We start from the raw sequence: 138,590 nt of genomic DNA on the forward strand, positions 1-138,590 counted from the left end.
TGTGGTGTGCATAACAAAACAGAGTGCAAATCATTTTACTAACCTCAGTAGTTTAATCTGCTAGATCACGAATTCAGTGGGAATTTCTATTGCAGATGTCTCGAGGAACAGGGGCTAGGTCGGCGACATGCGAATAGGAGGCACGGAAGCATCTGACTTGCCCATCAGATGCCTTGCCGCGCCACCACCGGCTGATCACTCCCTTGTAGCTGATCCCCCTGCCCCGCTGTCGCTACCACCAAGCGCCGTCGCCGATGGCCGATCCCTCCCGTGTAGCACCCCTGCCCCGTCGCCACCTTCTAGATGCCCTATCGGCACCTACCAGCCACACGCCGTCCACGCAGCAGCCACTCACGGTTTTTGGTTCGGCTTTTTGTATGATAGCTACAGGTAGCTACTACTTCTAAATTAACAGCAATTCTAGAACACTAAATTCTAGAACACTAAATGCTCAGGCGCAGCGGTTCGATCCCCATCACCTCCCCAGTTTGTTCAAGTATTATTGGCTTCCTTAATGGGCTATGGCATCGACGGGCTTCCTAAATGGGCTATGGCATAGCAGGCCCAATAAATATAGATAGAAATATAAATTGCTTTCTGAAATGGGCCGGTCAATAAATTTGGGCTGCAAAACATCCAATAAACATACGTGGTCAACATAATGCATCTGTTGACCCAACAAAATCACCTAGGCCTAACAAATACAATGGCACACGTGTCTTACATGTGGGACCCATAAACAAATGTTTGGTTTGGACCGGATCCATGTCGGATTGCATTATATTGCAACATGGACACGTGTCTTAGCTGTGACAAAAACTTTTCTTGTTCTTTGACGAAATTTTAACTTTCGTCGTAGATGATGGCATCGAACCATCGTCACGTATGATCTATGATGAAACAGAAAATTTCGTCATACATGTTATTTATTCAATAACAAAAATTTACAACGTCATAAGGAAAACGTCATAGATGAACCATTTTCCACTAGTGGGATTGCCAAAATTTAGCTTGGAGAGCTTAATAGTCATGCAGCATCTCCAAGAGAATGGCTAAATTTTGACTCTCCAAATTAAAATTTAGTAATTCATTTTAGTTTTGGCAACTCGAATTCTAAGAGCACCTCTAACAGATGCTCCATCCCACTCTCCAAGCCAATTTTAGCTAGTCTAGCAAAAAAACGTGCTCTAACAGACTGGCTAAACGAGCTCCCATCCTGGCCAAATTTGGCCAGCGCCTTTGTCTAGCCAAAGGGGTGCCAAACAGTGGGCCCCAGATGCGGCTACTCAGCAAGCAAGACAAAGACGGTCGTCGTCGCCGGGGTCATCATCGAGGTTGTTGTCACGAGCTGCCGGCGCCGTCGCCCAAAGCCGTCAGCCGTTGCCCCCCGCCGTCTGCCGCTGAAGCCGAGCAGCCGCCGCCGCCAGATTCATGGCAACGCGGCCATAGCCATCGCCGCACACAGAGGACGCCGTCGCCGCCCCCTTCCGCGGCCGTAGCGGTCGCAGCCCGCGGAGGACGCGGTCACCGCCCCCTTCCGCGGCTCGTCCGCAGCCGTCTGCCGCCGGCGCCGTCGTCCGAAGCCGTCCGCCGAGGCACCGCCGAAGCAAGCAGCCGTTGCCGTCACAGCCCGCGAAGGCTGCCGTCACCGCCGCCGCCACCCTCTTCCGTAGCCGCCGCCCTCTTCCCCGCCTGGCCGCGCCGGCGCCCCGCCGCCTCCCCGCCGCCGCGCCGCCCCGCGCGCGGCCTCCCCTACGCCAGCGCCGCCCCGCGCGAGCCGCGCAGCCTCCCCGCCGCCGCACCGCCCGCGCACGGCCTGCCTCTGCCGCCGCCTGGGAAGGAAAGGAGAGAGAGAAAGATTGAAAAAAAAAAGGAGAGACGGAGAGAAAGAGACGAAGAGGGACAGAGAAAGACAGAAGACGATGATATGTGCGGCCCGGCTGTCATAGAGTTAAATAGAGAGGGTAAATGGAGAAATTGTTAAAATAAAAAATGAATTTGAATGGTCAAATAAAATAGTAAGTGGCCAAATTGGTATTTGGAAAGTCTAATTTGGGATGTCTGTTGGAGATGCTCTAAGAGCATATCTAAGAGACTATCCATCTCCACTCTTCAAATCCTGGCAAAGGGGAGGATGACAAGAGGGTCCCACCCACATAGAACCCACGGATAGCAATAGTGCTAGTGGGGCAATGAGTTGCTAGATCTCACCATTGAGGACTCAAGTTTAGCCATTGGCATGGCAAGTTAAATAACCACACTCTTGGAGGACGTTTTTTTGCAAAATTACTAAATTAAAGTATGGCAAGTGATATGGTTATTCTCTTGAAGATGCTCTAAAATAAGACAAACTTTAGGTTTACGTGTTCAGTGTTTGACTATCCCGTCTTATTTGAAAATTTTCTGAGAAATTTAAAAAAAATTAGTTACACGTAAAGTACTAATTACAATTTATCATCTAATAACAACAAAAATATTAATCGTAATTTTTTTAAATAAGATGAATAGTGAAACATTATAGGTAAAAACTGAAAGATTAGTTTATTTTAGGACGTGTTTGGATTTAGGGATTTTTTTAGTTTATTTTAGATGTTAATTAGAAGTATTAAATATAGATTGATAACATAACTAATTATATAAATAAAAACTATTTCATTAGACAAATATTTTAATCCTAATTAAGCTACGATTAGCAAATGTTTACTGTAGCATCACATTCGCTAATTATGGACTAATTAGGCTCAATAGATTCGTCTCACAAAATAGTCCAAAGCATGTGGCGAGTTTTATTAATAGTCTTCTAATTAGTATCCAAACATTCAATGTGACAGTGACTTAAAAAAAAAGTCCCGGAGGAAACAAACACCCCCTAAGTCCTATCTATGAGGTGTTCCCGTAGCCCCGCTGGGCTAATCTTTAGCTTTTTCGTGCGCACATTTCTCAGACCATTGAACAAAGTTGTTTAAAAATTAGATTAATATATTATTTTAAGTTTATAATAATTAATACTCAATTGATCATAGGTTAATGGCATATCTTAATTTGCGTGCGCTGTTTACTCATCCTTCAACGGCATGTTACGATCACGCCCTATAATATCAACTCTTTTGTGAATAAAGTGCAAATTGAATATCTATATTTTGACGTCAGTGAATGGATTTTGCTATTCTTCTTGGTGAACATATTGGATATGAGAAACAACATGCATTGCCAGTTACATAGAAAATATAAATTCCTAATGCACAATACACATAAGGCAGCTAAACACTTATAAAATAGGGTTAATTTGATCAATGTCATCAGAAATATTCTAATTTAGAAAATGTTGTTACTATTCCACATATCGGCTTGGTGCCATCCTAATTTCATTAAATTTAATTCATGCCATTATTTAACCATGTTGCCTCATTTTGGCCGTTTGCACCTGTTTGTACTTTCGTATGAACCTTAGGGGTTGTTTGGTTGCCCGCATCATTTCAGCCTGGTCCATCTCTCCCATCCATGATCAATTTGGCATGGTTATGGAGATACAAATGCAATTGTTTGGTTGTTTGTATCATGTTAGTCTGACTAGCACGAGAACGTGTTTGGTTGACTGTATAAAAAATACGGTTGAGTGAAATTTTGTTTGGGTGGTTGCATATATCAATTGTATGAGACATATATTTTTTATTGGTTGTGATGCCAAATTAAATTTTTCGCCCTAAATTTAGATGGCTCACTGTAGCGCCAATATATATATATATATATATATATATATATATATATATATATATATATATATATATATATATATATATAACCATAAAAAAAGGTTAAAAGAAAAAGAAAAAAAAAACAGCAGCGACAACGGATGTTGGCATCGGGCGCGGCCGTGGCAGCCACCGATAACTTCAGTGGCGAGTCTGGAGACAGTAGCGGTGGATCTGCAGGCTCAATGACGTTGAGAGCAGCGGCGACGGATCTAGAGGCTCCTTCGTCGTCGGGGGCAGCGCCGGCAGATCTAGAAGCTCCTTCGCCGTCGGGAGCAGCGCCGGCACGCTTCGGCAGCGGCGACGGATCTAGAGGCTCCTTCACTGTCGAGAGCAGTTCCAGCGTCGAGCGGCGACAGATCTGGACACTCCTGGGCCGTTGGGAGCAGTGGCGGTGCGCTTCGGTAGCCGTGGCATCGAGTGGATACGCGCTTTGGCAGTGGCGGCGGTCTCACCACGCTTCGAGCGGTGACGCTTGGGCTTGTATACGTGGGTGCAGCGTGTGCACACGCAGGTGCAGTGCTTTGTAGCTTTCTGGCCTGGCCGACCAGGGAAGCCTGAATCGAGCGTTTCCGCTCGGCCTGGCTAGGAGCTATTTTTTGCATACGTGGGGCTTAGCTGAGAAGGAGATGTAGGCAACCAAACAGTTACAACTTGCAACCGTGGATACGGGTCAGGTTTGGTGCATGCAATCAAACAACCTCTTAATGCCCTTGATCGGATGGAGCATATCTATCTCTGGGCGGCTTGGGAGAAAATTGCATATCTACCACTCCTAGCGAGAGGATTCGCTGAAATGTAATTAATGAAATGGGGCTTCATCCAAATACCATCTAAACGGTTGTACGATTTATTACTTTGCCATTTTTGTATTTAAGGTGACTGAAAAATTATTTTATCCTTTTGCAAGTTCCAAATATGCCCCTGGTTGTATCTCTCTCTTTGTATCGTCTCTTCCTCATTTCTTTCTTCATGTCGCACTTCCTTCTTTCTATTGTACAGGAGAAAGAGAGCTTCCCTGGCGAGGCGACGACGACACCCTCCCTCATCGACACGAAGGCCGCCGGCAGCGTCAAGCAGCCAGGAGGCTGACCGCCTACCTTCCTTCCCTCGCACAGCAGCCGGAGCCTTTGCTGTTCGTGGCGAGGCGACGGCGGCGCCCCTCCTCGTCGGCGTCGAGCCCGCCGACTGCAAGGCCACCAGTAGCGTCGAGCAGGCAAGAGGCCGCCTCCCTTCCCTCCCGCAGCTTTCGCCTCCCCGCCTTCCTTCCCTCCCGAAGCAGCCGGAGTCCCCCGCCATTGTCAGCTCCACCAACGTCGCCTCCTATCGTGGTGTCGACGTCAGCTCCATCGACCTCGGCCTCGCCTCGTGAGTCACCTCTCTCCCCCGCCGCCCCCTCCCTCAGCAACCATTGCCATGTCTGACCCAAACCCTAGAAATTTGTACAGTGATGTTTAAGTTTTTTTTTTATATATTTACTGATTTGGTTTGTTTGCAACCAGTATGTTTGTAGGTTGCTAGCAGCATTATGGATGACCCTAATTGGCTAGAAAATCTGAGAACGTATGGTCTCGAAATTTCTTTGTGTGTTTCATAAGTTTCCATTCTGTTGCATCTAGGCATTTGTTTATTTCTCTTGTAAGGACAAATTCATCTGTTATCCAATTTTGCAGACCCATGTATTGCTGAAATCTTTGTAATGGTAGGTGTCCTGACCATGTGCATTTATTTGTGTTATCATATCCAGGCTCGACGATGAGCCAGAGCGTAGTTTAGTCGTTGTACGGGTCGACGATGTTGCTGGGCCAGTGAACCGGCATCGACAACGCCACCTTCGGGTATTGATTGGGACAACCCGAATCTTTAGATGAGGAAGCAAGGGTGGAGATCGTCAATGACTACCAGCTGTACGAGCTGTTAGGGTTGAGGGCTGAGGACGAGTCCGTTGATTAGGCAAGGGAGGCTGCAGTCGGAGATGAGGGTAGAGGTGGCAATGGGGATGCGGCTGATGGAGAGGCTCTGGATAAAAATGATGCAGCCATTCCTGTTGATGATGATGTGGAAGGGGAAAAGATGGTGGTGCACGACTCCTCTTTATCCCAGCTCGAAGGTATTTAGGTTGGCACTTAGATAGTTTGCCATCAATGGGGAGTTTGAACTAGACCTAAAGGCGACTGATTGAGGTAGATATATAGGAGGATGAAAGGGGCAAAGGATTACCCTTGGCATGTTAATTAGGGATGAAAACGGCTCGAAAATGGACGGAAACCATCTCTATTGTTTCCGTTTCCATATTTTTTCAGAGCCTGAACTGAAATCAAAAACCCCGGATACGGTATTAGAATCGGACAATATCATAAACAAAAACAGAGCGGATATGAAACGGACCGAATATAGTATCAAAAATTTATCGAAATATAAAAATACCTCAAAATGAGTATGAAGGTGACCAACACAACACAAAAATAATATTAATTAGAGCAAAGTAGAAAACAAATACAAATGAAGTGGTATTGCTTACTGGGATGGAGTGACATTGCTTACTGTGATTAACAAATACAAAGATGAAGCATTGCTTATCGACATCGTGGGTACGTAGCAACTAGCAAGGCAGGGCCGGCCAGCGTCGCAGGCAAGGTAATGAGGTGGCGCCGCGGGCTAGCGGTGCGGGATTTGGTCCCCTAGTCAGTGATGGCGTCGGGGCCGGTCGCTGGCTGGTGGCAGCGTCAGGTGGCGCCGGGGACGGCGAGGCAGCGAGACCGTCGGCGTCACGAACCTGCGCCTAGGGGCGGCGCCGTATCTGGCCGCCGCTGGGGTTGGCAGGGGGCAGCTGGGACCCGGAGGGCGGTGGGGCTGGAAAGGGGCGTACGGACGACGGGATGGAAGCAAACGGCGACGCCGGCGGGTGGTCTAGACGGCGGCGACGCCGGCGGGTGGTCTAGACGGCGGCGACGGCCGGCGCTAGCCCCGCCTCCGCTGTGCACGCGCAGGCGTCGGACGGCAACTGCCTCCAGCTGGCCCGGTTTTGGCTTCTGGTACTTCGAGATTGCTAGGGTTAGCTGGAGCTTTAGTTTGGGCTAGTTGGGCCATTGGGCCAAATTCGTACTAGGCTGCTGTCTGGAATTCCAGAAAATTTTCCGAAAAGTTTCCGAACGATTCCGCATTCCGACGGATAATACCTTTACTGTATCTATTTCCGTTTATGAAAAAAAATTCCGATTCCGATACCGATTCCGAAAATTTCCGACCGACTGGTTTTGTTTCCAAAAACAAGTCCGGATTCTGGAAAAATTCCGAACCGTTTTCAACCCTAATGTTAATGGGTGGACGCAAGCTGACAGGGGGACAGTAATGGTACTATTTAGCTAATTGCATTTATGTTTACTCAATTCTTTTGCTTTGTGAAATGTTTTCATATATTGTTTGTACTTCAGTTAGAGCTACATTGCATCAAATTTTAGGAAGGATCTAAATATGCTATTTTGTCAACTATTATTCTTGCTTTGTGGAATTTTTCATATATTGTGCTATTGTTTATTTGTAGCTTATCGTGATCATTTTATTTCCTTATTGCCAAATATTATGTTTATTTATAGCTTTTTACTGCATTATGAAATATATTCATATATTGTATTGTATTGGTTACATAAAGTGTCACTACAACAAAAAACTTACATAATGGTATTTTTGTAGAGATAAATTGAAAAATACCTCTAAAATTAAGACTCCTAGAGCATAGAGACATTGTTTAGAGGTATTTTACAAATTGCCTATAATGTTTTTACTCTAGAGACACTTTAGAGGCAGTTTTCTAACCTAATTTTCTAAATTAAGCTTATAGAGACATCTTTGTGACACTTTATAATTTGCATCATATGTATCGACATTTTGTTGAGGCATTTTAACCTTCTTAAAGACACTTTATTGGAGGTTAATACATACTAAATAACTAAATATATTTAAGACATGATATTAATTAATAAGTAATCACTTGAGGTCAAGATGATTAGGTGAATGATATATAAATAACTCTATGTTAATAGATCCTGAGTTCAAAGATTGCTAGGTGCAAAAGGTATGTTTTTTCTATTTTTCTATTTTTCTACAATGGTTTGCTACGGTGGTCATATAATTTAACGTCTCTATAAAAATGCCACAAGGCATAGAGACACTTTATAAATTGTCTCTTTGTTTGTAAAGACAAATCACCACAAGGTACTTAGAAGACATTTTTGAAAGTGCCTCTATCTTGGTGTAAAGGCATTTGAAAAATGCCTCTACAGTATTTGGAAAGTGTCTCTACGGCTCATCTTTGTTGTAGTGTGTGTGATTACTGTCATTAATCGGCAACCATTAACAATTTTGTGTTAAATTGCAGGTAACTTCATTTACTAACAGTCACACTTGTACATCCGGTGGGAGAAGAAAAACTACCACACCAACAGGTGCTTAGGTGGCTTCTAAGGCTATCCATCCTCTTAGGAATGATCCAAATATCCTAAAGAATTGCAGAGCAAGTTGTAGGAGGATCAAAAATGCACAATTAAGTATGATACTATGGCAAGGGGGAGAAAATTGGCTATGAATGAACAGCATCGTAGATTGGAAGAGAGCTTCTAGCTGTTGAACCAGTGGAGGGCAGCTATAATGGAAACATATCCTGACAGTGTCATCGAGACTGACACTAAGGAGTTGATGGCAAGGTATATTTTCATCGATTTTTCTGTGCATTAAGTCCTTGCATTTCTGGGTTTATGACAGGATGTAGGAAATACCTTAGTATAGACTCAGCTGCACTTAGTGGTAGATGGAATGGGTATTTAGCATCTGCTACAACTATTGATGGTCACAACTGGATGTACGGGGCTTATCCGATCGACTAAGATTAATAAGTAACTTGGTGGATTACGTTGGTTTAATATATAATTCAAGTCCATTTCTATCGAGTTTCTAGCCGATCCAAGCTTTTTACAGCCGATCGTTCATCCTATCGGATAAGTGCTGCTACATCAACATTCGATCGGCTTGATTTTTTGTTACCTATCGGCTCGATAGCCGATCGGCTTGTTTTACTGTCTATCTTGTCAGTTACAGGATCAAACTGACTGGCAATGCCCGCGTACCTTCTAAGAAGGTTCTGCACTAGAGCTGTCTAAGATTGACTTCTAGATTTTCGTGTGTGACATGTCAACGTTCACATTTTGACGTCAACAGTGATGGATGAGGTTTTACTCTTGTTAAATATTTTGAATTCCGTAAGCAGATTGAAAGTAAAAATTAATATCATTTCATCACGTGACTTAATCTTGATAATAATGGGGGATAGATTGTCCGTTGGAATATTTGATCCATTAAACACCATTGACAATGATAAACCACTGCCATTGAATGGTTGTGAAGCCGCTTTTTTTGGTAGTGTTTTCATGTAACAAATCTATGTACTGTTTTCTTGTATCACCACTAAGCAACTTCTAATGTTTAGTTGCAGAAAATGCTAAAGGAAATCTATTTAACAGACATGAAAAACATATAACATCCTATCAATCTATTTAGATCTTATACTAGTTGGACATTTATTACAAGCTCATTAACGAGAAACAGAAAGACACGATCTTTTATTGGACGATTGTGTCATTTAATAAAATCCAATATACAACCTCACCAAGCAGTGGCGGAACCAGGATCGATTCAAGCCGAGGGCTCAAACTACAGCTTGAAACTATCCATGTCATGCCCACACACACCAAAATACTATACAATTATAGTGAAATCAATTTAAACTATCCATGGTACGGAAATTTTTTTAATTCTAACGTTAACAGTAAAGAAGGCTCAAATTGAATGCTAAAAGTATATGTTTGTGCATTTACTTATGTTGGATTGGACTCATTTGAGGATTATACTCGTTAGAAAGATTTAATGACTCAAACCAAGTTCTAACTAGTAATCAAATACTGACAAATGATATTGTGAGAAAGGAAATGAAAGAAAAAGACTAACCGGTTCTAATCAAATCACGAAAGGGGAAAAGGAAGCCCGACGGCCGGTGCCTCCATGGCTCCGCTCTGCGCATCAATCCCGCCGGCCGTCGGACCCCAGCCGCCTCTTACCGCCGTGCGTCCACAAGCCTCCCGCCAGCCGCTACCTGACGCCACGCGCCCGCCTGCCTGCCACCGCCCCAGGAGCCACGACCTCACGCTCGCCGGCGTCGCCTGCCACCGCCCTAGGACGTCGCGACCTCACGCGGTCACGCCCACTGGCCGCCACCTACTAGCCTCAGCCACCCGTTACCCCCTGCCCCCCGCGCCCGAGAGAGAGTTGCTGAGAGAGAGAGCACACCGGAGATCTAGGGTTTTGGTGGTATTTTGGGCTACTGATAGGCTATTGGGTTGAGGAGGCAGCCCAAATGAGTGGGGCTTGATAAATTTTTTGAGAAATGCATATATATACTCTTGTATTACTAGTTGGCCCACGAGTGGGGCTTGGGCCCTAACTACCCTAGGTCCAGTTCCGTCCCTGTCACCTAGGAATTAAATACGAGAATGACAATCTAAGATGACAAGAGAAGAAGATTCCGGGAGATCGATGATGAGGCGTGTTGGTGCGAGGAGCACGGACGTGGATGTGTCGTGCGGATTCTATGTCGCACGTGGCAACAAGCAGGAGAAGACGAAAACTAGAAATTAATGCGTACGCACGCATGCATGGACACAAGTCGATCGGTAGCGCCGTACGTGAACAAGTCTATACACGCACGCACGCGCCGTATGTTGTCAATCGACTGGGTAAACGAACGTTCGCTATGACTTTTGATGGATCTATGGCTTCCAGTCTGTCTCGGTGACTAAATTCTGCAAAATAATTTTTTAACTATAAGGCTGGATTGATTTACACGGCAGCTAGGATTAACCGGATAAACATACATCAAGACTGACCTAATGAATATAAGTTAGAATTAATTGATGTGTATATGATCGGTGTAAATGCAATAGTTTTTTTGTCAATGTTCTTTTTACGCACGCAAATCACAGACATACCATTATACACGCGCATGCTTACTTACCTTACTATCACAGAGACAGAGGCGGCTAGCGGTAGATTAATTAATCCCACTCACATGTACACGATGAATTCGTTGACATTATTTTTGCACACTTGTTAGTGGTGTCATACGGTAGTTGTTAAGTGGAGTCATACGGTAGACAACTCATGCTTTACGGTAATTTGTCAATAGTTGATTGAAGTACGTACGTAGCTACTATTAATTAATAGTTACTCTCTCTCCTATTTATATATACTCAGTTTTCAGAAACCCCACAAATATTCATCAGTACTCTGAAAGACGGAGAGGGATGCGGCGTTGCAGCAGTAGCAGCAGCAGGAGGCGTTTGGGCGGGCAGTTGCTGTGGCTGCTGCTCCTGTGCTCATCATGGCGGATGGCCGCTTCTCAGCCCCAGCCACCACCAACGACCGACCCAACCGAAGGTAAACCACACATAATTAATGCTATGACTGGAAGTGTGTGTCTATGTAAATTGAAATTTTTGCGTGCCACAAGATTTTGATATGAAGAATTTAGTGAGTCATAAAAATCAAAATTTAGAGATGATTTGATATGTTTTTTTGGACCCCGACTCACGGAGCCGCCCGCGAGTTGCAACTCACCGTAGCTAGACTATATATATATATAGACTAATACGCGCACCTCTCTTAGTATAAACTATTCTACACCCCTCACTTTCAAGGCCTCCCAAGGCCCATCCTACCTCTCACCCCTCTTTCCTAAGCCTAAAAATTATCCCCACCTCAATTAAAGACTGGTCAAAGAGTTTCCCACGTAGGTCAACCCCTTATGGGCTTCCCCTCTTGTTGTATATCTAGGCTCACTTCTCGTTTCCCAGGAATTCTGCAGTAACACGAAGTAAAAAAATACAGTAACACGGCACCTAATTCATAGTAACAACGTCGAAACATACCCATGTGGGATCTACTTTTTTAAAGCACTTTTTTCTAACAATTCGGTAGAAAAGTTTTTAAAAAATAATATATAAGGTGAGAGATAAAGTTATTTAAAGTTTGGAATCTTAAGAAATATCTATAGGATTTGTATTAGTATACAGTAATGTTATGGCAATAGCTACAGTAACGTTATACATTTTATGTAGCAATAACACCATGTTACTATAAAATATGTGTATTGTTACTGCACAATTACAGTAACATAGCGATATAAGTGCAGTAACATGTACGTTGTTACTCCATAATTACAGTAACATCGTGATATAAATACAATAACATTATGATCGAATGGCAGTAACACGAGGTAGGATTGTATACTATTGCTACGACACAATTAATACATATGAGATAGCTAAAAGGTTGTATTTCTAATCTTTAGAGAATAATATCTCATATGTCTTATATTATTTTTTTAAAACCGTTTTCACTACCGTAGTTAAAAAATATGATTTAAAAAACTAGATCTGTCATGATGTTGCTACTGTATTTTATAAGACATGTTACTGTATTTTTGTCTTCATGTTACTACACTTTTTAGACAGATGAGACTGGACAAATGTAAGGTGTGCAGGAAGGTTAAAGGACGGATTTGACCGACGTGGGAGAGGTTTGACTAGGCATGAGAGATGTTTTGGGTCCTTAGGAGATAGGAGCTGGATTTGGGCCTTATGAGAAGAGTGGGCATAGAATAGGCTATTCTATAGGGGTGCACATATATATATAGACACACACTGGAATGTCCTATAGAGACATGAAAATGTTAATTTCCAGTACTGTAGGTAGCTGTATCAGCCTTCACGTAATTAGTTGGGTTCAACATAACATGTACTCCATTATGTTAAATTAGTAAATAGTCAGTATAGTTAGATCTGCATGTGTGCACCACCGGGTATATGCACTCAACATGATGCGGAGCATATATATCATTGGAACTGCAATTTTTATAGTCGTAAATCTGGTGGCGGATGTTGACAAGTGAGACTGTGTTCGATCGTTTTATTGATGCGGAGATCTCGAGTTCAATCTACAGTGTGATTTTGGCCAGTTTACGATGAATGGCTAGTAAGACATGTTCAGTGGTATAGCCTATCATGTGCTGATCTATCTCAAGTCACGTCAGTAGAAAAAACTTCTTATATAAAGTATAAATACAACCTTTCAAGCTGACTCTTTATAATTACAGACTAATTAATTTTCTGTTCATATTTCATCTAATCAGCGTATCTGATTAGAATCAGCACATGTACAAAGCAGATCTTTTGGTTGCCTTCTCGTTTTATGCGCTAGGAGTTGATGTTTTACTGACTCCATGCAAATCAATAACTTTTCTCTCTCCTATCCTCTATCTTCTACGTCAACGAGCACGCAATGATAGAGACTACAATAAAAGTCCTTTATACATGCCCTAAACATGTGTCAAAGCAAAGTGATTACAGCTAGCTTGTATTTGCCGTGCTCCTGTACGATGCATGCATGGACGCTACCGGCGCCTGCTTCACTGGAGGCGCCTTGGGGCGGACCTCGGTGCCACGTTGGCAGGACCGCTGAGTCGTGCTGAGTAGCGTACTTGGCGTTCTTCCGTACTACCTCAGCATCAAATGGTTTGGTGCTGATCCAGCAACCTATTTTTTAAAAGTTTTTAACAGAAAAATAGTTTGAAAATAAGTTTTTCAAAAGGATCAATTTATAAAAAATAAATAATTCCGTGGTGGTACCAAAGAGGATTACCTAGGCCATGTCTGCACATCAAAACAGACCCTTGGAAGTAATTATTGTGGCATTGCCAGAGCTCCCTAGGATTGTTGCTTTTACTGCTGTATGATTAAGGCCATGCTTAGTTCCTAAAAATTTTCGCGTTCACACATCACGTCAAATCTTTGAAATTATATATAGAGCATTAAATATAGTTAAAAAACCAATTGTACAGTTTGGAAGAAATTTGCGAGATAAACATTTTGAGCATAATTAGTGCATGATTAGTTATAACTGCTATAGTAACTTACATGTAGTAATGACTGATTAATTAAACTTCAAATATTCGTTTTGTGGTTTTCTGATACCCGATGTAATCAGTTTTTTAATTGGTTGCTAAAATAGTCTTCCAACATCTGATCAGACATATAATATGAGACCTAACCCAAAAACTTTCACGAACAAAACAAACCCTAAATTAGGAAATATGTTTTGTGTTGTGAGCTATCTTACTTTTGAAACGGATGGTCAAAGTACTTTATGTCTCATCTTTTCATGCTGTATTGGGGAAGTCTCCCCAAAATGCTGCCTCATTAATTAATTCATTATGTTGCATATATATATATATATGTATATATTTCTGATTCCATATTATAAATACTAATGCTAATAACGTAACCGTCCAGCGGCAGCACTAAACAAGATGATGGCAAGATGGGGCATCAAGGCAACGCCAGAGTGGAACATTAGCGGCGAGCTGTGCAGCGGCGTAGCTACCGATGCATCCCCCAGCGAGGACTACCCAAAAGACCCTGCCATCAAATGTGACTGCTATTTCAACAAGAACACAATCTGCCATATTATCAAGCTGTAAGTACGCCTTCCTATCTTGCTTTGATAGATCAGCTAGCTGCACATGCACGGTTCTCTCGATTGTGTATTTATAATCTTTTTTATGAAAGTTGCAGTGACAAAGATAACTTATTTGTTTGCAAAAAATAACAGTATTAGACCATATGGTCCTCATGTCAATCCCATACAGGAACTCTATTTTTTGTTGGGAAGAAATGTGAGTAACAATAAATACAACAATTAAAAAAATATTTCCTCCGTTCAATATAAGAGTAAGTTCAATAGTATAGCTAACTATTAGTTCCAATTCATTTATAGTCAATTTAATAGTCAATTCATATAATAGCTAGCTACAAAACGTATACCACTATATCCCACATGTCATACACACATTGTGTCTTGAAGTTCGTGTTGCAGCTGACTATAAATTTATAGCTCACTTCTCTTCTCTCTTGTCTCTTACCTCTTTAAAATATATTTATAGCCAACTTATAGCCTGCTATTGTACTTGCTCTAAGGCACGACCAACACTAACTCAAAATCAAGAAAGAGTTATAACTACCTTCTCATTTGGATTACCTAGGTGCATGCATGCATGCATATAACGTGATTGGATGTTTTGATAATGAAAAAATGTACTAGTTAATGCATACTTACATGCATGCCTTATGTTATAGGAAAAAAACGTGGATATGTATTATATTATGGAAAGGAGGGACTATATATAGAAAATTTTTGTAATAATAAGTTAATAATTATTATATTAAATTGCAATGCACGAACAGTGTGAAAAATAGATCATGTCATAATGAAACTTCAACATCTAGGTGTCACCAAGTTTGATAAAGGTGCATGCTTGCGCTTTGCACCTAAATAGATAGGGGCTTTTGCAAATTTACCACTGGTTTTTTTCAAAATTGCAAGGATGCCACAGTTATTTTTGCAATTTTGTAGTGGCATTTTTGCAATAACATTTTAAACTAGTGGTAAATTTGCAATTGTCAAGATATTATGATAGGGTAAAGAATTCGACCCGGCGAGCCGGGTAACAAGGAAAAACGGGAATAGACACACTGGGTCCCCGTTTGTTCCCCCTCTTGCTAACCCAGATTCTCTCGTGTTCGCGGGAAGGTTTCCTGAATTGCTAACCGGTGTGTTTTTTTTGCTAAAATTTTCTATAGGAATGTTGCTTAAAAAAATCATATTAGTCTATTGTTATGCTTTTTTACACCGGATAACTAACACTCAGCCAAACGGGGCTAGGTTACTAGGAAAAGGAGAACGTTAGAGCATTTTCAATGGCTCATCCAAATTTCATCATCGATATTGCTATCTGGATGATCATCCAAAATAGATTTTCTATTTATATTAGTTACCACTCCAACAGAATATCCATATTACACCATCCATATATAATTTATTAATATTCTACAACCACCTCCTCTCATGTTCATGTTGTTATTGCTCTCTCCTCTTATAATTGTACGTTACGTTGAGATATTAGGTAGGAGAGAGAACATTCATATGTAGAGTTTCTCTTTTCAATATAGATGATGCTATATTTTTGGATAATATGACAGAGTATCTGCTGGAGCAATATTTTCCCCACATCCTTTATTGTCAAGATGGATATGTGAAATAGTATCTACTGAGAATGCTCTTAGCAATGTAGTCATGTTGCAAGCTCACTGCTGATTTGGACAACGTCGGTCTTGCAAATCTATCTTTAACTATAATTTTATATTAAAATATATAAAAAATAAATAATTATTTATTTTTATTAAAAATACTATTTATAGCTCATTATAAATACGACCTAAGAAGGCAAGGAAGGGTCAGAACTCTTTAGTGTTTTTACAAAAGGCTAAAAGCCCAACTTTTTATAAAACAAAAGGAACCAAGGTTTTAGAGGGTAGTTACCAGGAATTCCGGTTTACAATCCAAGACTAGCCAACAAACTGAAATGCACCACACTGGACTGAAACAAACCTGAATAAATAACTGCCAACTCACTACCAAACACAATTAAACAAAAGCAACTAGGATCCCACATTGCCAAACCAAAGCGAGCACCATACAATTAGCCTATTCCTATCTTGAAAACTTGAAGACTTCTAGTAACTTGTTGGCTAGCCGAAATCCATTCTTCCATTGTTCTCCTGTCATCCTCTTTTAGCAACACTTTCTACTGTAACAAATAACAAACAATCCGAAAATAAATGTGTAAATGTGATTGTAATGATGAATCTCTAAAACTTATATCATTTCTCATTGTTCATAATTGCCAACAACAAGCTGCTACAATACAAAAACCAACTCTGGCAACTTTGGATCTAACATTCCAAAAAGCACAAGCAGTAAAATCTTCAAAAGAAATCGGAATTTCGTTCCAACTCAGAGCATCTCTACACAAACACCACACAAAAATCGTCATTGGACACACGAAAAAATGAGTTTAGAGTCCTCATAGTTATTACAAAGTTTATAGATATCATCACCTCCCCAACCCATCTTTTTAAGTTGGCCTGCCGATTGAATTCTATTTCTCCAAGCCAGCCACAAGAAATGTTTCATTTTTAGTGGCATAGGAGCCTGCCAGGCCATCTGAATCTCTAAATCCTCAACCCCTCTAAAAGTAAGAAATTTATATGTAGACTTAGAAGTATACACCCCTTTCCTATCCGATGCCCAACTAAGTTCATCAATTTTTGAATCATATCTCTCACCTTGTATATGGTTAATTATTTCTCCCAACTCTGCCCAACAAATAAAGTCATTATGATTAAAAACTCTTCTAAAAGTTAAGCAACCGATTCCCTTCTCTCTAACTGAGTGAACAAATATGTCTTCTTGATTGCAAATCTCAAAAAGATATGGAAAAGTATTTTTCAAAGGCACCTCTCCTCTCCAAGTATCCTTCTAGAAGAAAATATGTTTGCCACACCCAATCTTCCACTTGGAACCTTTATAAACCCAACTATTAACTTTTAGTAACCCATTCTACAACATAGATTTGAAAACTTGATTATTCTGAAAAAACCTCCAACATTATTATATTTATTCCTAAGCACAAACAGGCATAAACTCTTGGTATTTGATTCCAGCTTAAAGAACCACTTAGAAGAGAGCAAAGCTATGTTCATAACTCTTGTATCAGTGAAACCAAGACCTCCAAAATCTTTTGGAAAGGCTATATTAACCCATTTCACCATATGATATCTTATTTTATCTTCCATGCCTTCCCAATAAAATCTTCCTCTCATAGAATCTATCTCATGATAAATAGATTCAGGTAAACGATACAACCCCATACCATATGAGGGGACACAAGATAAGCAAGAGTTTATTAAAATAGCTCTCCCACTATAGTATAAGGACTTAGCTTGCTAAGTATTCAATCTTTTTTCCAATTTCTGAGGAATGAAAGAAAAATCAAAAGCTTTTAATTTGATCTCATAGGCGTACCTAAATACTTAATAGGGAAAACTCTAGTGGGGCAGTTAAGCATATTAGCAACTCTTTCTGTTTCAATAGAAGAAAGGCCTACTATAAGCACTTCACTTTTATGGTAAGTAATCTTCATCCCAGAAAGCTCTTCAAAACAATACAAAAGGATCTTAGGCCAGTCTCAATGAAGGTATCATGGAGGTGTCATGCACATTAATTAGGTGACACATCAGTAGAAAAGGGAATATTTATATAAAACTATGAGGAGAGAGGGAGAATTAGTTTGATGGCCATAAAACCTTTGGGCACCGTTACCAAGTCCTTAGCTGCACAGTGAAACTTGCATTGAGGGGCTTGAGGCGTTTCCTGCAATCGAACATTCTCTGCATGCAATCAAACTTTCAACAATAATTAAATGTTTTATTTAGCATTAGAAATGGTACAATGAAATGTTGCACTGTGAGCAGTTGTTTCATGCATCGTTTAATCGAGTTAGTTATTTTGAAAACTGTGTAGTAAAACTAAGCATTGAGACTGACCTTAATAGTCAAGATCTCCAAATCATTAAAAGGGATAAAAATTATAGTGTCATCAGCATATTGTAAGTGAGTTAAACCTTTTAGAACTAGATTAGGGACTAAACCTGTTAAGATCCCATTAGTTTTAGCCAAATCAAACATCCTATCTAGAGCATCTCCCACTATGTTAAATAGGAGAGGAGATAAGGGATCACCTTGCCGGAGACCTCTAGAGGTTTTAAAAAAGTCACTCCTTTCCCCATTAATATTAATACAAACTCTACCACCAAAAACACAAGATTTAATCCAATTAATCCATTTATTGGGAAACTTTTTTCTATGAAGAACTTCAACGAGAAAATCCCAAATGACCCTATCATAGGCTTTTTCAAAATCAATTTTCATAATAATGCCTTGGGCCTGTTTGGAATGCAACTCACGTAACACATCATGGAGAACAACCCCTCCCTCTAGAATAAACCGCCTAGGTATGAAAGCAGTTTGGTTCTCAGAAATAATATCTGAAGCTATCAGAGATAACCTATTAGTAATAATCTTAAAGCAATCATTCAACACACAAATAGGTTTGGATTGTTTAATACTACTTGCATAATTAGATTTAGGAATGAGAGAGATGACTCCATAATTCAACCTCTTTAGGTCTAATTCATTAGGATACAACTATAGAAGCATTTCAAAGAGGTCCTTTCTCAAATGTTCCCAAAACTCTTTGTAGAAGTGAATAGAGAACCATCAGGACCAGGGGAAGTATTGTTTTTAGCCTATTTGATTACATTATCTAGCTCTAAGATCACAAAAGTTCTACAAATCAGATCTAATTTCTCACTGGGTATACACCCTTTACTTCCCAGAAATTCATGGAAAGATGAATAGAAGGAGGAGATTTAGATCTAAAAAGATTCTTATAGAAACTAACTATATGTTCTTTCAACTCCTCAGGGGAGGAAATAATTCTATCATCCTCACAAATGTTATGAATATAATTCCTCTTTTTTCTACCATTTGCCTATCTATGAAATAAGCATGAGTCCTATCTCCTTGTAGAATCCAATCCTCTCCACTTATTTTATGCCAATGTAGCTCCTCTATATCATATATGTGTTCAAGTTATTTTCCAATTCATATCTCTCCTCCCATTAATCTAGAGACAAATGGAAAATATGATCATCTTGGTCTAACTCTTTAAGCTTACTGAGCAATTCTTGTTTATGTCTATTCATCAAACTATTATTGTTAGCTCCCCAACCCTTTAAGAAATGTCTTATACAAATTATTGTGTCAATAGCTTAGAATATAAGAATTATCTCTAATAGGGAATTCATTGACAACTTTGTCTTTAAAATCTTCAGCTAGGGTCTAGCTCGATTCAAATTTAAAATATATAGGAGACACCACGAGTTGTTCCCCACTAGACAGAAGTAGAGGAGTATGGTCAGATCCAACTCTAATCAAAGAGATTAGGGAAACCAAGTGGTAATGCATTTCCCAATCATTGGACATTAGCACTCTATCTAAGACAATTTAAATAGAAGAGAATTGTTTATTAGTCCAAGTAAAATTAACACCACCTCAGAACTCTTCCATCTACATTGTCATTAGATTTCTCCCATCTATATCTATACATATTAAAATCACCTCTTAAAAAGTAGGATTTTGTACATTCATCAAATAGTTAGAAAGTTCAACAAGGAAAATTTGTTTCTCATCAGATTCAGTTGGTCCATAAATATTCATAAACTCCCACATAAATCCATCAAACTTGTTTTTCACCACTCTACTGATGAAATGTTCACCAATGATAGAGTCAATAATCTCAAAACACTCAAGGTTAATGCCTGAAGGCAAACCCTCCTGATGCCCCCACAGGAAGGTTTGTAAAACCAATCAAAATCTCTATTACCCTGCAAATAGTGTAACTCTCTAGAAGAAAAAACTCTCTTTCTTTGTCTCCCGAATACAAATAATATCCACTTTATGATTAAAAATCAACTCTCTTATTACTTAGTCTCTTCTAGCTTTGTTACCTAACCCTCTAGCATTCCAAAAAAAGAACTTTCATTTAGTTTTTTTTATTTTTTGCCACCTCTATTTCTTTGCCCATTATGTTTTATTGTTAGGGACATATCTCTTTTATCCTGAACCTACCTCTTGAGTGGTTACATTCGTCACCTCTATAAGATCACATTCTTTCTCTTTCTTTTTTTTACTCTAATTTAGCAATTTTAGCTTGAGATAATTCCTTAGCTTTAATAGTACTAATATTAGAATCTATCTCCTCAATTGAAGCTCGTAATGAAATACCAGCCTTTGTAGCTATCTTTTTCAAGATATCTGCATCAACTGAACAAAGGAGCTAACATTTTACCTGGAATCTCCAAATTTTTCTTCTTAACCAACAGTTCAGCCCTCTTATGCATAGTGGTAGCTTGATACTTGCGTCTGTCACTCTTCCTTATAGCCAAGGTAGGAAACAAACCCCTCTTGTGTTTGTTTCCTATGAGAGACCACCTCAAAATTATCTCCATCATCGAACTCTTCTTCAGCTCCCATTCTTTCTATCTCAGAGTCTGTGGGGATATCACATTCTTCAACTTCATCCATGCTGTCCATATCCATCTCAAAAGGAATGGGAACTATCTCTTTGTTTTCCTTTAGTTCAGGAGGAGAATATGCCAATCTAGCACTTAGTGGAAGCATTTCATCCTGAGATTTCTGAACCAAATCTTGGTCACTATTCTTCCAAACCACAACTTCTAGGGGATTGTTATCAACTAAGGATGAAGTATCTATATCCATTGCAGAAGACAAAACTCTTAGATCTGACTTTTGGCTGAACCTGGAACTCGAGTTTTTTCCACTAAAAGGAGGAGCAGAAGTAGAGCCTTTAGAGTAATTTTCGTGAACCAATCTCTCAGTAGGAAACCACCCTTACTTTCCTCTTCTCCATCCAAATCATCAACATCATCTCCTCATTGTCATCTTTCTTATCAAAAGGAGGGGAAGGGGGCCATCCTGAATTTTCCTCTTGAAACCTTTAGGTTACCACCTAATTCTGTACCCTACCTTGTTAATATAGATCAACATAGAGATAAAAGCTCATTTGGATCCCTACAAGCAACTCTAACTTTAGTGTAGCTTTCTGTTTCCAAGCTCTTCTCATCCAAAGATTCAAACTCTCCCACTAGCTCAACAATGCTTTGATAGAAACCTCATCCCTAGCTATTTTTGGTATACCAAAGATTTTCACCCAAACTGCAACCAATTCATCAAGAGCTTCCTCTGTCATGGCTATTTCCATCACACTTTCTTTAATAGGGAAACAACCAAAGTCAAAACTCTTAGGTCTTGAGATTTGCCTTCTAATGTTCTTTGAGGGAAAAGTGACTAGAAATTCTTTCTCATTAAGTTGTTTCACCTTCCACTCCCAAGATAGATCAGAGAATATATGATTTAACTATGTCTCTATCTTTTCAATTGAGCCAACTCCCTCAATAATGGATAGAATACCTCTCACAGATGATTTACTACTTTCATTCAGAGGGGTATCAATATGTAGGTTGAAAAAACCCTGACCCAGGATACCAAATCCACACAACTTAACGCCTCTCTTTTGAGAATTACTAGGGCAATTAGAAGCTATATGACTAGTGTTATGACAAGAATAACAAAGTGGAGGATTAAAGCAATTTACCTGGTAATGACCCTCTTTCCCATATTTGAAACACTCAATCTGAATTTTGGAGCTACTACCTCTAGAATTAGCAATATGTCTACGACCACCATCTCTCATAGGTATGGGGTTGGTTGTTTCTCACCTCATGATTCTGGCTAGGAAATCTCTCCTTATGCAGCTGATAGGGTTTGAGGCGCCCACTTGTTCTCGGCCCAACTTCCTTGATTCTTCCCTTCCCAGCTTTCCTCGAGCGCTCTTTGAATGTGAATCAGCTGCTTGTGAAGCTCTTCCTCTTCACGTGGATTTGATACTAGGATCACTCGATCCACCTGCTCTGTCACTCTCCTCTTGTTCATCTCCTGGTCTTGTCACTGCAGCGGAGGCCGACGCTCCATCACCACCTCTACATATCATCTACTATCTCTCACCCTGGTCACCGATCTCCTCACCTTCCTCGTCAAGTGCCCAAATATCTAGATCTCACTATCGGTGGCTAGAACCCTAGATCGGGGGAGCACCCCTTCCGTGTCCACAACCAAGTGTTGGGGAGAAATCTAGAAGCTCTTAGGAAAATATCACCAATCGAAAGTCCACCTAGGTTTGTATAGGGCCGCCATTGACGCCCCCAAACCAGCTCACCCACGGTCTTACCACCATGGTCTGAGATCTCACAGTGTTGGACCTCTGACCCAAACTGCCTGTAGCTTGAAACTGCCTCCCGTGGGCTCCAACCTCCGTTATCCGCCATGGTTTCATTGCAAAGTTGGAGTTGCCTCCCTAATCACCATGGTTTTCTTCCATTGATTTGTTTGTGACGTGTTTGGATCTCTCTGTAGTTATTTTGACCGTTTGGGAAATTTGTAAATACTGTAGACTGTGCATTCTATGGTGCGCCGACTACTGACCCAACAAAAAACATGTCCTAAGATCAGCTCATTCTGTTTAGTAGGTGCCCGTACGCTCCATGAGTAGCTTTGTAGATCTTTGCCGTCGGACGATTTAAGTAAGCCTAGAGTTCAGTCGAACTTTTCCACTTTGTGTGAAGTGTTGCATTTCCCTTTTTTTGTTTCTATATATGTTTTTTTGCTCTATTTCTTAATTAAATCAAACGCAGTTCTCCTGCATTTTCATGAAAAATAAAATAATTTACTTGACATTTTTATGTTTACCATGTTAATTTACATTACTGCTTTTGTGATAAAGTTACTGGAATATATTTCCATTTGGGAGTATTTCATATAATTTTCTAATTGATCTCATATTAAAGCTAACATTTTAGCAATTCTTGCATACAAGCTAAAGCAAACACCATTCCATTAGAGGAATTGGGTTTCACAATTACTGCCCAAGACTTTGCACATACCAGTCCATCCCAAAGTTGGTACAATTTGGACCCAAAGAGTATTCCATTGTCCAGGGCCAAGTTACCTTGCTTGGCGTGTCCTTGCTCAAAACCAAATGGTTTTCTATTTAGGGGTGAAAACTGAAATATCCCAAGCACAATTCAATGTTCAAAATTGGAGCTTTATTTTAGACAGTGACAAAATTGAACTTATTACTTTTACTTATCAATATTAATACTTGTGTGTTCTGCAGGAGGGCAACTAAGCTGGACGTAACTGGTCAAATACCTGAAGAGCTACAGATCTCACATATCTACAGGACTTGTATGGATCTATGTCTTGTAGCCTTCATATTGATATGGTTTTCATTAAGCTATATATAGATCGATGTTTTGCAGAAAACATGAATTTAACCCCATAAACATAAAAGTTGGTCTGTTCTATCACTAAAACATAAAAGTTGGTCTGTTCTATCACTAAAAGATAAAAGTTGCTCTTTAGAGGTAAGAGCTTGAACGAAATCAAACCCATTGATTATTGATAACTTTGCCTATGAGAAAATGTTATGTTCTATCACTAATAAATCAAGCGCAAAGGAAAATATTATCCGGCCAAATCTACTCACAACCAAAAAACATGCATTCTTTGCTGATTCAACCGAATCTCTTGAATTCAAAATTCAAACGAAAGCACTAGGTATATCTAGTGTTCAAAGTAAACATAACGCAAAGTTTTATGGACCAATTTCCTATATGCCCCTATAATTTCACCTAATTCCTTCTACGCCCTTAAATTTTGCTTGATCTCTTATATACCCCTGAGTTTTTATTTGGATCCCTTACATACTCATACCGTTAGTTGACCATTAGTTACAGTAGAAATTACTTTATTGTCCTTGGTATATTGCTAAAAGCTAGAAATGTTTTATGTGTAAATTATTTGAGTTCTGAAAACCAATAAAGAAATAAATTACTAAATATTTGTTATGAATTTTTAAAAATGAAAATTTTGAAAACGAAACATTATTTCATTAAAATAAAAAGATTTATTGTAAAAAAGTTCTGCATCAAATTTGAAAATTAGTTTCAACAAGCATGTATTGAAAAAATCTTTGATTTGAAAAAAGCAAAGGGATGCAATTGGTTTATCATAGACTAGAAAACATATTTAAAATTTTCAAATAAATTTCAGATAAAATTTGATGAATTTTGTATATATCCCAAAAATTTAAACCTAAGTAACATTTAGTTTTAGTTCTTAATTTTCTGGTGGAACTAATGTATGGATTTAATAATAATTTAAAAAATAAAAATAATAAGTTGTATTTTTAAAGTTGGTTATTAAATGATTATATCGCTTGTCCGTTAGTTTAAGTTTTTTTCATATAAAAATTTATTGAGTAGGTAGCACATATATATAGGCCTCGTTTGGCACTGCTCGTTAGTTATTTAATCATCTCGTTTTCTGTGCGCGCGCTTCCTGATCTACTAAACGGTGTGTTTTTTGCAAAAATTTCTATAGGAAAATTGTTTTAAAAATCATATTAATCTATTTTATATTTTTTAATAATTAATAAGTAATTAATCATATACTAATCTTTTACAACGTTTTCCGCGTCGGATAACTAACACACACTCTACAAACTGCCGAACGCGGCCATAGAAGGGGTAATGTAGTTGTTTTGAAATATTTAACGGTCAACTAACGGATATGAGTATAGAGGGGATCAAAATGAAAACTCGGGGGTATATATGGGATGAGGTAAAATTTAGGGGTGTTAAAGGGATTGAGTAATTTTTCAACGGTACGTAGGGAATTTTCTCAAGTTTTATATAAAAAATGATAATCCTAGAGAAGTAATATGCAACATCCAAAGCTTTGTTTAGACTATAAACAATTTGCCTCATAAGCTACCGTCCCGCTCTAGTCCCCTCGATCTTCTCTCCCCTCGCAACCTATTATCCCAGGGGCATCCCGTGAAAATATGAGGCACAGTTTAAAGCACTAAGTGGAGGCCTAATATGTAGTATGGAAACAAAAAACTAATTGCAAATATCAATCAATATATTACTTATATCACAAAGTATAGCAGCATAATCAAGAATAGTACCTGTTGTATAACAATCACTTGAAAAGCAATATTCTTTGAAACGAAATCTTCAATGACATTCATAATCAATCTTCTCCAGCATGCCACCCTCAAGTGCTATTAATGTCAATGCATTAAATCTTTCTTGTGTTATTTTAGTTCATAAGTAGGTCTTTAATAGCTTCTATTTAGAAAAGCCATGCAACAGTCACTAGAATGGTCAATGGAATTCTATATGCAATGGTTGCATTGGGAAAACACTCATGTCGCTTCAAGAGATTTAGAATTTCGACTAGGCCTTTATTTTCTTGTGGAATAAAATCTTGAAGAACAAAACTGTTATATGTACTTAGACAACTTACGCTGATTTCTAATTAAAAAAATTCCAAAACTATTATATATACTTAGTATACTTTATAAATCTTGGGGCCCATGGTTTTTAGGGGCCCTGTTCGGTCGTCCAGCTTGCACGGGCCTAGGGACACCCCTGTATTATCCTTGGCATGTACAAAATTTACTCTCACATTTATCCTGACATTGGTTATGTCGTAGGTAGACTAACAACCATCCATTCCTCTCCCCCACTCCCTTTCCCCTTCTAATGTAAAAGGAATGAGAAAATATAAAAAATATCATTGATAAATGCTAAGTCTAAGAATTGTCATCGATGAGTATGAATTCCACAAAATATTATCGTACAAATAATTTTGTGTAAAAAATATCATCACCATTAAGATTATGTCTATTCGTGTTGTTAAATACACTGTTCATCTATAGCACTTAATGGAGGACGGAGGGCAAAACCCTAGTGATGATGATATTTATTATACAAAGTTGTTTGTATGATGATATTTAATGGAACTCGCACTCGTCGATGACATTTGTTAGAATTAGGTAATTGTCAATGGTATTTCTTAGATTTTCTTAAAAGAAATACTCACTGTCCCCTCCCCTCCACTCCTCTACCCCTCAGCATATTTCATTTGAAATAATTACAAGCCATCCCTACCCCTCAGATCCCCAATCCCCCTTCTAATATCTCCATCTAATGTAAAATAATATATTACAAGCCCCTCCTTATATATATTTTTTATATGGAATGAGTTAGAGTAATATTTTTTCATCAAGGGGAGAGGGAGCAGGGATAGAAGGGGAGGGGTGAGAGGGAGGGGACTAGCGTGATAACCAATGTTCTTGTAAAGTTCTGAGTAATATTTCCAATCAAGTGTGAGTAGGGTGGAAGAGTTTAGCTGAGTAGGATAGGGGCCTTTGCATGAGGCATACATGTTACTCCCTCCATTTCATAATGTAAGAATTTATAGCCTTGTCTAGATTCATATCGATGCTAATGAATCTAGACATATATATAAATTATATACATTCATCAATGGATGAATTTATGCAAGGCTAGAAAATCTTATAATACAAAACGGAGGTAGTATAACATAGCACATAGCGGTTGTTTAGTGCTTATGGACATTCCTATTCAATCATGAAATCATTGAATAATATCTTGTGAAATAGGCAGAAAATTTAATTAAATGCCAAATATATTTCAACTTTAGAATTTGAGTGGTAGCATTTTATTTGTTTCTTGTATTATTATGAACTGCATATTCATTTAAGAGCGGTTTTACGGTCCTTGAGAAGGTACCAGGAGGTACCAAAATTTTACACTAAAATTTTGGTACCTCTCAGTACCTACTCAAGTACTGTAAAATTGCTCTTCATTCAAATACGAAAGCATATTTCATTTCCTTCTCGCATAATAATTGGCACCACTACACTTTAACGGTAATGACAAGTAAATTTCACACCGGACTACCCTTTTTAACCAAAGTTTCATGACGGTGCTTTCACTCAACACAACCTATAGTTGCAATTTGTTGCACTTTCGACAAGGCGTACAGTCCATCTATACCAAGCTGGATGGCCATATTCTCATCATCAACCTATCCACTGCCGCGCGCAGCAATCTCCGATCATGTTGTCACCATCGCCCATCATCGTTGCCGAGAATGATAAGCTCTCACCACCGCCTACTGGTAGATCTAGCAAACGATAATAAAGGGGTCTGAACAAACTACATAGAGTTTCAGCCATATTTCAATTCATATTTGACACAAAATTTTAGGGGAAGCTTAGTGGGGGCTCCCATAGACCTAATGGGTGTAGTGGGGGCTGAAGCCCCCAGCGACTGCCCTCATGTTGGATCTGCGCCCATGCCGCCACCCCATTCCATTCTTCCAAATTTCAATGGCAAGCTAAGCAATATAAGCACATGAGGAAGGCTAGAAACTTTGGTTTAAAAGTATAGTCGATTATAAAATTTACTTAATGATAACTGTCATCTATGACGTAAGAGTAGTATGAACTACCGATGTAAAATCCATGGTCTTGAAGATCCTTTCAATCATTAACAATAGATTTAATGGAAAGAAAAGCAAACTCTCTCTATCAAAAAATACGGGGACATATAGAGTCTGAATTTTGTCCAACAATATAAGGACATCTTCATCTACATGGTCATCTCAACCAATCATAACCATCAATTGTTCAATTTTTTCACCTACTTTCTCATCTCCAACAGTCACAACCCTACATTCTCCCAAAGTTAATCTCTTAAAAAAAACTCCAAACATTCTTATATTGTTGGATAGAGAGAGCAGTAGTCAAGCATTTCTTTTGTCTTATCTAATTCACTTGATGTTTGTGATTTTGTTTCAGGAACTTGAACAACAATTACTTGACAGGTTCCATCCCATCATTCATTGGAAAATTTCCTTTCATGAAATACTTGTAAGTTGGATTAATACAACATCCATTGGCTGTTATGACTTATTCCTTTCAGTTTCATGATTCTTATCATTTTAGATAAATGTGTGTTTAAACTTTTTGACTTTGACTACTAATAACTTTTAAAATATTTAGTTTGAAAACTATAGGACAATAAGTTTAGGTAAGTCATAAAGAGTACATTGATAAAAATAAATATGTATTTATTTTTTCTATATATTTTAAAATAAATAACAGTTAAAGATAGATTTAGAAGATCATATTATTATCCAAAACGACAGGAATGATCAAATTGACCGGAGTAATTATCTTTCATCATTTGAAGGGCCATGGGTTTCAACCAATTGTCTGGACAACTCCCGAAGGAACTTGGGAACCTCACCAATCTACTCTCACTGTAAGAAATCTTTCCTTGGATTAGACATGAATTAGTAAATTTCACAAAACTATAGTTTGTTTAAGGATGTGTATCACAAAACTACATATTTACACCAATTTTTTTTACAAAACTATATATTTAAGATATTATATCACAAAGCTACATATTTAACATCAATTTTATCACAAAGCTATAACTTTTATAACATAAAAAGAGACAATTCTAAACGTTTAAAACCTGTCGTTCATTGTTATCTTCACTATTAAATCTACAGTTTTGTTATGCAATATCTTAAATCTGTAATTTTCGAATAAATTTAGTGTTAAATCTTTGTGTTGTGATACACAACTATAAGTCTGTAGTCCTGCGATAACATCAAAATATCTATAGTTTTGTAAAATTTATTCATATATATATATATATATATATATGTATGTGTATGTGTGTGTGTATATATACACACGGCCCATCTGGAAAAACAATGCCCCTTTTCTGCTATCAGCCGCGGCTAAATAATTTATAGCATTCATGAATATATTTCTTCTTGATTCAGGGGCATTAGTCTCAACAACTTTACCGGAGAACTTCCTGACGAACTGGGGAGCCTGACCAAACTTGAGCAGTTGTAAATGCCTCGCTTCTCCCAATTGCTATGAACTAATTTTCGAGTGGAGAGAGATTATGTTCAACATGATAATTATTGCAGTGTTTCAATACCAGGTACATAGATAGCTCTGGATTCAGAGGTCCGTTCCCTTCGACGATCTCCAAGCTTAAAAACCTGAAGTTCCTGTAAAGTCAATAACCGAACCTTAACTGTTTGTTTTTATGTGCTAGTGAAATAATTTGGTACGTTTGCAGGAGAGCGACAGATAATGAATTCACAGGGAAACTACCTGATTACTTGGGCAGCTTGACTAAATTGCAAGATCTGTAAGATTTATTATATTAAGTTGGTAAAACGTCATTCTCTGTCTTATTTTATAGACAGGGAAATTGAACTCAGGCAACAGTATTTTCCACCTTTCAGTTATCATTGAATAGAAATGCAGCATCTGCATACCATTAAACTGATCTGCATGTTTATATTGGTACATAGAGCTTACTTATCCTTATACTAAGTTGGACCTGGCAAGTCCCTACTTTATTTTTCTGAAATTATGAACTTGTAGGGCTTTCCAAGGAAATTCTTTTGAAGGCCCAATTCCTGCAAGTTTATCTAATCTGACAAAATTAACGAGCTTGTAAGTATATTATTTTGTCACCTTTGATCCGCTGATATCTTAGAAGGTCAAGCTTGATTACTAATTCGTTCAATACAATCGAGCAGACGGATTGGTGATATTGTGAATGGGAGCACTTCATTGGCATTTATCAGTAATCTGACATCTTTGAGCAACTTGTATGTGATGCTTCTTGCTACAGGCTATAGAGCATTAGAGCTTACTCTATTGTCAAAGTTGAAAGTCACCTATGTTGTATTTTGTTGTTTCAGAGTATTAAGGAATTGTAGGGTATCAGGCAATCTCCAAGCAGTAGATTTTTCCATGTTTGCAACACTGATATTGCTGTAAGTTTTCGTTATCGACCATGGTAGCAGTTATAATTGTTTTTTGGAAATTTCCTGCAGTTCTGAAGCATTTGTTCAAGTAATATTTCTGTCCTGTGGCACAGAGACTTGAGTTTCAACAATATCACAGGACAAATTCCTCAGTCCATCCTGAATCTGGAAAAGCTTCAATTTCTGTAGGAAATTCTTTATTTACATTAATTCAATTTATAGAAAGACCTGATAAGATCATGTCCATGTTTCATCATTTTGTATTGTGCCAAATTCAGGTTTCTGGGGAACAATAGCCTTACGGGAAGTTTGCCTGATGTTATAAGCTCTTCTGTAAAAGCAGCGTATGTCAATAACAAACGACATATATTTTATTAATATATTGATGTATTCAGTTCACTTGTAAATCCTTATAATTCTGTACTGTTTGCAGAGATTTTTCCTATAACCACCTTACAGAAACCATTCCTTCTTGGGCTATCCGGAATAATTTGCAATTGTAAGTTTAAAATTATCAACTTTCTGTTGCAAAGGGAAAAAAAAGATATTCTAATGTTTCCTTTGAACAAGGAATTTGGTGGGAAATAACTTTGTTATTGGAAGCACCAAAAACAGGTACTTATAACAGTACTTGTGGAATTCATTAACTGTAATAAAAACTTTTTCACGACTAATACTTTTCAAATCAATTTTTGCACAGTATACCTTCAGGACTAAACTGCCTGCAGCAAGATGCTCCTTGTTTCCGAGGATCTCCCGAATGTATATTGCCACTCCTTTTCTCTGTAGCAGTTAGCAGATTATAGTTTTGCACAGATCCAATGACTTTGAATAATGGTTATAAATCTGCACATCTTAATTCCAGATTATTCCTTTGCGGTTGACTGTGGCAGTAAAACATCTACTAAGGCCTCAGATAATACTATTTATGAAGCAGATGCTAGAAACCTTGGGGATGCATCATATTATGTTACTGACCAAACAAGATGGGGTGTCAGCAGTGTTGGAAGCTTCTTCCAAGGAACGAACGAAATGATTATATACACCCCTCAGCATGTTCAGAATACAGTTGACTCGAAATTGTTCGAGACTGCAAGGATTTCGCCATCTTCGCTGAGATACTACGGACTTGGACTTGAGAATGGAAATTACACTGTTACGCTTCAATTTGCAGAGTTTACCATCCCGGAAACGCAGACTTGGCAAAGCATTGGAAGAAGAGTTTTTGACATATATGTCCAGGTACAAATTCAGTGATTTATATAGCAACAGGTTTTTGGAGCTTTTATTATTCTTTTTCTGAAAGTATTACCAACTTCTGCATAGGGAGCCCTGAAAGAAAAGGATTTTGATATAAGGAAGGCAGCTGGTGGAAAATCTTTTACCGCCATTAACCAGACTTACACATTAACCGTGTCAAGAAACTTCCTTGAGATCCATCTCTTCTGGGCTGGCAAGGGCACTAAGGGACCAATGATCTCAGCATTAAGCGTCACTCCAAGTAAGCAAAATTATCAAATTAACTCCAAGGTAGATTATGGCTCTAGCAAGTAAAACCATTATTTTTTCAGATTTTACTCCAACTGTACGAAATGGTGTACCAAAAAAGGGAAGCAAAGCAGGCGCAATTGCTGGAATATTGACTGGAGTGTTAGTTTTAGGATTAGCAGGCATATTTGGAATATTTAAATTGATAAAGAAGAGAAGAGCAGTTGCACAACAAAAAGAAGGTATCACTTTTTAGTATTGTTATCCAGACATCGAATTTTTCAAACTATTTGTTCTTTACCATTTCTCTGGAAATAAAATACAGAATTGTACAACCTGGTTGGACGACCTGATGTCTTTAGTAACTCTGAACTCAAGGTAGCGACGGACAATTTTAATTCTGAAAACATTATTGGAGAAGGTGGCTATGGGCCAGTGTTTAAGGTTGTCTGTTTTCCCCCATTTAATATTTTCAAATTTCAACTGAAACATTATCTGATTTGGTATTAAGTGTGACATCTTTTTTTTCCTGCAATCAAACTATGCATGTAACTCTAGAAGTTCTTCATTCAACAGGGCAAGCTACTTGATGGAAGAGTTATAGCTGTGAAACAACTTTCTGAATCCTCTCATCAGGGGAAAACCCAATTTGTCACAGAGGTTGCAACAATTTCTGCTGTACAACACCGGAATCTTGTGAGACTGCATGGGTGCTGCATTGACAGCAACACACCCTTGTTGGTCTATGAATACCTTCAAAACGGAAGCCTGGATCGATCAATCTTCGGTGAGTTTCACTTCTGCAAATTCCGAGCACATATGAATTTGCATTTGCTTGATTTTGTTCTCGATGTTTTCCCATTATTTGTATTTTTTGAGGTTTTATTGAGTTATTTCAACTTGTGTAGGTGACAATAACTTAAACCTAGACTGGGCAACGCGCTTTAAGATCATCTTAGGCATTGCAAGGGGCCTATGTTATCTTCATGAGGAGTCAAGCGTGTGCATTGTGCATAGGGACATTAAAGCCAGCAACATACTACTTGACACCGATCTGACCCCAAAGATCTCTGACTTTGGACTTGCCAAGTTGTATGATGGGAAGCGAACTCATATGAGCACAAGAATTGCAGGAACATTGTAAGAATATCCCACCATTTCTCTTGTTATGTCTGTAACTTCAAAATGGAAGCCCCTTTTAACTTGTCTAATCTTTCTTAAGTGGCTATCTGGCTCCTGAGTATGCAATGAGGGGTCATTTGACAGAAAAGGCCGATGTTTTTGCATTTGGGGTTGTTGTGCTGGAGACTATTGTTGGCCGACCAAACACCAACCACTCCCTCGAGAAAAGCAAGATCTATCTTCTTGAGTGGGTAAGCTGGTCAATAATCTTACCATGCAAGAACACATTGGTTTCATTTGCTTTTGTTCAGGGAGTAATATTCATTTGAACTGTACCAGGGATACTCTACCTCAATGTGTACTGTTTTCATAGTTCGATTGAACTATTAACAGTTAAAAAACAGAGATAAAAATAGTTACTTTCCTTATTGTTGGGTTGTCCATGGATATATTTCATTTATTAAAGATAGATTAATTGAATCAAATAAAGATTTTCTTCATATCAAACAGCAAGCAAGCAAGCAATAAAGATGGACTAATCTATGATTGGCTATTATTTTTTGCTTGTTTACCCTTCATGAACTCCTAGCCCATAATAAGTATATTCATGTGGTAATAAATCTATGTTCATTTATAGGCATGGGAAGAGTATGAAAAGGAGCAAGCTCTCCAAATCCTTGACCCAAGTCTGAAGGAATTCAACAAGGAAGAAGCTTTCAGAGTCATCAATGTTTCACTGCTCTGCACACAGGGCTCACCACATCTACGGCCACCAATGTCGAGGGTCATGGCGATGCTGACCGGAGAAGTCGAGGTACCTAATCAGGCGGTGACCAAGCCAGGCTACATCACTGAGTCACAGATGATGAGCGGGAACAGAAGCTATGTCAGCACCAGCTACTCAGGATTTACAACTTCAGGAGGTAGAACAGGCTCGACACCACTGATCCAGTCATCAGAGATCATTAGAGATACTCATGAGGGAAGGTGAATATGTAAAGTTGGATTTGTGAAGACTGTCGATCTTGGGCTGATGCGACAATATCGGAGACTAGTCGTTCTTACGTAATTGGAGTGTTAATATTTGTCATACTTTGCATGTTTATAAATATTTTGTAAATTCAACTTTAAGTCTACAATAAGTGTTTACATGGTCTGTTGCAGCTGGAAGTGGTCTTGGAGTGATTGTATCACCTTGATGTAATTATTTGAGATTAATAAAAGCTCCCTTTATCTAAAAAGCAGTCTGAGCAGACAGGAGCGGAGGTTCATTATGTGTGGGGTTCCCAGGAACCCAGTTCAAAAAAATTTAGCTAGAGTTCATCCATTTTCACCATATATACACCACCCTCACTCTGAACTCAAGCACCCGTAACAATCTAAACTCAATTCAAAGCACTAAGAAAGTAAATGAATGGCACCTCTCTCTATTTTATTCTAGCTCTGCCCTTGGTTGCAGAAGACTACTTAATGGAACACATGGTTGATACATAAGGGAATGAGGTGGGCAATTTGGTTCTCTTTGGCATTGCAATGGATTCACATAACCTTGTTGGGCTCAAAAAAGTTTACATATTTTGGTGTTTGGCAAATTGATTTTCTTTAAATCTATCACGACCAACATTTCCATTAAGTTGATCTGACGAACTCCATTAGTTTTAGGTTGTAGTGGTTGATTATACCAACCTTGGCTACCTTTCCTGACTAATGGAAAAATGATGTTGACATTGACCATGAAAAAGGCACCTCTTGCAACCACATCGAGATGCTCATGCTAGGGTTGAGCGAGCCCATTGTAGAAACTTTTGATGAAACCAAATGCACATTGTGATGAGGGCATTCTTGGATATACTCATAAAATATTTCCCACACATTGAGATAGATTAATTGTGAAGCTATTGAAATTTGTAGGATCGAACCAGTCCAAACAAACCTATCAAAGGGGGTTGAATGGTAGGGGAAACCAAAGTCCAAAAATCTTTTGCGGAATTAAAGATTACCTCTACCAAAATCCTTCACAAAGTTGCTAGTCAGACCACGCTTATACCATCGGTCAGACCGACGTTGTTTGGTTGGTTAGACTGCTCGTATACCTCGGACCAGACCATAGGTATCCCACCGGTCAGACCGGCCCCTTGCCTGTGATTGGACCGTTGGGATCCCGTAAAAGATCTATCGACAAAACTCAAAGATGTAGATTGAAACTCTCGATTTTTATTGATCAACTAGTGTTTACAAAGTGCACAAATAACACTCCTATAAAAAACTTTCGATCTAAAAGATGCTCCGGGGGCATACCCCTTGGTACCTATTTATAAACCAAATGTGGTTGTGCAAAGGCCACATGTCTAGCACGAATTAGAAGTCCCAACCTTATGGGAAACATTTCCTTATCCATAACCAACATATCTTTGTTTCTAACACAACCAATCTTCTCGTATCTGGGCTCCTTTTCAAATTCAACTTCACATTATCCATACGCACACAATCCCTCTCGTATGCCATATGTAAACTTCATCTTCACGTGCAGTATCATTTAGCCTTTAGTATCTCGCATGATCTCATTATCTCTGGGCGTCAACTACTCCCTAGCTAACTCCGATCCATCACCGGCAATACTCTCCCGAGGCCTCAAGCGATACCTACACATGCAACAACAAAGAAACCATATCTCAAATAGAAGTTAACTCCAACATGACTTAGATTAGCATAACAACAATACCCATACGTATAAAAACCATCTAGAAGTCAAATCCACGAAAAACAAATTCGAAACAGAAAAGATCATCCAAAATCAAAACTGTCGGTCAGGTCTGCCTGTCTGGCCTCCAAAATCGAAGCTGTCGGTCAGGCTTGCCGGTCTAGCCGCCCACATACCTGTTGTTTGACCGCAAGTGTCTCAGTAGTCTGAACGCCCGATCAACTCATCACAAGAACACTTATTCACAAACATAATTGACGAATTGTTCATCATTAAAACTTATAGATCACTCCTTGATCCTACAATCTCCCCCTTGATGAACTTATTGTCAAACTGTTCAAAAAAATTGTTGTTTTTGTGAAATAATCCAAAAGGCATTCAATGCTCAAAAAGTCCCAAGGAAAAGTCTCTCACTTTTGAAAAGAAAAAATCCTTTGAGTGTGACAATAATGCATAAATTTTACCGTTGTTCTCTCCCTTTTGACAATGAATTCATCAATAATTTTTTTCATAGAGCTTTGCCATATACCACTAGTAACTCAAGAGCATGTGTTGCAATAACAAGGTAGAAAAAGTGATTATCTAACTAACAAGCATGCACTAAAGTAAAGACATGAACCTAAGATATGGTAATTATGATCAAATCAACACTAAGCATTCATGATTTCAAACAAATTATAATGCAACATATTCACAAGTGTAAAGGTTGAAGGAAAATCCAAAAATATATATACCCAAAGCATTATTACTCATTCTCAAATTAATTCATTCTCCAAAGATAATCAAAAGTAAGATTTCTTTCATTTTATTTGCAATAGGGGCATATTTATTTATTTAATGTATGAGTTCCCAAAATAAATGAAATAGTCCTATAAAGTTTATTTAGCCAAAAACCATTTTGTCATACTCTTTTTGAATTGTCTGAAACAATTTACCGATCAATTTGAAATAAATTAATATACAATTCAATAATATTATAGGATTGTGTTAAAATAACACCAACATTGAAGTTAAAAGACAAATAGGGGGTAAATATATTTGTCAAATGATCAGGGATTAATCTATATCCTTATCACTTTAAATTAAAAATCTATAATTTAAACTGTTGCTTAGTAGGTTTGACTAGGGTCAGGCAAGGAGGGCCCACCTATCATAGACTTGTGCTAGAATAGGAATAAAAGTCAAATAGAAAAGAAATAAGGGCACACACAAAGATGATTATTAGTTGATTCTCTTCATCATCACGTAACCAAATATGATGACCTAAAAAATAGAAGGGAGGAAAGAAAAAAAATAGTTGTTATGCATAACAAGATCCTAGAGTTGACTATGTTAGGAAATTTTGTTGCAAGGGATGGATAAATGGAAAAGAAAATTTTTCAAAAAAAATATTTTATTATATCAATAAAGAAACCATACCTGACTCTCATTTTGTGCATACCCTTATAAAATGAGTTTTGTTGCTGATGTAGACGAGACCAGAGTCAATCCTAATCCCTAAAACGGAGAGAGAACAAGGTGAGAGTGCATTGTTTTTCCTCTCCCTTCTCTCCTGTCGATGGTGTGGTAGCTTAGCTCGGAGTTTGGTGTGGTCAGCAGCAGAAGCAGTGTGCAGTGCGCAATAGGGGGTGAAGTTGGTCGGTGGCATCGACACCTTTCTTGGCGCAACTCAACATAGAGGATGAGGACAGCGAATGAGGTCAAGGTTGCTAGACATGGGCGCGACAATTTTACGAGCGACTCTAGTTTCAAAGGATGAGGAGGGTCAGGCTTCATGACGGTGATCAAGGATTGGTTGTCAATTTCTGGGATTTGAGGGAACAACATTAGAAAATCCTGCGTGAGATAATATCGTCTATTATGGTTGATTCATGTTAATTAAGTACATAGTGTCTTTTTGTTCATAAAAGTAGATGCACAAGAAGAAGAAGAAATGACAAAATGAAGTTCACTATGATCTCACAAATTCCAATGGATCATGCAGTATGGTGGAGGTCAATTCAAAGAATACACTGTGATACGACAGGATAAAAGGCAACTGACTTGTTCGGTTAATTTTGACACGACCTTATCACACCATAAAGACTGATAAGGCCCAGACAGTCCTTTAAATCCACTGAGAATCTTTCAATTTTGGCGAGTAATTTCGAAGTTTCATTCACCACTTTAGGGCTTGTTCGGTTAATTCCATGATAATCGGATTGAGGGAATAAATTTTGTACTATCTCGTTACAAGCAATATACCCGTGCTAACGCTACAGACTAATCCAATAATGTAAGTAAGATATTATAATTTTTTAATGCAATCATATATAAACCAAACATTTGAATTTATTTGTCTATCAAACATTTGTTAATTCAATTATTTAAACAAACCCTAATAACATGACTATACGATAGATGACATATAATATTCTATGTTTGCACAAAACATTGAAAAAGATGAACGATTAACATACGGTAACAAAATTATACGACATGATATAAATAAATAATACATGTGTTCACCTGGGGACCGACAACCACGTCGACTCATATATATTACAAAATACATGCACATATATATTGAATAAATAATTTAATTTGGACCCAAACAAGTGTTTATTTATTTTATGATTGATTTATGATATTGTATATTTGCAATAAAATTTTAAAAAATACCAACAGTCAACCATAGATCCGAAATTTAACGATGCCTAAAAAACCCGAACGGAGTAGTACAAATACTACCGTGTCAAAAAATAGCTCGCGCAATTAGGATAGATTCATTCTGAAAACACACACATTTTATAATCGTTCTGTTTTTTATTTGACACGGTTGATTCATTCGCGTTGATATAGACATATAAAAAAATACCTAGAGAGTATTACAAATATTAACGTGTGAAAAAATCTCTCATTATTAATATATAATATATACATATTATATGATATTGATTTTCTCTTTCCAAAAATATGCATGTAAGGCGGCTAATTGCCTGCCTCAATGTGTATTTGCATGATCTGCAGACTACGAAAGCAGGCATTATTTTGCATGCATGATTTGCGGGTTTGCTTGTCGTGCTAGACAAAACTAGTAGTGGCGGAAAGGACTACTACGACATGAACCTGCGCGGGGATGGCGCAGCGACAACGTTGGCGCGGGTTTCACGCGTGTGATTTAGGCCGGGCAAGTTAGGGACAACGGGAAATAGATCAGGGTGAAAGGGGAAAGAAACCTGACAGAATGGGGACCATCCGATTTGATGCAAATGATTTCAGCCATTGCATCTGTCCAATGAATAGATCGAGTTTGTGCACTCTAGAATAGATGTGAGGAATTAATCTCTTCAATCCCCACACGTGATTAATTAATGAAACAAACCCCCAAGAATGGTATAGAATTTGTCCATATGCTTGGAAGCCCCCACCCCACCACCCCAAAAAAAAAGTTAATTTCATGGTACGGATTAATTTCATATGTTATTGATTTTTGTTTCAGGTTTTGCATTGAACTTGGTTTTTTTAGAACTAATTTGGATGGGATCTGAATTAATATTTGTAAAATAGTTATATTTATTCATGTTGTTTCTCTAGTATTTTAGAAACAAAATTTTGTAGAACAGTTATTTTGCATTATCATGTTCAGTATTTACAATTCAAAATTATTTAAAAACAATTCACAATATTTCATTTATTTAAGAAATATCGTGCAACAACAACAGAAAACAGATTAGAAACCATTTTTTTAAATACAACATGAATGTTAAAATAATTAACAGGACTCTATTCCAAGAATTTTAGTTTGGCTATTTCATAGTACTTGGGATGATTAAATTTTGCATGTGAACTCTATATGTGTAGACAAGAGTCAGAATTAGAAAAGATGGCACATCTGTATTGAATATTAGCTATTAGAATTTTAAAAAACAAATTTATTCTGTTTTCTAAAGTAACTTTGTCAAGGGATGAATTCTTTTGATGAGAGATCATGGGACCCCATGTTGAGTTCAGCCCAAAAAGCGCAGGAGAGGTTACTAGTTCCAATATGGTGAAGGGAAAATACCTAGTGAATATGCACGAACCACAACAAATATACATGTTTAGGCCACGTGGAGACGTTATAACCTACTCACGTAGTTTTTTTTATGATTTGGTATATTACAAGTTGTGAATGCTCAAGCTAAGGGCTGGAATTCCTTGGTATGTATTTGTGCTAGTTTCACTTGGATCGGTCTCCTTGTCTATTAGGCAAGATAGTCTTTTATAGTTTTAGTTGTATATAGGGATGGTACTGGGCCCAACCATTTTACCATCAAAATTTAAGGGCCGGGTTCAAAACGGGTTAAAAATAAAATTATATTGAGTTTTGAGCTAAAATTTATAAGAATTAAATAGGGTTGGAAAAGAATCCAAGGACCTTAGCCCATTACCACTCCTAGTTGTATACCATGGTGTCATGGAGAGGGCATAGAGCTTACTAAATATGTCTTATGTCTTCTTGGCAGCTATTAATATGCACACTCTGTTCCTACTGATGAGATAGAGATGGGACTACCGGTGCCAGAAGTTGGTGGGTAAGGCACATGGGCTTTTTATGGAACCCCAATTTTCATACCGGAATTCCTCATGTTTAACTGTACCAATTCCTAAATCGAGTAGTTGGCACACACGAGTTCGAGTTACAGCATAGAGTAGCACATACAGAACAGAGTCTCACATGACTTTATTACGCCAGGGCACTTGACCAAAAAAGAGGGTTTAAGCTTGGTAGCACATAATTATACAGAAATAGTAGGTAGGATAGCTTGATCTAGGCAGCTTGACTCCATAGGCAACGACTAGAGGGCAAGGAGCTCTAGGCGCCTTCCCCTTCAGTGAAATCTTCGTAGCACTTATAAGGGTCTGCGACTGGTTCTTCCTCCAGAGCTGAAGGTTGGGTTTTAGCAAGGGTAAGTACAAGGTACTCAGCAAATCACCACGGAAATATGCATATGCAAGGCCACAACAAGGAAGGTTATAGGGTTCTTTTGCGTAAAAGCAATTTTCTCAAATAGTTTTCACAAAACCTATTTCTAGCAAAAGGTTCTATACCATGAGTGTAATTATGTAGCCACGAAGGTTCTGTCTGCCATCCACTAATGGTTTTTCTTCATGGCATCCATGTCATCTTCTAGATAATTCAACCCCTTGCCACTCAAAGAGCGAATTACCTAGGCAACACACAACATCCTTCATTCTTCACATCCATACTCATCTTTTGGCTTTGAAGAGTCTAGCCAAGTGCATGCCATGTTCTAGTGCTCATATCCGAGAGCGCGACTATTCGAATAGATTTAACACACTACATTGGTTGTACACATTCCCCATACTCCACAACTGCCTAACACATGAGCCTCGTCCCAACACATGAGACGCGTTATGGCAAAGCCTTTCGATAACCTTACTTCCAATGCCCGCTCCATTAACTTTAGTCTCCATTGCACTCTAGATGTACAGTTACTATCAGTGAGGGGAGTTCTGACATTCCCGAGGGAGAGTTAACCATCAAACACATACACAACACACTACAACTCACTGGGGTTGACCTTCCTGGTCATCCCATGTACAATAGGCTTCCTACCTACTTGCACACTTATAAGAACGGCTTGGGCACCACCTCCACTCGACTATTTACAAAGCTAGGTCTATACCCATTTGAGAAACACGGTTGTACGGTGGTCGTTTTATGTATAGCTGCATGGCTCGATCCTTAACTGATCAGGGCGTGCTAGCCTTTCCCTATAACCACCCATATTCTCACCATTCTGCCCTGATCAAAAACAAATTTTATCACAACAAATCATTCTAAACATGGCTGGGTGGCGCTCATGTCTCTACCCACCGTCATGGAATTACTCTCACTGAGTAATGCCTCAACATCATCATAATCATCTCATTTGTATAATATTGAATAAAATACAGCTAATAGCAAGGCTAAGCAATGTCATAGGTTGACTAAGTTATAATTGAGTAATGAGGCTACAAGGGTTTCAGGGTAATCAAACATACGGTAGGGTATATATACAATGAGTCTCTAGTTGTTCTGCATGCAATTTATTTAAAAGTAAAAGAGTGCATTTTTGAAATATAGGTGCAACATGGTCAAGAGGTGTGGTGACTTGCATGGTTCAAAGTCTTGTCCAACCGGTTCCTCGCACAACTCGTCTGTTACTCTCGGATATAGCAAAATGAAAGACTGGCAGGACGTGAGATCGCTACGAGAGGAGATAAGGGATTCAAGACGAACTAACTAAAGGGTTTGTTCGTAAAGGTCCAGGTAAATTTGGAAAGACAAAGGTTTTTTGGAGCAAAGAGGGGTGAAAACCAGTTTTGAAATAGAAAACAGTTTGAAGGAGAGTTTTTCGGAATAAACTTAGAGAGAGGAGTTGGTTAGCAGAGTTTAAATAGAAAATTGAAATAACACAGTAGAGGGAGTTGAATTAGACTTGATAAAAATAGAAAAGAGAGAGAGAAGGCCATTCGGTCGGTGGACTCCCGGCCCAAGTCGGCCCACCAAACAGAGGGAAGGGAGAGGCAGGCGGCTGGCTCCGTGCAAAACGGAGGAGGGAGGGGCGACGGTGATGGTGTGGGGTGGTGGCGAGTGGAGAGGGCGGTGCGGCAGTGGGGCAACACAGTGGTGGTGTGCGGCAAGGGTGGTGCGGCGGCGGCGCAGCGCAGTGGCGGTGCGGCAGAGGGAGGCGGAGGGCGGAGCGGCGAGGGTGGTGTAGCAACGGGGCTTGCCCCTCATTTTATAGGCGATGACAGAGAAAGAGGTGGAGTAGGGAGCAACTGCAACAGGTGGTGTGACGACGATGACTCAGCGGCGACATTGTTGGCGGAGGGGGCACGGTGGCGTGCAGGGGCGGCGATGTGTCATCACGTCGACGGGGTGTGATGGCCGGTGGGCGGCACGGTGCGTGGGGAAGGGTGCTAGCCGAGTTGACGGGTCGGAGTGGTGAGGCGACGCGGCAGTGGCGATTGCGGCAGCTTGCGACGGCCACTGTCGCGGTGCGGTGGTATGCGGCAATGGTGAGGTGACACGGCGGCGGAGTCAGCGGCAACTCATGGCGGTAGTGGTGAGGCAACGGTGGGGAGTGGCGGCGGGAATCATGGCGCAGTGGCGTGCGGGGTTGGCGCGCGGGGTGCGACGTTAGCGGGTGCGAAACGACGGTGCCAGAGGACATGACGGGTCGGGGCGGCGAGGCGTGCGACGGTGGGTGTGGTGGCGTGCGGTAGTGGCAGCTGTCTCCCATGCCGGCCGAGGAGGAGAGAGAAAAAAGAAAAGAGAGAGAGAAAAAGAAGAAAAGATATTGCTCTAAGGAAAATTTTGAACAAAAAGCAAAAACGGGTCTTGAATTGAAAAGATAATTTTGCAAATTCTTAGGATGTTACACTTTTCAGTCCCGCATGTGGCACACATCAAAAGGGGCGGACGGAGTCATTAACGGTCAAGGAAAATTTGACAAGGGGACTACCAGTTAGCGGTGGGCGGAAGTAGTTGTTGTTAATCGGGCCAACGATGGTAGCTAGCCCTCATACGCTAGGGATGATGATGGTGGGAGGACTGATGGGACTGAGCAAGAAACATGTCCATTTTTTCATGTCTACCCAACCAATAATAAGAGCTTCATGTCACACTTAATATTGTAGCGTGGGATAAAGGGTGTCAGACACCACGCATGTTTGCCACTGCATGTGTCCAACATTAAATGTGAAAGCACTACTGTAGAACCGATTATCTGTGACGGGTCCAAATCCATATTTGTGATGGACAATGGTACGGTCAGTGATGAGTGGTCACTGATAAGAAAAACCTATCATTGACGAGCCAAAGTCCGTTGCCGATGGGCATCATCTTTAACGGGCCAAAAGTAAAGCTCGTCACCGAGATTCTCATAGCCCGTCACGGATGACTGATCCATGACGGGCACATATTATGGCCCTTCACGGATGATTAAATACATTGAAAAAAATATTACTAAAACTCATTTTTGATGGGCTAAAATTATGACCCATCACGGATGAGTCATCTATGACGGGCCATGAGATACGTCCTGTCACGGATAGTGAAATACACAACAAAACAATAATTTGATTTATTTTATTGCCTCACGATGTTGCTAGCTATGCCCTAAAAAATGAATGAAGCAATATATATATACACACACATATATATCCATCCATACATTATTTTAATTTCAGCACTAAAATAAAAACTATAGCATATAGAAAATTTTTTGATCAGTAGTGCACTAAAATAAAAACTACAGCCAAGTCCCGCTCCCACCGCCCACTCCCGCCTACGGATCTAGGCAGGACGATGCTCGCGTTGCCGCCCACTTGTCTCGTCGTCGGGATCAGCGCTGCCGCCGCCACCGGTGTCGTCGTCGCCCACTCGTTGTCGTCGCCGGCCATCGTCCAGGTCGCCCAGCCGCAGAGGGGGCAGCACGAGCGACAGGGTGACGTGCCGGCCGTCACGCGCACGCCACCCACTCGAGCTCGGCGCCAAGAGAGGAAGAGAAAGAGAGGGAGAGGAGAGAGAGTGATAGAGGAAGAGAAAGAATGAGAAGGGAAAACTACGAGGGGGAGGAGAGAGAGGAGGAGGAAAGATAAAAATTTTAAAGTGGTGAGAAGGGAAAATTTTCATTGGAAGCCTTTCATGTCATCTTTGAAAGGCCATAATTATGGCCCGTCACGGATGACTCATCCATGACGGACACTAATTTTGGCCTTTCATGGATGACTCATTTCATCTTTAACGGGCCATAGTTATGGCCCGTCACGGATGACTTATCCGTGACGGGTCTTTATTTTGGCCCTTCACGGATGAGTGTCATCGGTGATGGGCGTTGATTTTGGCCCTTCACGAATAAGTCGTGTCGGACGTAAATTTTGGCCCAACACAGATGATATGTCATCGATGACGGGCCAAACTGAATAGAGTCATCTATAACGGGTCTTATTTTGGCCTGTCACAGATGAGTGTGGGTGTGATGGGTTATTAGGTTCCGTCACGGATAACCCATTAAATTTACTTCTATGGTAGTGAAGGGAAGATCCCTTTGTCTCAAAGCATTCTCTTAGCAGGCCCCTTCACTCACCTCGGCGGGGTTTAGACGCCATGCTTTGCACCTCAAGTGGAGGGATCAGGGCAGCCCGACCCCTGCCGGTTAGAACACGGACAAGTCTTCAAGACGTTACGAAAACTGGTGGGGGAAACCTTGGTTCCCATATACTGACAAAACTATATAAACATCGATTGCCAGCGATCATGAGCTTGAGTATACTGAATCAGTCGCTCTCTCGTTGGATTCTTCAATTCCCACATGAACGAATGAAAAGAAAGACTCATAATATATATACCGACCGGACTTACAACTACGTCTTGCTGCATATTATTACACACACATATATACATATACATATACATATACATATACACATACACACTACACCAGAACCCTACATCTATGATGGGATAACAGTGGCGGGCCTATAGATTGGTCAGAGATGCCCATCACCTTTGACGGGTCATTCGGTTTGCCATCGTCGGTGAGCCATCTGGCCACGGCCCGTCACAGGTATCCCCTCACCTGTGACGGTCCTAAAGAAAAACCCGTCAGAGATGACTTAGCGACGAATTTCTCGATCAACCCGTCACTGGTATCTCCTCACCTGTGACGGGTCATGGCTTTATAAGCCGTCACATGTGATGGGCCATCACCTGTGACGGATTTATTTTCCGGCCCGTCACAGATGAGGTCATAAGCAGTGAGGGAGGAGATTTTATTTTCTCCTAGCAGGACCCGTCAGAGGTGAGGTTTACTCACCTCAAACGGGTTTAAGCTCTCACCCGTTTGAGGTGAGAAAGGAGATATTATTTTCTCCCAGCGGGGCCCACAATGGGAGGAGATAAGGCCGACCGATCTTTCGGTTCTCTCCCCATTTCTCTCGGTTTTTTCTTCCATTCCCCATTTCTCTATCTCCCCCTCTCTCTGTGTGTGAGCGGCGGCCAGGCAGGGGCGGAGGGGTGGCGTGTTGGTCCGACAGGGGCGGTGACGCCCTCCCCTCCGCTAGATCCAGCAGGGGCGGGAGGGGAGGCGTGGTGGCACCTGACGGATCTAGAGCCGTGGCGCAGTGGCAGCCAACGGCAGGAGGGGAGGCGGTGGCGGCCTGATGGCAGCGCCCTCCACCTCCGCTAGCTCGAGCTCCAGCCACCGCCTACGCCACCACTCGCGGGCTCTGCCGACTCCACCTCCGACCGCGGGCTCTGCCGCCTCGACTACTGCCCGCGCCTCCGCCTACACCTCCACCGGCCCAAGCTTGCAGGCGTCGGCCGGATCTGGAGCTCCTGGGCGGATCCGGGCCCCAACCGCCAGATCTGGCCGTGGTGATGATTTTATTTTGTTTTGTGCCCAAATGATTGTGAATGTGAAGTGATTTTGTTCTTTGGCCACATGAACGTGATTGTGATGTTTCTTGTGATTCTATTTTGTGTCAAAATGATTGTGAATGTGATTATTTTTGTGATTTGTTAATGTCTAATAAAAGTCTGCGACTGGCTGTGCTTATAATTTTTTTTGCCACATTCTTTAGGTCTGTAACGGGTCTCAATCGAGACCCCTCACAGATAAGGATCGCCATCAATGAGTTAATATATTTACCCGTCACAGGTGAAGGTCATCAGTGACGGATTTTAGTTGTACTCCGTCAAAGGTGACTTTCACCTTTGACGGGTCTTTACCCGTCACAGGTGACTCAATGTTATCAGTGACCACTAATCTGTGACCAAACACTTTACCCGTCACAGGTAAGAGTATGAGCATGACGTGAACCGACACATATATATATATATATATATATATATATATATATATATATATATATATATATATGGCCGGTCAAGTAGTCAACATGTGTAGGCGAATGGGCTGCTTTCAATTTGCTCGATCGCGCGCATATATATATATAAAATATATGCAATTGGCTGCGGTTGGTAAGCGTAACATCAAGCCGGCCATGTGCTACTTACCGAATTAACTTAATTTTAACTTCTTAATAGTAGCATATAGCTAGAAGCCTAGAACAGTGGTGATCATGCCAATCGACCCAGCCGCATGCATCCAGTAACCGAAGACTATATATATATATATATATATATATATATATATATATATATATATATATATATATATATATGCGCGCGCTATAGCTTAATTAGGTGAGATTACACATGTTCTTCATACTTGTTGGTATAATACTCACATGGTTTCGTGAAACCATATATATCTATATGTACGGGTACTTCTCCAGTGCATTCTGCTTGCAAGAGAATTTAATCGATAATATTGATTTATTTTTATCAAACGATTGTAATTAAATTATACTACTAACAAATTAGATGTAGTTAAAATTTGAAGGAGTGATATCTTCCTTTATGTTGTGATCTTTATTGGCAGAAAACGAAATTACAAAATACTACAAAAATATCATTTTTAATCAATGGCTAAGAATAGTTCTAATGATAATATAATACTTTATACTATCAGTAAAATGTATTGAAGAGAAACCTACGTGCATGTGCACACGAAAAGGTTGTTTTGAGATTGAAACCTTCAAAAATCATCTGTCATAGATATATGTTAGAGGTGTCTCGCTCGATCGGTTTTCTGCGGATAAGCATGGGACGGCAAGCCTTCCAGCTCACTGAGAATGGGACGGCACTAAAGCGGTATTATTCTCTTTCTGATCTCGATTCCAAGCTGCTTGCATGCGCGTGATGACCATTACATAAATGCTGTTTTAATTAAACAGTATACCGTTAGAACGGGATAGACCGACATATTTTTTAGACGAGACGTAGATGTGTATCAAACTTGATATCTAGATACCAAACCTATACTGTTTCAGAACGGTATATATCTTCCATAGTCTCTATTAATTAAAAGCCGTATTCGTGATATGATTAGCTGTCTAAGAACAAATGTTAATACGCCTTTGCTATTGATCAGTCACCTGAAATTTTCTTATCCATCAGTCGATTTTTATTATCATTAGATATACGTGCTATTTGTCAGGCATGTTTCAGCACACATTTGGATAGTGGATTAGTACCTGCGGCGGGCCTAGATTCTTTTTCTTTTTTCTTCGCGGGGTAGGTTGGCGCAGTGCTACGGTGGCGGCGCGAGAGGGAGCAACTGCCAGGAGAATTTGTTGTCTTTGGATTGATCGGTGCATCTCACGCGCACACAGAAAGAGAGGCGATGGCCTCGGTGTTTGCTGTCTACGGCTCGGTCTGCGTGAGTCATCGTCAGGCCGTGCTGCTCTATGAGCCATTTGGCTTTATGGTAGTCATGGTCTTTGTATCTCCAAGTAATGGAAAACATTACTGTTTTTGTTTGTTTTGTCTGTAAGTAATGGAAAATTGTGCACCTAGGTGAGTAATTTTGTGGGGGCTGAGATTGTTTGCTTTGTCAAAAATTTAATTGAAAATTTGCTATTTACTAGCTATCTGATTTCTTTTTCTTAGCTATCGTTTATATGTACTTGCTCAATATGTATGCTGAACTCACACATAGCTTAACATATAGTTGTATATTATGAAAATATGTAATTTTAGCATAATCAAAGCGCAACTTCTATATAAATTAGGTGTAATCGTAGCTTTTTCTGATTTTAGCTGAGTTGGAGACTATTTTTTTCATCTCCGTTAGCTTTATGTCATTCAATGCTTTTTTGCACCTAAATGGGTAATTTTTTTGGTTGAGATTGGTTTGCTCCCTCAAGGTTTGGTCTAAATTTTGCTATTTATCATCTCTCATTCTTAGCCATCAGCCACTAAACTTGCTCAATGTCTATACTAAACTTACACATAACTTAACCTGTAGTTGCAAGATATGAAAATTAGCAACTTCAGTACAAATGTATGCAACTTCGGTATAAACAAAGTGCAATAATAGGTTTTATAGGTTTGTGGAGTATTTTGTTTGAGCAAAAAATCCAGAAGGTGTGGTATTGTTGGTATGTTTCTTTGATTCATTTATAGCACTTCAGATTAGAGAAAAGATATCCTACCTAAATTATCAAGTATCCTAGCAACATAGCTAGACTTCCGTGTCTTTTTTTTTTTACATTCCAGTGACGCACTTGCTCTAATTTTTAATGTTCATGTGCAGCAACTTCGTTTATATTGGTGGAACGTGACATCCAAACAAAAAGAAAAAATTAGGCCACCAAGATTGTTTGTTGCCTGCGATTACATTGATGGTTTGTTCACCATGATTTCAGGGCTTACTTTGATATGTTTTATTGCGCGGTTATTTTTCATTAATTTGCTTTTCTTCTGCTGCTTTTTTAATAAAATTCCAGCTAATGTGCATTTGACCTCTGTATTCGCTCCAGAAAGGCATAGCACATAGCTAAGCCCACGCAAAAAAAAAAAAATCCTAAGTGAACAAAACAAACTTAGCCTATATCAATAACCCAAAAAATATTGAAAAAGCATACGTGCACATTGTCCTAACAATACAATTCCAAAAGCTATTAAGTTGGTTCAGACGTGCACGTAGCAAGTAAGTGGAAGACATTTGTTTTTTCTTCTCCTGCACTCAAATCTTTGGATGGTGATTAGATGGTGCAAATAATCGACTGATAGTTCCGTACGTTTTCTAGTCGCTCCCATATTAATATTACCGATAACGACATGGTTATATGTAACTACACACTACAGTACGTTCCACGTACACGAACCTATAGATTAATTGCGTACACATCAAACAGATCAATCTCAAAATCTTAATTAGGCTTGCGATAGACATGCAAATTGAAAATAGGAACTATATATACGTTCAGACGCTCTCTCTTGATCCTCCTTATGGGAGCTCTGAATACCTACTGTTAATTGTTTAAATGCATTGGTTTAGTTTGAGCTATTATAATATGAGGTACTAAAGAAGTACTATTGGTACCTTTAGGTCCTGAAGGTACAGAAAAAAGTGGTACCTCATGTTACCTATTTAAGGATGGGAAAAAGCTCATTATAATATATATTGGTTATTTTTAATAGCTGTAATGCGAAAAGTTAGCTGAATAATAACTCTAAGACCATTCTCAATATAAGTTTTATGGACACGATTACATAGAGTGATATGTCATCTAAAAATATTTAAAATTAGGATAAAACCTCTCTCTCAATACATAGTTTCATTTATTATTGTTTCCTAGGTTACATGTAAGATACAGGCTGTCTAGCTAGGTAATTGTGTATACAGGGTTTCATCTTCATAAAACTCATTTTATCTTCATAAAACTTATTTAATCTATCTCTTCATTAATACGTTGTCATATCATAAAAATATCTATATAGCATCCTATTTATTGTATATAAAACTCTTACTAAGACTGACCTAAGAGAAAAGTTGTTGTACATTAATTATACTAGACAAACATTCCTCCAAAGTTTGAAACCATTCCTAATAAAAGGTTTCGTTCTTACGTTTCCACGAGTATTGCATAAAGAACAGGACATTTAATTTACGGTTAAAATAGTCATAGTCCATCCAATACGTTCTTTCATTTTATTGTTTTATATGTAAGTATATACATGATTTTATTTAGATGTAGATGAAACCCATTGTATTTCTCTCTTCATTATTTTGTTGCCACATCATTAAAAAGTGTTGACATGATGATCTATTTAATAAGAATAGAACTTTTTTTAAGAGCCTAACGGTAAAAAAATGAATTCTGGAAGCAAAAGTAATAGTCCCTTCAGTAATTCTAGTATTCATATTTATTTTGAAATAGTATTGCTTATTTATCTACTGCTCATCTCAACCAATCACAATATTCTCTGATTTAACTTGATGGGGGAGGTGTGTGGGTAGGGAAGTAGACCAGACCCCTCATAGGCTCATTAGCAACTGTTCGATCAATCGTCTTTTTGATCAAATTATGAAGAGTGTTCACCACACTACCACATACTAATTGATCAATGCATGATAAACGGCTTCGTAGAATTCTGATTGGTAATGGCCTAATCCAAACATTGATGGTTTTGAAAATTGAGTCTTTTGAATTGGCCCTTATCATACCGAATGATTCTAAACACAACTTCTGATAATCTTTGACGCTTTGCTCAACCAGGTGTGCCTTTGTAAGATTTTCAATCCCCACTAGAATCACATTGCTATTATGAACCTCTTTCCCCTCCACATAAGCTAATTGAGTTGATCAACGAAAATTGAGTTGTCCCACTAGGCATGCCAAATCTGTGTTGACAGAAATATCACAGTGTTGTTTTGCAAAACACGTAGCGACACATGAAGACTTGGGAGGTTTGCTTGACACATGAAGACTTGGGAGGTTTGCTTAACTTCAGTGTTGGTCCCTATCAAATTGGGTTCAAGGCATCCGGTCAATTTGACCTTGTAATTCGCAAGGAGAATAGAAAGAGTTTAATCAAATAATCAATCGGCCAATCGATCGATAGAACTTGCTGAGATCAGCCGATTGACCTATGAGCACGGTTGTAAGATAATTAAGTATGTTATTGATATAAATACAATGAGTATGTATATGTATAGTGACAATTATCAGTGGCTATAGCCAGCAATAGCCAATTAGGCAGATGGTCGATCTGAGAAGTCGATGGCAGTTATTGGTTGAAACTCCGATAAAACAATAAGCAAGATAAATCAACTTAATATAACTATTCATAAATACAATTTGATAGTAGATCGGAACTAACCAAGACAACGATATTGAAGATATCAAATAGTAAATATCAAGTCAGTGTAAATCAATCAAAATGGTTGAACAGATCAATTCAAGATACAATAGTATCTAAAGCGAATGATAAAACCACTAGCAATAGTAGGATTTTCATTAAAATATTAAACCTAAGCAAGAAAGTCTCAATCTAGCTTACACAATTTCCAGGTGCCTAACTCGAACGAAAGATACAACAGAAACTTAAACTAATACGATAGCTAGGGTCCGTACGAACTAGATCAAAATACCAGAACTAACTAAGAAAGTTCTAATCTAGCCGATATGACTATTGGAGTGATGATAACTCATCCAAATGTCGAGAGTTAGACCTGACCGATGCATCCCATCCAAGAGCTTGCTTCGTATAATTAAGAAAAGCGAAAATAACTAATCTTATCTAATTATAAGAGATATTTAAGAAAATATAAAACCAACTTGTAGCGATCTTTAAGATTCCTTCTTGCAATCGGCCTTTTTCATATATAGATCGTTTTTTTTTTTGCCTAACCGAATTCAAACGTAGAATCATACAGGATTTTGATGTTTGTAATTTTCTTAATGACATGGCCGGCAAACCCATAAGATAGATAATCCGGTTCACAACACGGCACTGAAATTCAACCCTGGGTTGGTCAAGACTCAAGCGCTTGATGGAAGGTTCGATCTTTAAATATCATCGACAATATGATAAACCATGGTCTTGACGGTATGGTACGTACAGCTCGACCATCCGGTACATTGAATGTCACTGCCAGAGATAAAACACGGTCTAATCCATCGAATAGATGACTCATATCCATCGCCGGGAATTAAAAATGTCGCAAATCAAACCGCTTGAGAAAACGATGAGATAAATATAAATACATCTTTTACGTAATAGAATTCTGGCCTTTATATGGCCAATTGTTATAGAATAAATAATCACGAATCACGCAATTACATCTCGATTAAGGATGGGAAAATGCTAATGATACCACCCTAATAACACATATCTCCATCTATGATTACGAATCAGAGTATGCATAATCGTGGTTCAATCGGTGGCTCACGAATTATACGTGGTCCTTGACTTGCCAACAAAAATAGAAAATTTAAAATAAACGACTGATCTTTGTGGATTAAATTTCGCTCTCATCATCATTGGTGGCTGACATCAAACCGAAATGGAACAAAATATTAGAGATTAGCTGAGGTATAAAATAATCATTAGTTCACATCTTACCGCCACCAGTCAAATCCAATTTAATAGGAAAACCGTCGCATGGATACCGCACCAATAGGAAACCTATAATAAAACTGTTTAATAAGATTTTGACAGAGTAAATATCATCCTTCACTATTTTGAACATCCGCGACAAAGATTTCAGCTGAAGAACCCACTTCTTGGCACATATGATGGAACAAACATCGTAATATCGTCTTCGCGAGGCATCATCGATGTTGATCTTCAGACAATCACAAGTGTGAAAGACTAGTTGAACGAACTATAACCGTTGGCAGACTGAGTAGTTAGGGACCAATGTAAATGCCTTAGCACATAAGAATCCAACAACGTTATATCATTACCTGCAGCTATGAGTAGCCACCGCCCACTTGCCGTTGATGAGAGTCTCTTGCTGCTATCTCTCTACATAGCAATCTCTATATCATACGGTCCTCACTTGTGCTGGCACACCAACATGCTTCGTTATTATGATGTCTATTCGATGCATATCTTCTTTGACTATGGAACAAGCCTATCACATTGTCTCCCTGACCCGCCCTAGTGCCATGTCCCTGCACCATCTCAACCGACGTCATCGTTTATGTGCTACTCTCGTAATATATCAATATCTTGCACTCTGGCCATGGCCTCTACACCTCTCCACGGTCGCTATCATCCGCGGTCCTCCAATCATCCTTACATCTTATCGTAGTCACTGTTATGACTTATGAGAAACTTGATTGTATTATCATCTTTAAAATAAATAACAATGATCAAAGTAAGTTGTTTACCAGGACAACGTCCTTGTCTATGAAAGCGGACAGAATATATCCAGTAACCCCCACAGCGATGTCTCGGCAGAACGAGTTTGAGAAGCTCCACACTGCTGTTTCGGCCGAATACACCACCCAGTGAGTGCGCGCGAGAGAGATAGAGAGAGAGAGAGAGGAGAGATGCGGCGTCACAGCAGCAGCAGCAGCAGCCGCGGCGGCGGCGGCGGTTTGGGTGGGCTGCTCGTGTGGGTGGTGGCGGTGGTGGTGGTGTGCTCATGGCGGATCGCAGCAGCTCAGGCTCAGCCACCGCCCAAAACCGATCCAATCGAAGGTAACCACGTAGTAATAGTGATTAATGCCCCCCATGCACTGCGATCTTCCTCTCATTAATCGCCCCACTAGTTAGTTTTTGGTTTGGTTGGTACGGTGTCTTGTTTGACGCGCTGACATGAACAGAGCTAAGCCCTACCACTACACAAATTGTTGCGTCCAAATGCTGCCTCCACTGTTCAAATCCCCCCAAATTCCCCCCTTTTATCCAATCTAAATCCAGCGAAATCTATCTTTCCCGATAATAACAACAAATAAAGATAAGGAAAGGGCGAGTTGGAATCTTGGGGTGGTTTGTCATTGGGCCCAAGAACCCGAAGAACACATGGATTGGGAAGACATGGAAGGGCACTAGAAGCAGTGGGGATGAGAGGAGGAAGAAGAAGCTGGTGGCCCATCGAGGTTACCAGCGGCGGGGAAGAGACCAGGCGGGGGCGGAGATGCGCGGGGAAGATGGCGGCGGCGAGTTTGGGCCTCCGGCAGCGGGGTTTACCACTTCGCTCCCCCGTTCACATCTGCCGCGTCGCCGTGGGAACGTCAAAGATTCGTCCTTGACTGCGTGAGCCAAGTCCCTGAGCCTTTTTATTTTTTTTATTATTAAGAGAAAAAGTCCGTATTGATTTGTTTTTTTGTTTGAAATTGTTCACATTTCATTAGTTATCTCTTAAACCACCCATCTTTTCACTTATGCTTAGTAGCCAAAATTTGAATTTTCAACCTTAAATTTGGAGTTAATTTTGGGGTTTTTTCACCGAAGTTTATTCTGTAGCGTTGGCTTTTAGATAACTAAGAATGAATGAATACATATATATATATATATATATATATATAATTTTTATTCACAAATTATTTTCTCTTTGCAAATATGTCGTTTGACTTTTTACCTGAAACACTCAAACAAATGAATAATCACCCTTAACACTTATCATTTTTAGTGCATCTGTTTGGTTTTAGATGATGATGAGACACCTCTACATGTCACACGTCACCAAAATAGTGATGATATCAACGTAGTAATAATTAACAAAGAAAATACTAGAGCCTCTAAGCCAACCTCATCTATTTCTATTCTCTCCCATACCCTATATATAATTTATTTTAAATTTACATGGCATGCGTCACCAAAATAGTGATGTCCTCAACGTAGTAATAACCAACAAAGAAAATACTAGAGCCTCTAAGCCAACCTCATCTATTGCTACCTAGGATGTTTCGTGGTGCCATGTCACCAAAAACAACCATACTTTGAGTGAGGAACCAAAAGTGAATGGTTTCATAGCTGAGATACCGACATAGTTCAAGGATCAATTTGGACTTTTGTTTATTTAATCCAACAGAGATTGGTATCACCCTGTGAAGAAATAGATTAAGAACAAATTAAGCTTTCTATTTACTCACTTGCTTGCTATTGCTATAAACGTAAGTCAAATATGCCTAATTGAGAAGCTTTCAACAATATTTCTAGTACAAACGAGAAATATGCTTGGAAAGACAACCTTTTTCTAGAGAGTACATAACCTTTATCCCTAGAAAAAGCTTTCAAGTACTCATAGAACTTTTTCATTAGTCTTTTCGTCTTAAAGATTGTAGATTATCACGGATATGCTTCCCAAGCTCCTAAATAATCTATCACAAAATCAAATAATCTATCATTCATTAGAATAAAGGAGCTGGGGGCTAAGAGTGGAAAATTTTCTATACTAGAACTTTCTACTACAAAAAACCTCACTTCTTTAGCAATAAAAAGATATATGAAGAAAATTCACACGAAGACTGAAAAACATTTGACTAGAGATCACACAATATTGTTTACATTAAACGTTGAAACATTTTAGAACACACCGCATTAGTTGATATTTTTTTTGATGAAAATTTATTCATTACATTAGAAAATAGGAAAAAGAAACACTTGTGCATGGTAAACAATTATTATGAAAATGAACTTATAGATAAAGGTTACTCCCATCGTTTTTAGTTTACTTGTCACCATTAACCTATATTATTCCTACTTTGACTAGCAAAAAAATTTAGATTATGAAGTTACAATGAAAGAATATTTTGTATTAACGGCATAGCATGCCCTCACAATTTGTCATATTTTGAAGCATCATGAATTTATTTTTTTCAAAAAGGAGATACCAAAGTTTAAAGATGAAAAGAAACATAAGTGTTTTCATGCAACCTGGTGTAGAGTACACCACTGGAAAACAGGAGTGGCCCTCTTAAAGTAGTTCTGATTAAGACTTAAGAGCAAAAGGAAAGTTAGATATTAGGTCATCAATAGTACAGGAAAAGAAAGAATGATAAACATAAGTGGTGTGAGAATCTATTCGCACTTTATGATCCTGAAACCTATGGGGTCATCTTTTTGCTCGTTGAAGGAAAAAAACCAAACGGTATATTTGCAAATGGAAAATAATTTGTGAATAAAACTTTTATATACATGTTCTTAGCGATTAAGCTAAGGCTGAAAAATAAACAACAATAAAACCCCCAAAATCAACTTCAAATTTATGGTTGAAAATTCAAATTTTTGCTTATAAACATAAGCAAAAGCGAAAGATAGGGATGCTACTTTTTAATTTCATGAAAGACATGCGCACTCACCACCACTAACAGATACCACATGCACCCACGAGTGCACCCCATTTAACTCTCAATCAAGAGATAGAGGTAACAATATATCTGTGAACCTCACTGAATTTGAAATCCGTGAATCCTCACTATCATTGAACCTTAGGATTTTCAGATTGGTTCTCTGCTTCATGAAAAAGAAAATAGTAAATGATTCATATTTTCTGGCCAAGAATCCCATATTGCTCTCAAATTCCATGAGGTGCCAAACATCTTTCTGCTCCAATTTTGATCCCAAGTCCGCGATCCCAGGCTCATAGCAGTGAGCTTAAAATAATTTATTATCTTGCATAGTTCTGCATCCATGTTATGAATAAATACTAATGCTGATTAATTTGTCCAGTGTCAGCGCTAAACACGATAATGGGGAGATGGGGCGTGAAGGCATCATCAGAGTGGAACATCAGTGGCGAGCCCTGCAGTGGTGTAGCCTCAGACGTTTCTGACTGGGATAACTACCCAAAAAACCCTGCCATCAAGTGTGACTGCTCTTTCAATAACAACACCATCTGTCATATTATCAAACTGTAAGTACAAATCCTTATCTTATTTTGATCAGCTGCACAGGCATGTTGCTCAATGCAGTATGCCTGAAATAGCCCATGTCATGCTAAAACTGTAAGTATGTGGTTGCTTGATTTCTAGGTGTTATCAGGTTGCATGTTCTATAGCACCTGCATATATTTTTACTATAGCGTAAAGAACTCAACCAGGCAAAGCCGGTTAACAGTTTAGTACCAGCCAAAGACCAATCTGGCCAGCTCACATTCTGCACACAAATATTCGGAATGCATTATGCACATGTGGAGATTTGAACCAGCATAAAACATGGGAAGACCGAAAGAGGTCAAAAGGATCATCACATGTTGTTCCCTAAACCATCAGTTTTAATAATCATGGAGTCATATCAGATTGATGTCTGTGAAAGTATATATTACTAAAATTATCTAACAGGGAATTTATAAAAAATACGATTTGTGAATTCCTATTTTCTGGAAATTATTAAGTAAGAAAAATTGAAAAGCTAGAGTCAACATGACTTTGTGTTTGAGGCAAAGATGGGAGTGAGCAGATTGCATTAATGGGCTGGCCCTTCAACACGGCTGTGCAGCATGAAGCAATTTGTTTGTATGCATGCATGAGTTCCTGATGCTGCTGATTCCGGTAATTTGATTTCATGGACAGCACACAAATCTGACAGCATTACTGTATGCTGCTTCTTCTAGACCTCAAATTCATTGACTCTGGATTCTGCTTGACTCGAATAACGGATACTGATGTGAACCTCTAGGGTCCAGACTCTTAGGATCATGCCACTAGGCCAGGGAAGCTAACATAATTAACATTGCTGTTTCTGCGATCATGTTACTGAAACATTTTTCCTTTTGGGAGTATTTAATTCATGTGCCTACGTTTTCAGATAATTTGCTAATTAACCTTTCGTAAAGAAAGCCTTATAGCAACTCCTGCACGTAAGCAAAAGCAAACACCATGCCATTAGAGGGTTGGCAGAGACATTTGGTGTCCTTCCAATCAGGAATTTGGGTTTAACAATTACTGGCCAACATTTTTCTCATATGTTTCTATCATTTATTATTCGATATTAATGTCTCTGAGGAAAAAGATGAACGACCAGTCTAATCCAAGTTGATATATGCTGGACCATAACAGGAGTATTCCGTCAACTGCGGTCAAGTGACCTTGTTTGGCATGTTTTTGGGACGAACCAAATAGTTCTTTTTTAGGGATGAAAACTGAACTGTGTCAAGCACAACTCAAGGTCCAAAATGGACTTCTATTTTAGATAGTGGCAAAACTGGAGTTATTCATTCCTTTTACTTATCAATTTTACTTGTGTATTTTGCAGGAGGGTATATGAGTTGAACATTGTTGGTCAAATACCTGCAGAGCTACAGAATCTTACCTATCTACAGGACCTGTATGGATCTATGTCTAGTAATCTTAATATTGATAATGACATTTGATAAGCGGTAGATCAATGTTTTGCAGAAAACATAAATTTAACCCCATGAATATAAGAGTTCTTTTAGGGTTCTCCATCTAACCTCTTTAGAGGTAAGAGATGTAACAAAATCCTCACCATTGAATTGATGGCATTGCCTAATGAGAAATTGTTCTGTCCTACCATTAATAAATCAGGCAAAGGGGGTAAAACTCATGGGCCAAATTGTTATGCTTCTAATATAACCATGAATGCTGTCTACCTAAAAGATATGCGCTCATTCTGATTCAACCGAAGTTGTTGAATTCAAAATTCAAATGAAAATTCTGAATATATCTAGTATTTCAAGTAAACATAGCACTAAGTATTCTACAGAAACAAAACAAAAAAAAGCAAAACTGATACCCCTACTACATTCTGAAACCATTGATTGGCATCTTGTGAAATATAGACAGCAAATATAATTAGATGCCAAATACATTTGAACTTTAGAATTCTTGTAGTAGCATTTTATTTGTTTTCTTATATTATTAATTATATATTCATTAAAATATCAACACATAATTTCTTCTAGCATAATAATTGATATTAATACACCTCAAATGATAATAAAAGTCTACTTACCGCGTATGAGGTAATTGTAATATGAAGCATCAATGCAAAATATTTAAAAGGACTTGGTGTACCATAAAAATCCTTTAAATAATTAACTGTTGATTCCTGGAAACAACAAGCAAATAATAGTCTTGCATGCAAGATTTTTGTGTTGACTAATTGACATGATGTTTCTGGTGTTGTTTCAGGAACCTGAACCACAATTACTTGACTGGTGCCATTCCATCATTCATTGGAAAATTTACTTTCATGAAATATCTGTAGGAGTTATATTTCAAGCTATGGATTCTACCATCCATTGGTGGTAGCTATGTCTTAATCATCTTTCATCATTTGAAGGGGCTTGGGTTTCAATCCACTGTCTGGACAACTGCCAAAGGAACTCGGGAACCTCACCAATCTCCTCTCGTTGTAAGAAATCATTTGAAGGACTGCCTGAACTATTATAATTATAGGGAAAATATTAATCACATAATTTATCGACAACAAAATTATAGAAAACTCACAAGTCTTGCATATCTGGCATGTCAGTATTTTCATATGTTCGAGTAAAATTGTAATGGTTAACAGTGGTTTAGATGGACCATCTGGGAAAACTCCCATTTTCTGTTATCTGTTGAACCCAAATAATTTATATCACTCCTGAATTATTTCTTGTTGATTCAGGGGCATTAGCCTGAACAACTTTACTGGAGAACTTCCTGAAGAACTGGGCAACTTGACCAAACTTGAGCAGTTGTAAATTCCTCCCTTCTAACTCCCAATTGCTAAGAACTAAGTTTGGAATGGGGAGTTATTTTGTTCAATATGATAATTACTTCAGTGTTTCAATAATAGGTACATTGATAGTTCTGGATTCAGTGGTCCGTTCCCTTCGATGATTTCCAAGCTTAAGAATCTGAAGTTCCTGTAAAGTCAATAACAGAACCTCAACTGTTGTTTCCATTGTGTTTTGATATGCTAGATGTAAAATGTTTTGGTATGTTTGCAGGAAAGCTTCAGACAATGAATTCACAGGGAAATTACCAGATTACTTGGGGAGCTTGACTAAATTGGAAGATCTGTAAGATTTATTATATTAAATTGGTAAATCATCATTTGGTGTCTTAATTATAGAGACATGGAAATTGTGAAGCATAAATTTCTGCATATGCTATTTCTATTTGAAGTCGGGCAATATCATTTTTCACCTTTAAGTTGTCACTGAATAAAAATGCAGGCATCTGCATGTCATTGAACTGGTTTGCATGGCATATTAATACATGCTTTTTAGCCAGATATATTGATCCATATAACTTACACTTTCTTATATTAATTCAACCTGGCAAGTCCCTACCCATTTTTCCTGAAAGTATGAACTTGTAGGACTTTCCAAGGAAATTCTTTTGAAGGACCAATACCTGCAAGTTTGTCTAATCTGACCAAATTAACAAATCTGTAAGTATACAGTTTTTTGGCGCCTTGATCCACTGATGTCTTAGAAGGTCAAGCGTCTTAACTGATTCATGAAATACAATTGAGCAGACGGATTGGCGATATTGTAAATGGCAGCTCTTCATTGGCATTCATCAGTAATCTGACATCTTTAAGCCACTTGTATGTGATGTGTTTTGCTATAGAGTATTAGACCTTACAATATTGTTCAAGTTTCAAATAGCTACATTGGATTTCATTTTTACAGGGTATTAAGGAACTGCAGGATATCTGGCAATCTTGAAGCAGTAGATTTTTCTATATTTCCAACATTGACCTTGCTGTATGTTTACGTTATTGTCCATGGTGCCAGTTATAATGCTTTTGGTCATTTCCTGGAACTGTGAAGCATTTGTTCAAGTAATTTTTCTGTCCTGTGTAACAGGGACTTGAGTTTTAACAATATCACAGGCCAAGTTCCTCAGTCCATCCTGAATCTGGGGGCTCTTCAATTTCTGTAAGAAATTATTATTTTTACATTAATCCAAATTATAAAAACACCTGATAAAATGATGCCCTTGTTCATCGTTTTGTATTTTCACAAATTCAGGTTTCTCGGGAATAATAGCCTTAAAGGAAGTTTGCCTGATGCTATAAGCTCTTCATTAAAAGCGGTGTATGTTAATAACAATAGACATTGCACTATAGCACAAATTATTTCATAATAGAATGATGTATTCAGTTCATTTGTAATATTTCTAGACTATTTTCAGAGATTTTTCCTACAACTACCTCACTGGAACGTTTCCTTCCTGGGCTACTCACAATAATTTGCAATTGTAAGTGTAACATTTTCAAATTTCTGTTGCCAAGGAATGGAATAGATATTCTAATATTTTCTTTTCAACAAGGAATTTGGTGGCAAACAACCTTGTTCTTGGCAGCACCAAAAGCAGGTACTCATAACATTTAGTTATTCTTTTCCAATTCATCAACTGTAATGATTTTTTTCACTAATATTAGTGCACAGTATACCTGCAGGATTAAACTGCCTCCAGCAGGACACTCCTTGTTTCCTTGGAACTCCCAAATGTATATTTGTCACTCGTCATCTGTAGTAGTTAACAGACTGCAAGGGTTTTGAATAATGGTTATAATTTTGCACGTCTTAATTCCAGATTATTCCTTTGCGGTTGACTGTGGTGGTAATATATCAACTGAGGGCTCAGATAATACTATATATGAAGCAGATGCTACAGACCTTGGGTATGCATCATACTATGTTACTGATCAAACAAGATGGGGTGTTAGCAATGTAGGAAACTTCTTCCAAGCCACAAATGGGATGAACATAATATATAGCTCTCAGGATTTTCAGAATGCAGTTGACTCAAAATTGTTTGAGACTGCAAGGATGTCAGCATCTTCGCTTAGATACTATGGGTTTGGACTTGAGAATGGAAATTACACAGTTAGGCTTCAATTTGCAGAGTTTGCTTTTCCAGACACGAAGACTTGGCTAAGCTTAGGAAGGAGAGTTTTTGACATATATGTTCAGGTACAAATTGAGTGCATAGCAATTGGTTTATTGAGTCTTCTTTTTCTTTCTATGAAAGTATTGCTAACATTTGCACAGGGAGCTTTGAAAGAAAAGAATTTTGATATAAGGAAGACAGCTGGTGGAAAATCTTTTACCACAATTAATAGGACTTACACGGCAACAGTGTTAAAAAACTTCCTTGAGATACATCTCTTCTGGGCTGGCAAGGGCACTTCTGCCATACCTACGCAAGGTTACTATGGACCAATGATCTCGGCATTAAGTGTCACTCCAAGTAAGCAAAACTGTTAAGTTAACTTCAAGGTAGATGACATTGGATCTAGTAAGTAAATCCATTTGTTTTCAGATTTTACTCCAACTGTGCGAAATGGTGTACCAAAGAATGGAATCAAAGCAGGCACAATTGCTGGAATATTGACTGGGGTGTCAGTTATAGGACTAGCAGGCTTATTTGGAATTTTTATGTGGATAAAGAAGCGCAGAATGGCACAACAGAACGAAGGTATAATTTTTAGTACAGTTATTCAGACATCGAAATTTTCAAATGGTTTGTTCTTTATGATCTGTCTGGAATGAAAAATGCAGAACTGTATAACCTGGTTGGACGACCAGATGTCTTTAGTAACACTGAACTCAAGCTAGCTACAGACAATTTTAGTTCTCAGAACATTATTGGGGAAGGCGGATACGGGCCAGTCTATAAGGTTATCTATTTCCCTTGATTAATTTTGTGAAAATTCAACCAAAAATCTATCGTATTTACTGCAACCTTTTTGTTGACATTCAAAATATACATGTAACTTTATTATGGTTCTTCATTCGGCAGGGTAAGCTACCGGATGGAAGAGTTATAGCTGTGAAACAACTTTCTGAATCATCTCATCAGGGGAAAAGCCAATTTGTGACAGAGGTTGCAACAATTTCTGCTGTGCAACACCGGAATCTGGTAAAATTGCATGGATGCTGCATCGATAGCAAAACACCCTTGTTGGTTTATGAGTACCTTGAAAATGGAAGCCTAGACCGAGCAATCTTTGGTGAGTCATTCTAGAAATTGCCAGCGCATATGAAATTGCATTTTCTTTATTTCACTACTAAAACTCCCTTGTGTTTCTTATTACTTCATAATTTTCTTCTATGTTTTCCATTATTTAGTATTCTCAAGAGTTTTTTAAGTTATTTCAACTTGTGCAGGACATAGTAGCTTAAACCTAGACTGGGTGATGCGCTTCGAGATCATTCTAGGCATTGCAAGAGGCCTAAGTTATCTTCATGAAGAGTCGAGTGTGTGCATTGTGCATAGGGACATCAAAGCCAGCAACATATTGCTTGACACTGCTCTGACCCCAAAGATCTCTGACTTCGGACTTGCCAAGCTCTATGATGAGAAGCAAACTCATGTGAGCACAAGAATTGCGGGCACATTGTAAGACAACTCACCATTTCTCTTCTTATGGCTGTAACTTTGGAAAGAAATCTATTTTTAACTTATTTGACCTTTGTCAAGTGGCTATCTGGCTCCTGAGTATGCAATGAGAGGTCATTTAACACAAAAGGCTGATGTTTTTGCATTCGGGGTGGTCATGCTGGAGACTCTAGCTGGTCGATCAAACACCAATAGCTCCCTCGAGCAAAGCAAGATCTATCTCCTTGAGTGGGTAATAAGCTGTTCAACAATCTTTCCATCCAAGTATGCATTGGTTTAATTTGTTTATGCTCAGGGAGTATTATTCATGAGAACTTAGCTGAGGGTACCGTACTGCACATTTAGTGTTTTCATGGGTCTGTTGGTTTGTTGATAGTTGGAAATTAGAGATAAAAATAGCTAATTTCCCTATTGTTGGGTTACCCCTTATGGATGTACTAGAGATAGGTCTAATGAAATTACTAGCAAGACATCCCTACAGAAGGGTATAGCATATATCAATTACTACCTCCGTTTCATAATGTAAGATGATTGACTTTTTTAGTTACAACGTTTGACTATTTGTCTTATTCAAAAATTTAGTACAAATATAAAAAATGACAGGTCGTACTTAAAGTTCTTTTGATAATAAAGTAAGTTACAAGCAAAATAAATGATATTTTCATAATTTTTTGAATAAAACAAATGATCAAACATTACAAGCAAACAAGTCAAACATCTTATGTTATGTTAATAGAGGGAGTAGCAAGCAAGAATGAATATAAAGTAATGTAGTCTCCTTTCATCCTAGATCAAGCCAATGCTTCCCAGCCATCCTTTTCTTTTTCTTTTGCATGTTTACCCTCCATGAGCCACTAGTCCACAGTAAGTTAAGTTCTGTCATCTTCTTTGTATTAAACTTGTGCTCATTTATAGGTCTGGGAACAGTATGAAAAGGAGCAAGCTCTCCGAATCCTTGACCCAAGTCTCAAGGAATTCAACAGGGATGAAGCTTTGAGAGTCATCCGTGTCGCGCTGATCTGCACACAGGGCTCACCGCATCAACGGCCGCCGATGTCGAAGGTCGTGGCAATGCTCACCGGAGAAGTTGAAGCACCTGAGGTATTCACGAAACCAAGCTACATCACGGAGTCACAGATGATGGATGGGAACTATGCCACGAGCAGCTACTTAGGGTTTACAACTTCCACTGGCGGAACAAGCTTGAACCTTTGATTCATGAGTAGTCATGAGGGAAGGTGAATGCGAAATTGAATTGTGCAGGCGATCGATCTTAGGTTCATGTGACAATTTCGGAGGCTATTTGTTCTTGGGTTAAATTGCATATTTATAGTTAATCTAGGAGCAAAACTGTAAATCTGTAATAAAATGTCTAAAAGTTTGTTGGCCACAGGACTACTTCATTGGAACACATGGGTTATACACCAGGAAATGTGGTGAACAAATACCATGGATCTGAGAAACTTTATAGGTCCAACCACCTTTACATATTTTGGTGGTTGGCAAATTGATTTTATTTTCATCTAAGTTCACCGGAATCAATACTACAATTGGGGATAATGAATGTCGGATAACATATTTTATCGGATCATAATTGGTAAAAAGTACAATGATAATAATTTTAGTCTTCACGGTAATTACTACCTTCGTCCCAAAATGACTATTTTTCAGTTTTTTGATGTCTTATTTGAAACTTTTTTTGCGATTAATATTTTTATTCTTACTAGATGATAAAAAACATGAATGGTACTTTATATGTGACTAATTTTTTTTAAGTTTTTTGTATAAATTTTTCAAATAAGACGAATGGTTAAACGTTGAACATGGAAAAATGAAAAATGATGTTATTATGGGACGGAAACAGCAAGAAATAAGCGCTATGACACAACGACCACAGAGATTAAAAAGGGTTTGTGCACATCAATCCAACTATGATAAAATTGTTTGCTCACACGAAATAAGATCTTGTTTGTTTCAATTAGTAATTATTGTAATCTAGATTATTAAGTCAAATTACTATAAACTGAATTATTATAAGCTAAAGTATAAAGAAATGATAAAGGTGGGTTATTAATTTAAAGTATCCAAGGATAGTCGGTCTAAAGCCAATCTAAAATAAGTATCTTTAGATGAACTTACCATATTACAGTAATTTGAGCCATATATTATAATAATTTGTTACATTGGAATTTGTTTCAGCTTACCCCTAATAAATCAAATTGAAATAATCTCAAGCTAAATTGAACAGGGCTAAGAGATTGGCAGTGCATGGATATAAAGAAATAACAATTTCTATGTGATTTCAAGAATTCAAGTTGATCGTTCTAGAAGAACAATATAAATTTGAATATGAGGACAACTCACATAACGTCAAAGATGCAGCAAACTTACTTGACAGGAGCACATGGCAATCTGGGGCTTATAGCTACTCTTAAGCCTCAAAGAAGGGGAACTGAGTTAAGCCCCTCTGTCTAAATTCATAGGTTAATTCTTTCTTTTCTTTTGCTGTAGGGAACGTGAACTCCTTTCCTGATAGATCCTTAATTACTGGAGTGATATAAATTTTGCCTAGCAAAACATTTAAAATAACTGGTCCGTTCATAATGATTCTATGATATTTGGCTTCAACAAATTGTACATATGGTAATTTATAGAGCAGAGCACGGCTAGAGCAACCGATTTCCACGGATGCTAAGCCTGACTAGATAATAAATCTTACAGCTCGTCTTTTTGTTTCTGCTTATACTTATAAGCCAAAATTTAATTTTTTACCATTAAAGTTGTGGTTGGTTTTAGGTTTTCTTATCATAGTTTATTTTTCAACCTTGGCTTTTAGATCAATAAAAATATGTACATAAAAGTTTTATGCAAAAATTATTTTTCGTTTGCTAATATGTTGTTTAACTTTTCTTTTTCTGAAAAAGATGCTCTTATGTGGCCTGTGTTGCCCATAACGGTTATGTGCGCATGTTTAGTGTCACCTTGTTAGTTTAGTTTGAGTGGAACCAACTTATAATATCTCATCCCTTTAACCATATCGCTCTCGGGTTGACCCTTTCATATAAAGCGAGAATAAAAGTATATGTGTGTTGGTATTTGTAACTAGGTCCATTGTTTGGGTTGGGTTATGTGGTTCTTTTGGGCGGGATGATACACAATGTCTCCGTCCAAGGTCAGTGATCTCAAATTAAAAAGTTTTAAATTTGTCAAGCTCTTGAAAATTGCAAATATTGATTCTCTAAAATAGATCAATTATAAACACATAGTTGGGAATGCAATGATTACAAATAAAAATATCAGCAATTACAAAGTTGCATATCTCATTGAGCTTTACAATTTTGATATAGGGTACGCCTATTTGAAAAATTCATTTTTGAAAATAGATATTATCATTTATAACACACATATAGGGACATATAAACAATCTTAAATAAAAAAATTATACCTACTACTTAAAACCGGATTCTTCCATCCTCTTCCCACCCCCACACGTCATGCAAAACTCATCACTTAAAAAAAAATCAAGTGGTTTGGTTAAAATAAACACTTTTTTCTATGAGTCTGTACATCCCAACATCAGTTGTCATTAGTTGTATGGGTCTATCGTAATACATACGTATGTTAATATTACTAGTTAGTTATGGATTTGTCTCATCGATATCTACGTCTTTTAAGTTGCTTCATCTACGATGAGTGGCTTTTACAAACCACAAACAAGTGCTGTTGTATGTGAAGATTTATCTTACTACACACTATTTATGTGAGGTAATGACGGGTCATGGTTATGGTCCGTGGCCCACCATAGATCATCTGTGAGCTGTCATCATATCTCAAATGAGCAATATTTATGAGAGATGGGATGTTAAATGGGTTGCGTGGACCGTTATACACTCCCATCTTTTCGCTTCTCGTTATTCTTATAAGTCAGTATTTAAATTTTTAAACTTAAATATTTAAGAGTTAATTTGGGATTTTTTGACCAAAGTTTATTTTTCAACTTTAGCTTTTAGATCGCTAAGAATATATATATATATATATATAAAAATATTTTTTATAAATTATTTTTATTTACCAATTTAGACGGAGCGCCTCCTGCAGCAATCTTTTATTTAACGATTACTTGTGTATACAGCTATTAGTGGATTCTAAATTGACATGGCTATCTATTGTTTGAACCGCATTGGCACGTGCATGCACAAAGAACTCTCTTCCGATTGATTGTTAATTAATACAATGTTGCCTGCCTTCTGCTTACATATAGTTTACTGTATGCACAGAAGAATCCATGCCATTAGCCGCCCCCATATCCTTTTTAATTCAATGGAGCAGCTGGATTAATTTAGCCAAATAGGGCCATAGCACCAAATCTCCAAGCCTGGGAGTTTGGTAATATAACAACGATGCACGGCGTACGGATAATGTTAGTACTACTGTGCTACATGTGGCTTCCTTCTCCGTGAAGATTATTTTTCAGACTTTTCTTTTGCTTTTGCGCCTATACGTCCCGAAAACTATTAAACGATATATCTTTTATAAACAAAATTTATATAAAGTTTTATCATCTAATTTTTTAAAATAGATTTTTAACTTTTGTAACAACTAATTCCATCGTTTATTTCCATAAATAGTTATTCAAAAAATAAATAATCTTTTATCTTTTTTTTTAAAAAAATCTTCCAGAGAACGCATCCATAAGCCGGCCATACGTACACATCACGCAACAGCCTGCAAGAGCTGCAGAGAGTCAAACATACGTGTTCAATTAGCTTTTAGATTGCAAATTTTTTTTCAACAAATATCACGTTAGACGTTTGACAAGATGTCGGGAGAGGTTTTCGGATACAAATGAAAAAACAAATTACAGATTCCACCCAGAAACTGCGAGACAAATCTTTTGAGCCTAATTATACCGTTATTAGCATATATTTGTTACTGTACCACTTATGACTAATTATGGCCTAATTAGTCTTAAAAAATTCGTCTCGCAATTTCTTCCATAACTGTGTAATTAGTTTTTTGATTTATCTATGTTTAATGCTTTATTTAAATGTCCAAAGATTTGATAGATGTTTTTGAAGAAACTTTTTGGTAACTAAACAAAGCCTAAAAATGCAGCGTGACTTGCCCTTTCCGTCGTAGCATGAGACCATGACCGATTCCAGGGGATCGATCACGTTACCGTATTACCTACTGCCTCTGAGAAAAGTATTCATAAATACAGCCTAACGGGCTAATGTCTAGATTTAAAATTCAAATTTACACTACTGCCATATATCACCTCAGATACAAAGTTATTATATTTTAAAATAGTATTTAAATTTAGTATCAAAATATAAGAAATTATACAAAAAATTACCGCTTGATCGCAACAATCAATACTCAAGGATTGAACACCATTGCTCCATACTATGCCCCATTCTTCTTTCTCTCTCTCTTGACTTTTTTTTTAAAAAAATTAACAAATAATTTCTCGATTCCTTCCTCGTATGCGTGCAGATAATCGATAACTCTTTAGCGAACTTTAAACTTCTTATTGCCTAAATTTTCTATCCACGCTATAACCCTATTATTCATTGCAATTAAGTATTTGCAATAAGATCTTACATATTGAAATTCAATATTTGACGTTTTAAAAACAAATGATTCATCTTATGGGTATTTTAAATTTGAATTTTGTAAAAAAATTGATGTTCACTCATTGGAAACTTAATGTGTTATGTAATGGGCTGTTGGTATGGCACCATTGTTTCTTAAATATGCTACATCTCTTTGAAACATTTCATCAGGTGGGCTGAAACATTTAAGCAGGCAAAACGATGTGAAACAACACCCTGCTTTGGATGGTTTGTTTGTGAAGAATTTTAGAGTGTTACATCTCCCACCTAACTACGTACCTCGGATTTAATTTTCATCGAATACTACCCTCGGTCATTTTTCCATTCCCTACATACCCCTCCTCATTTATAATGATAATTATTTTCTTTTGACATTAATCTCTCTTAAAAAACCATATTTTAAGAGAGGAAAAAAATCTTCCTAACCGAAGACGCACATATGCACATATAACGGTATTCCCACCCGACCATGTACATAAATAGGCTAGTGAAAAATCACTCATATCACGTGTACTGTATTCTTTTAGAGCTTTTAGATGAAAAATTATCTGATTCTCGTGATATCTAAACGATGGAATTCAATATTACAAACTTAAAAATCTATTTTTTAAAAAGTCAGGTAATAATGAACTTCTACACAGAAACATTTTCTAATAAAAATACACCGTTTAGCGGTATGGAAAATATGCGCGTAAAAGCTAATAAAATATCCTGGAAAAATCTAGACTAAAAACACAGCAAGAAATGCATGGCACAGTACTATCTATCTTAAAATAATCGTCAGCCTTGACATTTTTATTTCTGCATCTCTTTGTACATAAAACAAGCATAAAAAAATATTATTTCTCCAAAATGATTGGCTGCGACGACTACTGCTACAAGTACATCGATCCAACCATCCTCACAGTCACAGTCGTAGAGCAGGAGAGAATTGAAAGAGACAACCAGCTGGAGATGCAGCGGAGGAGCATCACCGCCGGCGCCTTCGCCCATGTCGTGCTCGTGCGGCTGCTTCTGCTGTGCTGCTCGTGGCGGATTGCAGCCGCGGCGCCAAGAACCGATCCGCTCGAAGGTAATTAAGCAATAATTCACGCGAGCGCGCGAGCGCCTTGTTTTTGGTTGATGAATAGTGAGCGAGCTAGCCAAAAGAATCGATCGGTGTGCGCGCATGCATGCTGCAGCGGGGGCCTTGAACGCGATCCTGGGGAGATGGGGCAAGACGGCGTCGCCGGAGTGGAACGTCAGCGGCGAGCTCTGCAGCGGCGTCGCCGCCGACCTCTCCAACTGGGACAACTACCCCAACCTCAACCCTTTCATCAAGTGCGACTGCCACTACAACAACGGGACCCTCTGCCACATCACCAAGCTGTAAGTACTACATACTTCTCTCCACGCCCGCCAGATGCTCGACGAATTGCCTGAGAGAGAGAGAGTCGTAGACGCCATCGTCGAGGCGATGTAGCTAGCTAGTCGCCGGCGGCTGGTCGCCGGGGAGCTTGATTTAATTTGCGTCGAGGCTTTTGGGTGGGATCGATCGGGAATGGCGGGATGCTGCGTGGCGGCTATTTTTTTTTAAATTTCTTATGAATTATTTGGACCAGCACGTGGCCACATGGGGTCACCGTTAGAAACTTGAGGATCTGTGCTGGGCTACATGATACTCTTTAGCTACTCCAGCAGTCCAGCTATGAGCAAAGTGAGATGAACGACTAGTGACCATGGTATCATTGGATAGCTACATACTACCTCTGTTTTATAACGTAAGATGTTTGACTTTTTTATTACAACGTTTGACCATTTTATCTTATTCAAAAATTTACTACAAATATAAAAAATGACAAGTTGTGTTTAAAGTTTTTTTATAATAAAGTAAGTCACAAGTAAAATAAATAATATTTCATAATTTTTTTAAATAAGACAAATGATCAAACATTTAACCAAAAAAATCAAATATCTTACGTTATGAGACGGAGGGAGTAGCAAGTTTCTATAAAATAAGATATGTTGGTAATGAAAAGGGAAATAGCTGATAAGTCTTCTAGAGATAAACCTTTTCTCTTAAGAGTTTTCAAGATTATTGAGTTTGTGTCGAATATGTGTAGAAAGTTAGTTAGAAAGTATGATTTAGAGTTATAGTAAGTATATGGCAGAAGTAGAGTTACTCTTGGATTCTTTCTTAGAAAGAGAATCATCACCTCTATGTAGTAACCTGTGCATTGATTAGAGTAGCATATATAAGCGAGTAAACAACATGCCAACTGACTTGATGTGGGTACTAAACCCTTGTATGCCATCATATGATGTGGGCTTTTATGATTTTCTAAAAAATTAATCTTCGTATGGAGCTTAGCCCACGTATTAATTCCAACATGGTCATGACGATCGGTCAATAGAATCTGAAACTTGAAGCAGAACGATGGATTGCTACGGAGGCAACGCACAGTGCTTTTGATGGCTAAGGATGATCATACTAGTCAAACTAGAAATTTGGGCCAGTAGTCAAGCATGGAGGCTCTGATTCATGATAGTCGTGCTAGCTAGGATCGACATGCAGAAGGTGGCATGGAACGTCATTGTGCTCTGATCTGTTGCTGCACGGCCTCTACAGCAACTGCAAGTCACCCCTTTGTGCATCAGCCTCTAGAACTGGTTCTCTCTCTCTCAGAATTTGATACTCTCTTTGGTCTTTTTTTTATGTCATGACTTTTGAATCTATATTTGATCGATCGTCATTTAAAATTTTTATACAAATATACTCCCTCTGCTTTTTAATTAATGTCGTTAATTTTTTTATTTACGTTTGACCCTTCGTTTTATTCAAATTTTCTGTCCAAATATACAAAATTCTAAATCATACTTAAAGTTACTTTAGTAATAAATCAAATCATAACAAAATAAACAATAATTATATAATTTTTTGAATAAGACGAAGAGTCAAATATAGATAAAAAAGTCAATGGCGTCAATTAAAAAAACCAGAGGGAGTACAAAATTATAACTCATTCTTAAAGTTTCTTTACAAATAAATCAAATCATAACAAATAATTAATAATTAAATATTTTTTAAATAACACAAATGGTCAAACATATACCTAAAAGTCAAGGACATAAAATAAAAAAACGGAGGGAGTAATTTGTGAGTACATTTTTTTGCTCTGATTGCCCTGCGCCTCCACTTCGTAATCTCATGGCTGATGATAGGCAATTAGCTAGTTTTTTTTTTCACAAAGAAACAAGAAGAAGAGGTCTCTGCAAAGAAAAATATGTAGAAAAAATTCATGCAAAGATAGAAACAATACAAACCTGTTTCATTTTCCTTCTTTACATACACGCTGTATTTTTTTTCCTCATACAAACAGAGGTGGGGTCTAACAGTTGATGTTAATAGAATTTTCATTTCAAGGACATTCTTTGGTTTAGATTTTTATATTACTATCAATTAATATCATAACAATACTCCAAGAGACTTTTCATTTGCAACATTTACATTAGAAACGCAAGGATTGTAAAACAATAATCAAAATTAGCAGCTAGAAATTGTAGGCCACAAGCACAGAAGTTTGTCTAGCTTAATCCAAAGAAAAAAGAGCAAGGGATATTTCTAAAGTATTCTCATGTTAAAAATAACCAGTAAAACCTGGACAATTATAGATGTTGACAATCTGCAAAGTCCTTAAACCAGGTCAACGAGACTGTGGACCAAGACAGGTTCATGGGAATTTTAGAAAATTGTACGGATTTTAGATTTTAGGAAACTCTTATAAGAATTCATCTGAAGACAAGATGTCCAACTTATATTGTGGTATAATTTATTATATAAATTATTTTTTATTTATGAAATCACATAAAGCTTGTACTAAGAAAATTAAATCTGAAACAGAGTTTATTAATCACCAAGCCAAAACAATGTAGAAGTATTAGAAGTATAGCTAGATACAATTAGAGATAATGAAGTCAGATACAAACTCTAGAAGAAAAACAAGGGATATCAAATAAATTAGAGATAGAATAGATACAGATAATATGGTTCTATCTAAGTCTTTATGTCCGATAATACATTATATATACACCTCATAAACATCAGTGCAACAGAAAACAAATTCTAGGGTTCTACCTATTCAACATTTTCCGCAACAAGTTGGGATTTTTATCTCTAAAAAAAGAAGTTAGGATGTTACAGCAATCCATGTCTCTTGTTTGACTTCCCTATAGCCTCCAATAGCATAACTGAGAGAAAAATTGGTTCTCCACCTCTAAAGTGCTGGAGGCAAGGAGTCACAGAAATATCAATATGTAACATGAAGTAAGTACTATACTTATTGAGATTGGACTGGCGGTAAAACTGTTGATTAATTTGGTCCAACGGTTGACTAGCTTGACCACTAGTCTAGTTGTCAACAGAGGTTCAAAAAAATCAATATAACTCAAATACCATTGCCCAGTTTGTGAGTGGCAACAAACACAGTGCGGAGTTTATGAGTTAACTCCCTTTGTCTCATTGGAGCAAATTCCTTTCATGCCCTTCCTTGATTGGTGCCAAGAAAAAATTATACTTTGGAAACCTAGAACCATTTGAAGTGGCTAATTGCTCCAATTATGAGACTTTTAAGAACAAAAAAAATATTGGGGCTATCGAGCATCCCTAGTGTTTAGGACTATGTATTCTCTGCCACAATGGCATTGTCAGTACATTCACTTACATATAGGTCTTACTCTGCTACAAGTTCATATGCCAGTGACTATAGTGGTAGTGTTATTATGGCGGAGGATGTGAACCCGGTGTTTTAGTGGTTCTATGAAAACTGTTCAACTAGTTTTTACTGGTTCATATACATGAACCTTTTCACCAGACATCCCTTTTAAGTGCTTCTATGAAAAACTCACTGTATACCAAACCGGTTGAAACAGTGAGTTTTTCATAGAAGCTCACTGTTTCCACCAGACATCCGTTTTAAGTGCTTCTTTTTCATAGTTACAAGCCAATATATATATATATCTCATATATTTTCCTGATTTCTAGTTTGAAATTATTCTTAGGCGCACAACAACCATACAAGTCCATCCTCATTTTGTTACATGCTGGACAACAACCAGGGCATTCTGTCTTCTTGATCTGACCTGGTTTTGCATTTTCTTGGCGGAAAAACCAAACTGTTAAGAGTTAAAAATTGAAATGTTCCAAGCACAATTCAAGGGCTAAAAATGTACTTATTCCTTTTACTTTTTTTTTTCTCGAAAACGCAGGAGAGCTGCATTTAATTTCAATAAGGGGAAATAAACGGAACAGTACAAATAGAAAACAGAAAAAACAGGAAAAAAACAAACAAACAACTCGCTCAAAACAGAACCACACTAGCCCAACTTGCTACAACTAGCTACCTAGGATAGCTGCCCTGCTAAGGAGCTTTTGGAGAGCAGAATTTCCTGCCACACACCAAAGATAACCTTCATTTTCAACCACTTGTAAGACCGTCGCAACTCTAGGGCTGGCTCTATTGAATACACAGTCGTTGCGGTGCTTCCAAATTTCCCATGCTACTAGAGTTACTAAAGAGTTGATCCCTTTTCTCATATCCTTCGGCCGATTTTTGGTCACTTGGCTCCACCACCAAAGGAAGCGATCTGTAGTGGGTTGAGGTGCAGCCTCAGCTAGACCCAGCCTTATGAAGATTGTAGACCAGACTTGGCGGGAGAAAACACATGAGATCAAAATGTGCTGGATGGATTCATCGCTTTGATCACACAGTGGACAGTTAGTTGAGTGTTGCAACCCTCTTTTAGCTAGACGGTCGGCTGTCCAACACCTATTCTTAATGGCCAACCAAATGAAAAACTTGCACCGGAGGGGAGCCCAACAATTCCAGATGCGTTTCCAAGGAGCAAAACTGATTGAACCCAGGAAATAAGCTTCATATGTAGATTTGCATGTGTAACTACCATCTGCAGTGTGCTGGTTCATAATGTCCAAGATCAACTTATTCCTTTTACTTACCAGTAATATTTGTTTATTTGTGCAGGAGGGTAATTAAGTTGGACGTTGTTGGTCCAATACCTTCGGAGCTGCAGAATCTCACCTATCTAGAGGACCTGTATGATATCTAAATCTTCATATTAGTCATGACAGTGAAGTATTAGCTGTATATCAATGTTTTGCAGAAAATATAAATTCAATCACATGTTTTGAATGCTCAACTGTTGATTTTTTCGCTGGGCTGTTTTTCAGGCCAAAATTTTATTAAGTAGGAGAAAATAACTCAACTGTTGATTTCATGTTGAAAACCAGCAAATAGTAGTCAGCTTTGCTACATTCTTGCGCTGGCTAATTGACCTGACGTTTCTGGTATTGTTTCAGGAACCTGGGTTATAATTACTTGACTGGTCCCATGCCATCATTCATTGGAAAATTCACTTTCATGAAATATCTGTACGAGCTATACATTAACTTCTATATTCGTGTGCCATCCATTGGTTGTTGTTATGTTAACTGCTTTTCATTATTTAAAGGGCCATGCCTTTCAATCCACTATCTGGACCACTTCCGAAGGAACTTGGCAACTTGACCAATCTTTTGTCCTTGTAAGAAATCCTTTCTTGAATAACAGCTATATATTAGGGAGACCTTGGACTATTTTAATCACATAACTTCTCATAAACAAGTAAGAAAGAAATGATATCTCTTCAATAGTAGGCATGTCAGTGTAACTTCCATTTTGGAATTTTACCCATGGTGTTTAATATGTTGGAATGAAATTGAGCTGAAGAAGACTTGAAACAATTCTAATGATCAATATTATAGGTCAAGTTAATCGTCAAGATAAACTATTCCTCTGCTATTTAGTTGAAATAAAATAATTTATGTCACTAACGAAATGTTTCATTTTGATTCAGGGGTATTAGCTATTGTAATTTTACTGGTGAACTTCCTGAAGAACTTGGCAACATGACTAATCTTAAGCAGTTGTAAGATCCACCGTTTCTAATTTCCATATACTACTTCTAAATTAACTTAAGAGTAAAGTACATGGCCGGTTCTTGAACTTGTAGCGTGGTACTACTTAGATTCATAAATTTATAAAGTGCACGTTTAGGTCCATGAACTTATTTTAATGTCTAAATACATGGATCTGGATGATACATTAAAACTAAAACAAGTTCATGGACCTGGATGGGACATTTAAAACAAGTTTATGGACCTAAATGGTACATTAAAACAAGTTCATGGATCTAAACGTGCATTTTCTAAGTTTATGGACCTAAGTGGTACCGCGACACAAGTTTAAGGACCGACCATGTACTTTACTCTTAACTTAAATTGGGAATGGTCAGATCTTTTGTTGAACATGATAATTGCTGCAACTGTTCAATAACAGGTACATTGATGGTTCAGGATTCAGCGGTCCATTCCCTTCAACGTTCTTTAAACTTAAGAACCTAAACATCTTGTAAAATCAATACACAGCTTGACCTATTGTTTTCATTATGTTTTCATATGCTAAATTTCAAATACTTCGGTGTGCTTACAGGAGGGCATCAGACAATGAATTCACTGGGAAAATACCAGATTATCTGGGGATCATGCCTACATTGGAAGATATGTAAGATTAGTATATATTAACTCGTTAACACTTTCATTTGGTGCATTTTATTCAGAGATAAATTGTCCCATTTGAACCTGGACAAAAGCATCTTCCCTTAGTCATCACTCTACCGAAATGTATACATCTTTCACGTTTTCCTGCATGGCATCCTGATGATACGTTGAGCTTTTATCTTAAACTGTTGATATGTTGAGCTCACTTTATTAAAATGGATCTGGAATGTTTCTACCTTTTTTCTTTTCTGAAAGTATAAGCTTGTAGGGCTTTCCAAGGTAACTCTTTTGAAGGACCGATCCCAGCAAGTTTCTCCAATCTAACCAAATTAAAAAACTTGTAAGTACATTCTTTTTTGCTTTATTATCCACTTGATTGTTGACATGTTCAAGCTCTTCAGCTGATCTGTGAAATGTAAATGAGTAGGAGGATTGGTGATATTACAAATGGAAGCTCATCATTGGCGTTTATCAGTAATATGACATCTTTGGGGAACCTGTATGTGATGCTTTTAGCTCCAGATTTTACGATAAATTGTCAAAATTTCTAAACTTGTAAGTTACTGAGATTGAACTTCATTGTTACAGAATATTAAGGAACTGCAGGATATCTGATAATATTGGACCAATAGATTTTTCAAAGTTTACAACATTAATCTTGCTGTAAGTTTTAATATGAGCCATGATGCTATTTGTAATGCTATTGCCTATTGGTATTTCCTAAAATTGTGAAGCATCTGTACAAATAATACTGTTATTCTGTGACACAGGGACTTGAGCTTTAATAATATCACAGGTCAAGTTCCTCAATCTATCCTGAATCTAGGAATGCTTGAATTTCTGTAAGAATTCTTTCTTTACATCACTTCCATTTGTAAAACACCTGTTACATGATGTTCAAATTTCATTATCTTATGCTAAACCCAATTCAGGTTTCTTGGGAACAATAGCCTTACAGGAAGGTTGCCAGTTGTTATAAGCCCTTCATTAAAAACAATGTATGTTAGAAACAACCACCATAGCAGTATAGCACAACTTATTTAATAACATAAAAATATGTTCATTTGATGTGTAATAATTCTAGACTGTTTGTAGAGATTTATCCTACAACCTGCTCACTGGAAGCTTTCCTCCTTGGACTACTAAGAACAACTTGCAATTGTAAGTGTAACTTCTGAAATTTGTCTTAACAAAGAAAAAATAGATATTCTGACATTTTTTTCCTTATGCAAGGAATTTGGTCGCAAACAACTTTGTTCTTGGTAGCACCAACAACAGGTACTTATTACATTCAGCTGTACTTCTGCAAGAGATTATTTGTAACAAACTCTTTCTCACAACTGGTGCACAGTATTCTACCTTTAGGATTAAACTGCCTCCAGCAAGACACTCCATGTTTCCGTGGATCTCCAGAGTGTATAATTTTCGCTCTTATTTAAACATAGCATTTAACAGGGCATCAAGAACTTCAATAGTCTATGTTTTTTATTGCAGATTATTCCTTTGCCATTGACTGTGGTAGTAATAGATCTACTAGAGGCTCAGATGATACTATTTACGAAGCAGATCCTACAATCCTTGGGGCTGGATCATATTTTGTTACTGGTCAAAAAAGGTGGGGTGTCAGCAATGTAGGAAAATTCGACCAGGCCACAAATGGAATGGACATAATATATAGCTCAGAGCATTTTCAGAATACAGTCGATTCAAAATTATTTGAAACTGCACGAATGTCAGCATCATCTCTGAGATATTATGGCCTTGGACTTGAGAATGGAAATTACACTGTTCTGCTTCAATTTGCAGAGTTTGCTTTTCCAGATTCTCAAGGTTGGCAAAGCTTAGGCAAGAGAATTTTCGACATATATGTCCAGGTAGAAATATTAATCTTTTTTACTAAATTATTGAACCTTTATCTAAAATTATTCTTGTCATATGGATAGGGTGCCCTGAAAGAAAAGGATTTCGATATAAAGAAGATTGCAGGTGGAAAATCTTTTACTGTAGTCAATAGGAGTTACACAGCAACTGTGTCAAAAAACTTTCTTGAGATCCATCTCTTTTGGGCTGGAAAGGGCACTTGTTGCGTACCTACTCAAGGTTACTATGGGCCAATGATCTCAGCATTAAGCGTCACTCCTCGTAAGAACAATTATTAAGCATGTTCTTTAACTATTATATCAGCTTCCAGTATATAAAACCATTATTTTCAGAATTTACTCCAACTGTGCGAAATGGTGTGCCCAAAAGAGGAAACAAAGCAGGCATAATTTCTGGAGTGCTTATTGGTTCATTAGTTTTCGGATTAGCAGCTTTATTTGGAATATTTATATTGGTAAAGAAGCGGAGAGCAATGGCACAGCAGAGAGAAGGTAAAATTTTATTAGTACAGTAATTCAGATAGTAAATTATCAACTGATTTATCCTTTCTCATCTGTCTTCAAAAAATTGTAGAATTGTACAACCTAGTTGGACGGCCTGATGTTTTTAGCAATGCTGAACTCAAGCTAGCTACAGACAATTTCAGTTCCAAAAACATTCTTGGGGAAGGTGGATATGGGCCAGTGTATAAGGTTATCTAATTTCTGCAGTTAATCTTGTAATATTGCAACTGAATATTTATCTGATTTGGTATTTTAAGTGCAGCATTCTGGAGCGTTTTTGTCCATTCTCAAAATTTTTCCTTCCACAGGGTAAGCTACCTGATGGAAGAGTTATAGCTGTGAAACAGCTTTCCCAATCATCCCATCAGGGGAAAAGCCAATTTATAACCGAGGTTACAACAATTTCTTCTGTGCAACACCGGAATCTTGTGAAATTGCATGGCTTCTGCATAGACAACAACACACCCTTGCTAGTTTATGAGTACCTTGAAAATGGAAGCCTAGATCAAGCACTCTTCGGTGAGTTCACTTCTGAAAATTGCCAGCACTAGTAAAACCGTGTTTCCTTGAACGCAGTAAGAAATAATCCTCTGCATTTTGTCATCGTTGTTATTCTTGAGATGTTTCTGCTTATACAGGAAACAGCAACTCAAAACTGGACTGGGCAACCCGCTTTGAGATTATTTTAGGCATTGCAAGAGGCCTCACTTATCTCCACGAGGAGTCAAATGTGCGCATCGTGCATAGGGACATCAAAGCCAGCAATGTCCTACTTGACAAGGATCTCACCCCAAAGATCTCTGACTTTGGGCTGGCCAAACTCTACGATGAGAAGCAAACTCATGTGAGCACCAGAATTGCAGGCACATTGTAAGTGCATTTCATCATTTGTCTACATATGAATCCAATCTCAAAATTAAAGCTACTTTCTAACAAATTGCCTGACCTCTCTCAAGTGGCTATCTGGCTCCGGAATATGCTATGCGAGGTCGTTTGACAGAAAAGGCTGATGTTTTTGCATTCGGGGTGGTCATGTTGGAGACCCTCGCTGGTCGAGCGAATACCAACAACTCCCTTGAGGAAAACAAAATATATCTCTCTGAGTGGGTAAGATGATAAAAAGATATATCCATGCATCCACACATCGGTACATTTAGTGTATATCATCTTCTATTTACTGACAATGTGTTTATCGGTAGGCCTGGGCCCTGTATGAGAAAGAACAACCTCTTGGAATTGTTGACCCAAGTCTCCAGGAATATGACAGGGATGAAGCTTTCAGAGTCATACGCGTTGCGCTGCTCTGCACACAGGGCTCGCCGCACCAGCGACCAGCAATGTCGAAGGTCGTGGCGATGCTCACCGGAGAAGCTGAGGTAGCCGAGGTGGTGACGAAGCCGAGCTACATCACTGAGTGGCAGCTGAGGGATATGAACAGAAACTATGACACGGCCAGCTACTCAGGATCCACTACCCATGAGTTCAGCAGCCAGAACGAGATTGAACCACTCACCTAGTCTCCAACGATCACTGGAGCTAGTCTCAGTGAAAGGGGGATGTAAACCTGAATTGCCCTGGTGATAGATCTTGGGTTGAGGTGCCAACGTTGGACGCTATAAAATTGTGAGTCGATTTTGGTCATATCATACCTGCTTGGTGATGAACACTTTGTGTAAATGCAGTGACGATTAATTTGTGTTGACACAAGTTGTTTTTTTTTTATGATTTTGTAATGGTTTACATTACGTTACATATATTATAGCTGCGCTAATTTGAGTCGAGTTGGATGCTTGAATATTTTTCATTGGTCTTCTTGTTTATGTGCTGCTTGTGGCTAGACGGGCGTGGTCCGTTATGCAATCAGGACTAAATTTAAGGAAAGTTTAAATCTAAGTGTTATATATACTCGTTGTAATTTATCTACAGCCACCCAAAAAATATACACGTAGTTTTGCCCATAAATCTTCAACCATCAGAATAGCCTAAATCGTCAGTAAAGTTACTCTCTTCTCTACAATGCTACACGCAGGACACACAACGCAAATAACTCTGCGCAATCAATCTCCCGCAGGTACCTCCTCACACAGATGCAAACAGCTCCTCCCACTCACAAAGTCCGCTGCGCAGCCGACGATGCCTATCGCTCAAAGCCTCCATCGCTCCGAGGCCGGCTGCCGATGCCATCGCCCTCTGCGGCTCTGCCGTAGTCGCCGACCGACGCCACTCCGCTCAATGTCCGTCGCCGTCAGCTTCTCCAAGACACACCTCGGGCACCAGGTGGTCATCTGCTCTTCCCTGCCCTTGAAAACCCTAGGATCCACGCACATGCACATTTAGATAGGTTCTTACATATATGCGTTTCTTTTTTACCAGGGTTCTACATTTTCTTTTTAATTCTAACTGGCTTGTTTCTTTGCAGAATCATGCGATGGACTCATATTAATATGCTGAACTATGGATGTCTTTTTAATACTTGCAGAATTCTCGAATTACTCGTGCTCCCCTGTTTTGTTACAACTTCAATTGCTGCATTTTTTTTCGGAATAAATTAGCAAACTGCTGCATTCAATTGGTTGGTGGCTGCAGACTTATTTACCCCATTTGGGATCTCAACATGGAAATTTCCAAGAATAATCTTATTTTTCTTATAATTATCTTTTCATTGCCAACAATCAGTGACTGCTACAATTATTTGCTGCAACTCCCATCTTTCACACTTCTATTCCAATTATCTGTTGAAGATTCAAAAAACCGATAGAAACTGATAACACAAGAACTGTGTGTTTTAGTGAAAAGATATGGCCTGTTTCTTTTTATATATTAATTTCACAACAAGGTTTTACGTGCATGACATTGATGTCAGCTTAATCATCTTGTAGGAACCTTCGTACATGTTAGCTATTTAGTATTTACAGTAATCAATTTTGTGCCAGGTAATATTCATGTATGTTTTGTATTGATCATTGATTAATGTGCAATAAGTTGCCTTCTTTTTTATTGTTATATTAATCGACGACGGCAATTTGTACAACACATTTGTGCACCCTGGTATATCTGTTGACTAATAAAATCTATTTCTGGGTCATTCACTAATGAATACCTGTACTTGTGCCTGTGCTTTTTCCATTTTGAATCTACAGTATGTTGAGGTGAGATATAACAATATGAAAAACGTGTGTTGCTCGTGCACTGACGAAGACCACAAAACTGACTGGCGGCAAACACTTCCAAAAATTTTCAATTCTAAGGCAAAGAAAACCAAGGATATTTAACTCTTTGTCACTATTGCATTTGGCAACTCTCCAAATGCCACTCTTACAAATGTGTTTACATATATACCATTGTTGAGAGAGGATGAACTAATAGTTTGCCACTTTTGCACACATGGAGCGCCATCATAGCATGCTGACGTGGACAAATGACACAAAATTACCAAACTACTCCTTTTTATTCTTATTAGGACAGATAGTAATATAGGACAGCACAACACATTTGTAATTATGGAAAAATGCTATAACACAGCACATGATCCAAATAAATAACAAGCACATAACAGTAAATACTATCTCATTGGCAATACAAATATTTTTTAGCATTTGGCCTTTACAGTAGACCACATACTGCAATAAAAGTTCCCCCGTTGAGGCCGATCCGGATGGGGCTGGCTGGATCTGGCTATTTTTGTTTTTTGACACAGGGGTAGTTTGGTAATTTCGCGTCATTTGTCCACGTCAGCATGCTAAGATGGCGCTCCATATGTGCAAAAGTAGCAAACTATTAGTTCATCCTCTCTCAGCAATGACATATATGTAAACACATTTGTAAGAGTGGCATTTGGAGAGTTGCCAAGCAATAATGGCAAATAGTTAAATATCCCAGAAAACCATGGTACGAAGGCGAAAACCACGGGGTTTTTGGTAGAAACTGCATGGTTCTAGGAGAAAATTGTTAGTAGTTAATTCTGAAGGTAAAAAAAAATCTAAAAGTCTGTGTAAAATTATAAAAATAATAGGAAATAAGTAATATGATATAATTGTAATAGTTAGGACATTAATTAAAAAATAAAATTTTAGCATGACATCTATTAAATTTTGAACATTGCAACAATTATATATATGATAATTGATAAGTGTCAATTAATATGGAACACAAGTGGTAGTTCAAGTATACGAGTACACCACAATCCACTAATAAGTAGCACAAATGTTATAGTGTCTATAGCCTATAGAACAAATAGAGTCTATCTGGTACAATTTATACTACAATACGATGAAATAGTTTAAATGTAGTAGCGTCCATTATACAATATCAAATATTGGCCATATTATAACAACATGAATAGGGATACGTAGGGACTATCACATCCATAAAGAGTCCGTTTGCCCAATTGCTGATACGCCGTGTTATACTCCTATGTCGATACGAGCATCAAGCACTGTGTCTGAAGCAGTCCAACCTTATAATCTTGCCAACTTTGGCCTATCGAGCGAGCAGTGTACAGCCACTGTGCATATAACTGACCATACCACTCCGAATCTTACCACCCATACACCCATCTGACAGGATGCCAATAAAAAAAAACAGGATAGGTATATGTATACCTTGGGTAACCAGTTTCATCAATGCTATTTGAACTAATCAAGTCGTAGCTCTCCTCTGGAGTGAAAAGATCCTAGTAATAATCTTATCAAATTTAGTTCTCTCGTTCTGGGTATAGCTTTAATTCAGGGTAATTTTAGTTTCACTTTCTAAATATATGTTTGTTGTCCATTCATCATTCAAATAAATTAATATTACTAGTTAGATGGAATAATTATTACTTGCAGTATCTATTTTCATTGAAAATTAAAATTCTTTTTTTTTACTACCTCATTCTAATATTAAGGTCATTTTTTAGTTTTTATATACAATATTTTGACTCTTCCTCTTATTTGAATTTTTTACGGTTAATATTTTTATTATTACTAGATGGTAAAACATGAATAGTATTTTATGCATGACTAATTTTTTATGTTATTGTACAAAAATTTTAAATAAGATGAATGGTAAAACGTTGGAGCATGAAAATCAAAAAATAAAGTTATTATGGGACAAAGATAGTTGTTTACGCCATGGTACTTGTCTTCTGTTGGTCACTCATATTAATTAATTAGCATTGCTAGGAGATTGCTGTTCCTTTTCTTTCAAACATCTATCTACAGTATTGAATTCTATGTTGCAATAAGGGGTTTGAGTTCCATGTTTAATACTGTTAGGAGAATAGCTAAAAAAGACATGAAATTTTTATGTGAAAACCTTTATCGGAAAAAAACTACGGGTGTCGACCGATAACCACCACCGTAATAAGATAATGACTATGTATGAGAATACAATGGACTGTTGCACTCTTTCTATGCAGGTTACAAATAGATATACAAATGGAAAATCTAAGAGGGTGAGTCTTATTGAAACTATAAGAATACTAATAAAAAAAAAGACTGAAAGTCATATCAATCAATCACAAACATTCTCCATTTAATTTCTGGACATCTCCTGTAAACCAATCCTAACCCACCTTTAATCATTTATACATATTTTGTTAATATATTTTTCTAACTCTATAAATGCTTATGTTTAAGAATGGGGTGATTATTTGTTTGGATGATGGGACCAAGGTTGTGTAAATCCCTACATATTATACATAGACTATTTCTCTTTTTATATGCACGCTTTCCGAACTACTAAATAATATGTTTTTAAAAAAGTTTTCATATGTAAGCCCATCCTCTCAATTTTATTAAACAGATTTTAAACTCTGTGCTATTTAACCTCATCTATTATACCATTAAAAAACTATAAAAGATTAAATATTTTTATGTTTTTATCATTCATCACCGCCTACGAACACGAAGGGCTTAAGTTTCCAAATTTTTTTCAAAAAACATCATATCGAATTTTTAGACAGCTAAATAAAACATTAAATATAGATGAAATAAAAAACTAATTACACAGTTATGAAAGAAATCTTGAGACGAATCTTTTGAGCCTAATTAGCCCATAATTAGCCATAAGTGCTACAGTAACTAATATGTGCTAATGACAGATTAATTAGGCTCAAAAGATTCGTCTCGCGGTTTGTAGGCTAGCCGTGAAATTCGTTTTTTCATTCGTGTCCGAAAATCCCTTCCGACATCCGATCAAACATTTAAGGTGAGACTTCTTCTAAAAACTTTCTCAATCTAAACACCACCGAAATGTCACATTGAAAAGTAGTCCCACCATGCTTAAAGAGCAGGAATATGCCACTTGCTTCCCGGAGGTCCAAGTGAGTGGGGGTGGGGTCCGTCCGGCGAGCGTGCATTTTAGTTGGAAGTGACACTTTGATTCGATTTTTTGTATGGTCCTACGCCCATTATTCGAGTTTCAAGTTTCCAAATTTTTTTCAAAAAACATCACATCGAATTTTTAGACAGCTAAATAAAACATTAAATATAGATGAAATAAAAAACTAATTATACAGTTATGAAAGAAATCTTGAGACGAATCTTTTGAGCCTAATTAGCCCATAATTAGCCATAAGTGCTACAGTAACTAATATGTGCTAATGACAGATTAATTAGGCTCAAAAGATTCGTCTCGTGGTTTGTAGGCTAGCCGTGAAATTCGTTTTTTCATTCGTGTCCGAAAATCCCTTCCGACATCCGATCAAACATTTAAGGTGAGACTTCTCCTAAAAACTTTCTCAATCTAAACACCACCGAAATGTCACATTGGAAAGTAGTCCCACCATGCTTAAAGAGCACGAATATGCCACTTGCTTCCCGGAGGTCCAAGTGAGTGGGGGTGGGGTCCGTCCGGCGAGCGTGCATTTTAGTTGGAAGTGACACTTTGATTCGATTTTTTGTATGGTCCTACGCCCATTATTCGAGTTTCAAGTTTCCAAATTTTTTTCAAAAAAACATCACATCAAATTTTTAGACAGCTAAATAAAACATTAAATATAGATGAAATAAAAAAATAATTACACAGTTATGAAAGAAATCTTGAGACGAATCTTTTGAGCCTAATTAGTCCATGATTAGCCATAAGTGCTACAGTAACCAACATGTGCTAATGACGGATTAATTAGGCGCAAAAGATTCGTCTCGTTTTTTCATACGTGTCCAAAAACTCCTTCCGATATCCGGTCAAACGTTCGATGTGATGTTTTTGCCAAAAAAATTTGGCAACTAAACACCACATTAGTTAGCATGTCTTTCATGTTTTAAGGTGGCGTTTAGATTGAGAAAATTTTTGGGAGAAGTGTCACGTCAAATATTTGACCAGATGTTGGAAGGGGTTTTCGGACACCAATGAAAAAACGAATTTCACGGCTAGCCTAGAAACCGTGAGACGAATCTTTTGAGCCTAATTAATCCGTCATTAGCGCATGTTGGTTACTATAATACTTATGGCTAATCATGGGCTAATTAGGCTTAAAAGATTCGTCTCAAGATTTCTTTCTGTAATTAGTTTTTTGGTTCATCTATGTTTAATGCTTTATTTAGGTGTCTAAAAATTCGATGGGATGTTTTTGAAAAAATTTTTTGGAAAAACATGGCCTAATTTCTGGTCCCGCACTAGCTAGCTAGCTAGGATAGCAAAATGGGAAAGGGCATCAAACAGTCAAAGCGTAAGGCTGACGTCCGCTCGTCGGAAATTACTCCTGCTCATTTGATATATATCTTGTGTTGTGTTTAAATGTAAAGTAATTCATCTATTTTAAAATATTTTTATTTTCAATTATCACATGCTACCTCCGTCAATATTCGACACCGTCGACTTTTTTATAAGCGTTTGACCATTCGTCCTATTCAAAATTTCTAAAAAAATATGTAAAGTTATATATATATATATGCATAAAAATATATTTAACAATAAATAAAATGATATAAAAATAATTAATAATCATGTAAATTTTTTGAATAAGACGAATGGTCAAACATATATAAAAAAGTCAACGGTGTCAAACATTTAGAGACGGAGAGAGCATATATTTAGGGGTGGTAATGGATTAGATGGAAATAGGTCCAATGGGTTGAATTTAAGAATGGATTGTCGTTGGGTGATTTAAATGGATTGATTTAATATTTGGATTAGTTTGGTTTAGACATGCTAGCAGGGGCGGGTCTAGCCAGATCACCCTACCGCCATTAAAGCTATAGAAACCTTTATTATGACGTACGTCACTAAAATTTTATGGCAAAGATCAATGAACATAGAGCCTGAAGCTCTTTAGACTCCTCTAATCTTATTGGCCAGACCCGTCACTACTATGGAGTTTGGGTTGGATTGGTTTTGGGTGGAGTGTTTTGCGTTTTGAATGAGCGGAATTGGATCGGTGTGTTCTGAAGCGCTAAGGAAGCCGGCTGATCCTCAACATGAAAGGAGATGGGTGAATGCTTTCTGAGGAATAGACGAGCGGTGTTTCTGGACTCGTTTTCTACTGAGAATAGCTTTAACCTATTTATGTGCTTTTGGTTTCAAGATTTACTGTCTACATGGCCCGGATCAGTTTGGATTTTATCGGGGGATAATTCCAAATGACATATTTTTTTAGAAATAAAAAAAATTTGTGAAGAAAACTTTTATACAAGTATTCTCAGCGATCTAAAAGTTAAGTCTAGAAATTAAACTTTGATAAAAAAATCTTTATGATAAACTCTAAATTTAAGACTAATAATTTAGATTTTAACTTGTAAATATAAACAGAGGCGAAGATGAACACGGTGATTAGCTTGTTAGGATCGGTTTGGGTGGTGCGCGTGGATTCCTGGCCTTGACAGCCCGACATATACGCAGAAGCAAAAATAATACAATACTCTTCGTTTTTAACCATCTATATAATTATTTTCTACTTTACCTATTTTTATATATTTATTACTTGTTTTCATAACTCCAATATAATAAAAGTAACTTTTCTACAATAACTTAGAGTGGACAAAAATAATATTATTTTTAGACGGACGTAGCATTATCTAGTATTGGTTGCATGTATGAATAGAAAGCTACAGAGACCAGATTGTTCTTTTCCTTTTATTCACACGTTATCTACTTTTTAAATTTCAATAAATTTATTCTAATGGTACTCAACTCTAATACAATGATCGGTCTAAAAATAAAGTTTTTTTTGGGAAGAAAAATAAGTGAGACTGAGGTAGCACGATCGTCGTAGTCGTCACAGTCAGGCTCAGCAAAGACGACGGGGATCGCAGCAGTGGCGGCGGCGAGGCCACGCGGCGTGTGACGGCACAGGACACGTCCGCATGCAAAGTCGTCGCATTCGCATGAATACAGAAGTGTGCCCAGCTAGCTAGTCCTGCGCGGCGATTCTTAAGTACGTTTGCTCGGGCCTTCCCAAAATTTCCTTACAGCATCGTATCGAATCTTTTAAACATCTAAATGAAACATTAAATATACATAAATATTAAAACTAATTATATATTTATATATGGTAGAAATCGTGACACGGATCTTTTGAGTCTAATTAGTACATGATTAGCCATATGTGCTACAGTAGCCACCATGGGTTAATGACGGATTAATTAAACTCAAAAGATTTATCTTGCGGTTTTTAGATGGAATCTAACATTTATTTATAATTGGACTATATTTAATACTTCAAATATGTGACCGTACGCATCGACAGTGACGAACCCAGAACAGAAATTACCGGGAGTCCAACACATACTAATTATCTAATTTTTATACTTATATACTAATTAATATGATATAATTTAGTAATAATTGAATAATTTACCCGGGATCCGAGAATCCCTGAAAGGTACATGTTGGATAGCTCGGGCGCATCGATATGACCTCTTTACAAGAAGATTTTGAGAGCTGAACGGGGCCTGAATTGAATGCCTCCGACAAATTGTCGGACTTTGCGTCCGTAAAGCATCCTAGATTTTTCTTCTGGATTAGCCTATGTTTTACAGTACCGGTCGGCCGGGCAGACGGTCACCGTCTTAGATTGACGTGGTGTTCTGATGTTTTAATACAGGTTACCGTAGGACTCATGTTTTACAACGGTCCATATGAAGGCCAATCAAATGGAGGCCCCAAATATTACATGGTAAACCATCTTGCAAACCAGTGATTTGCAACAGGTTATGTACATTGTTTGATCCAATAATTTGGAACAGTTTCATCCGATAATTGCATGGTAAAACCATATTGCAAACCAGTAATTTGCAACAGTTTCATCCGATAGAAAGGCAGCTCTATTGTGACAGGAATTCAGCTACAGATTCTCCTAGAATATCGTTATGTAGCATTTTGACAATGTCTGGTCCTATTGCTTCAACTTCAGAATGATGGTCCAATGGCAAAGCTTCCACACAATCAAAAGAAAATGTCTCATGGCTCCTTCTTAGGAGCACAACACTGTTTGCCAACCATTTTCGGCTAACCTTCTTGGATCCATTTCAGACCAACACTTTGTCATCATATATGTCTGCAAGTTATATTGCCAAACATTTCTAATAGCATTTTTTTTAAAAAAAATATTTTTAGATTTCGGGGAGACCAAGAATGGTTGGAAATAAAGCTATTAAAATGATAACGGATCCATATAGGTTGACTCGGAGGTGTGAAGCGATTGCAGTTATCATTCTTTATGGTCTCCCAAGGTAAAGCACTAATTTTCTGTTCCATATGTAATGTCAAGAAAAACTAGGATGGATATTCCAATTTTTTAACTGATTCAGAATATTATTCCTTTTGTGTTGAGTCTTGGAGTAAAAAAGATGGATTCATTGAAGATATTCTGGAGGACTACTAAGCTGATTATACATAGTTAATGGGAAAGGATAATGCTCTTGAGCCCTGTCACTGTAGCTTCTCCGGTATAACATGCAAATGATTCGTAGTGTTATCATTTGGTTCTTCTATATGGGGACCTCATGGAAGCACGTAGAACTCTCTGATAATAGAATTATAACAAATTAGTTTGTTCCTTTCTGATAATAGAAGATTGAAGTTAATCATATATGACTATATTCCATCTATCTGCTTCATACTATTTATTGTGTTGCTTTCTCATTTTATGTCGAGCATGCTATAATTATGTTTTTAAATGTCTTAATATAACTGATAACTAATTACCGTGGCAATCCTTCTGAAGAAATAAAAAAAGACTTGAAATTGAGCTTGGTTGGTGACATGAGTATACACAAATCAATTTCATAGTTTGAATAGTTTCCATTTTTGCATAGGTGGTGGTAGTGGGTGTTTGGAGTTCTCTTGGCTAATAGAATCCTTCATGCCTCCAGGAGATGAGCTGGTGTTCTTATCTGTTGTTGCTTTGAATTTAATAAAATACTTCTCTCAGACATACATCTTCTTTTGGTAGACAAGAATGCATGATCTGTAAGTCTTACAACATATGCTTTCAAGAGAAAGAAGAGGGATTTCAGAATGTCAACTACAGGAAGGAGTCCAATGGATTTGTATTTTGTTGTCTCATATCTTACTTAGAGCATGGCAACTACAGAAAGTGAAAAACGAGATGGGATCATGGAAGATGATACCGGTGACAGGTTTACTCTGATTTGTGTAGAGGAGATGATGTATTTGTAGCCCTATGCAAAAGTTTTCAAGTAATGAGAGTTCCTCGTACCTCTAGAAAAACTTTGTTCGGTTTATGAAAATTATTTTGATATGGTACTCAATTGTATAAGGGTGTCATCTTTATGTTTGTTAAAGAAAAAAAAACAAACGGTATATTTATAAACAGAAAATCTTTTGAGTAAACTCAAAAGTACCAATCTTGTGCTAATGGGCGACGTGTATGGAACAGGGACTACTGTAGTCCCTAGCTCCTAATCTGCTCCTAATCTTGTGAGGCACTGCATTGAGCAGGAACTTAAGTCTCTGCTCTTAATCTCTCACCCACTTGTTGTCCTTGATAAATGTCAGCTACTCCCTAGCTTAATCAATCGGTTGATTACGTCCTGCTGCGGAGGCGATGGAAACGATTCTCTGCTTCGTCGTTCTCTTTCTCCGGCCAGGCGGGGGACGTACACGGACAGGCCTGCTATCTCGGCCCAGTTAGCAAATATAAGAAATTGACTAAGGTCATATTTAGATCCTTTAAAATGGCAAAAGTTTTGTATTTTGAAGTATTTTTTGGTAAAATATATCTAAACACTAGGGTAAGAAAATAACAACTTTATATGTGGCATTTGGCAGTGTAGAGTAGCAAATTTCGCCAAAAAGCACATAGGAATGTGGACCACCTCTCACTTTTGTCAAAAAAATGACAACTTTTGCATATCTCTGAACACCAACTTGTAAAAATGCAATGACAAAATTTTTGTCACCAAAACTTTTGTCATTTACCATTTGCTATTCCAAATGGATCTAAACAGGCCATAATTTATCCCTCTATTTAATTATTTTCATAAATAACAAAAATACCCTTTAAAATCAACGTTGATGGTGGATACACCTACTGCACTATTGTGTCTCTAACTAAGAGGTACCATAAAAGCGCCCTTCATAGAAGGTTTCATACCGTCTATCTTCTCACTTCTTACTTTTTAAAGTATTTTTAACTATTTATTTTTTTATTTATATTATAAAATATAACTATTAAAAATTAGATAATTTTTCGTCTTTATTTATAAAACAACGCAGCTTACGCAGACTGCTTCGTATCAATTACATAACTCTTTTTATTAACAACACAGGTATTTCGATCGCCTAAGACGTTAAAATTTCTATAAACTGCTCTATCCATTCCAAATTTTTCTATGATTTAAAATTTATACCATACCATAAACATTCATAGAGCGCATATGTATAATTCGTAGGTGTCACGTGTTGAAATTGAGAAATGGTTAGGATATAATTAAGATGATAAAATAGTTTTATCGTGAGAGAAATTTAAATGGCAGACGAAGTAGCAGAAGTCTGTCTGAGACGCACATGTCGTTGGTCAAAACTTGGCAACTCAAAGTCGAAACCAACACTGAACGTGGACAGCTTCATCGTATACTAATAATTAGTAGTAGTCTGAAATTAACGGATACGTTAGTAGTTGTCTGAGCACACGTTTAATTTGTGTCTCTCGGCTAGCCATCATCTTAGGCTTGTTTAGTTACTAAATTTTTTTTTCTAAAAACATCATATCAAATTTTTGGACACTTAAATAAAGCATTAAACATAGATGAACAAAAAACTAATTGAAGAAGAAATCCTGTGACGAATCTTTTGAGACTAATTAGTCCACAATTAGCCATAAGTGCTACAGTATCAACATGTGCTAATGACGGATTAATTAGGCTCAAAAGATTCGTCTCGCCGTTTCTAGTCTAGCCGAGAAATTCGTTTTTTTATTCGTGTTCAAAAATCCCTTCCGACATTCAATCAAATATTTAATATGATATTTTTACTAAAAAATTTTGACAACTAAACAACACTTTGAATTAAGAAAGGACAGTATAAGTACAGCATTTGACAAGCCCATGCTCTACTCGGCGCAGTTTTCGCGCAGAGACAGACAGAGAGAGAGAGAGAGATGCGGCGTTGCAGCGGCAGCGGCAGCGGCCTCCAGCTCGTGTGGCTGCCGCTGGTGGTGGTGTGCTCATGGCGGATCGCAGCGGCGCAGACCCAGGCGGCGGCGGCTCCAAGAACCGATCCAACCGAAGGTACGCTCGCGAGCTTCTCCTACTTCGCACACCATCCCATCCGTTGCATGCATGGATGCTCGCTCTCGCTCGCTCTGTGTCTTCTTCTGTCTGTTTCCCCTCCATCCAAATCCATGGCAGCAGGTAGTGCTTCGGTTTAGCCCCTAGTCCGGCAGCCGTGAAATCTGAGAGGTAGAGGACTTGGATATATAGGAGCGTCTGGATCGATCCCGGCCGTGCCAACGGTGGGAGCTCCGGCCTCGGGTTGTCGCGCCGGCGCTGGAGCCTGGGTAATTCCCATTTGTTCAGACTTCAGACCGGCCGGTCGGTGGGTGTGAGGGGAGGAGTTTGGGCACTCTGGCCACCAAACCGGATGGTTTCGCTAAAATGGTCACAGAAACCGTGAGCTTTTCTACTAAAATGATACTGTTTGATGGCCAAAATGGCAATTTCTTTCCTGGTGTGACATAGATAGATGAGTTGGGGATAAGAAGGATGGGGTTGAGGATAAAGGGAGCAGGTTGATGTCTGTCACTTGATTGCTGTAACGACTGTGCTCTGATTTTCCACGGCACCAAACATCTGTTCACATATGAGATCGACATTGGTCGGTTGGTTTGATAATACCTTTATGTCTTGTCAAAATTGTGACATTTTTCCGTAGGCAGTGTTTGTTTTTAATGATCGGAGTTTTATTGATCTCTGCCAATTATAATAAGGCTGCGTTTAGTTTCCAAAATTTTTGGAAGAGTTGTCACATCAACGCGTATGGTTACACATTTAAAATATTAAACGTAGTTTAATTATAAAAGTTCTGAAAACACTCCTAGCCTTTGCACACACCCAAAAAAACACGCTCACACAAAAAAACTGAAAAGAGAAAACAAAAGATCAAGGATCGTCTAGTCGCATGTTAAATTGCCACCCGGGTAAAAGACACTTTTTGCCACTGGTCCAAACGTAGATAATATAATCCTGTAAAGTAGTTTTATGTAGAATAACCCCTAACCGGACCTAGGCCCCATTTGGATGGGGGACTAAGAGCCTGTTTGGATGCTATCCTGAGCTCCATGCCTGAGAAAAACTCATGCCCAGAGGTAGTCTGATATTCTGAGATTTTTAGCCTGGTCAGGCATCCCTGAGTTTTGCTGTTTGGCTAGCAACCTGAGCGTGCGTACTAGTATTTAGATGGAGGAGAATGGCTAGCCTGAGTCAGGCAATGTATTATGGTCGCCTGAGCCTAATGGAGCTAGCTGAGTCAGGGAGCATCTCAGGGTAGCAACCAAACAACCTACAGACAGTTCTCGGGCTTGCTCGTGGTCAGGAAAATCTCTTCCAGGGCAGCAACCAAACAGACTCTAATTAACTAAGCTTCCCTCGTTTTCCGCGCGCATGTTTCCCGAACCGCTAAATGGTGTATTTTTTGTAAAAAAATTCTATAGGAAAGTTGTTTTAAAAATCATATTAATGTATTTTATATTTTTTAATAATTAATAATTAATTAATCATGTACTAATCTATTATTCCGTTTTCCGTGCCAGCCCATAAGTTAACTTATCCCCCATCCGAACGGGGCCCTAGTGTGTAATCAACAAGATGACCTGCCAAGGAGAAGATATCTTTTTCTTTTTGAAAACTTCGAGGGTGATTGGAAAAACCAAACGGTATATTTAAACGAAAAATAATTTGTGAATAAAACTTACATATATATGTTCTTAGCGCTATAAAAGCCAATGCTGGAAATTAAATTATGATGAAAAAAACTCCAAAATCAACTCTAAATTTAAGATTGAAAAATTCAAATTTGGCTTATAAGCATAAGCATAAACAAAAAGATGAGATTAAGGCTGTACATCGTTATTGCAAAGCCAAATGACGGTAGACATTTCTTGTAGGCAGTTTTTAGTTGAATGGATGAAATGGGACAGAAGGGCAATCTAAGTTTTAAAGATTTTTAAACATTATGTTTAACTATTTGTTTTAGTAAATAAACAATATAAATATCATTTATTTTATCATGACATGTTTTATCATTCAGCATGACTTATAGTTTTGCTTATTTACACTATATTTTTTAATAGGACAAAAGGCCAAACGTTATGTTCAAAAGTTAACAGAGTTAAATATTTAAAACAGAGGCAGTACTATAATCGTTTACTTTCAAGATAGCGTTTTGTTCCTTACTTCACTATTCCATACGTTTCACGATATAAAACTTTCTAGCCTTACCTAAATTCATATGTATGCTAATAATTCTAAACATATTTATATATAAATCATGTGCATTCATGAATGTATGAATCAAGGAAACATTAGAAAAACTTATAATATGAAACAGAGGGAGTACAAGTTTACATCTTCATTTCTAAGTTCATATTCCCTTTTATTACTTCCCCTTGATCATAAGAGAGCCTAATGCTAACTATACTATACAGCGGCGGCTCTGAACACAATCTTGGGGAGATGGGGCATAAAGGCTTCGTCGGAGTGGAACATCAGCGGCGAGCTTTGCAGTGGCAAGGCTTCCGACAAGACCAACTGGGACGACTACCCCAACATCAACCCGTTTATCAAGTGTGACTGCTCCTACAAAAACAACTCCGTCTGTCACATTATCAAACTGTACGTATGCCCCCCTGATCTTGATTTGATCAGCTGCACACATGGTGCTTGTTTGATTTCCTGCTATAATAGATGAATAGATGTCAATGACTGGTCTAGTTCAGCACATGTTGGTCCCTAGGTTCACCCTACGATGGTAGTCGCGCACTTACCAAAAGGTCACTAAGGGGAACCGTCAGCAAGGTTTGTAAAAATTTGTTTGAATTCAAATTGGGAAAAGATGGAAAAATCCAAAAATATCCTACCAGTGGTACCAAATCTCTATCGCTATCTGCTGAGCAAAGTTTGTGCAACGTCCATCGAAATTGGGAAAAATTTGAAAAAAAATAAGAGAGTTTCGTATATAATTTCTACTGTTACGTGTAAAACTATAACAAAGTTCATGCCAATAATTTTATTCAATATCACATTGTTTTTGTAGAGATATCCATGATTTTCCTGAACTTTCCACATTTTTAAAGAATAGTTCTACATTACATTTTCCCCCACAGTTTTTATCTCCTTTTGGCTTAAGCAAGTGTGCATTACTGTACAGAGTTCAAAAGTTTGAATTCAAAATTCGAAATACGAATAGTTCACGGTTTTTTCATGTACCGTGGCGCTGTAACAACGCCACCGTTGGGGTCATTGAACGCCAGCACGAGGAGAGAGAGATTCACGTGGAATAATTTAGGATTTAGGAAGTGAATCATAGAATGCCCGGTAATGTAGTTGAGTGGGTAAAATGGACATTTTTCCTATTTAAATAGGCGTCAAGTGGAACTCCAGTGATACATTCTGCGAAGGTATTCTAATATGCAGCTAGGAATATGCAAATACCTCTGTTTTGATCTAGCAAAAACTGAGGTATTTGAATTTTATTTTCAATATACTTATTCCTTTTACTTAGCAATATTATATGTTTATTTCTGCAGGAGGGTATTTAAGTTAGATGTTGTTGGTCAAATACCTATGGAGCTTCAGAATTTCACCTATATGGAGGACATGTATGGTATCTATGTCCATTCTTGATAAACAAGAATTAAGTTCTAGAAAATTATTTTGCAGAGAATATAAATTGAACCCCATGCATGATTGGAATATTCAACTGCTGATTCCTGGCAAAAGGTATGCCGGATTTCTCTGCAAGTTATTTACTTTGTGTTTCTGGTATTGTTTCAGGAACATAGCTTATAATTACTTGAGTGGTGGGGTGCCATCCTTCTTTGGAAAGTTTACTGCCATGCAATATTTGTAGGTGTTATAAGTTCTCCCCTAATTTCATGTGGCATCCATTATTACTTTTTCTTAATTATATTTCATCATTGAAAGGAACTTGGCTTTCAATCCATTGTCTGGACCACTTCCAAAGGAAATTGGGAACCTCACCAATCTTCTCTCATTGTAAGATATATTTTCTTAGATGGCAGATCAATCTTCAACTATATATTATGGACTGTCTGACCTAATAATTATGCATCAAACACTGACTGCATAACTTCTGGACATTAAACTTATAAAATAACTCATAACTCTTATATATTTGGCATGGCAGCATAGCTTCCCTTTTCACGAAATGTTTCATCACATGTTTGAGTTGAAAAATGTTTTAATGGCAAATATTAGGGGCCGGATGGCTCTTCTTCAAAACTTGCCGTTTATTTGGTTATTACTTGAAGTCAAATAATTTATAGTTTATTTCACTCTTGAAATATTCCATTTTGATTCAGGGGCATTAGCTTTAACAATTTTACCGGTAGACTTCCTGAAGAAATGGGCAACTTGGTGAAACTTCAGCAGTTGTATGATGCTTTATGATGCTTCCCTTCTAACTTCAATTTACTGGTTATAAAAGAATTATAGTAACGGAAAGATCTGTTCTTGAAGAAGATAATTACTGTAATGTTTCAATAACAGGTACATTGATAGTTCTGGATTCAGCGGCCCATTCCCTTCAACATTCTCAAAGCTTCAGAACCTGAAGATCTTGTACTGTTTATAACAGAGACTGATTGGCTGCTCTGTTGTTTTGTGTTCTTACATGCTTAATGTCAAATATTTCTGTGTGCTTGTAGGAGGGCACAAGATAATGATTTCACAGGGAAAATACCCGATAATTTTGGCAGCATGAGTAGTTTGGAGGACATGTAAGATTTTTTTACATTTACTTGTCAATTCATCATTCCCTTTATATTATCCAGAGACATAAAAAGTGTCACATGAATTTTCTGCATATGTTATTTCCATTTGAACTCGTGCAATAATACTTCTCTTTTCAGCCCTCACTAAACAGATATGCACACATTCATACCAATAAATTGGTCTGGATGGCATGTTCATGCATAGAGTTTTATTTGAAAATTTAAAAATTTCAAATGGACATGGCATATCTCTAAATGTTATCTGAAAAATGTGAACTTGTAGGGCTTTCCAAGGAAATTCGTTTGAAGGACCGATCCCAGCAAGTTTATCTAATCTAACAAAATTAACAAACTTGTAAGTACATTGTTTTTTGTTTGCATCATTGACCCCTTAATGGTTGAGAAGGTCAAGCTCGATAACATTTATGAAACACAAATGAGCAGGCGGCTTGGTGATATCGTAAATGGGAGCTCTTCATTGGCTTTTGTCAGCAACCTCACCTCGTTGAGCAACCTGTATGTGGTTCTTTATGTCATCGAACAAACAAAATATTATAAAGTTACATGTGAGTGAGATTGTGCTTCGTAATTTCAGGATATTAAGGAACTGCAGGATATCTGGTAATCTTGGACTAATAAATTTCTCAAAGTTTGAAAAATTAACATATTTGTAAGTTATCGTTTTGGACTATGGTTCCAATTTACTATACTATTGTGTTCCTTTCCTTAATATGTAAAGCCATTCAAGTGATATTTCTGTCACGTGGAACAGGGATTTGAGTTTTAACAATATGACAGGCCAGATTCCTCTATCCATCGTGAATCTAAGAAATCTTGAATTCCTGTAAGAAATTCTATCTTTACGTTAATTCAATTGATGCAAACATCTGTTAACATTATCTCCATTATTCATGATCTTTTTACTGTACCCAATTCAGTTTTCTTGGGGACAACAACCTGACCGGAAGCCTGCCAGATGTGATAAGCTCTTCGTTAAAAACATTGTATGTAAAAAGTGGCATATAAGTATAGGACAAATATCTTTGTAATACAATGATCTATTGGTTTCAAATGCAATGATTCTATATTGTTTCCAGAGATTTTTCCTACAACCAGCTAACCGGAGGATTTCCTTCTTGGGTTAACCAGAACAATTTGCAATTGTAAGAGTAAAATTCTGATATATGCGTTGCTCATTGTAAAATATATATTCTGACATTTTATTTTCGAAAAGGAATTTGGTGGCAAACAACTTTGTTCTTGTCGGCACCAACATCAGGTACCTATAATCTTTATTCATATTTTCCAAAATATTAATTGCGAGATTTTTTACACTTACTTCAAGTCAATTTGTGCACAGCACTCTACCTTCAGGTCTAAGTTGCCTCCAACGAGACACTCCTTGTTTCCGTGGATCTCCTGAATGTATGTCTTACTCTTGTTCAACCATAGTGGTTGCAGGATTACACAAATCAAAGCAATGATTCTAATTTTGATTTCTTCACTGCAGATTACTCCTTTGCTGTTGACTGTGGTAGCAATAGATCTACGATTGCCTCAGACAATACTATTTATGAAGCAGATCCAATGAACCTTGGTACTGCATCATATTATGTCACCGATCAAACAAGATGGGGTGTCAGTAGCGTAGGGAACTTCTTCCAAGCCACAAATGCAATGGATAGAATATATAGCTCCCAGCATTTTCAAAATACAATTGATTCAAAACTGTTTGAGACTGCTAGGATGTCAGCATCATCACTGAGGTACTATGGCCTTGGACTTGAGAACGGAAATTACACTGTCCTTCTTCAGTTTGCAGAGTTTTCCTATCCAGACTCACCGACTTGGCTAAGCTTAGGAAGGAGAGTTTTTGACATATATGTTCAGGTACATGTTGAGCATATTTTAAATTTGTTTATGTCTTTTTCTGAATGTATTATTGAAATTCTCATAGGGTGCACTAAAAGAAAAGAATTTCGACATAAGGAAGACTGCTGGTGGAAAATCTTTTATTGCAATTAATAGGAGCTACACAGCAACTGTGTCAAAAAACTTCCTTGAGATCCATCTCTTTTGGGCCGGCAAAGGCACTTGTTGCTTACCTACTCAAGGTCACTATGGGCCCACGATCTCAGCATTAAGCGTCACTCCAAGTAAGCACAATCATTAAGTTGATCACAATAAGGATTATATTGACTTCTTATGTATAACATCGTTTTTCTTCAGATTTTACTCCTACTGTGCGAAATGGGGTGCCAAGAAAGAGAAGTAAAGCAGGTGCAATTGTTGGAGTAGTGATTGGTGCTTCAATTTTAGGATTAGCAGCCTTGTTTGGAATATTTTTGTTGGTAAAGAAGCGAAGAGCAATAGCACAAGAAAGAAAAGGTATAATTTATTATAGTTCAGTAATTGAGATGTTGAAATTTTCAAATGATTTATTCTATCATGAAAATGATTGCAGAATTGTATAACCTGGTTGGACGACCTGACGTCTTTAGTAGCACTGAACTCAAGCTAGCTACAAACAATTTCAGTCCACAAAATATTCTTGGAGAAGGTGGATATGGGCCAGTGTATAAGGTTTGTGTTTCCTACAATTAATAATGTGAAATTGTAACGTAACTGATATGATTTTGTGTTTCAGTGCAACCTTTTGAAACCCTGTTGTTCTATGCTTAAAATATTCATGTAATTTTAGGAAGGCTCTTGCTTTTGCAGGGTGAGCTACCTGATGGAAGAGTTGTTGCTGTCAAACAACTTTCTGAATCATCTCATCAAGGGAAAAGCCAGTTTGTGACAGAGGTTGCTACAATTTCTGCTGTGCAACATCGGAATCTTGTGAAATTGCATGGTTGCTGCATTGACAGTAAATCACCCTTGCTGGTTTATGAGTACCTTGAAAATGGAAGCCTAGATCGAGCACTTTTCAGTGAGTTCACCTGAAAATTTGCCGCACCTGTTTTATTTCACCAAGAAAATTCTGTTCTTCGATAAACTCTTTGGCATTTTGACATGAATTTATCAAGGATTTATTGAGTTATTTATGCTTGAACAGGAGACACAGGCTTAAACCTTGACTGGCCAACGCGCTTCGAGATCATCTTAGGCATTGCCAGAGGGCTAACTTACCTTCACGAGGAGTCAAGTGTGCGCATCGTGCATAGGGACATCAAAGCCAGCAATGTACTGCTTGACACTGATCTCAACCCAAAGATATCTGACTTTGGGCTTGCCAAGCTATACGATGAAAAGAAGACACATATCAGCACAGCAATTGCCGGCACACTGTAAGAACATTTCTACCATTTCTCTTCCTGTGTAACTTGAAAACAAAAGCTGATTTTAACTTGTCTGATCTTTGCCAAGTGGCTATCTGGCTCCCGAGTATGCAATGAGAGGTCGTTTGACAGAAAAGGCTGATGTTTTCGCATTCGGGGTGGTCGCCCTAGAGACCGTCGCGGGTCGATCGAACACTGACAACTCCCTCGATGAAACCAAGGTCTATCTCTTTGGATGGGTAAGTTGATCAATGATCTCCACTCTTTTCCCATCAATCCAAGAATTAATGCTCCAGTTCATCCATGCCTATCACCTTCTGGTTACTGAAACTCTGCTCATCCAAAGGCATGGGACCTGTATGAAAAGGAGCAAGCTCTAGGAATCGTGGATCCAAGAATGAAAGAATTCAGAAGGGACGAAGCCCTGAGGGTCATCCTGGTTGCGCTGATGTGCACCCAGGGCTCGCCGCACCAGCGGCCGGCGATGTCGAAGGTGGTGGCCATGCTCACCGGAGACGTCGAGGTCGCCGACGAGATGATCGTGAAGCCGAGCTACGTCACCGCGTGGGTTCACAGGGATGGGGACAGCGGCTACCTCACGAGCCGCTACCTGAGGTCTACGGACAGTGACTCTCTCACCCAGTCGTCGTAGTCGCAAAGGGAAGGTGAATGCAGAACTGGGTTGCTGCAGGTGATGGATCTTGTTTTGAAGTAGCAAGAGAATTGCACACTTTGGTTTAATTTTTAAACGGTATATTGAGAAGTATTATACTACCAGTAGAAATAGGATATTTTTGTACTTTGTTACTTACTTGATTAGTATTATTTTATAATTTTTTTATAATAAAGATCACAATAAAAAAGATAATATTACCCCTTCAAATTTCTACTAAACCTAATATTAAACCTAATATTATTGATAGTATAATTTAATCATATTCATTTAATAAACATAGATCAACGATATGTATTAAATTACACTACAAGTAAAGTGTACCGGAGTCAGCCCCTGAAAGAAATACTTGTGCTGAATTATTCAGGCATCAACATAGAAGCACAGCTCCCAGGTCCTGACGTATCATCGGGGTTGCGATGTTTGAAAAGTCTAGTTTGTGAGCATTTTGTAGGCCTTGCACCGTGGCACGAATCCATTTGGTGGGACTGGACAGGATGTTGCTTGATTGTGAGAGTTCATCCATGGGCCTCGAGGACCCTGTGAGTTGGTGCCTGTGTTTTTCGTTTCCTTTTTAAATACCAGATTTAGTAATAGCTTATCCTATAATTAATGTATCTCTGTCCATTTCTGGTGTTAAGGTCATCATTCAAGCTTTGTAATAAGGTTTTTCGATTTGATGCAAAACTTTGTAATAATTATGTGTAGCTCCGTTTGAAATTAAGGGCTAATTAGATACATGCCATTATAAATTTGCTAGTTTTGAAATATGCCATTACTATTTAACTAATTATAAGGATGTTATTATAATTTCAGAACTATTTAAAATATGCCACTCTATACTCCTTCAGTGTATTTTATTAAAAAAAATTGGACCATATTACCCCTATGATGTTTGCTGCACCCTTGATATGTGCAAAGGGCAATATGGTCAAGAACGACATATCTGAAATTGTTCTAAAAATCATAATGGCATCCTTACAATTACTCGAATAGTAATGACATATTTTAAAACTAGCAAATTTATAATGGCATGAATCTAATTAACCCTTTAATTAAAGTCCGCTTGATCTCCTCGATTATCTAAAAAAATTGCCAAATGCCTTATCTTGAACCACAATCCAACGTGGCAATGCCAAGTGAACTCAAACCACTAATCCTACACCGACTAACACTAGTGCCCACTCACATTATTTTTCCTTCCTCCCTTCTTCGTCCACCTCCTAAGAGTATCTTCAACATCATTATCAAATGTCTCTCCAAGTTAAAATTTAGAAATTTGGTCTCAAAATTACGCTCCAACAGAGTGGCCAACTAGATGGCCAAGCCATCCGGCTGGCCAAACTACTCCCTCTACTAGCCAACTTTGGCCAGCCAAGAAAGACTTGCCAAACGTGGGCCCCATGCCTCTCTCTCCCCTCTCCTCCCTCCACGCCAGGTAACCGTCGGTAGTCGTCTGCCGCCCACCCCGCCGGCCTCTACGAGTTGGCGCCTCCTCTGCACGTCGCCACGCAAAGTCGCGCCGGTACGGTGCGGCGCCTCCACCTGTGGTCCCCCTAAAGCCACGCCTCCCTGGCGCCGCTTTGGCACCGCACCGCCTCCCCACACCGGCGCCAGGCCGCGTCGCCACCACCTGCCGCTAAGAGAAAGAGCTACCATCGAAGGCCGCTGTCGCTGCTACTGTGGGCAGCGCTCGCCGTCACGCCTCGCCACTGTCCGTAGGAAGAGAAAAAGGGAGACCGAGAGGGAGAGAAAGAGAAATGGATAGAGACTAACATGTGGGGTCCTTCTCCTTGCTTTGTCAACATATGACCATGCTCTTTCCCCCCTTTTACTAACCCAAACTCCATTGCTTTTGTGCGCACTCTTCCCGTACCGCTACATGGTATGTTTTTATGAAAATTTTCTATAGGGAAGTTGCTTTAAAAAATCATATTAATCTATTCTTTAGTTTTTATAACTAATAATCAATTAGTCATGTATAATCTATTTGCTACGTTTTCTGTGTCGGATAACTAACTCATCGCCGAATGTGGGCCCGCAATCTTGTGTGCACAAAGTAGCTCTAGCGAGGGTTTAAGGTCCCTGAGTGGTGGTCTCGCAGTTGCTCAAGAGGCTGTCGTGGGAGCTCGACTAGGGTGGCGGTAGCATAAGAGCATCCCCAGTAGTACATTCATCTCATCCTCCATCTTGAAAATAGAGAATGAAGTGTAAAAATCGAGCTCCGGAAGAACATTCATCATATTCTCTATTTTTAGATGTCATCTATATTAGAAGAGAGAAACTCTATATTTGGATGTTCTCTCTCCATCCTCTAAAGAAATATGAAGACGTCATATATAGATGATATATTAGAGTGCATGGAGATATGAAGGATAAAACTATTTTACATGATCATTCAAATGAAGATATGGATGACTAAATTTAGATGAGCCGTTGAAAATACTCACGAGGGCCCTAACCACCACCCCTAGCTTCCTCTTCTTCCTCCGTGGGAAATATTGAATAGAGAGATCGTAGGTCAAAGCATAGCGAGAAAAAAAAAGAAATGGTTTGAGGGTGAGAAGGAAACCGGCGGATCGGCATGGGAGCGGAGGTGGTCACGCTTTGTTGGGCTTATTGTGCTGGGCCAGGCTGCGAACAGTGTTGGATGGGCCAAGCCCATGGTCAGGTGGTTACGAGCTGTCAACACTGTTGGGGTGTAATTTTCGGGAAAACAGAAGGGGAAGGCCCAAGGCATTCCGGCAAATTTTACCATGATGCTTGACAGTAGTCCCAGTTCACTTTCCTAGTCAAACGTGCCACTCCTGTCATTTCATATTATAAGACTTTTTTTTATTTGCGGAGATCCATCCATACTTAAATATATATGTTTTCTATATATGTCTAAATTTATTAGTATCCATATTAATCTAACTAACACACAAAATTTTATAATATGGAATGGTGGGAGTAACGATTTACTTTTACACGTCATAGAATATATGTTTATGATAAGATGATACTCAAAACACTTCCATTCGTATATATACGCAAGAAATATGCCAAGTCGGCAGCTTCTTGTTCTTGTTGGAAAAAACAATGGGGCTCTATGGGACACCTAATTACCTGCCAGCTGCTAATTATTTTATTCCCATTTTCCGGGCAACACTGACCTGTGTTGCAACGAGCCACTAATAACATAGATCCAGCTTATAATCCATGATCTGCATGTAAGTCCAACAAAACCTAAATATATGTTCTTGTGTCGTGCCGTGCCGCCTAACATGCTTGTGCTCTAGGCCCGACCCGACCCAATTTGTATTGGGCCGTGCCGTGCTTTCTGTTGTGCCAGGCCTCCGTGCCGTAGACAGGCCCAGAAAAGCACGGTCTAATTCCCAGCTCTACTTATGTGTATGTTTGTCTGGTTTATTTAGATATTGGAATGCTAATTGTTCCATTTCTTCTCACCCAAACTTCACCAATTAACTAGTACTCTTCGTCCTCTATGGAGGGGGAATTTATCTCTTTGCCGATAAAGAAGTGTGCATACATTTTTTTACCACTAGCTAGAAAGGTATGTTGGCTTCCTATTTTTATTTTTCACTTTTATCTATGTGGCATGACACATGTAGAACTATTAAACTTGGAATGGAGAGGTGAAATGCCCTTTCTCCTGTAACCCTATGAGTCAACCTCTCCATCTGCTTTGACCATCATCAACCTCTAGATGAATGTGAGGTCATCAGACCGTGGGAGGGGCAGCATCAGCGCAGCGCGATGGCCATCGAACGAGTGCACAGACGTAGCCACCTTTGCCAGCTACATCAACGGCAATGAGGATGCCTACACTGGCAAGGACTATGTCACACCGCATGAGCCTTATCCAAATTAGTCGATTTGGTTTAGGCTCTTGGTGATAGTGCACAGTGGGGTGGAGTTGGCATTGGTCATATTGTAGTCCATGTTGACTTGGAAGTCACCTTAACCTGTAACCAGGGTTCGTAAAACCGTGGTTACCACGGCGGTAACCGTGGTAATCGTAGGGTCCGCGGGGAGAAGGGATCGGTAGACCGCGGTAATCGCGAATGAATTTGAGAGAAATTCAAAAAAAATGATGAAATTTTAAAATATATATACATGTTGTAGAGGAGATTATTTTAGTGAAGTTTGGAGCAAAAAATATACCAATAATGTAAGATTTGAACGCAATATGAAAATTGAAACAAAAAATTGGCCAAAAAAGAAAAATGACACTGTTTTTTAGAGGGCCCAACAAGGCCCAAGGGGGGACTAGGGAATATCTATCCAGGTGTAGGGGACTGGGGCACGTTTTGTATTGGAGGAAGCAGACAGGAGACTTGCGCCGGCGACCATGGTCCCTCCGCCGACGCTGCCGCAGCCGTGGAAACTGCGCGGTTTCTGCGGGAAAACCGTGGCGGGGCTGGCGGGAACTGCCTGGAAGCGGCGGCGCGTGGTTCCCCCCTCGGCGCAAGCGGTAACCGTGGCGTCGGTGCGCGGTACCGCGCGGTAGCCGGCCGTTCCCGCGGTGAGTTCTAATTTCTCCAGGTGCATGGAGCCACGGGTACCACCGGATCTCGTGCGGTTTCGATGTAAATTTCGCCGATTTGTCAAGGAAGCCGGCGGTTTTGTTTGGTTCTGATAGCATACGTTTGACATGCTATGTAGCCTTCACTCCATATTTACATGGAATGCAGGCTTCAATTGTTCACGTGTCGATGCTATGTACTATGTAGCCTTCAATCCAAGATACTTACATGCTATGTACGAATGTATTGTGTGTTTTTGAATGGTGTTAGATTGTTAGTAACTTACTATGTACTTCACATATATATAGAATGTGACATTTGGTTTGCCATGAATATAGAGTTACAAAACATCTTCACAATTTTTTGTATGTTGACGGATATTACGAAATGCTAAGGACCTATCATATTTACATGCTATATATATATATATATATATATATATACTAGTGTGAAGCTTGCTAAGTACTTAAACTTGATGTTAGCATGATACATGTAGTGAGATGACCGCAGGTACATGTCATGATTTATTTGTTACCTCCATGGATGCAAGTGATTTATGGCGGATAATAGAAACCCCCCTGATGAAGTGTGGGAACATGGACAACCAGTGGGCCATGGATTCCGTTGCAAGTATTGTCGAGACAAAAAAGCCGGCGGCGGTGCAACCAGGTTCAAGCAACACCTAGATCATGTAGGAAGAGGTGTGAGATATTGTAATCATGTTCCCTCTGATGTTAAGGAATATTATGCACGGGAGTTGAAAAGAATTGCCACCACCCGAGACGAGCGTAAGGCTGAAAAGGCCAGGCAGGAAGATGCTGCAGGGCGACGGTACCACCGGCGTACAAGTGGCAATGATGATGATGACTTGCAGGTCACGATTGATGCGTCTCGGCGTGATGCAGAGTTCAGGAGGAAGGTGGAAGAGCGAGGCAGAACCTATGAGCACGGTGGGGGGGGAGCGATGCGGGAGGTGCACGGGAAGGGGGTGGTAGAAGTAACCCTATTACAAGTATGTTGAGGCGGGCCACTTCGCACAGTGAGACACGGGGCGTGAAGGACCCACACATTACTCGAGCGAGAGCTCCAGTGCAGCCTAGGATTGATACTGGTTGGTGGTCCAAGAAGGGGAAGGAAGCTAAGGAGGCTATAGGAGAGGCCTGGGCACAGTTCTACTACACCGCTGGGCTAGCGCCACGTCAAGCTGACAATCTCTACTTTGTCAATGCAGTTAAAGAGACTTAGAAGTGGAGTGAGCTGCTAACATTCATTTGGTACACTATAGTACATCGTGGTTTTCTTTGTGCTTAACTATATAAAGTGGAAGGGACATAGACGGCAAGTACCTTGACGCTACGGTGAAGGACATCGACAAGCAGTACAGGTTGTTTAAGAATGAATGGCGCATGTATGGCATTACGATCATGTGTGACTCTTGGACAGGACCAACCGGGATGTCGGTCATTAAGTTCTTGATCTATTGCAATGGAGTCATGTTTTTCCACAAGTCCATCGATGCAACGGCGCATAGCCAAGATGCTGACTACCTACTTAAGGTAGCCTTATGGCACTTTGTAGTTTTGAGCTAATACCTTCCTAGCAACAACTCTTTGACCTATGTATTTTGCTCATGCAGGAGATAAAGAAGGTAGTCCGAGGTGTTGGACCTGACAACGTTGTGCAGATTATCACAGACAACGGTGCAAACTACAAGAAGGCTTGTAGGTTGTTGAGGAGGGACTTCGGCCATATCGTGTGGCAACCGTGCGTTGCACACACGGTCAATTTGATGTTGAAGGAGGTTGGGAAGATGCTTGACCATACCATGGTAATCACAGGCCACAGAAGATAAGTTGATGGTTGTACAATCATACGAAGTTGCATTCCATGATGAAAGAAGCTATTGGAGGGGAGTTGGTTAAGTGGAATGTGACACGGTTTGGGACCAACTACATGTTCCTTGATAGCTTTCTAAGAAGAAGATCACAATTTATGCAATGGGTGGCATCACAGCAGTTTCAGACATGCAACTTCAGCTCAACAGAAGAGGGGAGGTATGCCCAAGCATGCCTTTCAAATATATCTTGGTGGGAAAATATGGACATGGTTGTCAAGTCAGTGCAACCAATGTACGCATTCCTCCATTTCGCTGATGAGGATAAACATCCGAACCTAAGTAAGGTCATGCTCCGGTATCAACAGTTGAAGATGGAGTACGATAGTCTATTTGGTCATGACAGGGATAAGTTCAACCAGTACATGGAAATCGTTCATAGGAGGATGACGGACTTGACAAATGAGACCCTTATCAGGTGTGGTTGACTAGGTTTGTAATTAACATATCCAAATGTCATTTCGATTGAAACCTTCTAACATCATCCTTTTCATGTTATACAGCTGCCGCGTTCAACCCAAGAACTCATTACACGTACAGTACATTGAAATCACTCTTCTTGGATGTGCGACAGGCGTTGGAGTGGATGTTTGATGTCGACACGACGGTGGATGCATTGAACGAGATGGAGCGGTACAGGCGAAAGACCGGAGAATTCTCCAAACAACTAGCACGGAAGATGGCTTCTGATAACAAAACATCTCCAGGTATGTCAAACCAACGGGAGCATGATCATCATCTCGCAATCACCTAACCTAACCATGCCATGTATGTCTTGCAGCGCAAGGGTGGTCAATGTTTGGTTCCGATACACCGACCTTACGAAAGGTGGCATTGCGCATCGTTGCCTAGTGTTGCTCATCAAGTGGATGCGAGCGCAATTGGAGTACATTCGCTTTGATCCATACGAAGGTCTGCAACAGGCTTACTCACAAGAAACTGCGCAAGCTTGTGTATGTGAACTACAACCTCCACCTTCGACTTCAGGACACGGGAGGGTACTTTAGAAAAGACGACGATGATAAGAGCATGGATGGACCAAGGTCGATCAAACGCTCCTCCAACACTCGATGAGGACTCTGGTGAGAGCGATGCCCCTATACCCTCTTCCCTTGTAACTGACCAAGTGGACATCTCCGATCTCCGAAGGACCACTGGGGCATCAACTTTTTCGGAATGGGCAGATACACATGTCGGTGACACCCACATAGGTAAACGCAAAACTTGACAGGGTCCAACACGAAGTAAGGGGAAGAAACCTAGGGGAGCCCCGAGGTCACCACCTAGTGTTAACAGCGATGATGAGACGGACAACAGCCCTACATACCAAGAGTCGAACGACTCTAGCTCAAGGACTGAAACGGATAGCAGCAACGATGGAGGTGGAGGTGGAGATGGAGGTAGTGCCCAGGGTGGTGGAGGTGGAGGCGCAAGTGGATGTGGGAGTTCACACGAAGGGGAAGGAGCACATGGTGGCCATGCAGGTTCATAATCACAAGCCCCTGGAATCCAATTTACATGTAAGAAATTAGCACATCAAAATGTACTTGTCGCACATGCAACTATAGATCACCCAAGGTGCGTTGCATTGCATTTTGCTAACATGGTTTTCTATTTCTATGTAGGTGAGGCTGACTTAACACATGCAACTCAAGATCAAGACCATGGTGCTCCTAGTTCACAACGTGTTACAAGGAGAAGACCAGATTATTCATGGGGTACTATCACTCCAGATGATAGCTACAGCTTGCTTAGTTCCAGTAGCTTCTAGGAGACAACTTATCCAAGGTACACGTATCCACTTCATGCTTCGTCTGACTGCCCTCCTGTTACATGGGTATATGAGTGGCAAGAGCCAGATTGGTATGCTCAATTGTATGGCTAGTGGCAATCAATTGCGTGCTGGACATGACAGACATGGCAAGACTACAAGGCCAACTTGCTTCGGACGCAAGGCCTCATGCTCATGTCGACAGAGGAGTACAACATGGCATATTGGCAGTGGGGTGCATAGACCCCTCCGCTATCAGTGTCATCAAACTATGGACAATATTTGCTATTGTATTTTTGAAACTACTATGTTCTGAACAATTGCAATGTGTTGTACTATGGACTGTGCAATGGACACTTCATTTAAACTTTGGCCTATCGACACTCGCCTATGTATGGTCGTTGTGAAGTTTGATGATGTCAAATGTGATTTGAGTGTTTAACTGTCTATTATGTTGTGTGATTATTGCGAAATATTATTGTGAAATGTGCAATGTTAAGAATTTAGAAAAGGTCATGCCGATTTTTTCTCTTTTTACCTACTAAATGTTCTCAATGTCAGAAATATAGCTAATTCTCAGATTTTTCCTATTTTTCCTGAATTTCTCCGATTTTCCTGATTTTTTCTTTTTTTTTGATTTTTTCCAAATTGTGTCGGTCGTATTGTACTGCGTGCGGTTACTGCAGCAAACCACGCGGTAACCGCGCCATACCGCGTGGGAAGCCACCAAAACCGGGAATTTCAAATTTAAATTTTTTGTTTTTAAATTCATCATGGTTTTGGCGGTTTCCGCGGTAACCATGTGGGATTTGCGCCATCACGGCACCGCAGTTTCGGCAGCTCAGATGGTATTGCGAACCCTGCCTGTAACATTGGACATGCATGTCCCTGGTGCAGTGGCTCCTCTCCTACTCTAGCCTAAGAGAGCTCTATACGTGCGACATCATAAAATATCAGTGTCTACTGTTCAAGAAGGTTGTGAAGCTTCCTTGTGATGGTGTGGTGTACAAAGCAGGGAATAGATTGTCACCTACAAAATCACGGTGGTTAACGAAGGGTGCGGAAAGCATACATACGATCGATAAATCTAAGGGTGAATGGCATAGCGGAAAAAATCGGACCGGACCATCGGTTCAACCGGAACCAGAGGTTGCCACGGTCTGGTTCATTTGAAAGACTGGACTTGCATTTAAACCGCCACGAGCCACTTGAACCGGCCGATTTTTCTAATTGACTGTGAAATAACCGGTCTGATCCGACCAGACCAACACGAAAATGGGCCAAATTAAGGCCCAGCTAGGACTTAAAGCCCACAGCAACGTTGTAGCTTTGCAAAATATGCAAGAAAAGAAGGTGGGGGTGGGGATTCAACCTTAGGTCTTTGCGCTAAGAGTGTCTACTGCTAGCCATTCTACCACATAGTTACTTAGTGAACCGTGGTTCAACCGCTGGTTCACCGGTCTGCTTGGTGAACAAGTGAACCGAGAGGTTGACCGGGTCATATACCGGTCTAGTTTTTTCCACTATGGTGAACGGTGAGAGATCAGGCAGGGTAGCTCGGCGACTATGGCGATTGCATGAAGAGCGAAAAAAACATCATGATCTTGGTTAGTAAGTGCAAAAAGAAGGTTGGGAAGAGTGGAAGGGAAGGACACAAATAGAAATTTTGTGTCTGTAGTCCGCCTTGGTATTCTCTATGCATCTTACCACACTGAAAAAAGTGAGAGAAAGTAATGAAACAGTGGCAAATTTATAGAATCAAATAAGAAAATAGCATTTAAGATTAGCCACTTCCAACAGTTGGCAAATTAATAGTTAATTCCCCCTTGCAGATAGACTTACGTCTTGATCATCATATTATTTCTCAGGTTTTATTCCTGCTAGTGGAGGCACCCAAGATGTCCCTGTGTTAGCCTCCTAAACTTATGCAATATTGTGTAGAAATGAGTTTCATCTTGCCCTTGTCAAAATCAGGTGACGTACGCTAGCTGCTAGTCTTTCTGTAGAGATAAACATAGAGAATTCGCTAGACTATTATTTGGTCAAAATCAGAAGGACAGTGACACAGTGTACGTATTTGGTCAACGAAAACCCAATCCAGGGGAATGCAAAATTACATACTAGTCCCCAGAATACTAGCCAAATTCTCTAGCCTATTATAGATCGACTCAATTATTATATATAGGTCCAAACTAACAAATGATCAATGCCGTGTGGTCAAGAGTAAATTAAGCTTGAGATGCTCCACTGAAGCAAATTCACCAAATTCAATTCACTGTCAACCTCCCCCCCCCCCCCCTGAATTACTTTTCTATATATTTTCTGTGGGCATTCTTCTTTTTTATTTTCACTTTTCTATTTCTAACATTTTCATTTTTTACTGTATCATATGCCAGCTATCAAATGTATATTAATTACTGGTCAAATAAGATTTATGAAACAAAATACTAAATGCGAAATATATAAGGACTAAAACCAAAAACTATAACTTAGCTGCACATGACCGCCAAGTTGAATGTGGCGAGCAATAGAATGGAATAAGACGATTGTGGATAGGCTTTCCAGACACAGTTTATTATCAGCCCTACACGGAAAAACAACCAAGGAAAACAAGAGGATGATAGCAACATGTAGGCAGATGATGCTGTCATGACTACTTGGAAAAAAGGAAAAAGAAAAAAAAAACTCCCTTCACATGGGTCATTCGTACTCTTGGACAAAATGATTTTATTTTATTTTTTGTCACATGTCATGATCAACTGAAACTCTCTTAATTTTGTGGGTCAATTATTTTGGCAACCCAAGTGGACAAACTAGAGTACATGCAAATGGTTTCACACAGCGAAACCGGTGAAAAATATTATTACGAATCAATCTTCTAGACTCTATATATGTAAATTGTAAAACACGTTCTCTACAATTACGTCCTAAATAATAATTATATTTTTTTAACTAACCACGAACTTTCAACACTATAGTTTCTCACCTGCTTTCCCTTATTAATTAATTACGACATTACTTCCATTTAATTCTACTAATTCGTTAATAACAGTACCGGGTCATAAAACTTCTTATATTCTTCGATGACAGATTAATACATTTCCATTTGTTTTTCTCGTCGGCTCTTTTTCCAGCGGCACTGCCCTAGTATAGATACCGCCACCGAGGAAATATCTTCAACTTAAATCATGCGGCTTTATGATCACTGACATGTCTAAACCTATGACAAAAGTGGAGATCCACGTATCAATCGCACAAACATATCAATTACTCAAAGTTAGATAAGTAAGAGGATGCGTGTTCAAGACAACACCTTATTAGGCCACGAAGCTAAGCTATCATGCATGGTCGATCGTCACAGTTACCACACGATGAAGTTAGCATGCAGAGATTGGGTGAAGAAAGGTCCACGGCAGGTTTGTTCGCCTTTCCCGCGGCAGTCAAAACAATGGTGCAGTTGCAGCGCGACAACGGCAACCTTGGGCAGTTATATGTATATATGCCTAAATTGAGATGAGGACAACTTGGAAAACTTGAGACTATAGAAAAGTATATAAACAAGCACTTGGTACGAATGTGGAATAAAATCTAATGGATGCATGACGATGACATGATCCCAAAAGATTGTGTAGTTGTAAGGAAGCAAACTAAAACCGTAACTAAACTAATTTAAGCCAAAAAAAAGCCACTACACATGTTGTTCTATATGTTTTAAAATACAAGTGTTTCTAGAATTTAAGTTTTATACCAAAATATAAAAGCAAGCTCAATAGTAAAGCCAACTATCAGCTATAAATCATCTATAGTCAATCTAATAGTCAATTCATACAATAGATATCTATAAAACATATACTACTTTGTCCCAACACACATTGCGTCTTAAAGTTCGTGCTGCTGGCTACAAATTTATGCTTGCTGGTTTCTCTTTCCTCTCTTATCTTCTCAATATATGTTTATAGCTGGCTTATAATCTGGTATTGTACCTGCTCTAAGCATTTCTCGTAGTATTATTCAAAATTCTTTCCACTTTATCCAATGTACCAACTTATCCTTATACATTAGTTTCATATTTATTAAGAGGAACTATGATTTTTTTCATTAACCTTAATCCCTATGTAAATAGCCCACAATCACTTGTATTTTAGACGTAGACCGTACTTGTCCCTTTAAAACAATATTATGCTGGTACCATTTAATTTTTTTGGTTTGGGACGTTTACACGTTATCCAGTACATACATTCTAGTACCACCTCTCTTTCTTTAACCGTATTTTTATTGAAACAAGTGCTAACGTAATTCCAGCATAAACATATATGATTATACTTTATGCCTGTCCTGTACTGGCTCCCAACTTGTTTATGGTTCGAGAGCACAAGCCAAACAACGATCACACATCTACTTATATATATTTAACAAAGCCAAGGCCGGCGACGACGCGAACTAGCTAGCGTTAAGTACGTGTTTCCAGGTTGCACTTCCACAGCGTGCGTGTGTATGAGCGAGCAAGAGCAAGAGAGATGCGGCGTCGCTCGAGCAGCAGCAGGAGGATCAGCAGCGACCTGCTCGTGTGGGGGGTGGTGCTGATCGCGTGCTCGTCGCCATGGAGGATCCCAGCTGCTCAGGCTCAGCAGCCACCCCCGAAAACTCATCCACTCGAAAGTAAGTAGAGTAGATATCGTCATAATTCGTACAGATTAATTCTTTTGGGTAGTTTTAGTACTCCATATCCAAAGGAGTAGTAATTAACTAGAGGAATTATATATAACTTGGATTCATTTCATAATTAATTAAACGGTTGAGTGTGGTCGAACTGTCGCGCGCGCAGAGGCGGCCCTGAACACGATCCTGGGGAGATGGGGGAAGGCGGCGTCGCCGGTGTGGAACATCAGCGGCGAGCCCTGCAGCGGCCTCGCCGCCGACAAGAGCGACTGGGACAACTACCCCAACATCAACCCCTTCATCAAGTGCGACTGCACCTTCAGCAACAACACCCTCTGCCATATTACCAGACTGTAAGTCTCATTGATTGATTAAGCCACCTCCCTCATCTCTCTTCTCTTTAGTTGCTGGTGTGGTAACGGTGTGCACTATGTGAGTTCGATCGAGGGGCCAAGAAAGGTAATAATTAAAAACACAGGTTTGCTATTTGTCGATCGCTTCAAAACTTTTAATGCATCAATTGGATTTTTTATCCATTAGATTTGCTTGAAGCTTTGTGCTGGTTGCCTACATGCTAATTTGTTTGGTTCTCTTTGTTACCCATTCGATTTTATTCCAACGTATCACGAAATCGATTGATGGATTTAATTTTTTCAAGCGATTGACCTTTAAGGCCCTTGTTCCATACATGAGGACACATGTCGAATTCGAACTTAGTTTTTTTATTTTAAGTAAACAAACAAGTGGAATTGTTTTGTGTGTGTATGTAAAACCAGGATTAAACCGTAATTGGTTGCTTTTCCCACTGTTAGGCATTTACCATTGTGCTACAAACATGTTCATCTTGTTCAGCTGATTAATTTGCCTCCCCTATCTCAGTCACACCTTACTCACCTTTTGGATGGCGCAGATTGCTTTAATATTCATGCTACCGTAGTACCCACTCGCCTTGAGTCATCTCTCGTGCTATCACCGACAACACGCTCCTCCTTGAGCTCGCATGTCGCCCACTAGCCCCTAGTCACCATCGGCACCAAAAGGCACTGCTGGCAAGCCTCGCTTGACTAACCTCTTCCCCCACTCCCTCACCTATACCCAAATCGGTAGTGGTCACATCCCCCTGTGCCCTAATCATTCTCGTATCTATCGCCCTCGCCTATGACGTTGGCTCACTGCCCTCCTCCATCACTATGGCTTTAGTGACGTCACTAACATCTCATTGCCTATCCATGTTCATCGTCCATGGTCATTACTTCAAGTTTGTAGAAACCCCAATCATCTCCATCCCCACTCCTACACGCACATGCTCCCTCCATCAACCAATCATGAAATGATGAAACCAAATTAGATAAGGTCATTGTTGCCATCACCAGAGATTGTCGAGGTCATTGGAGAAAGCGAAAGTCATGAGCACAAATCTTACAGCGAATAGAGAATAAAAAATAGTAACATATCTTTTCAATTTTCTATCAAATGATAGTTAGCAAATCCATATTTTCTACCATGCCAATTGCGTTTATATGCAGGGGCAAACCCACCTATTAGGCAGGATTGGAGTTTGGTCATTGGGTGGGGGGTGGGGGATGGGGGGGGGGGGGGTTAGGGGCTGACCCATCTACGGTCACGTTGTTCCACAACTTCACACCTATCTTCCTATCGATAATTTCAAAACTTGTCATTATTGTAATAGTTTGGACTTAAAATGAATAAAATACAAGCATATTTTTTAATATTATTTTATCAAGTCAGCAATACTTCTATCGATAATAATAATAACATATGTTGAAAGAACCTTTTTGGCTAGAAAATAATAAAAGTTAATTTGCATAATAGAATGAACGATGAATGACACTCGATGTCTTATTTTCCTATAATGAGAAGGAGATCGTTAGAGGGCTTGATTTTATTTTGAAGGGCAAAACTACCGGGTGAACTCCCAGTAGTTTATATATATTATAAAACAAAGCAAATACAAGTGAAAGAAGGAGAAGAAGAAAAAGTTATAGCCTCATCGAAAAAACTATATTGTTTGTAACCAATCAGAAATTGACTGTTTGAGTTTGTCATTCATTCTACACCACATATATATGTAGAAGAATCTCCATTTTGCAAGCCCGCCACCATTCTTAAAGAGAGACAGCCTAGTTTCGAAATGTGCCACCAAGCATGAAAGCAAATTTCCAAGAAACATTTCTTTCCAAATCTCAGCCTTGCTAGAACGAACATCTAAAAGAAACTCCAGAGAGGTGTTCCAATGCACTCCAAGTTTATGCCAACATCTTCTACTGAACGGACACTGAAAAAAATAAGTGAATCATTGTCTCCCTTTGTTGCAAAGTACAAAGAACATATGTGAGATTAGCATTTTGCGGTGCACTTTTTCCTGCCCAACATATCTTTTGTATTTAGTCTGTCACAGAGAAGAAGCCATATAAATACTTTGATTTTCATCACACATTTAGTCTTCCATATCCACTTGAATGGTCCTTGGGGCTTTAGTGTTGAGAAGTTTAATTTATAGAAATCTTTAGAGGTGAAAATCTTCTTGCCCCATATGAAGGTCCAGCAATCCCCAAGCTGGTCTATCAGAGTTAGGTTATTCATTTCCTGTTTGAGTTGCAAGAATTCCACGTATGCTTCATGGTTTAATGGTAGATGAAAACAATCTTCCAAAGGTTTTGCATCAACAACTGCTAGAGAATCTCCCCTGGTAAGAGTACATGTATACAGACTTGGGTATTTGGTACTTCGAATTTGATCATTCTATAAATCATCCTAGAATAAAACCGTTGATCCAGATTGAACCTACACTGCGCTATACCACCAAAGAGATCTGAAAGATTGATTATATGCTTCCACTAGAAAAATCCCTTGTTAACAATTTGATGAGAGGCCTTGGTTCGATAATAAGAATTCCAAATCAATTTAACCCATGGTAGATCAGCCCCTTGATAGAACTTTGGTAAATGTTTAAGAAGGAAGACAATATTTTGCAGTCTTGATTTTGATAAAGATAAAGAAAGATTTCAAGCAATATGTGATCCGTGAATAGATTTCTCAAGCCTTCTAAATAACATTGATATGCTTCTCCTATCATACCTAGACATGTTTAGTGCACATACAAAACATTTATTAGCCGACTCTATTAATCATCACGTATGTAAATTTGATGACATGAAGAAAAAAGGAGGAATGAGAGAGAAAAGCCGTCATCATGCATCACAACAGCTATGAGTCGACTTTTAGCATTTATTAAAGAAAAAAATTTTGTATGAGGGTGGATAAAATGAAAGTAATGTAATAGGAAAAATATTTTGTTCTATTAATAAAAAGACTATATCTGACTCTATCTTTTCACGTACTATTATAAAAAAAGTTTTTGTTGCTGACGTGGATTAGACAAGAGTCGACGGTGGGCTCTATCTTTGAACATGTCCTTGCTAATTTATTAGTGATATATGTCTTCTTATATACTAATCCTAATTTCTAAATGTGGTTGATTGCTTTACTATTACTTATGTTTCATAAATTAACTTTTTTGTAAATTGATTATTACATATTTTTTATGTCTACTGAATTACATATGTGCAAAGATTATTGTTTTTTAACTAAGATTTTACAATCTTAGATGTGGTTTTCATGATTAATTAACATATTTCTTTTGTATACAATTGTAATATAAATATGATATAGTTTATCTACCCCATGTTGCGTCCGCCATAGCCTATGTATACTAAGGATGCGTTTGGTTTATGGTCAAGCAAGGATAGGATATGGTCATCCATGTCTTGAGAGATATGGTCATTTACTTTTTTTTTGTTTGGTTGGCAAGTAGGATTAGCTAATTTTTTGTTTGGTTGAAGGGATAAGTAGTGGATATGTCGAGTCAGTTTTTTTGTTTGATAAGATGGATACTTGTTATTATCACCTTTGGTGAGAATACCCCAAAACACCGTCAAAATACCAATCAGGCACAATAACAATATTTTTCTCTTAAAAGCAATCTGAGTTTATCAATTCTAATAGTATGTAACGAAAAGAGATCAAAATGAAGTAAAAAATCATATAGTACAAGAAAGAAAAAAAAAAGGAAAAAACATAGTATTAACATGCCCAATCGTGCTCATCGTCGTCAAAGCCGGTCGCCGCCCCTGCAACGCTCCCGCGCCCACGCCGCCCCAGTCCGAGCGCGGCCGCGGCTCACGCGCCGGCTGCCGCCCCTGCTCTCGCGCCCGCGCCGAGCGCAGCTCTAGCTCGCTCGAGGATGGCTGTGGCTCCCGTGCTGGCTGCCGCCCCACCTCGCTCGATCTGGCCGCCGCCCCCGCTCACGTGCCCGCGCCGCTCCACCTCGCTCGACGCCGACCACCACGCCTGCTCCCGGGCCCGCGCCACCCCTGGTCGCTCGACCTCGGCCGCGGCTCCCGCGACGGCCGCCGCGCCCGCTCCGCCGCCGGCCGCCGGCCCGACTCGCTCGCCGTCGGCCGCCGCCCTCGCTCTCGCGCCTCTGCTTGCTCGTTCTATCCAGTCTCGCACCGGAGAGTGACGCGAACGAGGCCCGTGCTCGCTTCGCCCGGGTGGGCGGCTGCATCCGGGCAATTTGGCTGGAGCTCTCTGTCTCCAGCATGAATATTCTCTATTGGACCATCATATCCTTCTTTCGACCAACAATCGAACACACGGACCACCATATCTTTCTTTCGTCCAACAACCAAACACACCTAAAAATCGGACGGTCAAACCATATCCACCCATATCCTGCCATCCAAATACACCCTAAAACTCTACAAAAAGTTGATAAAAAATAACTTATCATATGTACTTCCTCCTTCCAAAAACATTTATAGTATTTCAATATTATATAAAATATAAAAATTTTTGATACTACTAAATAGTACTACTTGACATTATTAATCACTTCACATTTACAATTCTTCTATTTTTGTTTCGGTCTACGCTCTTACCATCATCAATTGATCATTTAATAAAGGGCATCATACTATTTCCTTCAAAACCTTAATTCCTATCGACGATCTAGAAATATTTATACTTTTGATGAAACTAGCATTACTAAGTACATTAAGATATTAATTAATACATGCAATATGATACTTTCTCCGTTCTAAATAGACTTATTTTTTGATTTTTGTGTCTACAATTTGACCATTTGTCTTGTTTAAAAAATTTATAAAAAAAATTAGTCACGTATAAAGTATCATTTATCTAACAATAATAGAAATATTAACCGTAAAAATATTTAAATAAGATGAAGAGTTAAAACCTAAAAGTGAGTAGAAGCATTATCTGAAAGTCAATTAATTAATAAAATACTGCTTGTACATGCATGGAAATGTGTGACGTAGGTTCTGGAATCTATTGTCAAACAAGATGCTTCTTCTCAAATCTATGCTGCAAGCACATTCAGAATCATTCGGAATGATTGTAAGAGCTCAGAATCTGTATATACACGAGCTGGCGAGTTTTACCGAGGTGGTGTTTATATTGAGAAAATTTTTAGGAGAAGTGACATGTTAAATGTTTGACCGGATGTCGGAAGGGGTTTTTGGACACGAATGAAAAATGAATTTCACGGCTAGCCTAGAAAACTGCAAGACGAATCTTTTGAGCCTAATTAATCCATCATTAGCACATGTTGGTTACTATAGCACTTATAGCTAATCATGTACTAATTAGGCTCAAAAGATTCGTCTCAAGATTTCTTCTATAATTATGCAATTAGTTTTTTGGTTCATCTATGTTTAATGCTTTATTTAGGTGTCAAAATTTGATGTGATGTTTTTAGAAAAAAAAATTTGAGAACTAAACAAGGCCTAAGTCGATGTCGTTTAATTTCTCGCTGCATACATGTCACTCTGTCGGACATACGCCCGGACGAAACGACTAAAATGTCCTGCAATTAACGGTTAAATTTACTGCCATGTAACTGTAACCGGACACAAGGGATGAGATCCGTATTATCTAAAATTCTACGGTATTACTCACCGACGTGTGGACTCAATAGCATACACGATCCGTATTTCAGTCAGCAGTATCGTTTCTATAACAAGACAGTTAACTAAGATCCTGTTTGGATTCAAAACAGTCTATGCGAAAAGTCTCTCTTCTTTCAAACATGAGAAATTTTTTTAAAACTTTTTCCTAGAAATCCCTCAAAAATTAGTACGTAGTCCCTTGGAAGGGACTTTTTATTTCTCTTTCCACGTATTGCCCCTCTTCTCTCCCGTCTGCCGCCTGCCCGCCCGCTTGCCCGATGGCGCCGCCCCCGCCCCGCTCGCCGACCGGCGTCGCCCCCGCCCCTGCCCGCTCGCCAGCCGACGCCGCCCCACCCCCACCCGTTGGCCGCCCAGCCCCGCCCCCTCTTCTATCCCTCTTCTCCCCACTCTTCTCAAGGGTACTATAGTATTTGTACCCTGTAGTAAGACATTTTTAGTGCTCTTCCTAAATAGGAGGGACTATAAAAGGGTCCTAGGGAGTAGGGACTACTTAAAAAAAGCTCAAAGACTACTAAAAGTTTGTGAATCCAAACATGCCGTAAAAAACGGAAGTAGCTACGTGAAATCTAGTATAATCTCTAGTTTTGTGCGTGCCGACAGTTTTGTCAGCAGTTGTAAAAAAAACACTAGTGGAGAATGTAATATGCATGACATTTGTTTATCGTTATGGAAGAAACAAAATTCATCATTAATAAACTTTTGTAACGAATTTATGACGAAATTCGTTTTGTCTTAGAAGTGGCGTCACAGAAGTTTCCTTGTGATGAAATAGTGTGTTTCGTCATAGAACTTCTTATTCTATGACAAACCTCGTTCGTCTTTGAATTTTCTTACCGATGTCATAGAATTTCTTTACAGCAAGCCAATAACTGCCACATGCGAGTGATGTGGCAAGTGGCAAGCCACGTGGAAGACAAGTGGCACAATACAACTGATCCACATGTTTATATGTGATTGAGCCATGTGGCAATGTGTGAAAGTGCCACCTGATAAACCAATAATCGCTACGTGTTTTTATCCTGTTCTGCCACATCACATAATTAACATCGCATAGTTAATGACGTCATCCATCTCACATTAATACATTAATATCAGGCTGGTCCAATTTTATTATATATATTTGCATTAGCATCAAAATAACATGCCAAATATAGACCAACATACAAAATTTATCCACCAATATACAAAATTTATCCACCAATTTATTACAGCAAATATTTATCCACCAATTTTCCAAAAATGGACTGGCTGACCCACATTGCCGGACAGCCCATCGCCGCTGCATGTCGTTGCAACACTGCCAGAAACCGTCGCTGCTAGATGTCGTTGCCGTCAGCTGCCGTACACCGTCGACACCGCACGCCTTCGTTGCAAGGGAGAGGGCCAGAGGCAGCGGATCCAACCCTCTCCACGTCGCCGGCACATGCCGTCGCCGCCGCACGCTAGATCCGTGAGGGAGAGGGCCAGAGGCGGCGGATCCGGCCCTCCCCGCGGCGCACTGCATGCCGTCGCCGCCGCACGCCATTGCCGTGAGGGAGACGGTCGGAGGAGGTGGATCCGGTCGTCCCCCCGTTGCCGCCGCTAGATCTGCCGGTCCACGCCGGATCCGCCACACTCGCGCTCGGAGAGGGGGAGGAGGATGCCGCCGTGCCGAAGAGGGGGAGGAGCCGGCCGGCGCCGTGCCAAAGAGGGGGAGCAGCAGGCTGGCGCCGGGGAGTGAGTGAGAGGAGAAGAGAGGGAGAAGGAGAGGGAGAGGAGAGTGAGAGGGTGGCTCGGCTGCAGGGAGGAGGAGGGCTGGAGAGAAGAGTGAGAGAGTGGCTCGGCTAGGAGATGGTGGCGGCGGCTGGGCAGGAGGAGAGGAAAGAGGGGGGAGTGGGGGGTTAGGGTTAGGGTTTGTATGGTCTTTTATATCATTGGAGTACAATTTGAGCCGTTGGATTTGGATGGATGGCTAGAAATTGTTGGGCCAATTGGGCTAATATGTGCCTTATTTTATTTCATCTTTGAGTAACATTTTTTTCTTTTTTCGTTTTATTGCACCACTATGAAGTGATACGAAAAAATAATTATCTTCTATACACCGATCAATTTTTTGTATGTAATATACTACTTATAAATTGTCCAGTACAAGTTTCAAGAATTTTCGAACTGATTTACTATTTTCTATATGTTTAATGAATTTCTACATGATTACCCAATTAATTCAAAATTGAACCACGTGTGCATTTTATAAGATAAAAAAATTATAAAAAATATATTTGGGCTCATCTGTTGCATTCTAGCCTATATCTTAGAGATAGATGAAATAATAAACTATCTTCAAGAGACAATTCAAACTTTTGTCTCTAAATTATCACATAATAATTATAATAATATCTATATTTCGTTGGAAAATTCTATAAATTGACACAACACTATATTTTTGGGTCATAAGCTTGCCATAAAGAAATTACATGGTTTTAATAAAGTGTGAATATACATTGGTCACGAATGGATACATTTGTCTTGAGTTATAAAAAACTATGTCAGAGATGTATCCACTGGTGAACAATGTATGGTCCCACTTTATTAAAACCATTTGAGTTTTTTACGGAAAGCTTATGGGCCAAAAATATGTTGTCATGCCAGTTTGTAGAATTTTTTGACCAAATTTATATATTATTGTAATTATTATGTAGTAATTTAGGGATAGAAAATTGAATTGTCCCTAGAATATAATTTAATTTTTCATCCTTGTTCTGGACATGAGATATAATGAAGCATATGAGAATAAATATTATTTTTCTGAAATTTTTGGCGTCTTACTCGATGCACACGTAGTTCAATTTTGAATTAATTTCGATAACCACGTAGAAATTCAATTAACATGTAAAAAATAGTAAATTAGCTCCAAAATTCTTGAAACTTCTACAAGACAACCTACACATAGTTCATTACACATGAAAAATATATTGATGTTTGTAAGATAAATATTTTTGTGTGTTACTTCATAATGGTACAATAAAATTAAAAAGAAAACAAGATACATGTTAAAGATCATATGTTTAAACTTCTATGCACTTTAAATTTAGACATAATCTTTATGTTTAACATAAGAATGGAGAATATGAACTGAAATTAGCAATTATTATGTAACATGTATATTTCTATTCTATACTTAGGTGGCAGAAAACAAGCTATATAATAAAGATCCAATGAATAGAAATTAACATAAAATAATTCAATTAAATGAAAGATCATGATTTTACAAAAAATCATAAAAAAACCATTAAATTTGGAGTTATTACAAGTGAGAAATACCAATTACAAATTTTAATTCCAAATTAAAAAGAGAAAATTGAACCATGCATGTGTTCTTCATCTCAATCCACATGGCAAAGCAATAGTAACATGCTTTGTCGGTGATGAATTTTCATGTTCTATGATGTTGTTTAAAACTTTCTGTCAAAGATATTGGTACGAACTACCGTCGCAGGTGATCCATGACGAAATAGAAAATTTCGTCATATACATTACTTATTCAATGACAAAAATATGTATCGTCATGAGAAAAACGTCGTAGACGGGCTATTTTCTACTAGTAAAAAGTTTTCCATCAAGTGACGACGAAGTACTGACCAACTCAATACACTCTCCTTTTAATTTAATATAATTCCTATCATTCCATGAATAATTACACGACATTTAACATTTACCTAAATAAATAGATATTTTTCTTTATTAAATTACCTTTTAAGACTATCTATACATGTTATCTCGGTGTTTTTAAACTGAATATTAAAAAATACTTAATAGTCAAAGATTTAAAATTTTGATCATACTTTTATCCAAAATGACATGAATTAGGAAACAACTGGACTTGCACACACCATAGAGATCGAAAAAACTCTCACACCATAGTATCTGTTGAGTGTCTGTCAGCTCTGCTGTCATTGCAACCTAATCCATATATATATGAAAGAATATGTCGCAAACAATTTTTCACCACCAACCAATAAAAAAATATCACAAATTAATATACTGTTGATCATGATGTTGTCACGAACATACAACATACAAGTCCGTGATGGCTGAGCAGCACATATATTTATTCAATCCAGTTGTCTTTATACGTGGTGTCGATACCAGCTTTAAAAAAACAGACCGTATTTGGTACACCTTTATGAAATAACAAAAAAAAAAGCCTAAGTACTTCTAGATTATTCAGCAAAGATTAAGGTTATCAACATAATAATTTGTTGCCCCTTAATAAATAAGTAACGTGAGTGTCTGATGATAGGTGGAGGTATCATGGAAATAAATTAATTTAAATATGAGTGATTAGTAAGACATTTAGTACTGTAAACTGGACTAGAAATGCTTGAACACCAGGAAAAGAGTTATACCGATTTGAGCAGGCCTGCTAGCATGGCTGACAAATTACAAAGAAGAGTGCGGAAGCAAAGAGGAAAGGAACTGCACCTTGGCTGTATTTTATGTAGACTATTTCTGGTGTTGTGCGCGTATACTTTGTAAACTGTTAAACGGTATAATTTTCTTGTAAAATTGTTTCTATATAAAAGTTTACTATATCATATTCATATTTTTAAAGTATATTTTTAATTTTGTAGTAGTTAATTTCATTGTTTATATCATAAAATAGGTATAAAAAGAATTACCTAAGTATTTTTGGATTACTCAGCAGAGATTAAGGTTAACAAGATAATAATTTATGCCCTTTAATAAATAGGTAACGGGACTGTGTGATGATAGGTGGAGGTACCATGGAAATAAATTAATTTAGGGTTAACTAGATTCATGCCATTATAAATTTGCTAGTTTTGAAAACATGTCATTACTCTTCGACTAATTGTAAAAATGTATTATAATTTTAGAACTATTTTAGATATACCATTTTAGACTAAATTGCTCTTTGTATATACCAAGACCACAGTGAACAACAAAAAGGGGCAATATAGTCCAATTTTTTTTAAAAAAATATACCGAAAGGGTATGAAGTGGTATATTTTAAATAGTTTTGTAATTATAATGACATCCTTACAGTTAGTCGAATAGTAATATTATATTTTAAAACTATCAAATTTATAATGGCATGGATCTAATTAACCCATTAATTTAAATATCAGTGATAATTAACCCATTAATTTAAATATCAGTGATTATTAAGACATGTAGTACTGTAAATTATGCTATAAATGCTTGAACACCACGAAAAGAGTTGTAGCACGGATGCGTGTGGAGTGAAGGAGTTGACTAGGCTGACAAAATAGAAATAATAGTACGGAAACAAACTGCGCCTTGCTGCATTCTTTTAGGCAGATTTTTTTCCGCATATGTTTTCTAAACTATAAAACGATATATTTTTTACAAAAATATTTCTATGCAAAAGTTGACTAAGTAGATTGTCAACTCTTTAATAGCTAATTTCATTGTTTATGTGTAAAATAGGTATAAATAAATTAAATAATATTTCATCTTAATACAGCGTAATGTTACGGTACCTTTTACTTCCGGTGGCACTCGCATAGTAAAATTTATATTTAACTATATATGTTTATAAGTATATTAAATATTTCATTCCAAACTTTGGTAAGATATATTTATCAATTTATCTATTTTAAAAGATATAAACAATTTTATTCTATAGTTATATATTTTAGTGCTAATTTTACTTTTATAGGATTTTTACTACATATACTATCGATGTAATATAATAAAATCCAAAACAAAACGATGGACGACTTCGTCATTCATGAGTACCCTAAAAAAAATGAAAGAACACAGCCGAACAGTAACCTAGCTTAATGGCATCCTCACCATCCACGAATTCTGAGAGCATCCAGCAGCCGGTGAGGATGGAGGAAGCTTGTTGGCCTCCGACATTATTTGACGGCGACAAGACAGGTTCATTTTTTACCGAGGAGTTGAGCGCCGTGCTGGGCTCGCTGGACCCGCTGGGCCAGGACCACCAAAAAAAAAATAATCCAATATATATATAAAGAATAATAAATTGAAGAAAAAACGTTCTTAATAATGGTGATTTTTTAAGATTTTATAGATGTACTGTATTTTTGGCATGATATATTTACGGTATTTAAAACGAAAATTGCAATGCGTACGATCAAGTTGTACGACTTACATACAATTAAATTGATCAACGGCTACATGCCTTTAGTCGTACCTATATCAGCACTGATTTAAAAGCTATATAAGTTGGATCATCTAAACATAAGACACTAAATACGCAACTGACGGCAACATAATCAACTTACACTTCTTGCATGAAGGAAAACAAACACCACCTGATTGGATGACCATTCCTACTGTAATGCAAACATATCTGTGTTAGATAACAGAGGGAGGAACAACAGACTGATTGGATGACCATTCCAATCAGCAATTTTGTTTCACAATAACTACCAACATTTCGCTCTTTTATTTCCACGTTTATGGTTGCACATCAAAGTTTCCTAGGCATTATCTGTTTTCGGGTGAAGTGGACTGATTTTTCACGTTCTTGGGGCAAACTAAATGATTTGTGAACTAGGACGAAAATTGAATGGTCTGAAGCAGGAAAGGTATGGAATTATTTCATTTACTTATCAATATTACTTTTTCTTTTCGCAGGAGGGTAATAAATTTGGGCGTTGTCGGTCAAATACCTTCGGAGCTGCAGAATTTCACATATATGCTGGACCTGTATGGTATCTGTGCCTTGTCATCTTAATCCTGATTATCAATGTTGTGCAGAAAATACAAATTCAACTCATTGCTTTAGGTTCTGAACTGTCTATTTCCTGGTGAAAACCAGCAAATAAGTAGTCAGGCATGGAAGATTTTTGTGTGGGCTAACAGACATGATGTTTCTGTGTTGTTTCAGGAACCTGGGTTCTAATTACTTGACTGGTCCCCTGCCATCATTCTTTGGAAAGTTTACTTCCATGAAACATTTGTAGGAGCTATTCATCAAGTTCTTGATTCATGTAGTGTCCATTGATTGGTGTTTTGTGTTAACTAATTTTTCATCTTTTAAAGGGCTTTACCTTTCAATCTACTGTCTGGACCACTTCCAAAGGAACTTGGAAACCTCACCAATCTACTTTCGTTGTAAGAAATCTTGTTTTTCATGGCAGATCAGACTTAAAGCATATACTTGTGCCAGCCTGAACTAAAAATAGCTATTCTAGAAGTAATTAATCGCATGACTTCTTAACTACATATTTACAGAAAAAAAAACTCATAAGTCTACGTTGTTAGGTTTGTCAGCTTATCTTGCCCATTCAAGTGATATTTGACTTGTTCTAAAACTAATCTGATGAAGGCTTAAAAAATCTATAATGGTGAAATATTGTATAGGTCATAGGGATCATGAGGGAAAACTATGCCCCTTTTCCAGCTATCAGCTGAACAAAAGTTAATTTATAATCATGTTTTATTTTATTTTGATTCAGGGGCATTAGCTTTAACAATTTTACTGGCCAACTTCCTGAAGAACTAGGCAACATGACCAATCTTCAGCAGATGTAAGATACACCTTTTCTAGCTATTGCTATCTGAAAAACAACTGTAGTGTTGAATGAACATGACAATATTTCATTCTTTTAATGACAGGTACATCGATAGTTCTGGATTCAGTGGTCCGTTCCCTTTGACATTCTCAAAACTCGATAACCTGAAGATCTTGTACAGTCAACAACAGAGCCTCAGCTGTTATGTTCATCATGTTTTCATGCTAAATACTGAACATTTTGATATGCTTGCAGGAGGGCATCAGATAATGAGTTCACAGGGAAAATACCTGATAATTTGGGAAGCATGTCTAATTTGGCAGATATGTAAGATTAGATATATTAACTTGTTAACATATAATTATGTGTATCTCTTAGAAAGAATAACTGGAATTGTTCGAAATAAATTTTCTGCATATGTTCTTTCCATTTGAACTTAGTCAATAGAATTTTTGGTCATTCAGTCCTCGCTCAACAATAATGCTCCCATCTGCCTGGCATTAAAATAGTCCGTATGGCATGTGAATACAAAGAACTTGGATAGAAATATGTTGATAAATGGAGCTTTTATACTTTTCTATAAAAATAGACCTGGAATATGGGTTCTTTTTACTCTCTCAAAGTATGAACTTGTAGGGCTTTCCAAGGAAATTCTTTTGAAGGGCCAATCCCAGCAAGTTTCTCTAATCTAACCAAGTTAACAAATTTGTAAGTACATTTTGTTGGCGCAATTGATTCCTTCGATCAAGCTTGATAACTGATTTGTAAGAAATACAAATGAGCAGACGGATTGGCGATATTGTAAATGGGATCTCTCCATTGGCCTTTATCAGTAATCTCACATCTTTGACCAACCTGTATGTGATACTTTTAGGTATAGACCTTAGGTATTGACAAAATTTCAAAGTTACTGATAGTGGAATTTCTTGTTACAGGATATTAAGGAACTGCAAGATATCTGGAAACATTGCAGAAGTAGATTTTTCAAAGCTTGCATCTTTAATGCTGCTGTAAGTTTTCACTCTCCAGCTTGATACAATTCTCTTGTGTTGTCATTTCTTCAGATTGTGAAGCATTTCTCTAAGTAAAATTTGTCCCTAATCACAGGGACTTGAGCTTTAACAATATCACTGGCCAAATTCCTCAAACCATCCTGAATCTGGGAAATCTTACATTTGTGTAAGAAGTTTGTTCATTACTTCAATTATGTTTACAAAAACACCTGCTAAGCTAGCTCATCATTGTGTTCCATCATGTTGTAATATATCAGGTTTCTTGGGAGCAATAGCCTTACAGGAAGTTTGCCAGATGCTATAAGCCCTTCTTTGAAAACAGTGTATGTCAAACTACCAATATAGGACTATAGCTCAAATTATTTTCATGATACAATGTACTAACTTCTTATGTAAAATTTTTGGACTGTTTGTAGAGACGTTTCCTACAACCAGCTCACTGGAAGCTTGCCTTCATGGGCTACCCATAACAACTTGGAACTGTAAGAATAAAATTCTGAAATTTGTTTTGACAAGTAATAAAACTTTACATTATATTTCTAATAATTCATTTTGTAAAAGGAATTTGGTGGCAAACAATTTTGTACTCGGTAACACCGACCTCAGGTACTTATGACATTTAGTTATTCTTCTCCAAGACTTTAACCCTTAAAAGAATGTTGCTCACAACTTTTAGTTTTTGATTAAAATTGTCCACAGCACTTTACCTTCAGGACTAAACTGCCTGCAGCAAGACACTCCTTGTTTCCGTGATTCTCCACAATGTATTTTTTGACCTCATCATCTACCATAGTAGCTACCATGAACTTAGAAATTTGAATAATTGATTTTGCAAATCTTAAATCCAGACTACTCCTTTGCGGTTGACTGCGGCAGTAATACATCGACTAGAGGCTTAGATGGCACTAACTATGAAGCAGATGCTACAAACCTTGGGGCTGCATCATATTATGTCACTGACCAAACAAGATGGGGTGTCAGCAATGTTGGAAACTACTTTCTATCTACAAATGGTTTGAACATAATATCTAGTCCCCAGAATCAGAAGTTTCAGAATTCTGTTGATTCCAAACTGTTTGAAACTGCAAGGATGTCAGCATCATCAGTGAGGTACTATGGTCTTGGACTTGAGAATGGAAATTACACTGTTCTGCTTCAGTTTGCAGAGCTTGCTTATCCGGACTCGCAGACGTGGCAAAGCTTAGGAAGGAGAGTTTTTGACATATATATCCAGGTAAAAAATGAATGCATTAGCAATTGTTTACTCGATTTTTTTATTGTTTGTCTGAAAATACTGTTGAATTTTCGTAGGGCGATCTGAAAGAAAAGAATTTTGATATCAGGAAGACAGCAGGTGGAAAATCTTTTACTGCAGTTAATAGGAGTTATACAACAATAGTGTCAAAAAATTTCCTTGAAATCCATCTCTTCTGGGCTGGTAAGGGCACAACTGCCATACCTACTCAAGGTTACTATGGCCCGATGATCTCAGCATTAAGCGTCACACCAAGTAAGAACATACATTTGTTATCTTCAACATGGATTATATTGGCTTCTAATTAGTATCAATTGTTTTGTAGATTTTACTCCAACTGTTCGAAATGGTGTACCAAAAAGAAAAAGTAAAGCAGGCACAATTGCAGGAATAACGATTGGTGCATCAGTTTTAGGATTAATAGCCTTATTTGGAATATTTATGTTCGTAAAGAAGCGCAGAAGGATGGCACAACAGCAAGAAGGTAGTATTTACTTTTATAGTTATTCAGTATAATTTTTTTTAGATGATCTATTATTTCTCATCTGTCCATGAAAAACAAGCAGAACTGTACAACCTTGTTGGACAACCAGATGTCTTCAGTAACGCTGAACTCAAGCTAGCTACCGACAACTTCAATTATCAAAATATTATTGGGGAAGGTGGATACGGGCCAGTGTATAAGGTTGCCTATTTCGCATGATTAATCTTGCCAAAATTGAACTGAACATTTAACTCGTTTTGGCTTTAGTCAAGATTTTGGCAAATTTTTTGTCCTTGTTCAAAATATGCATGTAACTTTATAACGGTTCATCCTTCGACAGGGTAAACTACTTGATGGAAGAGTTATAGCAGTGAAACAACTTTCTGAATCATCTCATCAGGGGAAAACTCAATTTGTGACAGAGGTTGCAACAATTTCTGCCGTGCAACACAGGAATCTTGTTAAATTGCACGGATGCTGCATTGACAGTAAAACACCCTTGTTAGTTTATGAGTACCTTGAAAATGGAAGCCTAGATCGAGCAATCTTTGGTGAGTTCACTTATGCAATTGTCAACATGGTAGTGAATTTGCTCGATTTCACCAAAAAAAGTTCCTTGTTTCACGAACGCTTGAGAGTTTCATTTCTACATTTCACCATCATGAACATTTTTTTATGATAATTGAGCTGTCTTTTCTTGCACAGGACATAGCTTAAAACTAGATTGGGCAATGCGTTTTGACATCATCTTAGGCATAGCAAGAGGCCTAACATATCTTCATGAGGAGTCAAGTGTGCGAATTGTGCACAGGGACATCAAAGCCAGCAATATTCTACTTGATACTGACTTTACCCCAAAGATCTCTGACTTCGGACTTGCCAAACTCTATGATGAGAAGAAAACTCATGTGAGCACGAGAATAGCAGGGACATTGTAAGAACATTTCAATGCTTATCCTTTGCAAGTGTAATATATGTCAATACCGATGCTAATATTGACTTGTCTTATCTTTGTCAAGGGGCTATCTCGCTCCTGAGTATGCCATGAGAGGCCATTTGTCAGAGAAGGCTGATGTTTTTGCATTCGGAGTGCTCATGATGGAGATGATTGCCGGTCGATCGAACACGAACAATACCCTAGAGGAAAGCAAGATATTTCTATTGGAGTGGGTAAGCTGATCAATTATCTTTCCATTCGAGAAACATTTGTTCATTCATATCTGTTATCTTACACCCCTGCCTTTTGGCGGTTGCTTATGCTTATCAGCCAAAATTTAAATTTCCAAACAAAAATATTGATTCAAAAGTTGTTTTTCGTTTGCAAATGTGTCATCTGGCTTTTTTCTCAAAAGCAAAAAGACGAGATTCTTATGCTCACTGAACCTACCATTTTTTCGTAGGCTTGGGGCCTGTATGAAATGGGGCAAGCTCTAGGAGTGGTCGATCCAAGTCTCAAGGAGTTCAACAAGGATGAAGCTTTCAGAGTCATTCGTGTTGCACTTCTCTGCACACAGGGCTCACCACACCAGCGGCCCCCAATGTCGAAGGTCATGGCGATGCTGACCGGCGATGTTGATGTGGGTGAGGTGGTGACGAAGCCAAGCTACATCACCGAGTGGCAGCTCAGGGATGGCGGCACCAGCAGCTACACCAGCAGCAGCTATGCAGGATCCAGCAACACTGAGTTCAGCAGGTTGAAGGAGACGACGATCAACAAAACTAACCTCGAGGGAAGGTGATGAACTGATGCATAATTTCAAGTCAAGTTTTCTGTAGATGATTAACCTTGGTTTGGAGTGACAGGTGTTGGGGCACTATGTGTGTTCATCCGTAGTTGTGTGTGCGTTGATGTGAGTAAGAGGAAATAGTAGAACTGCTTTGAATAATTTTGTCATGAATTTACAAGCTGTACTGCTATAATTTTAAAAGGGTGAGTTAATATGGTGTATTGCTGTCTTGTAAATGAACATGTTCAGCAACATTTGTTAGCTATAGAACTACTTGATGGGTACAAATGCTTTCCACATGAAGGTGCCAAGGGTATATGTGTGCTTCATGGGCATTTTTAGTGTTTTCCCATCTTTTGAACACAATATATATGTTGGTCCTAGGTCAATAGATTAAATGGTTCAATCCCCATTTCATTCTCTTGCAAATGCCTTCTAACTTTCAAAGCACTCTCACATATGGAACAAAGTCGTCTGTATGAACTAATTCCTTTCTCATTTTGGTCGTCAACTTCGAAACACCTCGGTGCTACACAGGGGCGAAGCTAGAGCAAAATAGACGCCTGATTTTTTTATCTACACACGCATATATAATTCTATAACCAAAATATAATAAATAAATAGGTATCCTTGACTATAAATATAACATCTCTAAATGATGGCAATATAAAGAAAAGTGCGTTAAAAAGTTAGAAATTATGTACCACATCAGAGAAACCGACTAATAAGGGGCATAATATTGATAAATGCTATGTGTCAAACATGGATTATATATCTCCAAATATGATTTCACAAATCATATAAAAAAATCATTCCAAATATGATGTCATCATCTTCATTCCTCCATGCGACATTGGCCTAAAAGAGAGATAAATATAGTTAAATTCTCAATAAAGAATAAGTTATTCAATGATTTGACATAAATATAATATATGATCAAGAGGTTGGCAAGCCCATTCTCCAAGTTCTTTCTTATAGCCTTGTCTTTTTTGGTTGGGATGGTAATCATCGATTTCTTTTTTCTTTTCTTAGGCCAGGATCATATTCTATTGTCTCTTCCCAATTGCCATCATCTAGTTGGCAGGATGACCTTTTGATGTTATTGATACTATCAGGTGCTTTTCTTTTCAAAAATTTCTCCATTGCAATTTGCAAAGCAATCTGTTTCAATTTCCATTATTTAGAGGCATAGAGCAGATAAAATATAGTCTCCATTGTTTGTACAGAAACTAAAAAAACATAACTAATAAACTACAAAATATCAATGAATAAAGAGCAGTTCGAGAGTAAATTAAACAAGATTGTGAGAGAATAGCTCACCCTAGTTCTGTAGACTGTAGTTCCCTAGTTGTTGTTCAGCTGTTGGGCGTTGGCTGTTGCTGGCTGCCTGTAGGCTTGCTGCCTTGGCGGTGATGGACTGATCACTGATGGGAGGCATCAAGGCGAAGGCGACACTGCCGCATAGAGGCAAACAGGCAGTCAGGCAAGGAATCGGAGATGAGACATGAGAGAGAGATGGCGGGCACTCGAGCAGGTGGCCGGCCGTGATGGGTTGCGCGCCTGCGCCTCTCTGGGCAGGAGACTGCAGCACACCGACGCCGACGCGCCGTGATGGGCTGCGAGCAGTGTCGGCCGTCTGCCGTGGATTGGCAAGGTGCAAGGGCGGACGAGAACGAGCTGATCAACCAGACCAGTGGCGGACTGCAGGCGCCGGACACGGAGTGAGCGAAGCCAAAACGACGAAGACAAACAAAATGATGATGCCATCCAACCACGCCTATGGGGAAACGATGAGTTTTCTTTCTGAAATTATGCCCGTAGTGGCTTCTATTTGGGCTGGGTGCCTCTTTTTAAGCTGGGGTGGTGAAAATATGAGGGTAATAAGTCAGCCTGCAAGTGGGGCGGGTCGGCCCCAAAATTTGGCACCAAGAGGTTCTCGGGCCGGCCCATTAATTTTCTAGGGTAGAGTGAGGCCAGATCCGTTTACCGTTAGGGTATAGTGAGCACAGGCGGAGCCGAGGTAGGCTGCGGCCGGTCCGGGCTCGGCGGACATCGGTGGCGGAAGACTGCAGTGGCGCAGGCACTGTGCGGCGGCGAGTGTGGTTGCGGCCGGTCCGTGCTCGGTGGACAGCGGCGGCGGACGGCTGCGGCTGGTCCGTGCTCCGACGTGGTCGCCTTCTCATCGTCGAAGGTGGAGGGCGAGCCGCGTGCTGAGGAGTCGCTGTGGCGGCTGGCGGAGCTGGACTCGCTGCTGGCCCCTTCCGCCGGGTCCGTAACCCCTTCCACGAGCCCTGTGTCTACTCTGTGTTTCTGCATCAACACCGATTCAAGGTCTCATCTCGGTGACAATAATTGATGTCAACTGAAAAGCTTTAGCTGTTAACATTTAGAATGCTTACAACTGTAGTTCTTCTTCTAGATCTGGAATGCTTGCCTGCATGCTATGCGTTGCTGATTAGAACAAATGCTTGCCTGCATGCTAGTGGCACCACGATTGTACCTTTTGACACTTGAAGTCTGAACTCTGAAGGGCAGCAAAGATCTTTAGTGAAGATCGATCAGTACTACACCAAAAAAGAATACTCCAAATACATTCTGAAGATCAGTATACTCGCTAAAGAAGTAATGGATTTCTAAAATCGCGCACCATTGCTAAAACATACTGTAATTTGTTCTGTTCTCTTCTTATTCGAGTTATAGAAAAATCCAGAAGTAAATCCAGATTGGGTTCAGAAGTAAATACGATGTATGTTCAGAAGTAAAGATTGTATCAAGTTGTCTTTTTTTTTTCTCATCAACTGTAACAATTTTTATACACTTCAAATTGTTACTTGGAAAGTACTCTTTAGCCTCAATAAAATCTTCATATATGTTATATCTCATTAGTTCATTTGAATACTCCAGATGCTATAAATGTTTTGTGTTCTTTGTTTTTTTTAGGTGCTGAAAAAAGATTGGTGATGATCTTGGAAAGTGACTTGATATTCCTCTTTAAATGCTCTCTCTCTATATACACGCGTCTTTTTTTGTGGTACTGTGAGCATTTGTTTGAACTGGGCAGTACATGCCATTTTGATTTTGTTTGAACTCATGAGATACATATACATCATTTGCTGACAGTCTGACACAACCCCAGCTAATGCAGCTACTGAATTTTATTTGATTTGAACGCTTTAGATATGCATGTCAATTCAATGCAATGATATTGGAATGCCATGCAATGATACAACGGTTAAGATTTTATTTGAGCGGTACGTGCCGTGCCGTGCAGTGCACAAGGTTCCAATTGGGCCGGTCCGGTTCCAACTGGTCCGGCCACAGTCCCTAAAAAGAGGGGCAAGCCACAAACCACTAGGTAAATGGGCCAGAGGGTATAGAATACAGGTTGGCCCGCCCTGGCCCTCTTGCAGGCTGAGTAATAAGTAATTTGGAATCCCGGTCTTGGCACCTGAGAATCCTCGGGCCCACAGGGCTCCGCCCCTAGTGCCACCCCTAATCTTTCGTACAAGAAGGCAAACATCTCGACCTTCATATATGTTGGTTATTATGCGGAACTGTTGCATCTCCTCCTACAACAGATACACACAACCAAACCCTAGCTAACACGTGTATTGATTGTTGTAGATCAAGTATGTTTTTGATAGAGTGATGATCGTAAGAAAAAAAAAGGATAGTCAAAATGTGATATAAATTGTGAACAAAAGGAACAAGGGGAACGTGGTGTCCATAACATGGATACACATAACCAATGCTAAATAAGTATGTTGTTATATAACTTGATTAATGAGGACGGTATGTAGCAGAACTTATTGAGAAAAAATATTTAAAGAACCGAACAATTACGCAAGTTGTGAGGAAACCTGAAGACTCACTTCTAGTCAGGGCTTATGAAAGTCAAAGAATATCTTATGTTTGGGGTATTGGTAAGTTCATTATGGAAAATAAATTAGATTCTTGGAGAGTAAGTGGATCAGAAACAGTTTCTTTAGATACATATATCCATTTCTCTATAACATTGTTTCTAGAAAAAATGCATTTGTTCCAAGTGTTATGGTGTCAGTTTCACTCAATGTTTCTATTGAAAGAGTGTTTCTATGTTAAAATCTTTTTAACTTGGATAAATTGGTTGCTCAAATTACACAAATCAATGTGAATGAACTAAAAGATATGTATAGACGTAATCTCCATCAAAATGGTCAATTCTTTGTTCATTCAATATATGTAGCTTCAATCAAAATTGATACATATAGATGAATAAGTTCTTGTGGAATCCTAAATTTCCTCATAAACTAAATACCATTTTGTGGTATCTATTCAGGTGAGTAATCTTAACAAAAGATAACTCAACATGAAAGGACTGGGATGGAAGAAAAAGATGTTAGTCTATTCAACGCTTATTCTTCCATTGTCATTTTGTAAGTTTTCTCTGAAAAGTTATTTATGTTTCATTTGGTCTTGAACCCTCAAGGAGTATATATCACATTTATAGGAATTGGCTTATGGGTAGTGAGTCAAAAACAATGAAGCTTATTAGTAGGAGCATTTGACATATGTTGTATTTTGCCAAATTTGGATAGACATTTACAAATAGGATTGCATAAGTTGTACTTTCTCATCATGTGCTGGAATGTTTAAGTCTTTTTATGAAAAATATGTTTTTGGCAAACAAATGAGAGTCAGTTTTAGTATTGCTGCTCACGAAAATAAAGGAATTATTGGTTATATTTTTTCATCATTTTTTGGAGCAAGTGTAAGTTCATTGTATTGGTGGATGTAAGTACTTTATAACATTCATGGATGTTTTTTTAAGTTTGGGTTTATTACTTGAAGTATAAAGATGAATCTCTTGTAGTGTTTGACAAGTGGAAAAATTTTGGTGGAAAATTATACTGGTGAAAAAAATAATGTAGCTTAGAATTTATGATGGATTGGAATTTTGTTGTGGTCAATTTGATAATCATTGTGCTAATGATGATAGTTCAAGACACTTGACTTTTCTGTGTGCTCGATAAAAAATGGTGTGGCTGCATATGAATCGGACACTTCTATAAAGAACTCGTTGTATGCTTTGAATGTACGTAGGCTTATGTAATAAGATTGTTTCGTGGGTTAAAACTATTGGTACAACTTGTAATTTGGTCAACCATTATACAAATTCAGCTATCAATTTATAGATTCCAAAAGAACTTTGGTCCGATAAACTAGTTGATTATTCTAATCTAAGAATATTTGGTTGCCCTGCTTATGCTTAAGCTCATGCTAGCGTGGGAAGTTAGATTCTAGAGTGAGAAAATGCATATTTGTTGGTTATAACTGTAGTGTCAAAGGATATCATTTATAATTCTTATGCTCACAAATTATCATTAGTCTAATGTCACTTTTAATAAATATTGATTCTGATTATTCAGTTCTTTTACTAGACAACAATGTGCATATTTGTCATCTTCAAAAAATAATGATCAATGTCTGGCTCAAGATAGTACTAAAACAAATGTTTGGTAACCTATTTGATACAGTGACAAGTACGATATGCCTTATTATGCTTTTCTTGCTGTACATAATGTTAATAATATAGTTGACCCTTCCTTTTATTTTGAAGCTATCTGATATGAAATTTCTTACAAGTGGTTGACAGCTATAAATGAAGAGATGGAAAGCCTTCGTTCAAATCCCACATGAATTTGACCAAGCTTCCAATAGGTGAAAAGCCATTAAAGTGCAAATGGCTTTATAAGAAGAATGAATGTACTTAAAGTTCAACTTTCAAGTTGGAAAACCCCTTTAGTAGTGAAATATTTTAACCAAGAGAAATGATATTAACTTCAATAAAGTGTTTACTCTCATTGTACACTAGTATTTCATTTTGGTGATACTTGCTTTTGTTACTTTGTTTGACTTGGAATTGGAATAACTATGTTAAAACTACTTTTTTAAATGAAGATTTAGAAAAAAAAACATTATGGCATGACCAAAAGGTTTTGTTACTTCTGAAAAAGAACATTTAGTTTGTTATTTGAAGAAGTCTATTTATGGTTTGAAAACAAGCTCATAAACAGTGGTATAAAATGTATTATTCTTTTATGATTTCACAACAATGTTCACGCAACAATTATGATAGTTGTATGTCAAACAATTTTTCAATGTGTCTCTGGTCTATTTTTTGTTTTATGTCAATGATATAACCTTTGTTTGTCATGACAAGTCATTGATTAATTGCTGAAGCACCAACTTATTGATAGTTGATGCATTTGATATGAAAAATCTTGGTCGTATGAAAAAATTTCTTGGTATGCAAATGCAACGTGACAAAATGCTAGTAAGCTATTTTTGTTTCAAAAAATTCTCATTGAGAACATATTTAATATATTTTATCTTGCCAATTGTAAAACTATTTTTACAACTTTTGCTTCACATTTTAAATCATTTTTAGGTCAGACCAGGTCCCATGTTCCCTATGCCAGTGCTGTTGGTAATCTCATGAACCTATGATTATGCACTGACCAAATGCAATTAGTACGATTAGCAAATTTTTATGCATAATAATTGTAAGAGAACATTGAAATTGTGTTAAGTGGATTCTTCGCTATTTGAAAGGCTCTTCTAATTTATTGTTTGATAAGAATAAAGTGAAGACAAA

At 38.4% G+C, this 138,590-nt stretch overlaps 4 protein-coding genes, 1 long non-coding RNA gene and 1 pseudogene across 10 annotated transcripts; all 6 read left to right on the forward strand.

Moving 5' to 3' along the window:
• The first annotated feature begins 11,104 nt into the window (after positions 1-11,104).
• Positions 11,105-33,928, forward strand: LOC102718367 (annotated as a pseudogene).
• Positions 33,929-53,321: 19,393 nt separating this feature from the next.
• On the forward strand, positions 53,322-64,691 carry LOC102710494 (probable LRR receptor-like serine/threonine-protein kinase At1g56140). Of its 4 annotated transcripts, none has more exons than XM_006654122.3 (24): positions 53,322-53,553; positions 56,530-56,713; positions 58,054-58,125; positions 58,953-59,024; positions 59,104-59,175; positions 59,431-59,502; positions 59,602-59,673; positions 59,756-59,827; positions 60,130-60,201; positions 60,289-60,360; positions 60,446-60,520; positions 60,623-60,694; positions 60,788-60,853; positions 60,951-61,016; positions 61,089-61,133; positions 61,208-61,269; positions 61,356-61,735; positions 61,814-62,012; positions 62,085-62,240; positions 62,324-62,442; positions 62,565-62,775; positions 62,933-63,164; positions 63,246-63,396; positions 64,080-64,691. In XM_006654122.3, the coding sequence occupies exons 1-24, from the start codon at positions 53,403-53,405 to the stop codon at positions 64,377-64,379; spliced, it is 3,045 nt and encodes a 1,014-aa protein (XP_006654185.2). In that variant the 5' UTR covers positions 53,322-53,402; the 3' UTR covers positions 64,380-64,691. The 4 variants fall into 4 exon arrangements, with proteins under 4 accessions (XP_006654185.2, XP_006654184.1, XP_040379792.1 ...); XM_006654121.2 differs by lacking the exon at positions 53,322-53,553 and adding an exon at positions 53,667-54,111; XM_040523858.1 differs by lacking the exons at positions 53,322-53,553; positions 56,530-56,713 and adding an exon at positions 57,806-57,966.
• A 5,020-nt stretch (positions 64,692-69,711) lies between these two features.
• Positions 69,712-80,533, forward strand: LOC102718652 (probable LRR receptor-like serine/threonine-protein kinase At1g56130). The gene is made up of 24 exons (XM_015837795.2): positions 69,712-69,851; positions 69,961-70,147; positions 74,797-74,868; positions 75,132-75,203; positions 75,284-75,355; positions 75,668-75,739; positions 76,150-76,221; positions 76,303-76,374; positions 76,639-76,710; positions 76,798-76,869; positions 76,959-77,033; positions 77,141-77,212; positions 77,303-77,368; positions 77,466-77,531; positions 77,604-77,648; positions 77,722-77,786; positions 77,865-78,244; positions 78,314-78,512; positions 78,584-78,742; positions 78,825-78,943; positions 79,063-79,273; positions 79,393-79,624; positions 79,711-79,861; positions 79,954-80,533. The coding sequence occupies exons 1-24, from the start codon at positions 69,734-69,736 to the stop codon at positions 80,269-80,271; spliced, it is 3,039 nt and encodes a 1,012-aa protein (XP_015693281.2). The 5' UTR covers positions 69,712-69,733; the 3' UTR covers positions 80,272-80,533.
• An 11,695-nt stretch (positions 80,534-92,228) lies between these two features.
• Positions 92,229-101,840, forward strand: LOC102718929 (probable LRR receptor-like serine/threonine-protein kinase At1g56140). 2 transcript variants are annotated; one of them, XM_040524044.1, is made up of 25 exons: positions 92,229-92,427; positions 94,842-95,028; positions 95,943-96,014; positions 96,190-96,261; positions 96,340-96,411; positions 96,738-96,809; positions 96,925-96,996; positions 97,083-97,154; positions 97,432-97,503; positions 97,593-97,664; positions 97,744-97,818; positions 97,921-97,992; positions 98,087-98,152; positions 98,246-98,311; positions 98,383-98,427; positions 98,509-98,573; positions 98,659-99,038; positions 99,106-99,304; positions 99,378-99,536; positions 99,613-99,731; positions 99,870-100,080; positions 100,207-100,438; positions 100,518-100,668; positions 100,776-101,120; positions 101,470-101,840. In XM_040524044.1, the coding sequence occupies exons 1-24, from the start codon at positions 92,298-92,300 to the stop codon at positions 101,079-101,081; spliced, it is 3,039 nt and encodes a 1,012-aa protein (XP_040379978.1). In that variant the 5' UTR covers positions 92,229-92,297; the 3' UTR covers positions 101,082-101,120; positions 101,470-101,840. The 2 variants fall into 2 exon arrangements, with proteins under 2 accessions (XP_040379978.1, XP_015693222.1); XM_015837736.2 differs by lacking the exon at positions 101,470-101,840 and having other exon boundaries at positions 92,230-92,427; positions 100,776-101,224.
• Positions 101,841-113,745: 11,905 nt separating this feature from the next.
• Positions 113,746-132,332, forward strand: LOC102719492 (probable LRR receptor-like serine/threonine-protein kinase At1g56130). Its single transcript, XM_006655078.3, has 24 exons — positions 113,746-113,955; positions 114,122-114,308; positions 126,594-126,665; positions 126,847-126,918; positions 127,002-127,073; positions 127,418-127,489; positions 127,578-127,649; positions 127,730-127,801; positions 128,111-128,182; positions 128,260-128,331; positions 128,410-128,484; positions 128,582-128,653; positions 128,745-128,810; positions 128,904-128,969; positions 129,049-129,093; positions 129,187-129,251; positions 129,336-129,721; positions 129,799-129,997; positions 130,068-130,226; positions 130,309-130,427; positions 130,567-130,777; positions 130,932-131,160; positions 131,246-131,396; positions 131,627-132,332. Exons 1-24 carry the CDS (start codon positions 113,814-113,816, stop codon positions 131,963-131,965), a joined length of 3,087 nt encoding a protein of 1,028 aa, XP_006655141.1. The 5' UTR covers positions 113,746-113,813; the 3' UTR covers positions 131,966-132,332.
• Positions 132,333-133,963: 1,631 nt separating this feature from the next.
• On the forward strand, positions 133,964-137,789 carry LOC107304248. 2 transcript variants are annotated; one of them, XR_001550274.2, is made up of 3 exons: positions 133,964-134,284; positions 136,272-136,368; positions 137,589-137,789. It is a non-coding gene; the product is annotated as an uncharacterized LOC107304248 (long non-coding RNA). The 2 variants fall into 2 exon arrangements; XR_001550273.2 differs by having other exon boundaries at positions 133,964-134,221; positions 137,589-137,788.
• The last annotated feature ends 801 nt before the right edge of the window (positions 137,790-138,590 follow it).

The sequence above is a fragment of the Oryza brachyantha genome, chromosome 5 (genome assembly GCF_000231095.2).
Source record: "Oryza brachyantha chromosome 5, ObraRS2, whole genome shotgun sequence".
NCBI lineage: Eukaryota > Viridiplantae > Streptophyta > Magnoliopsida > Poales > Poaceae > Oryza > Oryza brachyantha.

Excerpts from the sequence above, each read along its gene's own strand:
- LOC102719492 (XM_006655078.3), top strand. The coding sequence starts at position 113,814 with ATGCGGCGTCGCTCGAGCAGCAGCAGGAGGATCAGCAGCGACCTGCTC. Across the intron at positions 127,490-127,577 it reads ATGACCAATCTTCAGCAGAT|GTACATCGATAGTTCTGGAT; the intron begins GTAAGATACACC and ends TTTTAATGACAG. Across the intron at positions 129,722-129,798 it reads TTTTTGACATATATATCCAG|GGCGATCTGAAAGAAAAGAA; the intron begins GTAAAAAATGAA and ends GAATTTTCGTAG.
- LOC102710494 (XM_006654122.3), top strand. The coding sequence starts at position 53,403 with ATGCGGCGTCACAGCAGCAGCAGCAGCAGCCGCGGCGGCGGCGGCGGT. Across the intron at positions 53,554-56,529 it reads CAAAACCGATCCAATCGAAG|TGTCAGCGCTAAACACGATA; the intron begins GTAACCACGTAG and ends TAATTTGTCCAG. Across the intron at positions 61,134-61,207 it reads CTTGGCAGCACCAAAAGCAG|TATACCTGCAGGATTAAACT; the intron begins GTACTCATAACA and ends ATTAGTGCACAG.
- LOC102718929 (XM_040524044.1), top strand. The coding sequence starts at position 92,298 with ATGCGGCGTTGCAGCGGCAGCGGCAGCGGCCTCCAGCTCGTGTGGCTG. Across the intron at positions 96,810-96,924 it reads TTGGTGAAACTTCAGCAGTT|GTACATTGATAGTTCTGGAT; the intron begins GTATGATGCTTT and ends TTTCAATAACAG. Across the intron at positions 99,305-99,377 it reads AGCATTAAGCGTCACTCCAA|ATTTTACTCCTACTGTGCGA; the intron begins GTAAGCACAATC and ends GTTTTTCTTCAG.
- LOC102718652 (XM_015837795.2), top strand. The coding sequence starts at position 69,734 with ATGCAGCGGAGGAGCATCACCGCCGGCGCCTTCGCCCATGTCGTGCTC. Across the intron at positions 77,649-77,721 it reads CTTGGTAGCACCAACAACAG|TATTCTACCTTTAGGATTAA; the intron begins GTACTTATTACA and ends ACTGGTGCACAG. Across the intron at positions 78,743-78,824 it reads AATGGCACAGCAGAGAGAAG|AATTGTACAACCTAGTTGGA; the intron begins GTAAAATTTTAT and ends AAAAAATTGTAG.